The 144,179-nt window shown below is 41.4% G+C and overlaps 2 protein-coding genes across 4 annotated transcripts in view; both read left to right on the top strand.

Moving 5' to 3' along the window:
* Positions 1–36,393: 36,393 nt before the first annotated feature.
* Positions 36,394–135,192, top strand: NSD3 (nuclear receptor binding SET domain protein 3; the record flags this gene model as incomplete). Of its 2 annotated transcripts, XM_080709815.1 has the most annotated exons (23): positions 36,394–37,068; positions 44,757–44,828; positions 46,910–47,072; positions 54,457–54,611; positions 59,865–60,380; positions 62,184–62,310; positions 72,748–72,848; positions 74,961–75,006; positions 77,878–78,008; positions 78,375–78,503; positions 84,937–85,063; positions 97,585–97,782; positions 98,604–98,777; positions 105,702–105,848; positions 111,009–111,165; positions 119,694–119,896; positions 120,544–120,656; positions 121,505–121,774; positions 123,940–124,056; positions 127,378–127,519; positions 131,207–131,313; positions 133,857–134,061; positions 134,410–135,192. In XM_080709815.1, 23 exons carry the CDS (start codon positions 36,394–36,396, stop codon positions 134,649–134,651), a joined length of 4,317 nt encoding a protein of 1,438 aa, XP_080565941.1. The 2 variants fall into 2 exon arrangements, with proteins under 2 accessions (XP_080565941.1, XP_080565942.1); XM_080709816.1 differs by lacking the exons at positions 77,878–78,008; positions 78,375–78,503; positions 84,937–85,063; ... (10 more) ...; positions 133,857–134,061; positions 134,410–135,192 and adding an exon at positions 75,868–75,950.
* A 6,114-nt stretch (positions 135,193–141,306) lies between these two features.
* PLPP5 (phospholipid phosphatase 5) overlaps positions 141,307–144,179 on the top strand; it is a gene marked incomplete at its 3' end in the record, with an annotated part of 6,488 nt that continues 3,615 nt past the window's right edge. Inside the window, exons 1-5 of one of the 2 annotated variants that reach the window (XM_080710930.1) lie at positions 141,307–141,362; positions 141,489–141,597; positions 142,057–142,093; positions 143,263–143,326; positions 143,941–144,065. In XM_080710930.1, coding sequence (XP_080567056.1) covers positions 141,538–141,597; positions 142,057–142,093; positions 143,263–143,326; positions 143,941–144,065 — 286 coding nt within the window. In that variant the 5' untranslated portion in view covers positions 141,307–141,362; positions 141,489–141,537. Of the gene's footprint in view, positions 141,363–141,488; positions 141,598–142,002; positions 142,094–143,262; positions 143,327–143,940; positions 144,066–144,179 lie in introns of both variants that reach the window. The other variant, XM_080710929.1, reaches the window with a different exon arrangement.

The raw sequence follows: 144,179 nt of genomic DNA, 5'->3' as shown, positions 1-144,179 counted from the left end.
TTGGTTCATGGACAGCCTCAGCTACTTAGTGAGGCCCTCCACAACTTAGTGAGACCCTGTTTCAAAATAAATAATAAAATATAGGGCAGGGGTGTAGCTCGGAGGTCAATGCCTCTGGGTTCCATCCCCAGACCAGCAAAACAAAACAAAACAAAACCCAAACATGCATTTTAGCCGAGGATGGTGGCAAATGCTTGTAATCCCAGCATTTGGGAGGCTGAGACAGAAGGATCACAATTTGCTGACAGCCTCAGCTACTTTAGGCCCTTTGCAACTCAGTGAGACTGTTTCATAATAAAGAATAAAAAATAGGACTGGGGGTGTAGCTTGGATGTAGAATGCTCCTGGGTTCTATCCCCCCAGTATTGCAAAAAAACAAAAACCAAAACAAAACATGCATTTTAAGCTTTTTAAAAGTTGTATAACAATTTAGGCCCTCAAACTTAATGAGATCCTATTTCCAAATAAAAAATAAAAGCTGGGCGTGATGATGCACACTTGTAATCCCAGCATTTGGGAGGATGAGATAGGAGGATCACAGTTAGTGGACAGTGTCAGTGAGACCGTTTCAAAATAAAGAATAAAGCTGAGCGTAGGCATGCTTGTAATCCCCTTGCTTGGGAGGCGGAGACAGAAGGATGGCGCAGGTTCGAAGCCAGCCGCGCTGTTTCCAAATAAAAAGTATAAAAATAGGTCTGGGCGTAGAGCCCAGAGGTAGAAGGGTTTCCAGGAACCTCAGTACCACCAAAATAATTAAAAAAAAGAAAATGCCAGTTTTTGCCAGGTATGGTGGCCCCTCCCTGTAATCTCAGTACTTGGGAGGCTGAGACAGGTGAATCACAGGTTTGAAGCCAGCCTCAACTTAGTGAGACCCTGTTTCCAAATAAATAAAATAGGGCTGGAGATGTTGCTTGGTGGTAGAATGCCCCTGGGTTCAATCCCCAGTACCACAAAGAAGAAGAAAAAAGAATCAAGAAATATTTTATACAAAATGTTTTTTGTTCAGAGTTTATTGTACATTTTGATAGGATTTAGTGAATATTAGTTTTATGTTAATAGGCAAACTCTAAAAGCAATCTTTGGAAAATATCAGTTTATCTATATTGTTAATTTCCTATTTCATTTCACAAAAACTAGTTTGACTCACTCCCCCCCCCCCCCCCCCTTTTTGGAGTATTGGGAATGGAACTCAGGGGCATTCTACCTCAGAGCTATACCCCTAGCCCTATTTTTTTATTTTTATTTTATTTATTTATTTTTTTTAATCCAGGAGCATTCTACCTCTGAGCTACACCCAGCCCTATTTTTTATTCTTTATTTTGAAACCGGGTTTCACTGACTTGCAAAAGGTCTCACTAAATAGCTGAGGTTGTGCTCGAACCATGATCCTCTGGTCTCAGTCTCCCAAATGCTGGGATTACAAGCATGAGCCACCACACCGGCTTTTCTCTCTCTCTCTCTCTCTCTCTCTCTCTCTCTCTCTCTCTCTCTCTCTCTCTCTCTCTCTCTCTTTTTTTGGTGATACTGAGGGTGGAACCCAGAGGCCTTCTACCTCTGGGCTATACTCCCAGACCTATTTTATATTTTTATTTGGAAACAGAGTCTCACTAGGTTGCTGAGAGCCTCACTAAGTAGCTGAGCTGGCTTCGAACCTGTGTGATCCTCCTGTCTCAGCCTCCCAAGCGCGAGGATTACAAGCATGTGCCACCATGCGCGGCTGCCTTTCTCTCTCTCTCTCTTTCTTTCTTTCTTTCTTTCTTTCTTTCTTTCTTTCTTTCTTTCTTTCTTTCTTTCTTTCTTTTGTGAGTCTGGGGATGCAACCCAGGGGCATTTGATCTCTGAACTATTTTTTTATGCTTTTTTTCCCCCCTGCAGTACAAGGGATGGAACCCAGGGGCATTCTACCTCTGAGCAACACTCCCAGCACAATTTTGTTTGTATTCTTTATTTTGCAACAGGGTCTCACTGAGTTGCAAAGTTCCTCACTAAGTAGCTGAGGCTGTCTGTGAACTATATCCTCCTGTCTACCACGCCCAGCCTTATTCTTTATTTTGAAACAGTCTCACTGAGTTGAAAAGGGCCTCACTAAATAGGAGCTGACACTGTCTTCCAACTGGGCGAACCTCCTGTCTCAGCCTCCCAAATGCTGGGATTACAATCTTGTGCCACCACAACTGGCTTGACTCTCTTTCTTTCAGGGTAATAAAACCATATAGAAAGTGACTGCCAGTAGTACCAGTCTATGTTTGACCCTCCATCTATGATGCCTTTTCAATCTTATCCGTCTTGTAATTTGACTAGGTGAACCAATTTTTTCCTGAAGCTTGGGAAACTCACTGGTTGTGTTTCCCTAGCCTTTTGAAATGTTTTCTTCCTTTCCTTCCTTCCCTCTCTCCCTTCCATCCCTCCCTCCCTCCCTTCCTTCCTTTTTTTTTTTTTTTTTGCGGGTTTGGGGATGGAACCCAGGGGTATTTGACCTCCAAGCTACACCCTCTTCCCTATTTTTTATTCTTTATTTTTGAAACAGGGTCTCATTAAGTTGCAGAGGGCCTTACTAAGTAGCTGAGGCTGTCGGCGAGCCACGATCCTCCTGTCTCAGCTTCCCGAATGCTGAGATTACAAGCATGCACCACCATGCCCAGTCTGATTTTATTTCTTATCTGGAAACAGGGTCTTACTAGTTTGCTGAGAGCTTATTAAATTGCCAAGACTGGCTTTGAACCTGTGCTGCTCCTGTCTCAGCCTCCTAAGTACTTGGATTACAGACTTGCACCATCACCCTAGGCTATTTTTTACAATATATTAAAATATATATAACCACTATATATATTTCATAATATATTTCACGATATATACATTTATATCATGAAATAAATATATTTTGAGATTGCAGTTTTGAAAATGACAAAATTTCCTTATGTTGGTATTCCATAATTTGTTTACTGTTCGTGATGTTTTAGGCACTGCAATTTTTTCATAGTATATGTGATATATATTTTATAATATATATGAAATTGTATTCATAATATATATATTTTTTGTAGTACTAAGGGTTAAACTTGGGGCATTCTATAAGGGGATTATAAGTGTGTACCACTGTGCCCAGATTTCTTTATTCTTTAAGTAATTCTTTTTCTACGAATATTTTATAATGAAATAATCAGAATCATACAGTATTTATTTATTTTTTGTTTATTTATTTATTTTTGTGGTACTAGGGATGGAATCCAGGAGCATTCTACCTCTAAGTTACACCCTCAGCTACTTCGGGAGGCCCTTTGCAACTCAGTTGAGGTTATCTGTGAACCACGATCCTCCTGTCTCTGCCTCCAGAATTACAAGTGTGTGACACCACACCTGGCAAGAAAGGTTTTTTTTTTTTTTTTTTTTTTTTGTGTGTGTGTGTGTGTGTTTGTGTTACTGAGGATGGAACTCAGGGGCTTTTCTACCTCCAGGCTACACTCCCAGACCTATTTTATTTTGAAAGAGGGTCTCACTAAGTTGCAGAGGGCCTCAGTAGCTGAGGCTGCCCGGGGACCGCGATTCACCGGTCTCAGCCTCCCAAATGCTGGGATTACAAGTGTGTGCCACCATACCTGGCGTAGGGTTTTTAAATACAGATTGAGTGTTCCTTATTCAAAGTGCTTGGGACGAGAAGTTTTTTAGTTTTTTTCTAATTTTTGGATATCTCAGATACATAATGAAATATCTTAAGGATGTAACATAGGTCTAAACACAAAATTTTTTTTCATATATACATTATACACACAGCCTGAAGGTAATTTTTGTGGGGTTTTTTTTTTTTTTTCAGTATTGGGGATGGAACCCAGGGGCATTCTACCTCTGAGCTACACTCTAACCCTATTTTTTATTCTCACTGAGGGGCTTACTGAGTTGCAAAGGATCTAAGTAGTAGCTGAGCTGTCTGTGAACTGTGATCCTCCAGTCTCCGCCTCCCAAATGCTGGGATTACAAGCATGCACCACCATGCCTGCCATTTTTGTGTGTTTTTAAAAAAAAATTATTTTTTTGCTGGTCTGGCGATGGAATCCAGGGCATTTGACCTCCGAGCTACACCTCCTGCCCTATTTTGTATTCTTAATTTTGAAACAGGGTCTCACTAGGTTGTGAAGGACCTCAGGAAGTGGCTGAGGCTATTATTCACAAACTGTGATCCTCTGGTCTCAGCCTCCCGAATGCTGGGATTACAATCGTGTGCCACCACCACCGGCTCATTTTTGTTTGTTTTTAATTCTTTTGGTGATACTTAGGATTGAATTCAGGGGCATTCTACCTCCAAGCCATATCATCAGCCCTTTTTTAATTTTTTGGTGGTACTGGGGGTGGAACCCAGGGGCTTTTCTTCCTCCTGGCTATATTCCCAGACCTATTTTATACTTTATTTGGAAACAGGATCTCACTAACTTGCTGAGAGCCTCACTTAGTAGCTGAGGCTGGTTTTGAACTTGTGCAATCCTCCTGTCTCAGCCTCCCAAGCACTGGGATCCATCAGCCCTATTTTATTTTATTTTACTTTTGAAACGGTCTCATTAAGTTGTGAACAGTCTTACAAGTTGCTTTGAGGCTGGTTTTGAACCTGTGATCCTCCTGTCTTTGCCTTCCAAGTACTGGAATTACAAGCATGTGCCACCACACCTGGGTTGGACCCCAGGGTCTTGCATATGCTAAACGTGCACTTTACCATTGAGCTATATCACTAGCCCTGAAGGCAATTTTATGCAATATCCTTAGTGTACCTGTGTTTTGAATACAATCTGTAACATGAAGTCAGGTATGGAATTTTCCACTTCTGGTCAGAGGTCAGTGTTTGTAAAGTTTCAGATTTTGGAGCCTTGGATTTCAGATTTTTGGATTAGAGATGTTCAACCTATAATAATTTCCTTGAGATAAAATTCACCCACCATACAATCCACCCACTTAAAGCATACAATCTGGTGGTTTTTAGGATATGGAGTTGGCATGTCATCAGTATGAATTTCAGAACATTTCTAGAAAAGTTGAACCTGTTTTAATTCCTAGCAGTATCATAAAGGGTTTGTTTTTTTAGATTTGCATTTATTTAGCCAGGTGTGGTGGTACACACTTGCAATCCAAGCATTTAGGAGGCAGAAACAGGAGGATGACGGTTCACAAGACTGCCTTTGCTACTTAGGCCGTTTGCAACTCAGTGAAACCCTATTTCAAACTAAAGAATAAAAAATAGGGCTGGGAGTGTAGCTCGGAGGTAGAATGCCCATGTTCCATCCCCAGTACCGCAAAAAAAAAAAAAAAAAAAAAAAAAAAAGAATTGCATGAATTTGTATTTTTTTTCCCCGTGGCAGGGGGGATTGAACCGAAGGCTTTGCACATGGTAGGCATATACATTCTACATTCTGCTACTACATCCCAGTCTTTTTTTTTTTTTCCTTCAGTCCCCAGACCAGGTGGGAAAAGTTTTATATAATATGAAAAATGAATTTGTCTTTAGTCACTTGTTTACTGGATGAAGAAATGAACTCAGTTGCCTAAACTTGCTTTCTAGAAATTAAAAGTTAAACATTAACTCATACTTAAACAGCTTCTGTACATGGGTTATATGGGTGTTTCTCAGTTGATAAGAGAATTCAGGCTAGTACAAGCATAAACATGAAGTTAACTTTCCAGTCAAAATTTACTTCCACTTCCACTGTGGTTATAACTTGAAGGTGGCTTTTAGCCACTCCACAGGTTTTTTTTTTTTTTTTGGTACTGGGGATGGAACCCAGGGGCATTCTATCTCTGAACTCCCCCCCACCCCAGCCTTATTTTTTATTCTTTATTTGAAATGGTCTCACTGAGTTGCAAAGGGCCTCACTAAGTATCTGAGGCCGTCCGTGAACCTGGATCCTCCTGTCTCAGCCTCCCAAATGCTAGGATTACAAGATATACACCACAGTTTTTTTTTTTTTTTTTTTTCTTTTTTGGGGTGGAACTATGGATTGAGCCCAGGAGCATTCTATCTTTGAGCTACATACATCTCCAGCCCTTTTTTATTTTTATTTTTTGTGGTACTAGAGATGTAACTCATGGGCATTCTACCTCTGAGCTAAACCCCAGCCTTATTTTTTATTCTTTAGTTTGAAACAGAGTCTGAGTTACAAAGAGCCTCACTAAGTAGTTGAGGCTGTCTGTGAACTGTGATCCTCCTCTTTTAGGCTCCCAAATGCTGGGATTACAAGTGTGTGTCACCACGCCCAGCTTATTTTATTTTTGAAACAGGGTCTCACTAGGTTGATGAGAGTCTCATTGCTCTTGAACCTGCATTTCTCCTATCTCAGCCTCCCAAGTACTAGGATTACAAGTATTTGACACCAGTCCCTACTCACACTGCAGTTTTAACGTTCAAATGGAATAGGAAGATGATGTACAATCTGGATATATGATGTGAAGCTCTGATGTTCTTTGTTTATTTTGAAAGCTAACTTGAATACAGTTGAACCTAACATACTAAAGTGATGGAACTGATGAACTAAAATAAACGGAACAACAAAAACCATCCAAATGGTACTTTACAAGAAATAAAAACAGTAAATATAATTTTAGAAATGGTAAATTACTTAGAACTTTAAGACACATATCATTATGGGGAATGTCCAGTCCAAAGTAAAAGAGAGCTGGGCGTGGTGGCGCACGCTTGTAATCCCCACGCTTGGGAGGTAGAGATGGGGCATTGTGCAGGTTCGAAGCCAGCCGCGCTGGCTTAAGAGACCCTGTTTCCAAATAAAAAGTATAAAACAGGTCTGGGAGTGTAGCCCAGAGGTACAAGGGTTTCTAGGAACCCCGGTACCACCAAAAGAAAAAAAGTAAAAGAGAATCAAATTTGAACATTTTCAAAACATAAGTACCAGTTTCAGAAACTATTTTAAATAACTTAGGACTTTATTGGGGGAGAGAGTAGGAAAATATGTGGATGAACTTGTTAGTTTACTAGATTTCATAATGAATGGTACGAGATGACTGATAGAAATTCCTTACTTTGCAGTAATTATCAGTGTGAGCCAGTACCATTGCTATAAGATTGGAAAATAATTCAATTAGGTTTTCTTCAAGTGGTAATACCATGCCTCTTGTTGCTGGGTGTGGTCAAGAACAAAGTGATGACAGTTGAAGTTAGAGCAAATAGATCAGGGAAGCAGGGTGTTTTACTAGTAAATTTTGTATTAGTAATAGGCTAGTTCAGTAGTAAGGTGGTTTAGTCAGGAAAAAATATGAACGACAAAGCATGCCAGGTGGGTGGTGCACTCTTGTAATCCCAGCGCTTGGGAGCCCGAGACAGGAGGATCGCACCGGTTTGAAGCCAGCTTCAGCTACTTAGTGAGGCTCTCAGCAACTTAGACCCTGTTTCCAAATAAAGTATAAAATAGGTCTGGGAGTATAGCCCGGAGGTAGAAAAGCCCCTGGGTTCTACTCCCAGTACCACACACCCACAAAAAGAACTACAAAGCAACCTGAGGGGAAAAAAATTTTTTTTTTTAATGTAGTGCTAGGGATTGAACCTAGGGGCATTCTACCTCTTGAGTTTCACCTCCCTTTCCTTTTTCCTATTTATTTATTTATTTATTTATTTTTGTGGTACTGGGGTTCCTGGAAGCCCTTCTACCTCTGGGCTACACTCCCGGACCTATTTTATATTTTTGAAACATGGTCTCTTACGCCAGCACAGCTGGCTTCGAACCTGCGCCATCCTCTTGTCTCTGCCTCCCAAGTGCGGGGATTACAAGTGTGTGCCACCACGCCCGGCTGGCTGGCTGTCTTTCTTTCTTTCTTTCTTTCTTTCTTTCTTTCTTTCTTTCTTTCTTTCTTTCTTTCTTTCTTCGGTATTGGGGATGGAAACCCAGGGGCATTCTACCCTCTGAGCTACGACCCCAACCCTATTTTTTTTTTTTTTAATTATTTATTTTGAACCGTGTCTCACTGAGTTGCAAAGGGCCTAAGTAGCTTAGGCTGTTGTAAACAGCGATCCTGATTCAGCCTTCCAAATGCTGGGATTACAAACATACACCACCATGCCTGGTTCCTTTTTTTTTTTTTTTTTTGCCGGTCTGGGATGGAACCCAGGGGCATTCAATCTCCGAGCTACACCCCATGCCCACTTTTTTATTTATTTTGAAACAGAGTCTCACTAAGTTGTGGAGGGCCTCACTTAGTAGCTGAGGCTGTCCGTGAACCATGATCCTCTGGTCTCAGCCTCCTGAATGTTAGGATTACAAGTGTGCTCCACCATGCCCGGCTCTGTCTCCGTCTCCTTTTTTACTTTCAAACAGTCTCACTAAGTTCCAGCAGAGAGCCTAAATTGCTGAGGCTGACCCCAGACCTGCAGTCTTACTGTTTCAGCCTTCCAAGTACTGTGATTACTAGCATGTGCCACCACCACTGACCTTGAAATGTTTTGTAACTTAATGGGATCATGATCAAGTGGAACTCTGGTTGAATTTAGTGATAGCATTTATGTTTAAATGAAATTTTGTTTTGTATTTCATTAAATATGTTCTACTTCTTGCAGGTTTCTTCCTGATTCAGGACATTTTAATGTCTTTGATCAGCTTTCTCTTAACACTTTTTGTGAGGGGTACTGGGGATTGAACCCAGAGACATTCCAGTGACACTCCCAGCCCAGCGCTACCACACCCGGCATCCCTTAGCCCTTTTAAAAATGTTTTATTTTGGAACAGTCTATGTTGCTTAGGCTTCCCTCAAACCTGTGGTCCTCCTGTTTCAATCTCCCAAACACTAGAATTACAGTTATGTACCGCCATGCCTGGCATATTTTTAAAAATATGACAATACTTGCTGGGCGTGGTAGCGCATGTTTGTAATCCCCGCGCTTAGGAGGCAGAGACAGGAGGATCGCGCAGGTTTGAAGCCAGCCTCAGCTATTTAGTGAGGCTCTCAGCAACTTAGTGAGGCCCTGTTCCCAAATAAAATATAAAATAGGTCTGGGAGAATACCCCAGAGGTAAAAAGCACCTGGGTTCCACCCCAGTACCCCCCCCCACACACACACAATAGGTCTGGGAGTGTAGCCCAGAGGCAGAAGGGTTTCCAGGAACCCCAGTACCCCCCCAAGAAATATATATATACATTACATATATTGTTTATATGTATATAAATAATACTACTCCACAATATGTTTGTTATTGTTATTGCCCCAATTGTTTTCTGAAGCTTTTACTTAAAAATTTCTTTTTAAAAAAGTGTTAAGCCAGCTGCAAGCCTGTGGTGGCACATGTTTGTAATCCCAGCATTCAGGAGGCTGAGACTGGAGGATCTTGGTTCATAGACAGCCTCAGCTACTTAGGGAGGCCTTTCGCAACTCAATGAGACCCTGTTTCAAAAATATAAAAGACAGCTGGGCGTGGTAATCCCAGGGCTTGGGAGGCTGAGACAGGAGGATCACGCAGGTTCGAAGCAAGCCTCAGCTACTTAGTGAGGCTCTCAGCAACTTAGTGAGACCCTGTTTCCAAATAAAGTAAAATATAGGTCTGGGAGTATAGCCCAGAGGTAGAAAAGCCCCTGGGTTCCACCCCCAGTACCACAGCAAAATAAAAAATAAATAAATAAATAAATAAATAAATAAATAAGACTAAAAAAAATAGTGCTGGGGGTATAGCTCAAAGGTAGAATGCTGCTGGTTTCCACCCCCAGTATCTCAGGGTGGGGGGGAGAAGAAGAAGCCAGGTGCAATGGCACTTGTCTGTAAACCTGTTATTTGGGAGGTTGAAACGGGAGTATTCCAAGTTTGGAAACAGCCTCAGCAATTTCGTGAAACCTGTTTCAAAATAAAAAATAAATAAAAGGGGTTGGGGACTTAGGTTGGAAGTAGAACATTCCTGGGTTCAGTCTCTAGTACCAACCCTCCTATCCCCCAAATTTCTGGGTGTCAGAAGTGCAAGGGTCCAGATGAGCTAAAATCAATGTATAAGAGCTGAGCTCCTTCTTAGAGGTCCTGGGGGGCGGGGTAATTCCTTTCCTTGGTTTTCCTTCTAGAGGTATCCCGAATTCAAGGCTTCTGATCTGCAGTGCATTCTCTTCAGATCTCTCTCTTGACTCCTCCTCCCCTTATTTTTTACTTTGAAGGAGCCTTGTGATTATTTTCTACCCACTCGAATAATACAGGATGATATTTCCATTGCAAGACTGTTTCTTCCATCCTTGTATTCATTAGCTGCTTTCTTCATCTACTCATCCTACTAGGAATAGCAATACAGCAATGAGCAACACATAAAAGTATCTAGTATCTTTGTTAGAATTGTTGTGGTTTGTTTTGTTTTTCCCATGACTGAAAAAGTCAATGGTATGCGTGCCTTGAAAATTAAAAATAAATATGCATTTCATGTTTCTGAACACTTGGCTATTCTGTGAACAGTGAATGTACTCAAAGATACTTCAAATATAGTAAACCATTCTAATAAAAATTGATTTTGTGTTAGGATAGGTTTTGTATTAGTTATAAGTGATACAAAAGGTCATTTTATTATAGTATTAGATTCTTTTTTTTTGTTTGTTTGTTTGTGTGGTACTGGGGGTGAAACCCAGGGACTTTTCTAGCTCTGGGCTATACTCTCAGACCTATTTTATGCTTTATTTGGAAACAGGGTCTCACTAAGTCGCTGAGAGCCTCAGTTAGTAGCTGAGGCTAGCCTCAAACCTGTGTGATCCTCCTGTCTCAGCCTCTCAAGCGTTGGGGTTATAAGTGTGCGCCACCCTTACAGTGTTAGATTCTTATATGTTATGTTCAACAGTGATAACATTGTGACAGTTTCTCTTAATCCCATTAATAATGACTTTTATATATGATAGAAGAGACTTCATGTCATAACATACCCAATGTTATGGGAAAATATGAATTGTAATATGTTTTCAAAGTGCTTGTAGAATTATTATTAGATTCATTGTAGAGAATATATTAAGCATGATTATGTAATTGTTTTAGCTTTCTTAAAAGATTTCTTGGCATCAGTTTGTGATTCTTTTGTGTAATATGCTTATAATCTGTATATCTAGCACATAAAAAATCTTCTACTCTAATTCTTCTTTCTTTTTAATGGTTACTAGGATTTGAACCCAGAGGCATTCTAACTTTGAGCTACACCTCCAGCCCAATTTTATTTCTTATTTTGAAACAGGGTCTCACTAAGTTCATGAGAGTCTCAATACTTGCTGAAGTTATCCTTCAACCTGCAGTCCTCCTGTCTCAGCCTCTCAAGTACTGGGATGTCGAATGTCCCTGGGTTCCATTCTCAGACCTGCAAAAAAAAAGAAAAAGAAAGAAAGAAAGAAAAATCAGGTTAGGGGTGTAGCTTGGAGGTAGGTAGAATGCCTCTGGGTTCAATCCCCAGTACCAAGAAAGAAAATATTACTTGCTAAAATAAAAAATACATATTGAAACTCTTGAAGAAGTTTAAAAATAATTGGGATAAATAGTTTTATTCTGTTTTCCTCTTAGTGACCTTCTGCCTACCTGCTGCCAGTTTGGTTTTGTGTTAGACATATAAATAGTCACTCTTTAGGTATTTTCTAAGTCCTTTCTTCTGAAAGAAAAAGCAACTCTGTAGTCAATTCTAAATTCACATCAACAAAGGACCTGTGGCACTTCAATAATGATACTTAAAAACATTTAAATTGTTAATCTACTCTATGGCCCCTTACTGTAAGACTTCCTTCTGTTTAGAATGGATTTATTTGCTGATAATGTGCCAGGCACTGTAGTTGGCTGTGGGGAATCAGAAATTATTTAGTCTATGTCTTCAACATAAACTTCCATTTCCATTCTCTCCATATTCTCTGTTTTTTTGGTGTTTGTGTGTGGCACTGGGGATGGGACCCAGGGGCATTCTACCTCTGAGCTACACTCCCAGCTCTATTTTTTATTCTTTATTTTGAAACAAGGTCTCACTGAGTTGCAAAGGGCCTCACTAAGTAGCTGAGGCTGTCCACGAACTGTGATCCTCCAGTCTCTGCCTCCTGAATGCTGGGATTACAAGCATGTGCCACCATGCCCAGCTCATATTCTTTGTTTTCACTTCCCAGAATTATATAGAATGCTTTGATTAAATGCTTGTTTTTGGTTTCACAACACATCAAGTTCTTCAGATCACTGGGATCTGAGTTACTATAAAGCTAAGAGAGTTCTTAACTGACTGTCCTAGGTACTAGTTTACTGTCAGTCTCTGGAGGGAAGTCTGACTGCCTCTCACATTAGGATTTAGGCCTTTTTCTGAAACCTGGAAACATCTGAGACAAGCTACATCCTTTTCCGTGTCCCAGTCCCTATCTTCTGAGTCCCAGGTATTTTCCTTTGTTATCCAGGGCACCTGTCTCTCTCTGTCTTCAGGGATTCTGCCTTGCTTATCTTTTTTTTTTTTTTTTGCTGGCACTGGGGGTGGAACCCAGAGGCTTTCTACCTCTGGGCTATACTCACAGACCTTTTTTTATATTTTATTTGGAAAAAGGGTCTCACTAAGTTGCTGAGAGCCTCACTAGCTGAGGCTGGCTTCGAACCCATTGCCTTGCTTATCTTTGATCGCTTGTGCTCATGACTTGACAGAGCACAAATACTCAGTATGAGATGCCTCTCACCAGGGTGATTTCTGAGCCTCGCCTCCAGCACTTCCCCTTCCTTTACTGCCCTTTGCACACTCTAGTAACAGTGGTTATCTCAGTTTCTGCTCAATAAATATTTGTTTTATTAGAGAAGTCTGAATAGGTGGAGGAGGGGCAACCTGGCTGTAACATTTGGTTTTCTTCCCAGCACAGCAGTGGCAGAAGGGAAGGAGGAGGAGCTGGCATGAACCCCAGCCAGTCTCTCTCAGCTGATGGAGGGCAGTTAACACAACGGTGTCCAGAATTGACACCAGCTATTTCTTACACATATGTTTTGAGATCATGCTCACTTATACCTGCATGCTTTTGCACACCTTCCTTTATCACAAAATAACCCTAAGCAATGTGTTTAGTACAAGTAGGAATGCTGTGCCAGTAGAAGCAGATACTTGCTGTGGCTCCAGCGGGCGTGATATGTGAGGGATGGTATACAAAAATTTCTCTTTGTTGGTCCTGGGAATTGAACCTGGGGGCCAGGGTGGGTGGGATTCTATTTCTGATCTACATTGCCAGCCCGTGTGTGTGTGTGTGTGTGTGTGTGTGTGTGTGTGTGAGAGAGAGAGAGAGAGAGAGAGAGAGAGAGAGAGAGAGAGAAGAGAGAGTGTTAGTTAGTGATAGTTTTATTGGAGATGGAACCCAGCACATTCTACTTAAGAGCTGCACTACCAGCCTTTTTTGTATTTTATTTTTTTTTATTTTTTTTTTTGCAGTACTGAGGATGGGACCCAGGACCTTTCTACTTCTGAGCTACACCCCTAGTCCTATTCATTCATTCATTCATCCTTCCTCTTTCTTCCTTCCTTCCTTCCTTCCTTCCTTCCTTCCTTTCTTGTGGTACTGGGGTTCTTGGAAACCCTTCTACCTCCAGGCTACACTCCCAGACCTATTTTATATTTTTATTTGAGAACAGGGTCTCTCTTTTTTTTTTTTTTGGCAGGTCTGGGGACGGAACCTAGGGCCATTTGATCTCTGAGATAACACCCCTGCCCTATTCTTTATTCTTTATTTTGAAACTGGGTCTCACTGAGTTGCAGAGGGCCTCATTAAGTAGCTGAGGCTGTCCACGAACCGCGATCCTCTGGTCTCAGCCTCCCCAGTGCTGGGATTACAAACCTGTGCCACCATGCTCAGCTCAAAACAGGGTATCTTAAGGCAGCGAGACTGACTTCGAACCAGTGCAATCCTCCTGGCTCCACCTCCCAAGTGCGGGGATTACAAGCCTGCACCACCACGCCCTGGGCATATTCTTTATTTTGAAACAGGGTCTCACTAAGTTGCATAGGGCCTCACTAAGTAGTTGAGGCTGTCCGCGAACTGTGATCCTCCTGTCTCAGCCTCCCAAATGCCGGGATTACAGGTGTGCACCACCATGCCAGGCTTTTTGTATTTTATTTATTTATTTTTTGTGGTGCTGGGGATTGAACCCAAGCTATACCTCCAGCCTGATTTATTTTATTTTATTTTTATTCTTTATTTTGGAACAGAGCCTCACTAAGTTGCGGAGGACCTAAGTAGCTGAGGCTGTTCTCGAATTCAAATTCTCCTGTCTCAGCCACCCAAGTACTGGGATTACAAGTGTGCACCACCATGCTGGCTTGTTTTTTATTTTGAAACAGTCTTGCTAAGTTGCCGTAGACCTCATTATTGCTGCTGAGGCTAGCCCCAAACCTGTGATTCTCTGCTTCAGCCTATTAATACTGAGATCACAGGCATGTGCCACCATACCAACCTAATTAATTAATTAATTAATTTTTGTGGTACTGAGAATTGAGCTTAGGGGCATTTTTCCTCCAAGCTACACACCCAGAACTTTTTATTTTCTGTTATTCGTTTATTTGTACTGGGGATGGAACCCAGGGGAATTTTTTTGCTCAGCTACCCCTCTATTTTATTTTGTTTTGAAATAGAGTATCACTAAGTTGCAAAGGGCCCCACTAAGTTGCTGAGGCTGGGCCATAAACTTGCACTCCTCTTGTCTCAGCCTCCCAAGTACAGGAACTATCAGCATGCCCCATCAGGCCAGGCTATTTTTTGTTTTTTGTTTTGCTTGTTTGTTTTTTGCTGTACTGGGGATGAAACCCAGGGGCATTTTACCCCCAAGCTACACCCCCAGTCTTATTTTTTTCTTCTTTATTTTGAAATAGGGTCTCATTGAGTTGCAAAAGCCTCACTAAGTAGCTGAGGCTGGCTTTGAATTTGTGCAATCCTCCTGTCTCAGTCTCCCTAATGCTGGGATTACAAGCACACACCACCATGTTTCTTTTCTTTTCTTTTCTTTTCTTTTCTTTTCTTTTCTTTTCTTTTCTTTTTCTTTCTTTTTTTTTTTTTTTTTTGTGTTACTGTGGTTCCTGGAAACCCTTCTACCTCTGGGCTACATACACTCCCAGACCTATTTCTTATACTTTTAAATTTGGAAACAAAGTCTTTTAAACCAGTGAGGCTGGCTTCCAACCTGCACAATCCTCTTGTCTCCACCTCCCAAGCACAGGGATTACAAGCGTGTGCCACCATGCCCGGCTTATTTTCTGTTTTTTTTTTGTTTGTTTGTTTGGTTTGTTTTGTTTTGGTGGTACTGGGGTTCCTGGAAACCCTTCTACCTCTGGGCTACACTCCCAGACCTATTTTTATATTTTTATTTGGAAACAGGGTCTCTTAAGCCAGCATGGCTGGCTTCGAACCTGCATGATCCTCCTGTCTCTGCCTCCCAAGCGGGGGGATTACAAGCGTGCGCCACCACGCCCGGCATATTTTCTGTTTTTAATAACAACTTTTCATTAGGTTGCTGAGAGTCTTGCTAAATTGCTGAGTCTGTTCTCAAACTTATGATCCTCCTGTTTTAGCCACCAAAGTACTAGGAATACAGACAGGCACTACCACCCGCAGCTATAATTCATGCTTTTAAAGTATGCAATTTAAAGCCAGGTGTGGTGGCTCATGCTTGTAATCCCAGTACTTGGGAGACAGGAGGATCTTAGGTTCTCTGCCAGCTTCAGCTACTTAGTGAGGCCCTCTGCAACTCAATGAGACCTTGTTTCAAAATAAGAAATAAGCCAGGTGCCACATGGTGGCACGTGTTTGTAATCCCAGCATTCCAGAGGCTGAGACAGGAGGATCCAGGTTCACAGACAGCCTCAGCTACTTAGTGAGGTGTTTTGCAACTCAGACCCTTTTTGAAAATAAAGAACAAAAAATAGGGCTGGGGGTGTAGCTCAGAGGTAGAATGCCCCTGGGTTTCATCCCCAGTACCCCAAAACAAAAACAAACAAACAAAAAAACCGGATTATTTGGGATGGGCGTGGTGGCACACCTTTGTAACCTCTGCAATTTGGGAGGCTAGACAGGAGGATCATGCAGGTTCAAAGCCAGCCTCAGCTACTTAGGCTTTCAACAACTTAGTGAGACTCTGTTTCCAAATAAAATATAAAATAGGTCTGAGAGTGTAGCCTGGAGGTAGAAGGCCCCTGGGTTTCTCCCCAGTACCGCCCCCCCCCAAAAAAAAATATATCACTTGGGATATAGCTCAGAGGTAGAATGCTCTTGCATTCAATACTCAGTATTGTGTGCGCGTGTGCATGCACACACACACACACACACACACACCCCCAAAAGTATGCTACTTAAACTGGGTGTGGTGGTGCATGCTTGTAATCCCAGCATTGGGAGGCTGAGACAGGAGGATTGTGCAGGTTTGAAGCCAGCCTCAGCTACTTAGTGAGGCTCTCAGTAATTTAAACCCTGTTTCCAAATAAAATATTTTATTTTGTTATTATTATTTTTTTGTGTTACTGGGGGTGGAACCCAGGGGCTTTTATTCCTGCAGGCCATACTCCCAGACCTGTTTTATATTTTATTTGGAAATAGGTCTAACTACGTTGCTGAGAGCCTCACTAAGTAGCTGAGGCTGGCTTTGAACCTGTGCGATTCTCTTGTCTCAACCCCCCAAGCGCTGGGATTACAAGCATGTGCCACCACACCCGGCTCCAAATAAAATATAAAAAATGTCTGGGAGTGTAGCCCTGAGGTAGAAAGCCCCTGGGTTCCATCCCAGTACCACACACGAAAGAAAGAAAGGAAGGAAGGAAGGAATCTATCCAAAATATTTGAAGTTTATACTTGAGATCCTCTAAATATGTAGCAGGTCTCAAAGGTGCCACCAGAAGGAGAAGACGTCAAGATTTTCTCATTCCATTTTACTCTGCATTTCAGCAGCCTCACATTAGATTGAAAATATGTTTTGTTAAAGTAATTAAGCCGGGCGTGGTGGTGCACACTTGTTATCCCAGGACTTGGGAGGCTGAGACAGGAGGATCGCACAGGTTCGAAGCCAGCCTCAGCTACTTAGTGAGGCTCTCAGCAACTTAGTGAGACCCTGTTTCCAAATAAAATACAAAATAGGGTTGGGAGTATAGCCCGGAGGTAGAAAGCCCCTGGGTTCCACCCCCAGTACCACCAAAAAAAAAAAAAAATAGGTCTGGGAGTGTAGCCCGGAGGTAGAAGGGCTTCCAGGAACCCCAGTGCCACCAAAAAAAAAAAAAAAAAAAAAAAGGAAGTAAGCTCAGAGCTATCAGAGAGATCCAGAAATTTGCCATGAAGATGTGGACTCCAGATGTTTACATTGACAGGCTTAATAAAGCTGTCTGGGCCAGAGAAATAAGGAATGCCCCATGTAATATCTTTGTAGTTGTCTCCAAATAGGAGGATGAAAATTCAGTAAGCAGGTTCTGTACTTTGGTGACCTATGTCCCTATTACCCAGACAGTTTGATTATTGAATAAAGTTATAAACTGCAAATAATAAAATAATAAAGGAGGCTGGGCATGGTGGCGCACGCTTGTAATCCCAGTACTTGGGAGGCTGAGACAGGATCCGCAGGTTCAAGGCCAGCATCAGCTACTTAGTGAGGTCCTACGCAACTTAGTGAGACCCCTGTTTCAAAACAGAGAATAAAAAATAGGGTTGGGGGTTCAGCCCGGAGATAGAATACCCCTGGGTTCATTCCCTAGTACCGCAATGATGATGATGATGATGATGATGATGATGATGATGATGATGATGATGTAGGACAAAAATATAGGTACCTAGTAGGGAAGAGGAAGAAGAAATAACTAGTGTTATTTCTGTTTTGTTTTTATTGTTCAAGCATCAAATTCACTTTATTCATTTATTTTATTTTATTTGGGTACTGGGGATGGAACCAGGGCATTCTACCTCTGAGCTACATCCCCAGCCCTATTTTTTATTATTTATTTAAAAACAGGGTTTCGCTGGGCGTGGTGGCACACGCTTGTAATCCAGCATTTGGAGGCTGAGGCCGCAGGATCCAGGTTTGCGGACAGCCTCAGCTACTTAGTGAGGCCCTCTGCAACTTAGTGAGACCGGTTTCAAAATAAAGAATAAAAAATAGGGCAGGGGCTGTAGCTCAGAGGTCGAATGCCCCTGGGTTCCATCCCCAGACCCGCAAAAAAAATAAAATAAAATAAAATAAAAAATAAATAAATAAAAATAAATAAAAACAGGGTCTCACTGAGTTGCAAAGGGCCTCACTAAGTAGCTGATGTTGGCCTTGAACCTGTGGTCCTCCTGTCTCAGTCTCCCAAATGCTGGGATAACAAGCATGTACCACTATTTATTGATGAGTTGCCAGTCTTCTTCTTTCCTCCTCTTTCTCCTCTTCTCCTCTTCCTCTTTTGCAGGAACCCAGGACTTATCACATGTTTTAGGCAATTGTTCTACCTCTAAGCTACATCCCCAGTCCTCTTTATTTTGAGACCAGGTTGCAGAGGCCAGCCACAAACTTGTGATCCCCCAGCTTCGGCTTCCAGAGTTGCTGGGACTGGTTTGTGTACTGCACTGCTAAGCTAATCTTACTCTCTTGCTTAGGTGCTTGATGAATAAATTGCCGACGGCAAGTCCTGTTTCAGCAGAGTAACTCCTCTTGGTACATTTGGAGTTTATTATATGTACATGGGGTGAAAGTACTTTGTTTCAGACACGCATTGTCAGTAATTGTATAAAAAATAGGACAGGAGACCGGTAGTGGTGGTGCATGCCTCTTATGCCATCTATTCTGGAGTTTGAGCCAGAAGAGCCTCCCCTAGCCAGGAGTTCAAAGCCAGTATTACGGGCAACATGTTGAGACCCGTCTCCTAAAGACACAATGTGTGTCATATCTTGTAGCAAGTGAATTAAGTCACCTGAAAATATAAAGGAAGTATATTCTCTTTTGAATTATCTTTAAGCAAGCAGAGTTTCCAGTTTAACCCAGAAATTAGTCAGCAGCTTAAGAGTACTTTTAAAAAGTCTACCTTGGAAAGTACCTTTAAGTTAAGATAACCGGATTGGGCTTACTAATATAGAACATTTCTTTATAGACTGAAATGCTGCAAGGCCTTTATAGAAGGATGTTTTATCAGTGTACTTGCTGAAAAGTCATGCAGAAGCATATTTTCCCTAGAATCATGACCTTAAACTTTTTTTCCCCCTCGTGATACTGGGGATGGAACCTGGGGGCATTCTACCTCTGAGCTACGCCCCCAGCCCTATTGATTCTCCCTTCCTTCCTTCCTTCCTTCTGTTGGTACTGGGGGTGGAAACCAGGGGCTTTTCTACCTCCGGGCTATACTCCTAGACCTATTTTATACTTTATTTGGAAACAGGGTCTCACCAAGTTGCTGAGAGTCTCACTATAAGTAGCTGAGGCTGGCTTCGAACCTGTGAAATCCTCCTGTCTCAGCCTCCCAAATGCTGGGATTACAAACGTGTGCTACCAAGCCTGCTTGATTCTTTATTTTGAAACAGGGTTTCTTTGAGTTGTAAAGGGCCTCACTAAGTAGCTGAGGATGTCCATGAACCGCGATCCTCCTGTCTCAGTCTCCCAAATTCTGGGATTACAAGTGTGGGCTACCATACCCAGTTTCTTTTTTTTTTTCTCTCTCTCTCTCTCTCTCTCTCTCTCTCTCTCTCTCTCTCTCTCTCTCTCTCTCTCTACATCTCTCTCTCTCTCTCTCTACATCTGCCACACCCCCAGTCCTTTTATATATATTTTGTAATAGAGTTTTGCTAAATTGCTGAGCCTGACCTTGAACCTGCAACCCTCCTGTCTTAACCTTTCAGGTACTAGGATTATAGACATGCTCCACACACTGGGGTGCATACTTTCAAAGATCCTCAGCAGAAGTGATAGTCAACCTCTTTAAACAATTCTTTTTTTTATCAGCAATCTTTTCAAACCTCATAATTTTTAACATTTTTCATTTTTTTTTTTTTTTTTGCGGGTATGGAGATGGAACCCAGGGGCATTTGACCTCCGAGCTACACCCCCTGGCCTATTTTTTATTAGTTATTTTTGAAACAGGGTCTCACTGAGTTACTGAGGGCCTCACTAAGTAGCTGGGGCTGTCTGTCCATGGGATCCTCCAATCTCTGCCCTCCTGTCTCAGCCTCCCGAATGCTGGGATTACAAGCATGCACCACCACGGAAGCTTTCATAATTTTAATTTAAAAAGCCACAGGAAAACTAAACATTTGTTAAGTGCCTATAGAGGTAATGCCACTATATAATGACCTTAAAGTCTGAAAAGTCTAAGGATTTGCATTCCCATGGGAATTTAAATTGAAAGAAATTGCCTAGATTTTAGTAAGAAATAATATGCTTCTATAATTTTGGATAGCTGACTAGCAGTGTGTACTAGTTGGTTGACATTAAAAGCATTTTACTTTATTTGTGTGCAAAATCTTGTAATCTAAAACAGTGTTCCCTCAGAGGATATGGTAGTCTGAAGACAAACAGAATAACTTCCATTTGCAATTTTGTATTTTTCTGAGAAAATTTTCAGATAGGATGCATTTTTCTAAAGATTTACATAGCATTGTATAGTCATAAGCAGGATTTGGTTACTGATTTTTGTCTATAATAAGACTAGATTATATGCCATTGATTATAGTTTTTTTTTTTTTTTTTTTTTTTTTTTTTTTTTTTTTTAGTACTGGTGAACCCAGAGCATTCTACCTCTGAGCTCCATTCCTAGCCGTATTTTTAATTCTTTTTTTGAAACAGGGTCTCACTAAGTTGCCCAGGTCCTTAGGTATCTGAGGCTTGCCTCAAATCTGCAATCCTCAGCCTCACAAGTACTGAGATTACAAATGTGTTCCACCACACCCAGCCTTGATTCTAGCTTTTATTTATTTTTTTCTTTTTTGTGGTACTGGGGATGGAACCTAGGGGCTTTCTACCCCCAGGCTATACTCCCAGACCTATTTTATATTTTATTTGGAAACAGGGTCTCACCAAGCTGCCGTACTAAGTAGTTAAGGCTGGCTTTTGAACCTGTGCATCCTCCTGTCTCAGCCTCCCAAGTACTGGTATTACAAATGTGCACCACCACGCCCAGCTTGATTCTAGTTTTTAGTTAAGCATTGTTACTCATTTCCTTTTTGGTGCTGTATGCTTGTGGTCAAGTTTTTATAACCAGGTGGTTGGTCTTTCCTTTTCTTTTTCCCATAAACTCTGTCAACCCTGCCACCACTTTTTTTTTTTTTTGGTTATGTTAAAACATGATTGTGTGTGTGTGTGTGTGTGTGTGTGTGTGTGTGTGTGTGTGTGTGTGTGTGATTGGGGATCGAACCCAGTGGCATTCTACCTTTGAGCTACACCCCCAACCTAATTTTATTTTTAATTTGAAACAAGATCTCATTAGGTTGATGAGAGTATCACTGCTCTCTGAGGCTGTCCTCAAACCTGCAATCTTACTGTCTCAGCCTCCCAAGTACTTTAAATGTGGTTAAAAAGAACTCAGCAGAGCCAGTCGTGGTTGGCGCATGCTTGTAATCCCAGCACTAGGGAGGCTGAGACAGGAGGGGATTACACAGGTTCGAAGCCAGCTTCACCTACTTAGTGAGGCTCCCAGCTACTTAGTGAGACCCTGTTAACAAAATATCAAATAGGTCTGGGAATGCAGCTCAGAGGTAGAAAACCCCTGGGTTCCACCCCCAGTACCACACACACACAAAAGAATTCAACAGTATTTGGGAGGCTGAGACAGGAGGATCACACTGGTTTGAAGCCAGCCTCAGCTACTTATTGAGGTTCTCCACAACTTAATGAGACTCAGTTTCAAAATAAAGAAAAACTAGGGCTGGTGTTTTAGCTCATAGGTAGAATGCCCTCAGATTCAATCCCTAGTACTGCCAAAACAAAAATCTAAGACTTATAAAGGAAGAAAATTGACCTGTATCTAGGGTAGAAATTAACTTTTACTTTTGTTCAAAGTTAGTAGTTAGTGAGTTTTGCTGATTTTTAAAGGTATGTATTTAGACTTTTTAAAAAATACTTGGGGCAGGGATGTAGCTAAGTGGTAGAGCTCTTCTTGCCTTGCATGCACAATGCCCTGAGTTCCATCCCCAGCACCACAAAATAATGACCTATCTCCTACATCTACAAAAAGGATGTGTGGCTTATAGTTTTAAAATAGATTCAAAAGGCTGGGCATGGTGACACATACCTGTAATCCCAGTGCTTGGGAGGCTGAGGTAGGAGGAGCACATGTTCTCAAGGCCAGCCTCAGCAATTTAGGCTCTCAGCAACTTAGACCTTTTCCACATAAATAAAATAGGGCTGGGGAATAGCTCAAAGGCTGAGCATCCCTGAGTTCAATCTCGTGCGTGTGCATCTGCACGCGTGCACACACACACACACAGGATGCAATAAAACAAAATGGCATGTCTTTATTATTTTTAAACATTTATTTATTTATTTATTTATTTATTTATTTATTTATTTATTTTGGTGGTACTGGGGTTCCTGGAAACCCTTCTACCTCCAGGCTATACTCCCAGGCCTTTTTTTTGTTTTTGAAACAGGGTCTCTTAAGCCAGCAAGGCTGGCTTTGAACCTGCATGATCCTCCCGTCTCCGCCTCCCAAGCTCGGGGATTACAAGCATGCACCACCATGCCCAGCCTCTTTATTATTTTTAGACAATATACTTTTTATTTGGGTGGTGGTGATACTGAAGATTCAACTTAGAGATTTTTTTAAGTGTGTGTGTGTGTGTGTGTGTGTGTGTGTGTGTGTGTGTGTTACTGGTGATTGAACCCAGGGGCATTCTACCTCTAAGCAATACCTCCAGTCCTATTTTTCATTCTTTATTTTGAAACAGGCCCTCACTAAGTAGCTGAGGCTGGCTTGAACCTTGAACCTACAATCTTCCTGTCTTAGCCTCCCAAGCACTGGTTTGAGGCAACCCAAAGATGTTTTATCATTGAGTTACACTCCTCAGCCCTTTATATCTTTTATTTGGAAATGGTCTTGCTAAATTGCCAAGGCTGGCCTCAAATTTGCTCCATCTCAGCTGCCCTAATATTGGGATTACCTATGCTCAGCTAACAATATACGTTTGTTACTGTCTCAGCCTCCCAAATACTTAGGTAACAAATGACCAGCTAACAATACACATTTGTTACATTATTAAAATTACTTTTTAGTACTTGGGAGGCTGAGACAGGAGGATCAAAGGTTCATAGATAGCCTCAGCAAGTAATGTGATCCTCTCTCCAAATAGAAATAAAATAGCTTAGCAAGACCCTGTCTACAAAAGAATAAAATCCAGGGGAGAATGCCCCTGGATTCAATCCCCAGTACCCCCCCAAAACAAAACCTTAATTATGAATGCCAAAATAGTTTTAGAACTTACAGCTTAGAGTTCATGGATTGCTGTGATCATATATATATTTAGATTGAAATATGAATAGAACATAAACAAAAAAGAAGTCTCTAAAAATCCTGACGTGAGAGCCAGGCGTGGTGGTACACACTTAAAATCCCAGAGCTTGGGAGGCTGAGACAGGAGGATCACACAGATTTGAAGCCAACCTCAGCTTTTTAGTGAGACCCTGTGTCCAAATAAAGTATAAAAAAGGTCTGGGAGTATAGCTTGGAGGTAGAAAGCCTCTGGGTTCCACCCCCAATACCCCCCCCCCCCACACACAAACACACAAAAAACCCTGGCCAGGTGTGGTGGCCCATTCCTGTAAGTATTTAGAGGACTGAGACAGTAGGATTGCAGGTTCACAGAGAGCCTCAGCAACCTAGTGAGACCCTGTTTCGGAACAAGAAAATAAAAGCATAGAGGTTAACTGGTATTAGGGGATTTTAACATTCTTTCTATAGCATAAACATGTTTTCTCAAATTTTCACCTTTTTTTTTTTGGTACTAGTAATTGAACCTAGGGGCATTCTACCTTTGAGCCCCAACCCTTTAATTTTGTGTGTATGTGTGTGCGCACACGCGCTGGGGATTGAACTCAGGGGCATTCTACCTCCAAGCTACACCCCAGCCTGATTTTTTATTCTCTATATTGAAACTGGGTCTCACTAAGTTGTGGAGGCCCTCACTAAGTAGCTGAGGCCTGCTGCAAACCTGCTATATTCCTGTGTCAGCCTTCCCAGTACTGGGATTACAAGTGTGTACCACCATGCCCGGCTTAATTTTTTTTATCTTTTTTTTTTTTTTTGGTGGTAGTGGGGATGGAACCCTTCTACCTCCAGGCTACACTCCCAGACCTATTCTATATTTTTATATGAAAACAGGGTCTCTTAACCCAGAGAGGCTGACTTTGAACCTGCGCTATCCTCCTGTCTCCGCCTCCCAAAGGCAGGGATTACAAGCCTGCGCCACCACGCCCGGCTCCCATACCTATTTTGTATTTTTATTTGGAAACAGGGTCTCTTAAGCCAGAGAGTCTGGCTTCGAACCTGCTCGATCCTCCTTTCTCTGCCTCCCAAACTCGGGGATTACAAGCCTGCGCCACCACTCCTAGCTAATTTTTTTTTTTAAATCTTTAAACAAGGTCTTGCCAAGTTGCTGAGGATCTTGCTAAATTATTAAGACTGGCCTTCAACCAGAACTCCTCCTGCCTCAGCCTCCCAGGCTCTGGTTTGAGCTGGGATGGTGGTGTACTCTTGTAATCCCTGTATTTGGGAGGCTGAGGCAGGAGTAGCACAGGTTCAAGGCCAGCTTCAGCTACTTAGTGAGGCCTTCAGCAATTTAGTGAGACCCTGTTTCAAAATAGAATAAAAAATAAGTCTGGGGGTACAACTTGGAGGTAGAATGCCTCTGGGTTCAATCCCAGTACCGAGGGGGGACAAAAAAGAAAGCTCTGTTTTCACTAGCAAACCCATGTACTGAAAATAATGGGTGATATTAAAAAATATATTACTTTTCCCCCTTTTCTTCTTTATATAGATTTGGGAAAAAGTGATAAAATACAAATCTTCATGCTAGAGAACTTCATATTCTATCAAGTGTGAGTCATATTCTGAAGAAGTTTGTGGGGAAGGTATGTGTGTATATATTATGTTGATTTCAAATACAGGATTTGATTTTCAACTTTAGTTAGAAATTTTTTTTAGCCTTCTCTTTTTTATGGTACTGGGGATTAAACACAGGGCATTCTACTTTTGAGTTACACTCTCAGACCTATTTTAATTATTTTTTATATAGGGTTTCAGTTAGTTGCAGAGGGCCTTTTTCTGTGGCTGAGGCTGCCCGCCAACCTTCATTCTCCTGTCAGCCTCCCAAGTACTGTGACTACAGGTGTATGCATTGGGGGGTCACCCTCCACCTTGTGCTGTTAGATTTTTCTTTACATATCAAAGAATCCTTGCTTAGAGGGTTTGGGACATAGCTCTGCAATAGAACACTTTTCTAGCGTGTTTAAGAACCTGAGTCCAAACCTCAGCACTGACCAAAAAAAAAAAAAAAAAAAAAAAAAAGAAAAAAGAAAGGAAAAAGAAGAATCCATGCTTAAGCTTGCCTTTAGGTATTACATTTCAAATTTTAGCTTTAAAATAAAAGGACCCATTAACTTCTCAACGTTATGTGTCTTCTTTTTTTGGTCTTTTTATTTTTTAATTTATTTTTTATGGGGATCTTATTGAAAATAGCATACATTCAGACCGTTCTTGGGGGGGGCACCAAACATGGTCTGAATGTATGCCATTTCATTTAAAAATACTTTTTTTTAATGCTGCAGAAATGGCTAAACAGGAAAAACGCCAGGTTTTTGAGGATCAGCATAGCTGTTTCATTACTGTAGACTGTCTGCATGTACTCCATTCCTGTTACCATGGAAACAATTCAGACTGGATTTACCATAAACCTTGAGAAATGTTCCTTGAAATGGTTTACATAAAGAAACATCTGGATCCCTTGTTTGTCCTGGTAAAGGAAGACCACCCCTTTCCTCTGTGTTGTGGAGAGCATGTCCTCTATTTTCCTTTATCTGTAAAAATATTCTTCTCTCTTTTTTTTTTGTTGCTGTTGGGGAATGAACCCAGGACTTGGGACATGCTAGGCAAGCACTCTACCACTGAGCTATACCATGTCTAAAAAGTAAAGCAGAAAGCTGGGCATGGTGGCTCACACTTGTAATCCCAGCATTTGGGAGGCTGAGACCGGAGGATCACGGTTTGCGGACAGCCTCAGCTACTTAGTGAGGTCCTTTGCAACTTAGTGAGACCCTGTTTCAGAATAAAGAATAAAAAATAGGATTGGACCAATAGCTTAGAGGTAGAATGCCCCTGGGTTCCATCCCCAGTATTGCCAAAAAAAAAAAAAAAAAAAAAAAAAGTAAAACAGATATATTGAATACATTTTGTTATGTTTTTTTCTTTTCAGTACTGGAGATTAAACCCAGGGCATTGTACCTCTTAGTTATACCCTGTGAGCCCTTTTTTAAAATTTCAAAACAGTATCTCACTAAATTGCTTAGGCTGTCCTCAAACCTGAGATCTTCCTGTCTCAGTCTCCTAAGCACTGGGACTATAGGTGGATGTCACCACGCCCAGCTTATTCTCTTTTAGTATGATTGATTATATTTCCCAGAAAACATTTAGGAAACAAAAATTGATGTTTATGGAGTCCGGTTAACTATGACTAATGGAAACTATATATATATATATATTTATATTTGGCAGTACCAGTGTTGGAACCCAGGGGGATTCTACCTCTAAGCTATTGGTCCAATCCTATTTTTTATTCTTTATTTTGAAACAGGGTCTCACTGAGTTGCAAAGGGCCTCACTAAGTAGCTTGAGGCTGTCCATGAACCTGGATTCTCCTGTCTCAGCCTCCCACATACTGTGATTACAAGTGTGGACCACCATGCCTGGCCTGGAAACTGTATTTTGAACTACTTTTTTCATTTTTGTATTGGAGATAGAACCAGGGGCATTCTACCTCTGAGCTATGCCCCTAGCCCAACTTATATTTTTTTTGTTCTTGCATTGGGGAATTGAATCCAGTGGTATTCTACCTCAGAGCTACACCTCCGCCCCTATTTTAGTTGTGTGTGTGTGTGTTTGTGTGTGTGTTTTGCTAGGGATTAAACCCAAGGACATTCTACTTCTGAGCTACACCTCCAGCCCTATTTTTTTTTTTTTTTCCTTATTTTTGAAACAAGGTCTCACTAAGTATCTGAGGTAGTTGTGAACCTGTGATCCTCCTGTCTCGGCCTCCCAAGTACTGGGATTACAAGCTCATGCTCAGCTCAAATGACCTTTTTGAGCTCCATTCTTTCTCAATTTGCTTCATAGAATCAAGCAAGCATAATTTATGAGTAAGCCTATGGTTTATGGATATTTGACTCAGTGGGTGATTAGAAAAGATGATTCATGTGTGTACAGTTTTTTTTTTTTTTTTTTTGGTTCGGGTCTGGGGATGGAACCCAGGGGCATTTGACCTCCAAGCTACACTCCCTGACTTATTTTTTATTCTTTATTTTGAAACCAGGTCTCACTTAGTTGCAGAGGGCCTTACTAGGTAGCTGAGGCTGTCCGCAAACCGTTATCCTCTGGTCTCAGCCTCCCAAATTCTGGGATTACAAGTGTGGGCTACCATGCCCGGCCCTATTTTTTATATTTTATTTGAAAACAGGGTCTCACTAAGTTGCTGAGAGCCTCACTCAGTAGCTGAGGCTGACTTCAAACCTGTGTGATCCTCCTGTCTCAGCCTCTCAAGCGCTGGGATTACAAACATGTGCCACCATGCCTGGCTATGTATGTACAGTTTGAGTTGATATGACAATCAGGTTTTGTATGACCTTAAAAGGCATACAGGGGATTTGGTATATTAATGAGCTTTAGTGATTCTTAATATGGGAACAGACAGAAGTTTGGTTCCAAGAGGTATCATCTCACTGCTTTGCAGGAAGAAGTTATAGGCCAGAATGTCTAGAAAAATCCGTTGTCATCATTTGGGATAAAGTACTAGGGGCCTGTTTTGGGTCTTTAAATGGGGTAGAGATCAAAGAAGAAATCAGAGATTCCAATGGGAGAAACTACAGGATTTACTCAGACTACTTTTATAGCTTAACAAACAGGGAAGAATCATTTCTTTATGAGCCTGACATCTCTAACCCTGATAGCTATAAATATGGCAGAAGCAACAAGAAGACTCAGGTATTTTGAAAGGGAAACTGAGTAAGGGCAAGGACAGTGCATTCAATGTTGAATGTGTGATTCTTGTTTGGAGAGGGGTACTGGGAATTGAACTCAGGGGCATTCTGACTCTGAGTTATACTCTCAGCCATTTTTATTCATTTTTTTATTTTGAAATAGGATTTCAGTAAATTGCCGAGGCTGGCTTTGAACCTGTGATCCTCCTGTCTTGACCTCCCAAGAAACTATAACATTACTGGTGTGCGCCACCACGCCCATCTGAATGTGTGACTCTTAGGGTGATGGTATGATTGTCCTTTAGTTACTCTCTGAAGTGAAAAAGCACAAGAATAGAAATCAGAAGATTGATAGCTGGTTGTGGTGGCACATGCTTGTAATCCCAGTACTTAGGAAGCTGAGACAGGAGGATCTGGGTTTATGGCCAGCCTCAGCTATTTAGTGAGGCCCTCTGCAACTCAGTGAGATCCTGTTTCCAAATAAAGAATAAAAAACTGGGCTGCGGGTGTAGCTTGGAGGTAGAATACCCCTGGGTTCAGTCCCCAGCAACACACACACACACACACACACACACACACACACACACACACACACACTGATAATTCTTTAAGCCTAATCACTAATAAGCTTTGTGGCAGCTGGGTGTGGTGGCGCATGCCTATAATCTCAATACTTGGGAGATTGATACTGGATGATCATAGGCTCAAAGTCAGCCTCAATAAATTAGTGAGGCCCTCTGCAACCTAGGAAGACCCTCTTTTCCAATAAATGAAAGAAAGTAGGACTGGGAAGTGTGTAGCTTGGAGGTAAAATGACACTCAGTTCAATCCCCAGTACCAAATACACACACACACACACACACACACACACACACACGCTTTGTGGCCTTAGGAGAGTCAACATCACACACCTACCTCATCAGTCTTCCAGAGCCTTTTATTCAAAGAAGATTGCATATGGTGCTTTGATGCCACTCAGAGGTAGAGCTCTTGCTTAGCATTCACAAAGCCCGGTATCCCCAGTACCCCAAAAATGCATTATGAAAATAATATGAACCTGGTGTGGTGGTGCAGGTTTGTAACCCCAGTACTTGCAAGACTGAGACAGGTAGACCCTGGGTTTGTGGACAGCTTCAGCTACTTAGTGAGGTTCTCTACAACTCTGCGAGACCTTGTTTCACAATAAAGACTAAAAAATAGGGCTGGGGGTATAGCTCAGAGGTAGAATGCCCCTGGGTTTCATCTCCAGTACTGCCAAAAAAAAAGATTTTTTTTTTTGGTGTGTGGTGGGATTACTAGGGATTGAACCCAGGGGCATTCTACATTCCCAGCCCTATTTTTTATTCTTTATTTTGAAACTTCATTAAGTTATGAAGGGTCTCATTGAGTAGCTGAGATTAGCTTTGAACCTGTGATCCTCCTGTCTTAGCATCCCAAGTACTGGGATTACAAGTGTGCGCCACCAGTCCTAGGAAAAATGAAATATTTTGAGTTAGGCTAGAGAAGAGAAAAGAAGGAAAACTATCAAACTTCTTAAAGGCTTGTGTTTGAAACTAAATGAAAAGCATGGAGTGGGGGGAAGACTCCAGTCTCTGAATGCCTATGTCTAAAAATCCTGAGACTGTAATTTGGGAGACTAATCTAGAAGGTGATCTTGTGTATGACAGGAGAACCAAAAGTCCAGGTTGCCTTTGTTAGATGTCAGCACTTTAGCTGCCTTTGGGTTGGAAGTATGAATGAGAGAGCTTTTGGGTTTCACTCCATGTGTTCACAGAATTTCAAAACATTTTCTATGTGTGTGTTGCTGTGAGCTACCATTTTACCCAAATGTTTTCAAAGCTTAAGCTATTTTATAAAGACATGATTTCAATAGGGTATGGTGGCACATGCCTTTAATCCCAGTACTTCAGAGGCTGAGACAGGAGGATCACAGGTTCTAAAGTCAGCCTCAGCTTAGTGAGACTTTCAGCAATTTAGCAAGACCCTGTTTCCAAGTAAAAAGTAAAAAAAAAAATGGACTGGGAGTGTAGCCAGAGGTAGAAGGCCCTCGGCTTTCATATCCAGTACCACATACAAAATAAAAATAAAGACATGATTTCTAACATGTTTCAGCATTGTCAGTAAATATGGCTCCCTGGCAAGGACTTCGGAAAAAGCCTCACTTTGTCAATTGACTACTAGCCCACTCTTTTGGGGGGGAGGTGGGGGCTTGTTTTGGATTTTGCAGTACTGGGGCTGAACCCAGAGGCATTCTATCCTCGAGCTACATCCACAGCCCTATTTTATTTTCTATGTTACTGGGATTACAAGCATGCGTCACTACACCCACCTCATTTTGTATTTTGAGACAGGGTCTCACTAACTAGCCGAGGCTGGCTGTGAACCTGCGATCCTCCTGTTTTATTCTCCCAAATCTTAGAATTACAGGTGTGAGCCACCATGCCCAACTATTCTTTAGCCTCTTTGTGCTTCTATTTTCCCTGTCTATGATGGGAGATAATACCTACCTGAAGATAGTTGGGAGATTAGGAACAGTATGTTAAGCCCTCACAATGGGGTGCAGCACCTGCAAAATAGGATTTTTTTTTTTTTTTTTTTTTTTTGCTGGTTTGGGGATGGAACCCAGGGGCATTTGACCTCCAGGCTACACCCCCTGCCCCATTTTTTATTCTTTATTTTGAAACCGGGTCTCACTGAGTTGCAGAGGGCCTCACTAAGTAGCTGAGGCTGTCCGCAAACTGCAATCCTCTGGTCTCAGCCTCCCGAATGCTGGGATTACAAGCGTGCGCCACCACGCCCGGCTTAGGATTTTTTATTTTATTTTTTGGTGGTACTGGGGTTCCTGAAAACCCTTCTACCTCTGGGCTACACTCCCAGATGTATTTTTTTTTAATATTTTATTTAGAAACAGGGTCTCTTGCTGGGCGTGGTGGTGCACACTTGTAATCCCCGCACTTGGGAGGCAGAGACAGAAGGATTGTGCAAGTTTGAAGCCAGCTGTGCTGGCTTAAGAGACCCTGTTTCTAAATAAAAAAAAGTATACAAAATAGGTCTGGGAGTGTAGCCTGGAGGTAGAAGGGCTTCCAGGAACCTCAGTACCACAAAAAAAAAAAAAAAAAAAAGAAAAAGAAAAGAAACAGGGTCTCTTAAACCAGCATGGCTGGCTTCAAATCTGTGTGATCCTCCTGTCTCTGCCTCCCAGGCGTGGGGATTACAAGCGAGCGCCACCACGCCCGGTGTAAAATAGGATTTAAATGTCAGTGGTGGCTATTAAACTAGTTGTTATTTGCCAAGTGTGGTGGCTCAAGGTTGTAATCCCAGCATTTGGGAGGCTGAGACAGAAAGATTGCTGTTTGAGGACAGCCTCAGCTACTTAGTGAGGCTCTTTGCAACTCAAATAAAGAGTAAAAAAAAAAAAAAAATATATATATATATATATATATATATATATATATATATATATATATATGTATGTATGGCTGGGGGTATAGCTTGTAGGTAGAATCCCCACCCCACCCCGTTCCATCCCAGTACTGCAAAAAAAAAAAAAGTTGTTATTCTCATGCCAAGGGAAAGCACATGAACAAAAGACATAAGTCTTTTATTTTTCAGGCTGGACTTGGTGTCACACACCTGTAATCCCAGTACTTGGGAGGCTGAGATAGGATCACAGGTCTGAGGACAGCCTTAGCAAGTAGTAAGACTCATATCAACCTAGCAAGACCTTGTTTTCAAATAAGAAATAAAAATTGGGCTGGGGGTATAGCTCAAAGGTAGAATGTCTCTGGGTTCAGTCCCCAATCTCTCTCTCTCTCTCTCTCTCTCACACACACACACACCCAAAAAAAAAAAAAAAAAAAAAAGAAGGAAAGAAATAAAGAAAGAAGAACAAGGTCTCATTAAGTTGTAGAAGGCTGCACCAAATTTCTGAGGCTGGCCTCAAACCTGCAATCCTTCTTGCTTAGCCTCCTAAATATTGGGCTTACAAGTGTGTTCCACCATACCCGGCTCCTAAACGATATCTGTCTGCTTATAGCAGGATAGAGGCCAGCTATGTGATTGGGTGAATGCTTCTCAAAAAGTATGGTGTCAGGTTTTATTGTCCGTCTTCCCTTTGCTGTTTTAGGTTACTTTATTTGTGGTGTGTGGGTGTGGGTGTGGGTGTGGGTGTGGGTGTGACTGGGGCATTCTCCAAGTTATACCCCAGCCCTATTTTATTTTTATTTTTATTTATTTATTTATTTATTTTTTATTTTTTGTGGTACTGGGGATGAACCCAGGAGCATTCTTCCTCCAAGCTATACCTCCAGCTCTATTTATTTATTCTTTATTTTGAAACAGTGTCTCACTAGGTTGATGAGAGTCTCACTACTTGCTGAGACTGTCTTTGAAACTATAATCCTCCTGTCTCAGCCTCTTAAATACTGGGATTGCTGGTGTGCACTACTATACTGGACTTGTTTTTATTTTGTCTTTTTTTTTTTTTTTTTCAGTACTGGGGATGGAACCCAGGGGCATTCTACCTTCAAGCTACACCCCCAGCCCTATTTTTTATTCCTTACTTTGAAACAGGGTCTCACTAAGTTGCGAAGGGCCTCACTAAGTAGCTGAGGCTGTCTGCTAACCGTGATCCTCCAATCTCAGCCTCCCAAATACTGAGATTACAAGCGTGTGTCACCCTGCCCACGTTGCTGAGGGCCTCACTAAATTACTGAGACTGGCCTTGAATTTGTGATGCTCCTGACTCAGCCTCCCAAATTGTGGGATTACAAACCTTTGGCACCATGCTTGGCTGGGTTACTTGTTTTATCATTACAATAAGTCCTACTTGGATGTGAGGGCGATCTGGCTGCGACATCTGTCACCCATTGATCGCCAGGGTTGATTTGGCTATCTGGCTGGCTAGGCGGTGTCCCCTTCCTCCCTCACCGCTCCATGTGCGTCCCTCCCGAAGCCCCGCGCTCGGTCGAAGAGGATGACCTTCCCCGAATAGAGGAGGACCGGCCTTCAGTCAAGGGTATATGAGTAGCTGCGCTCCCCTGCTAGAACCTCCAAACAAGCTCTCAAAGTCCATTTGTAGGAGAACGTAGGGTGGTCAAGCTTCCAAGACTCCAGACACATCCAAATGAGGCGCTGCACGTGGCAGTCTGCCTTCCTTTAAAAAAAAAAAAAACACACAAAACAAAACAAAAAATAAATCCTACTTGAGTCAAGGTGGTAGCATTTTTTTTTAAATATGTGCGTGGTACTGGGGATTTAACCCAGTTGCATTCTACCTCTGAGATACCACTCCAGCCCTAAATTGATGGGCTGGCCTGGAACCTCTTGTTTCAGCCTCCCACGTACTGGGAGTACAGGCCTGTGATACCATGCCTGGGTGATGTTAGACATTATTAATCAGTAATAGAATTAAACTGGTATGTAGTCTCAGGATCCTTTCCTTCTTCAGTAATTCCAGGCAACTACAAACAGTTCATCAGAGTTGATACAGTAGTGAAAGCCTGTTTATCCTCCCTGCTGTAGAGCTTTCTAAATGAAAATATCAAAATAATATATGGAACTGTAGTGGTGGCATACTTCTTTAATTCCAGTACTTGGGAGGCTGAGACAGGAAGATCACAGTATCAGGGCTAGCCTCTGCAATTTAGGCCATCTGCAGCTTAGTGGAACCCTCTTTCTTCCTTCCTTCCTTCCTTCCTTCCTTTCTTTCTTTCTTTCTTTCTTTCTTTCTTTCTTTCTTTCTTTCTTTCTTTCTTTTTTCCTTCTTTCCTCCTGTCTTCCTTCCTTCCTTCCTGTACTGGGGATAGAACCCAGGGGCATCTACCTCCGAGCTACACTCCTAGCCCTATTTTTTATTCTTTATTTTGAAACAGGTTTCATTGAGTTGCAGAGGAACTCACTAAGTTGCTGAGGCTGTCCGTGAACTGTGATTCTCTTGTCTCCCAAATGCTGATTACAAGCATATGCCACCATGCCCAGCTTGAGAGCCTGTTTCAAAATAAAAAATAAAATGGAGCTGGGGGGGGCTGTATCGTTAAGGCAGAATGCCTCAGTGCCCCCCCCCAAGCTTGGTGTGATGGTGCATGCCTATAATCCTAGTACTTGGAAAGCTGAGAGAGGAGGATCTTAGGTTCAAGGACAGTCTCAGCAAGTAGTGTGACTTGTCAACCTAGAAAGACCCTATTTCCAAATTAAAAAATAAAATAGGCCTGGGGGTATAGTCTGGAGGTAGAATGCCCCTGGGTTCAATCCCCAGTGGCTATACATACATACATACATACATACATACATACATACATACATTGGCTATTCATTCATTCTCTGTCTTGAGATATGAACTTGTCACGCTTATGACAAGGTAGGGTAGTCTTCCAGCAGATATTTGTCTATATTATAATAATGTTACATAATGTGAACATCTACAGTTACCTTACAGAGGGGTTTAATAATTCTGAGAGTATAATGAGATTATTAGGCTTGGGGCAATACATGTCTGTAATCCCAGTACTTGGAAGGATCTCAAGTTCAAGACTAGTATCAGCAACTTAGCAAGAACTCGTTTCAAAATAAAAACCACTAGGGGTATAGATCAGAGGGTTCAATCCCTAGCATCAAAAAAGAAGAAGAAGAAGAAAGAAAGACATTATCATACACAAAGATTTTTTTTTTGTGTGTGTGTGTGGTACTGGGGATGGAACCCAGGGGCATTTTACCTCTGAGCAACACCCCTAGCCCTATCTTTATTCTTTTTTGGAACAAGGCCTTACTGAGTTGGTACCGCAAAATAAAAAAGAAAATATATCTGTGAATATATCATTAAATGCAGATATAGAAAGAGAAAGATGTGGATGAAAACCCACCAAAGTGATTACAGTGACTGACATATAAGAGAGGAACCATGAGGTGGGGATTAGACTCTTTATGTTTGTATCTAAAATATTTGGAAGCTAGGCATCGTGGCGCTTGCTCATAATCCCAGTAATTGGGAGCCTGCGACAGGAGGATCATAGGTTTGTGGCCAGCCTTAGCTACTTAGTGAGACCTTGTTTCAAAACAAAGAATAAAAAATAGGGCTGGGGTTGTAGCTTAGAGGTGGAATGTTGCTGGCTTCAATCCGCAGTAATGCAAAAAAATGTTTTTTTTTTGGGGGGGATAAGTTCTTTTTGTAATAACAAAGAACAGCTGGACAAAACATAAATGAGTTTAACTTTTTGTGTGTATATGGGACTTGGGATTGAACTCAGGCATTCTACCTCTGAGCTATACCCCAGCCTTTTTATTTTTAATTTTTTGTTTTGTGGTACTAGGGATTGAACCCAAGGACATTCTACCTCTGAACTATATCCTCAGCCCTTTTTATTTTGAAATAGGCTCTCACTAAGTTGTGGAGGTCTTGGCTAAGTTGCTGAGGCTGACTTTGAACCTGAAGTCTTTCCTAGTATTGTCTCAGTCTTTCCAAGTACTAGGATTACAAGCATGTACCACCATGCCTGACTTTATTTTTTATTTCTAAAGAGTTTTGCTAAGTTGCTGAAGGTCTTGCTAAATTCTGATTTAAATTCTATGATCCTCTTTTCTCAGTTTCCTAAGTACTATGATTATAGGCATGTGCCACCAAATCCAGCTCAAAAGAAATGATTTTAAAGGAAGCTCATATGGAAACTTAACTTATACACGTCAAGATACTGCTTGCTTTGCAAATACCAATTTTAACCTGAGATATAATAATTTTATAACTTGGAGAAAGAAACATCAAGACTATCTTGCATGTTTGCAAAGAATTAAATTTCTTGCCAAAGTTGTTGTGAAGATAATCAGGAGTTTTAAACAGATATGCATTTAAAATAAAATATATTGCCGGGCATGGTGGCACACACTTGTAATTCCCACACTTGGGAGGCTGAGATAGGAGGATCACACAGGTTCAAAGCCAGCCTCAGCTTAGTGAGGCTCTCAGCAACTTAGTGAGACCCTGTTTACAAATAAAGTATAAAATAGGTCTGGGAGTATAGCTCAGAGGTAGAAAGCCCCTGGGTTCCACCCCCAGTATCACCAAAAAAAAAAAAAAAACCCTAAAATAAAATGTATTTTCCCTGTGTGAAAATTATGTCAGCTATCTGTTTTTAGAAATATTTAATACCTATGCATTTCTGGAGATGAAAATTAGGTTCAAAATATTGTAGTTTCAGCCTTCTTTGTTTGGCCTTCAGCCTATGAGGATATCAACAGCCTTTAATCCCTTGTTTTCTATTTTTAGGCCCGATGAGAGAAAGGGAAAGTTAAGGATGCTGGAGCAGAACAATGGATTTCTCTTTCTCTTTCATGCAAGGGATCATGGGAAACACAATTCAGCAACCACCTCAACTCATTGACTCCGCCAACATCCGTCAGGAGGATGCCTTTGATAACAACAGTGACATTGTTGAAGACGGTGGCCAGACACCGTATGAAGCTACCTTGCAGCAAGGCTTTCAGTACCCACCTACAACAGAAGACCTTCCTCCACTCACCAATGGCTACCCTCCATCAATCAGCATGTATGAACCTCAAACCAAATACCAGTCATATAACCAGTATCCCAACGGGTCAGCCAATGGCTTTGGTGCAGTTAGAAACTTTAGCCCCACTGACTATTACCATTCAGAAGTTCCAAACACAAGACCACATGAAGTTCTGGAAAAATCTTCCCCTCCACAGCTACCACCTCCTCCCTCAGTACCACAAACTGTGATTCCAAAGAAGACTGGCTCACCTGAAATTAAACTAAAAATAACCAAAACTATTCAGAATGGCAGGGAATTGTTTGAGTCCTCTCTTTGTGGAGACCTCTTAAATGAAGTTCAGGCGAGCGAGCACACCAAGTCAAAGCACGAAAGCAGAAAAGAAAAGAGGAAAAAAAGCAACAAGCGTGACCTGTCTAGGTCTGAGGAGCGCAAGACACATAAAATCCCCAAACTAGGACCAGAGGAGCAAGATGTAAGTCGAAGTGTCATTTTGGAAAAATTTTGTAATCATTCACATTTCTGGAAATCAAAGACTTCTTTTTCAGTTTTTAGTTCTTAAAATTTGAATATTTCTAGTAACTTATACTCACTAATAAGGTGCTCAGAATGTTATAGTAGGTGCTGAGAAACTGTTGTTGAGCAAATTAATGGATATCATTAGAGTCGAAATGTTTGTATGTGTGTATGTGGTACTGGGAATTGAACCCAGAGGAATTCTGCCTCTAAGTCACACCTCTCAGACCAATTTTATTTCTTTTTGGAAACAGGATCTCACTAGGTTGCTGAGGCTGCCCTTGAATCTGCTATCCTCCTGTCTCAGCCTCCCAGGTACTAGGATTACAAGTGTGCACCATGCCTGGCAGAGGGGAGAAACTTTAAAAGCACATGACACCAAGAATCTTGTTTATATCTTTGTCTTAAGTGCCTCAGCTATTTTTACTTGCTTATAATCACTTCCTGGTCTTTGAAGAAGAGGAAAGGCAAAAAGGAATGAATTTTTCATTTGTTTTAAACCAGTTTTTGCTGGTAGAGTTTTGATTTAATCCTCATTGCTAATGTGTTTTCTACAAAATGGAGCTGATACAATAGAATTGTTTAAATTAAAATCAAAGTTAGTATTTGTTTGTTTGCTTATTTTTGTGGCTCTAGGGATTGAACTCTGGGCATTTTATCTCCAAGATATACCCCCAGCCCTTCTTTATTTTTTGTTTTGAAGCAGCATTTTACTAGGTTGCTGAGAGTCTTACTACTTGCAGTGGCTGTTAATGAACCTGCAATCCTCCTATTTCAGCCTTCCAAGTACCGGGATTACAGGTGTGTGCTACCATACCTGGTTGTATTCCTATATTTTGATTAAAACTTCAGGTGGATTTTTTTTTGGGGGGGGGGTTACTGAGGATGGAACGCAGAGGCATTCTCTAAGCTACACCGTCCCACCCTATTTTTTTTAGATGGAATTTGTGTGTGTGTGTGTGTGTGTGTGTGTGTGTGTGTGTGTGTGGGTCTGGGGATGGAACCCAGGGGCATTTGACCTCCGAGCTACACCCCTGCCCCATTTTTTATTCTTTATTTTGAAACCGGGTCTCACTGAGTTGCAGAGGCCTCACTAGGTAGCTGAGGGTGTCCGCAAACCGCAATCCTCTGGTCTCAGCCTCCCAAATGCTGGGATTACAAGCGTGTGCCACCACGCCCGGCCTAGATGGAATTTTTTAAATAAAAATAATTCTTTAAGCCAGGGGGGGCGGGGTCTCATGCTTGTAATTCTAGTTCTTGGGAGGCTAAGACAGGAGGATCTCACGTTTGTCACCAGCCTCAGCTACTTAGGTCCTCCGCAACTTAGTGAGATCCTGTTTCAAAATGAAGAATAAAAAATAGAATTTGGCGTTAAACTCGGAGGTAGAAAGCCCCCAGGTTCAATTCCCAGTAGTGGAAAAAAATAAAAAAATAAAAATTAGGGCTGGGGGTGTAGCTTGGAGGTCAAATGCCTCTGGGTTCAATCCCCTATACTGCAAAAAAAAAAAAAAAAAAAAAGTAAAAATAATTGTTGAATAACTCAAGATGCAAGCTGCTGAATTTTTTTAATATTTAAGTTTTGGTGTGAAGTTGTGTAGCAATAATATAACATCAGTGAAGAGCTCATGATATGAATTGGAGATGCTTCCTAGACATTGGTTTGGTAAGAAACTCATATATGCTTATTTTTGTGATGGTTAATCTGCTTTCATACCTAGTACACTTGAATAAGTTAATTTATTGCCTTTCGTTCAAAATAAAGATAAAATAGGGCTAGGGGTGTAACTTGGAGGTAGAATGCCCTGAGTCCAATTCCTAGTGCCTCAAAAATGTATAAATAATAAGCACACACTAACTCTAATTTTAATAAAATAATTCTATCTGTTTATTTTGTAGCAAACATATTAGTAATGAGGGTTCAAAGAAATGTATACTTCTTTTTTTGTTGTTTTGTTTTTGTGGCACTGAAGATTGAACCCAGAGGCATTCTACCTCTTAGCTACACTCCCAGCCCTATTTTATCTTTATTTCGAAATAGGGTATTGTTGAGTTGATGATAATTTCTCTGTTTGCTGAGGCTGACTTCAAACCTGTGATCCTCCCATCTCAGCCTCCCAAGTACTAGGGTTACAGGCATGCACCATCATGCCTGGCTGAAATGCATACTCTTACTAACCCATTTTTTTCCTTGGTAGCTGGGTTCCATTGCTTCACACACCTCAATGGAGTAAAGATCACAGTGGCTCTAGGCTGTCATAGATCTAAGTGTTACAGTTCAGTGGGTTTCTCATATGTTTTCTTTTTCTCCTTCCTTCTCCTTTTTTTCTTTTCTTTTCTGCCTTGTGGCACTGGGGATTTAACGCAGAGGCATCTGCTTCCAAGCTATACCCCAGCCCAATTTTATTCCTTATTTGGAAACAGGACCTCATTAGGTTGCTGAGAGTCTCACTACTTCCTGAGGCTGTCCTCAAACCTGTGACTCTCCTGTTTCAGCCGCCCAAGGCATGACTACAAGGCATGCACCACCATGTCCAGCAGCTGTCATTTTCTTGTTTATTGAACACATAGTGCTTGCACATCTACTGTATGCTAGGCAGTGTTAATAAGAGTTGAAGGTAGGGCAGTGAGTGAAAGAAAATGCCTGCTCTCAGAGAACATGCATTCTAGTGAGTGGAGCCAGAAAACACACAAGTGTAAGTGCCATAGCCACTTAAGCTCATAGTGTGTCAAATGCTTTGAAGAAATAAAAGGAATATCCGGGCATGGTGGTGCACGCTTGTAATCCCAGCATTCGGGAGGCTGAGACTGGAGGATTGTGGTTTGCAGACAGCCTCAGCTACTTAGTGAGGCCCTCTGCAACTCAGTGAGACCCTGTTTCAAAATAAAGAATCAAAAATAGGGCTGAGAGTGTACCTCGGAGGTTGAATGCCCCTGGGTTTCATCCCCAGACCCACACACACAAAAAAAGTAAGTAAAAGGAATGAGACAAAGATTGATCGGTGATGCTTCAGCTGTGTGCGCCTAGGATGAAGGTTTTGAGCTGGGCGTGGTAGTACATGCCTGTCCCAGTACTTGGAAGGCTTAGGCTGGGGGACTGTAGATTCATAGCCAGCCTCAGCAACTTAGCAAGTTCTTAACAACCTAGCAAGACCCTGTTTCCACATAAGAAATAAAAAGTTAGGCTGAGGGTGTAGCTCGGAGGCAAAATACTTTGGGGTTCAGTTCCTAGTACTTCAAAAACAAAAGATGAAGGTTTTGGAACAATGTGACTTTTGAGATGCCTCTTGGGTTTTTTTTTTTGTGTGTGTGTGGTACTGGGAGTGGGACCCAGGGGCTTTCTACCTCTGGGCTATACTCCCAGACCTATTTTATATTTTATTTGGAATCAGGGTCTCACTAAATTGCTGAGAGCCTCACTAAGTAGCTGAGGCTGGCTTCGAACCTGTGCGATCCTCCTGTCTCAGCCTCCCAAGCACGGGGATTACAAGCGTGCGCCACCATGCCCAGCTTGCCTCTTGGGTTCTTATGTCATTTATCATCTGATAAAACCCAGGTCATGTCTTAGGTTGATTGTACTGAGTAAATGAATACGTGGAAGGAGAGATGCTAACTTTATGCGCTCAGACATGATGGTGTAGTGGTGCTTCCTAGACTTGGAGTGAGAAGATACATAACATACCATCGTTTCAGAGAATTGCAAAACTTTGTGACCCTGAGTTTGGCCTTTTTTTGCTAGTGCCTGAGGACCATCTTGTTGGTCTGTCTTGCTTTTGCTGTAAAGAAACTGGCAAATAGGGGGATGGCCAAATGTAAAAATGTCCAAATCCCAAAATAATTACTTTTTGCCTGTAATCCCAGTAGTTGGGAGACTGAGACAGGAGGATTGCAGGTTCAAAGATAGCCTCAGCAAGTAGTGAGACTTTCATCAACCTAGTAAGACCCTGTTTCTAAATAAAAATAAAATAGAGCTGGGGGTGTAGTTTAGAGGTAGAATGCCTGTGGTTTCAATCTCCAGTACCACCAAAAAAAAAGAAAGAAAAAGTTTCGATATAATTTGAGAGTTTTACTGAATAATGCCAAGCATTATTTAATATTTGATTATGCAAGACCTTAAAATAATCTTAGGGGTAAAAGAACATCAGTTTTGACCAAAGTTACAATGAAAAGTGACGTGTATTATACTCAGTAGTACAAAGACAACTGCCTGAGTTTGGGAGAGATATGGTTTTTTTCTTATCTTTTCTCTTGCCTATGTCCTTTCCCTCTGTTACAGAATTACCTTCCCTCTCTTCTTTTACCTTTCCTTCTCCCCTTCTTTAAAAAAAAATAAAAAATAAAGTGAAGAGCTAAGTTCTGATTTAATTGAATTCTGATTGAAATTGTATCAGTTAGCCGGGAGTGGTGGCGCACGCTTGTAATCCCAGCATTTGGGAGGCTGAGACCAGAGGATCACGGTTCGCGGACAGCCTCAGCTACTTAGTGAGGCCCTCTGCAACTCAGTGAGACCTGGTTTCAAAATAAAGAATAAAAAATAGGGCAGGGGGTGTAGCTCGGAGGTTGAATGCCCCTGGGTTCCATCCATAGACCCACAAAAAAAAAAAAAAAAAAAGAAATTGTATCAGTTGTATTTCACATAGTAACAACTATAAGCCGAAGAAGTAGGTGCTAAAAATCTGACAGTGGAGCCACTTCAAGGCTCCTACCTTTTCCTTCCCTGAGCTAAACGGTTGACTAGAGCTTGTACACAGATGAACATGTTCTGTAACTTTGTATATGTTTGTTTATTTTTATTATTTATTTCCTTATTATTTATTGTGCTGCTGGGGATGGAACCCACCTTTGAGCAACACCCCCAGCCCTAGTTTTTATTCTTTATTTTTGAAACAGGGTCTCACTGAGTTGCAAAGGGCCTCACTAAGTAGCTGAGTATACTCCTGTCTCAGCCTCTCAAATACTGGCATTATAAACTTGCCACCATGCCTGGCTACATTGTATGCTTTTAAGGGAGGTTTTAGGTATGCCTGTAATCCCTGTATTTGGGAGGCGGAGACTGGAGAATTGCAGGTATCAAGCCTCAGTAACGTGCTATGGCCCTATCCAGACACTGACTAGCCTCCATCACACCTCAGTGGGCTTAAACATCAAGGCCAGTCTCATTAACTCTTTTTTTTCTTAAATAATGCTAAGGATTGAACCCAGGGGCATTTTTTCGCAGAGCTACACCTTAGCCCTTTTTATTTTTATTTGATTGGTTTATTAATTTTTGTGGTACTGAGATGAAACCCAGTGGCATTCTTCCTTGGAAACAGGGTTTCACTAAGTTGCTGAGTCTGGACTGAAACCTGCAATCCTCCTGTCTCACATCATGCCTGGCTTCATTAACACTTAGTTTGCCATTTTCACTAATAAGCTAGTGGTTGGAATGGTTCCATTAACAATAACACTGAGTTAGAGGTTCTTGAGAGTATAAGGCTTCAAAGTTCTTAGAAAATGTTCAGATGTAGCCAGGTGGCACACACTTGTAATTCTAGTTTTTGGGAGGCAGAGACCAGGAGGATTGCAGGTTTGAGACCAGCCCCAGTTCAATTTAGAAATACCCTCAGAAACTTAGCAACTCTTATTTCAAAAAAAAAAAAAAAAAAAAAAAAGCTAGATGCAGTGGCACATGCCTGTAATCCCAGTTCTTGGGAGGCTGAGACTGGAGGATCACAGGTTTAAAACCAGCCTCAGCAACTTAGTGAGGCTCTCAGCAACTTAGCAAGACCTTGTTTCTAAATAAGAAATAAAATCAGGCTGGGGTTGTAGCTTGGAGTTGAATGCTTCTGGTTTCTCAGTACCACAAAAAATAAAATTAAGTAAGCAGATACATAAATAAATAAAATAGGGCTAGAGTGTAGCTCAGAGAGTGTCCAAGAGTCAATCTCCAGCACCACAAAAATTAAAATTAAATAAGTACATAAATAAATAAGCTAAGGTGTTGGTGGTGCATACTTGTAATCAAAGCATTTGGGAGGCTGAGACAGGAGGATCTGAGTTCGTGGATAGCCTCAGTTACTTAGTGAGGCCCTTTGCATCTTAGTGAGACCTTGTTTCAAAAATAAAGAATAAAAAATAGGGTTGGGATGTAGCTTGGAGGTAGAATGCCCCTGGGTTCCATCCCCAGCACCACAAAAAATAAAATTAAGGAAGTAGATAAATAAATAAAATAGGGCTGAGGTGTAACTCAAAGGTTCAGTGCCCCTGGGTTCAACCCCCCAGCACCAAAAATAAATAAATAAATAAATAAATAAATAAATAAATAAATAAAATTAAGTAAGTAAATAAAATAGGGCTGGGGTATAGCTCAGAGATAGAGTGCCTCTGGGTTTGTTCCCCAGCAGCACAAAAAATAAAAAGTAAGTAGATAAATTAAATAGGGCTGGGGTATAGCTCAGAAGTAGAGTACCTCTGGGTTTACTCTCCAGCACCACAAAAAATAAAATTAGGTAAGTAAGTAAGTAAGTAAATTAAATAGGGCTGGGAAGCCAGGTGTGGTGGTACACACTTGTAATCCCAGCATTTGGGAGGCTGAGACCTGAGGATTCTGGTTTGCAGACAGCCTCAGCTACTTAGTGAGGCCCTTTGCAACTCAGTGAGACCCTATTTGAAATCAAAGAATAGAAAAATAGGTCTGGCAGTGTAGCTCGGAGTTAGAATGTCCCTGGGTTCCATCCTCAGTACCACAATAATAAAATCAAATAGGGATGGAGTGTAGCTCAGAGGTAGAGCGCCCCTGGGTTCAATCCCCAAATCTCCAGCACCAAAAAAAAAAAAAAAAAAAAAAAAAAAGTTCAGATGGAGAATGTTTTTTTTGTAGACTTTTTTTTTTTTTTTTTTTTTTTTTTTTTTGCAGGTCTGGGGATAGAACCCAGGGGCATTCAACCTTTGAGCTACACCCCCTGCCTTATTTTTTATTTTATATATATATATATATATATATATATATATATATATATATATATATATTTTTTTTTTTTTTTTTTTTTTTTTGGGTGGTACTGGGGTTCCTGGAAGCCCTTCTACCTCCGGGCTACACTCCCAGACCTATTTTTACATTTTCATTTGGAAACAGGGTCTCCTAAGCCAGCGCGTGCGGCTGGCTTCGAACCTGCGCGATCCTCCTGTCTCTGCCTCCCAAGCGCGGGGATTACAAGCGTGTGCCACCACGCCCGGCTTTATTTTATATTTTTTTAAAAAAAGTCTCACTGAGTTGCAAAGGGCCTCACTAAGCAGCTGAGTCTGTCCGCGAACCACAATCCTTCTGTCTCAGCCTCCTGAATGCTGAGATTACAAGTGTGCACCACCATGCCCCCCCTTTTTTTTGTGGTACTAGGGATGGAACCCAGGGGCATTCGACCCCTCAAGCTACACCCCCTGCCCTATTTTTTATTCTTTATTTTGAAAAGGGTCTCTTTGAATTGCAAAGGGCCTCGCTAGCTGAGGTTGCCCTTGAACCTCTATCCTCCAGTCTCAGCCTTCTGAATGTTGGAATTATAAGTGTGCACCACCACGCCTGGCCCACCATGCCTTTTCTTGACTCTTTTTCTGTATGTCACGGTTCTTTGGTATATTGCCATTTTATTCTGTTCCCCTCCACCTTTTATTTAGAGACCAAATGAGCGGGTGGACCCTGTGCCAGAACAGCAAAGAGAAGAACCAGTCCTCCAAGACACTTCTGTGGTGAGTCGCTCTGTTGTGTACTGTCTTAACAAGATAGAGATGAGAGCAAATCAGTTATGCTCAGTATATTATTATGGTTCCACACTTAACGTATTTTGGAAATTACTCTGAAATAAATTTTGGGGTTGGTTTAGGAGTAGATCCTTTCAATGAATTATTTTCCCTTTAAATACTATGACCAGTTTGGGGAGGTAGTTCATGCCCATAATCCCAGTACTTGGATAGGCTAAGACAGGAGGATCACAGGTACAATAAAGCCAGTTTTAGCAATGTAGTGAGGCCCTCAGCAACTCAGTGAGACCCAATTTTTTTTTTTTTTTTTTTTAAAGTAGCTCAGAGGTAAAATGCCTTTGGGTTCAATCTCCAGTACCAGGAAGAAAAAAAAAAGCTCTATGACCAATTTTTTTTTTTTTTATTGATCACATGAATTCTCAAGAAGATACCTTAACAATAATTTGGCAACAGGAATCATACTTCCTATTTTTAATATCTGGGATAGAGCTTATTAATTTTTTCCCTCTCATTTTTTCCTTTGGTAGTTATAGGTAGCAGGTATCAGAGAAAACTATAATTGGAGATAAATTTTACATTAATAGCATTTTAATGTACTTTTTATGCATAACATGAAGTTTAATTATTTTATTTTATTTTTTATTTTTATTTTTGTGGTACTGGGGATGGAACCCAGGGGCATTCTACCTCTGAGCTACACCCCCAGCCTTATTTTTTCTTTTTTTAAAAATTATTTTTATTGGTGAATTGTAATCATACATCACTTTGGAATATAAGACTTGAGAGGATATACAAGCACATATCATCCAATTAGCCCTCATCCAATCCCCATCCCATTCCCTCCCCCTCCCTTGATCCCATGCTTAATTGGTGATTATCTTTGATATATCTATTTACCCACCTCATGAGTTTTATTTATTTATTTTATTTTTGGAGATTTAAGGAAGTTTATTAAAAGATAGAAATACAGAGGATAGGTACAGCTCCATACCAGACTGGCATGGAGGGGTGACTCGAATGAATACACCCCACCTCATGAGTTTTTTAAAGAGATTCCATCCTCCCCCCTCCCCTCCCCCTCCCCTCTGATTGGCCACCTTAACTACTTCTCAATAGAGCCCTTTCTACTACTTGACCTCCTCCTGTTACCCCTTTCCTCCTAGTTTTACTGATTAGGGGAAGCATCTGGATTTTACTTTCTGTGCTATTTCTCTGTGCTCGCCGCATTGCAAGTTCCAATCCCACTCTTGATGGCCCCAGTAGTGGCCTGGCCATCCAGAGGACTCTGATCCCGACCTCGCTGGCTCCAGCACCAGCCTTGCCTCATGGGAGGCCCCGATTCTTGCCTCCCTGGCCCCTACACCGAATTAACCCCTCAGCTGGCTCCACTCCCGGCATCGGAGGCCCCAGCACCAGCCTTGCCTCACAACAGGCTCTGATCCCGGCCTCGCTGACCCTGGCACCGGCCTAACCCCTCGGCAGGCTCCTATCCTGGTCTCGCAAGTCCCAGCTCCGTCCTTGCCTCCTATCCTGGCCTCGCTGGCCCTGGCACTGGCCTTACCCCTTGGCAGACTCCGATCCTGGCCTTGCCTCACGGCAGGCTCCAATCCCAACCTCGCTGACCCCGGCACCAGCCTAACCCCTCGGCTGGCTCCAATACCTGCCTTGGAGGCCTCAGTAGCAGCCTTGCCTCACAGCAGGCTTTGATCCCGGCCTCGTTGGCCCCGGCACCGACCTAGCCCCTTGGCAGACTCCCATCCCAGCCTCGGAGGCCCCAGCACCAGCCATACCTCAAGGCAGGCTCCGATCCCAGCCTCGCTGTCCCTAGCACTAGCCTAACCCCTCAGCAGGCTCCTATCCAGGCCTTGGAGGCCCCAGCATCGGCCTTGCCTCACGGCAGGCTCCAATCCCAGCCTCGCTGGCCCCGGCACCGGCCTAACGCTGCGAACCTGCAATCCTGTTTTAGCTTCTCAAGTACTGGGATTACAAACATGCGCCATCACCCTCAAATGAGGTTTATTATTTTAAAACTTCTTTTCTGATGGGATTTTTGTGACCTTCTTCTGTAGGTTCAGCCAATACAGTCTTCTGCTCCAACAACAGAAGTGTCCACTGGTGTTAAGTTCCAGGTTGGCGATCTTGTTTGGTCCAAGGTGGGAACCTATCCTTGGTGGCCTTGTATGGTTTCAAGTGATCCCCAGCTTGAGGTTCATACCAAAATTAACACAAGAGGTAAGAAAATGCATAAATAGATATTAAGTAAAAAGTTGGTTTTAAAGAAAAGTAAACTTTAAATCTTGTATCAGAACACACATATAATGTATAATTTGACATCAAAATATACATATCTATATCAGTTCTTAACTATTGAAATAATTATCATCTTAACTAGCAGAGACCCCTTATAAATAAAGCAGTTCTTGTTTTTTTCTTATAACATCCTACATTTGCTTATGTCTTTCACACTTTCTTTATATTCTAAAACTTTGATGCAATTTATTTATTTATTTTACAGTACTAGATATTAAACCCAAGACCTCAAACATGCTTGGCAAGTGTACTACCCCTGAGCTACATCTCTAGCCCTTTTATATTTTAATTTTGAGACAGGATCTTGCTAAGTTTCTCAGGATGGCCTGAAACTTTTGATCCTCTTGCCTCAGCCTCCTGAGTAGCTTGGATTATATACCTGAATACACTTCCCTTTTTAAAGATCTTAATCTGAGCTGGGCTCAGTGGTACATGGCTATAATCTGACTTATTTTCATTTCATCAATAAAGCATATGGATAACTGATGTGATTTTTTTTTTTTTTTTTTTTTTTGCGGGTCTAGGGATGGAACCCAGGGGCAGTTGACCTCTGAGCTACATGCCCTGCCCTATTTTTTATTCTTTATTTTGAAACAGGATCTCACTAAGTTGCAAAGGGCCTCACTAAGTAGCTGAGGCTGTCCGCGAACCGCTATCCTCTGGTCTCGGCCTCCTGAATGCTAGGATTACAAGCATGCGCCACCACGCCTGGCTTCTGATGTGATATATGAGCTTAGTCTGTGGCCCAAACCTTATAGACTCTTCTTACATTAGGAATATTTAAAATTAAGCAAAGGCAATTTCAACCTTTACTCTTTTTTTTTTTTTTTAAAAAAGCTTTGACCAAAACTTTATGTGGACTAGATTTTCAAAGGGGGGACTTGCTTATTATTAAGCCCAAAGAAAGTTTGAGCTTAGAGCTTATTTGTGGGTCTTTGGTTTGGCAACTTACTTTTTTCATGTGGTCCTTATTGTCTGTGACAACTTTGCACCTGATCTTTTTCTTTTATCTTAAACTTTCTTTAGGTTCTTAATTTTTGGGGGGAGGAAGGTCTAGGGATGGGACCCAGTGGCATTTGACCTCCAAGCTACACCCCCTGCCCTATTTTTTTATTGTTTATTTTGAAACAGGGTCTCACTAAGTTGTGGAGGGGCTCACTAAGTAGCTGAGGCTGTCCACAAACCGCGATCCCCCGGTCTCAGCCGAATGCTGGGATTACAAGCGTGAGCCACCACATCTGTAAGAACCTTAAGAACCGCTTAATCTTTTTTTTTTTTTTTTTTTTTTGTAGTATTGGGGGTGGAACCCAGGGGCTTTCTACCTCTAGTCTATAGTCTATACTCCCAGATCTATTTTATACTTTTATACTTTATTTGGAAACAGTCCCAGTAAGTTGCTGAGAGCCTCACTAAGTAGCTGAGGCTGGCTTCAAACTTGTGCGATCTTCCTGTTTCAGTTTCCCAAGCGCGGGGATTACAAGTGTGTGCCACCACGCTGGGCTCTTTATCTTTTTTAACATGGAGGATAAAATGTCTACTTTGTCTGGCAAGTCATATTTGTAATGGGGTTAGCTATATCTATGGGAGCTTTGCTATGTAGTTGGGAATCTTCCATGATGTATGCCGTAGGCAGTATGTCTTGACTGTTGTTCATCTTGTCAATATTATGTGCCATTAAAGGCTGGAGAAATAGAAGTGTCAATGGGCAGAGGTGAAAGACCAGCATTGCCAGTGCCCACGGTACTATGCTAAGCAGTTCTCTAACGTGTTCTCTCCTGTAACTCTCACAGTGTCAACACTATGAAGTAGGTGGTATTTCCTCCTTATGTGTCAAAAAAATATAGTTAGTTTCAAAGAAATCTTTTTTTTTTTTTTTTTTTTTTTTCTGTAATGAGGGCTGAACCCAGGGGCATTCTACCTCTGAGCTACACACCCAGCCCTATATTATTCTTTATTTTGAAACAAGGTCTCAGTAAGTTGCAGAGGGCCTCACAAGTTGCTGAGGCAGGCCACGAAGTTGCAATCCTTCTGTCTCAGCCTCCCAAGTACTGGGATTACAAGCATGTGCTACCAAGCCTGGCTCAAAGAAATCTTTTTTTTTTTTTTTTTTTTTTTGGTGGTACTAGGGTTCCTGGAAACTCTTCTATCTCCGGGCTACACTTGCAAATCTATTTTATATTTTTATTTGGAAACAGGGTCTCTTAAGCCAGTGATGCTGGCTTAGAACCTGCACAATCCTCCTGTCTCTGCCTCCCAAGCGCAGGGATTACAAGCGTGCGCCACCACGCTCAGCACTCAAAGAAATCTTAATCCATAACTCTGCTCTTAAAACATTACCTAAGCGCATGCTTGTAATCCTGCGCTTTGGAGACTGAGACAGGAGGATCGCACAGGTTCGAAGCCAGCCTCAGCTACTTAGTGAGGCTCTCAGCAGCTTAGTGAGACCTTGTTTCCAAATAAAATATAAAATAGGCCTGGGAGTATAGCCTGGAGGTAGAAAGCCTCTGGGTTCCACCCCCAGTACCACCAAAAAGAAAAAATTTACCTAACCGGAACATGGTGATGCATTCCTATAATTCCAGAACTTGGGAGGCTGAGACAGGAGGAGTGCAGGTTTGAGGACAGCCTCAACAAATAGTGAGACTTGCATCAACCTTGTGAGACCCTGTTTTAAAATAAAAATTAGCCGGGCGTGGTGGCGCACGCTTGTAATCCCCGCGCTTGGGAGGTGGAGACAGGAGGATCGCGCAGGTTCGAAGCCAGCCACGCTGGCTTAAGAGACCCTGTTTCCAAAAGTAAAAAAGTATAAAATGGGTCTGGGAGTGTAGCCCGGAAGTAGAAAGGCTTCCAGGAACCCCAGTACCACCAAAAAAAAAAAAAAAAAAAAAAAAAAACCACTATCCTGGGTTGATCACCAGTACTAAAAAAAAGTGGAAAAATTCCTGCTCACTAATTATGACAACACTAAATATCATAAAATGAAGTTATATCCTTCTTATAAAAAAAGTGGGTGAAAAGCTGGGTGTGGTGACGCACACTTGTAATCTCTGCGCTTGGGAGGCTGAGACAGGAGGATTGCGTAGGTTCGAAGCCTGCCGCTCTGGCTTAACAGACCTTGTTTCCAAATAAAAATATAAAATGGGTCTGGGAGTGTAGCCCGGAGGTAGAAGGCCCCTGGGTTCCATCCCTAGTACCACCAAAAACAAACAAACAAACAAACCAAAAAAAAAAAAAAGTATAAAATAGGTCTGGGAGTGTAGCCTGGAGGTAGAAGGGTTTCCAGGAACCCCAGTACCACCAAAAATAAAAAATATATATCCAAAGGGTGTTGACCAATGTCTCTGATGTCCTTCAGGTCTCTAATAATCCATGGTTCTGTGAGTGAGTGCTAAAGAAAAGGCCAGAATTCTTCAAGAAAGCCAAATCTTCTTAAAACAATCCACGGGGAGGGAGGAGAATACAGAGGGAAATATGCCAAATGATGTATATGTTTGAAAATATCATGTTGAATCTTAACATGTTGTGTAGTTACAATGCAGCAATTAAAGCTGATTGTGGTGGTGTACCTGTAATCCCAGTACTTGGGAGGCTGAGAAAGGAGGATTGCAGGTTTTTAGTCAGCTTTAGCAACTTAGGCCCTGTTTCAAAGTAAAATAGGGCTGGACGTATAGTTCAGAGATAGAATGCCCCTGTGTTCAACCCTCAGTACCACTAAAAGAAAAGTATAAAAACAAGTAAAATTAAAGTTAATGTGTGATATCAAAAATTATGTAAATAAGACAATCCCTGTCATCTCTGGGCCTCTAGAACCTCCTGAGAAATATCAACATGAGAAAGTCAGCTCTTCAGTTTGCTCCTCAGGAGTGCATCCTTTTGAAATTATAGGAAGTGTCACATTTAATTACTTTATGAAAACCAGCTACTTTTATATTTCTGTGCAATATAAATGAAAGCATAATTTATGTCTAATCTATATTGTAAAGGAAACATTTAAATTTAATTTTATTAATTAACATAACCTGGTCTGGTGCTCCCTAGGCAATCTCCTAACTTTAGTGCCAGAAAAACTCATTTTGTTTATATTGCTAACAGAAATCTGAGAATTTAGATTTAAAAAGGATACATATTTTTTATTTTAAAAATTCTAAAATGTGCTTTCTGTCTTCAGTGTGTGTGTGTGTGTGTGTGTGTGTGTGTGTGTGTGTGTGTGTATGTATGTATGTGGTACTGGGTATTGAATCCAGGGGTATTTTACCTCTGAGCTACAGCCCCAGCCCTATTTTTTTTGTGTGTGTGTGTGTGTGTGTGTGTGTGTGTGTGTGTGTTACTAGAGGTGGAACCATGGGGCTTTTCTACCTCTGGGCTATACTCTCAGACCTTTTTTATACTTTATTTGGAAACAGGGTCTCACTAAGTTGCTGAGAGCTTCACTAATAGCTGAGGCTGGCTTCAGACCTCTGTGATCCTCTGTCTTAGCCTCCCAAGTGCTGGGATTACAAGTGTGAGTCACCACGCCTGGCTCCCCAGCCCTGTTTTTTTTATTCCTTATTTTGAAACAGGGTCTCACTAAGTTGCAGAGGGCCTCACTAAGTAGCTGGGTCTGGCCATGAACCTGTGATCCTTGTCTGAGCCTCCTAAGTACTGAGATCACAAGTGCGTACCACCATGCCCAGCCTCAAGTCTTTTTTGTTGTTGTTGTTGTTTTGCAGTACTAGGGATGGAATCAGGGGCATTCTACCTTCGGGCTATACCCCCAGCCCTTTTTTTTATTCTTTATTTTGAAACAGGGTCTCATTGAGTTGCAAAAGGCCTCACTAAGTAGCTCAGGCTGGTTGTGAACCATGATAGTCCTGTCTCAGCCTCCCAAATGCTGGGATTACAAGTGTGTGCTACCATGTCCAGTAGCCTCAGTCTTCTTAAAAAAATAGATTTATTGAGATATAATTTATATACTATAAAATCTACTGTTAAAGAGTAAAAGTCAGTGTTTTTTTTTTTTTAGTAAATCAGAGTTGACTGCCATCATCACAATTTTAGATTATTTTCATTACCCACCAAAAAGAAATGCTATACTCATTAGTGATCCGTCAATACCCACTCCTAGCCCTGAGCTGCCAGAAGCTACTTCCCATCCCTAGAGATTTACCTATTCACCTGGCTTCTCTCACTTAGCATGTTTTTGAGATGCATTTATGTTTTAGCATAATAATGTTACCCTTTGTATTGTTAAATCCTATCTAGTATGGTTTTATTTTTGTGATTTTTGTGATTGAACCCAAGGGCATTATACCTCTTTATTAAAAAAATGCAGACAAAAAATAAATTTGAAGTTGAGTATGGTGGTGCATGCTTGTAATTCCAGTACTTGAGAATCTGAGACAGGAGAATTGCAGGTTCATGGCCAGCCTCAGCAACTTAATGAGGCCCCCACAACTTACTGAGACCCTGTTTCAAAAAAAAAAAAAATCTGATGGCAGAATTTTTGCCTGCATGCTCACTGCCACCTTCTTTTTTCTTCTCCTCCTTCCCCCTTCTTTTTTTTTGTTTTTGTTTTTGTTTTTGTTTTTGTGGTACTGGGGATGGAACCCAGGGACATTCTACCCCAAGCCACACCCCCAGTCCTATTTTTTTGTGTGTGGGTCTGGGGATGGAACCAAGGGGCATTTGACCTCCGAGCTATACCCCCTGCCCTATTTTTTATTTCTTTATTTTGAAACAGGGTCTCACTAAGTTACGGAGGGCCTCATTAAGTAGCTGAGGCTGCCTGTGAACTGTGGTCCTCCAGTCTCAGCCTCCCGAATGCTGGGATTACAAGTGTGCACCACCACGCCCGGTTAGCCCCAGCCCTATTTTTTATTCTTTATTTTGAAACAGGGTCTTGCTGAGTTGCAAAGGATCTCACTAAGTAGCTGAGGCTATCTGTGAACCCGGATACTCCTGTCTCAGGCTCCCAAATGGGATTGCAAGTGTGTGCCACCACGCCTGGCTCTCCTCCTTCTTTCAATGTGTGTGTGTGTGTGTGTGTGTGTGTGTGTGTGTGTGTGTGTGTGTGTGTGTGTGTGTGTCTGTGTGTCTGTGTGTGTGTGGTTTTGGGAATTGAAACAGCATGTTTTATTCTTATTTTGGAACAGAGCCATGCTATATTGATGAGTCTCACTACTTGCTGAGGCTGTCCTTGAACCTGTAATCCTCCTGTTTCAGCCTCCCAAATACTAGAATTATAGGAGTGTAGGAGTGTACCACCATCCTCACTCCTTCCTTCATTTTTTTTTTTTTTTTTTTTTTTTTTTGGTGGTACTGGGGTTCCTGGAAGCCCTTCTATCTCCGGGGTACACTCCCAGACCTATTTTTACATTTTTATTTGGAAACAGGGTCTCCTAAGCCAGCGCGCGCGGCTAGCTTCGAACCTGCGCGATCCTCCTGTCTCTGCCTCCCAAGCGCGGGGATTACAAGCGTGCGCCACCACGCCCGGCTCCTTCCTTCATTTTTTTATGTACCTAGGGATTGAACCCCCAGGGATATTCTACTTCTACTTTTAAGCCATACCCCTAGACCTATTTTATTTTTTATTTTAAAACAGGGTCTCACTGAGTTGCTGAGGCTGTCCTCAAATCTGCAGTCCTCCTATCTCAGCCTCCTAAGTACTCTGCACCACCATGTTCATCTTTTCTTTCTCTTAAAACTTGCTGTTTAGTTGGGCGTGGTGGCGCACGCTTGTAATCCCAAACTTGGGAGGCGGAGACCGGAGGATCACACAGGTTCGAAGCCAGCCTTGCTGGCTTAAGAGACCCTGTTTCCAAATAAAAATATAAAAAATAGCTCTGGGAGTGTAACCCGGAGGTAGAAGGGTTTCCAAGAACCCCAGTACCACCAACAAAACAAAACAAAACAAAAAAACTTGCTGGTTAGTCAGTAGTAGTGATTTTTTACCAGAGTTTTTTGTTTGTTTGTTTTTGGTACTGGGATTGAATCCAGTGCCATTCTCCCTTTAAGTTAGAACCCTAGCCCTATTTTATTCGAAACAGAATCTTGCTAGGTTGATGAGAGTCTCACTACTTGTTAAGGCTGTCCATGTGCCTGTGATCCTTTTGTCTCAGTCTCCCAAGTACTGGGATTACAAACATGCTCCACTATGCTTGGCTTTACAGTATCTATTAATTGTTTAATTGATAGATGTTGAAATACAGCTTAGATCATTCAAAATGTCCAAATTTTAATGGGGAGTAATACTGAGGTTCCTAGGATGGAGGCCCTTTTGGCAAAGTACAAATGTTCTGAAGTGATTAATTACAATTTTTACTTACAGGTGCCCGGGAATATCATGTCCAATTTTTTAGCAACCAGCCAGAGAGGGCATGGGTCCATGAAAAGCGGGTTCGGGAGTATAAAGGTCACAAACAGTATGAAGAATTACTGGCTGAGGCCACCAAACAAGCCAGCAATCACTCAGAAAAACAAAAGGTAATTAATAGCATATTAATATTTTTATTAATCTTTTTTTTTGTGTGTGTGGTACTGGGGATAAAACCCAGGGCCTTGCACCATGCTAGGCATGTGCTCTACCATAGACCTGTACACCCAGCCCTCTAATATGGTTACTACAGTACTTAATTATTAAAACTGAGTGTGGTGGTACATACTTGTAATCCTGGGTACTTGGGAGGCTAAGACAGGAGAATCACAGGTTCGAGACCAACTTCAGCTTGTAGCGAAATTCTCATCAACCTAGCAAGACTAGGTTGTTTCAAAAATAAAATTTTTAGAAAGGGCTGGGGGTAGTCGGGCACGGTGGCGCACCCTGGTTAATCCCGGCGTTTGGGAAGTTGAGACAGGAGGATCTCAGTTCACAGCCAGCCTCAGGTACTAAGTGAATCTCTTCGCAAATCCCTGAGATTCTGTTTCAAAGTAAAGAGTAAAAAAGAAAACAGGGCTCTGAGTGTGGCTTGGAAGTAGAATGCCCCTAAATTTCATCCCCAGTACTGCCAAAATGAATGAATGAATGAATGAATGAATGAATGAGTAAATAAATAAATAAAATAAAGGGCTAAAGGGATGGGAGTGTAGCTTGGAGGTAGAATGCCCATAGGTTCGATCCCTAGTAGCACACACATACACACACAAAAAGTACTTAATAATTTACAATAATTTTTCTTTTTTGTTGTTGTACTGGGGTGGAAACCAGGGGCTTTCTACCTCCAGGCTACACCCCCAGCTCTATTTTATTATTTATTTAGAAACAGGATCTCACTACGTTGCTGAGAGCCTAAGTAGCTGAGGCTGGCTTCGAACCTGAGCGATCCTCCTGTCTCCACCTCCCAAGCACTGGGATTACAAGTGTGCGCCATCACACCCGGCTTACAATAGTTTTTCATACTGAACTCAGATAGCTGTTCAAATGATGTTTTAACATCTTTTTCAGCTTTAATTACTATAAGTAATCATTTGTAGGAGTGTTAATAAGTTTTATTCATTACATAAACAGCATTATAGTAGTTTTAAAAAAAACTTATCTACCTGTTTAATACAATGTTGGGTTCTTTCTCTATGGATTGAAGTAATGTACCTAAGTCTGCTCGGTACTAGTGAAATGTGGGTTTTGCCAGGGGTTTTTGGTGTTTGCCTACCTAATTCCAAAAATATTTATAATTTGTGTGTGTGTATGTAGTGCTGGGATCAAACATTGAACCTCATGCTTAATAGGCAAGTGCTATACCACTGAGCTACACCACCTAAGTCCTATTTGCTTTGTGTGTGTGTGTGTGTGTGTGTGTGTGTGTGTGTGTGTGTGTGTGTGTTCTTTTGGGGATGGTACCAGGGGCATTCTACCAAGCTACATCCCCAGTTCTATTTTTTATTCTTTATTTTGAAACAGGGTCTTACTGAATTGCAAAGGCCCTCACTAAGTAGCTGAGGCTATCCTCAAATTGTGATTCTCCTGTCTCAGTCTCACAAATGCTGGGATTACAAGTGTGTGCCATCACACCTGGCTTTATATTTACTTTTTATTTTGAGACAAGATCTCACTAAATTGCCCACTCTAGCATCAGACTGTGGGCTTGTAGGCATATGCCAGTGCAACTGACCTCTAGCTCAAAGATTTTATTTTATTTTATTGTGGTACTGGGGATTGAACTCAGAAACATTCTTCCTCTGAGCTATATCCCCAGCCCAATTTTACTTCTTAGTTGGAAATAGGGTCTCACTAGGTTGCTGAGAGCCTCGCCAAGTTGCTGAATCTGGCTTCAAACCTACAATCCTCCTGTCTCAGCCTCCACGTACTGGATACCTAGCTTAGAGATTTGTGTATGTGTGTGTGTGTGAGACTAGGGATGGAACCCGGGGACATTCTACCCCCGAGCAACACCCCAGCTCTTTTGTTTTTATTATTATTTTTGGTACTGGAACCCAGGGGCATTCAACCTGCGAGCTACACCCCCAGCCTTATTTTTTATCCTTGATTTTGAAACAAGGTCTTACTGAGTTACAAAGGGCCTCACTAAGTAGTTGAGGCTGTCCATGAACCGCAATCCTCCTGTCTCATCCTCCCAAATGCTGGGATTACAAGCATGTGCCACCACGCCCGTCTTTCCCGGCCTTGTCTTTTTTTTTTTTCCATTAATTAATTAATTCATTCATTTAATCATTTATTTATTTATTTCCTTTTTCTTGAAACAGGATCTCAGTAAGTTGCGAAGGGCCTTACTAAATAACTGATGCTGGGTGCAAATCTATGATCTTCCTATCTTAGTCTCCCAAGAACTGGGATTACAAAAGTGCTTCACTATGCCTGTCTTTAGCTCAGAGATTTTATTTATTTATTATTTATTTATTTATTATTATTTTTATTTTTTGTGGTACTGGGGGTGGAACCCAGAGGCTTTCTACCTCCGGGCTATACTCCCAGACCATTTTATTTTTTTTATTTGGAAACAGGGTCTCACTAAGTTGCTGAGAGCCTCACTAAGTAGCTGAGGCTGGCTTCGAACCTGTGCGATCCTCCTGTCTCAGCCTCCCAAGTGCGGAGATTACAAGCGTGCGCCACCATGCCCAGCTAACTCAGAGATTTTAAACTGAATTATTTATAGTGTGAGTTTCTTATTCTTCAGGAATTTTTCAGTTTTACACTTTTTTTCTGGATACTTTAGATTGAACCCAGGGGCATTATACCTCTGAGCTCCACCCCCAGCCCTTTTTATGTTTTGTTTTGAAATAGGGTCTCCCTAGGTGTGAGAGTCTCGCTAAGTTGTTGAAGGTGGTCTTAAATTTGGGTTCCTTCTGTCTCAGTCTCCCAAGTACTGGGACTATAGGTGTGTACTACCGTGCCTGCCAGTTTTACACATTATAAACTAAATTTTAGCTAGGCATGGTAGCATACACCTATAGTCCCAGTACTTGGAAGGCACAGACAGAAAGATCACAGGTTCAAGACCAGCCTAGGCAACTTAGTGAGATGCTCAGCAACTTAGTGAGACTGTTTTTTTTTTTTTAAACAAAATATTAAAAAGGGGCTGGGGAGTGTAGCTGAGAGGTAAAATAACCCTGGGTTCAATCCCCAGTGCAGTCTATCTGAGGGGGTGGTGAGGGGAAAGAGTGAAACTTTTTAAAACACATGATGTACTTAAACATATCAAAGTCAATCACTAAACCAAGCATGGGAAGAGGGAAGGGGATGGAATGGGATGGGGATTGGGTAAGGGCTAATTGGGTGATGTGTGCCTGTATATCTCCACAAGTTTTTTTTATCCCATTAAGATGTATGACTAAAATGCACCAATAAAAATTTATTTTAATAAGCTAAATTTAGCCGGGAGTGGTAGCACAGGCTTGTAATCTCAGCATTTGGGAGGCTGAGACTGGAGGATCACAGTTCACAGACAGCCTCAGCTACTTAGTGAGGCTCTTTGCAACTCAGTGAGACCCTGTTTCAAAATAAAGAATAAAAAATAGGGCAGGGGGTGTAGCTCGGAGGTCGAATGCCCCTGGGTTCCATCCCCAGATGCACACATACACACAAAAAAGCTAAATTTTGATAAATTTTACCAGACAACATTTTACAGATTTACCTGTCTGTCTGTCTGTCTGTCTGTCTGTCTATCTATCTATCTATTGTCATTTGAACTCAGGGGCTGGTCATCCCAGCCAGTTTTATTTATTTATTTATTTTTTGTGGGTCTGGGGATAGAACCCAGGAACATTCAAACTCTGAGCTACACTACACCCCCTGCCCTGTTTTTGATTCTTTATTTTGAAACAGGGTCTCACTAAGTTGCATAGGGCTTCACTAAGTAGCTGAGGCTGCCCGCGAACTGTGATCCTCCTGTCTCAGCTTCCCAAATGCTGGGATTACAAGCAGTTTTTTTATTTTGAAACAGGGCCTCATTATGTTGCCTAGGCTATCATCCAACCTGCAACCCTCTTGTCTCAGCCTCTCGAGTACTGGGATTATGGGTGGGTGCCACCATGCCCTTCTTGGATATCATTTAACTTCAGTGTTAATTGACTGCTAAAAGAAACCATTTCTGTCATCTTTTTTTCCCTCATTATCACTGGCTTTTTGTGAATTGATGTGAGTAGGACAAATTCCTCTTTGTAAGTCTTGTTCAGCAGAATGGCCAGAAAAGGAAGCGTATACAAGAGAACAGACAGCGGGGCATGGTAATAGACCCTTGTAATCTCAGCATTTGGGAGGCTGAGACAGGAGGATCGCAGTTTGAGAGTAGACTCAGCTACTACCTAGTGAGGTCCTTTGCAACTTAGTGAGACCCTGTTTCAAAATAAAGAATAAAAAATAGGGCTGGGGGTGTAGCTAGGAGGTAGAATGCCCCTGGGTTCCATCCGCAGTACCACACACACAAAAAAAAGAATAGACACTCATGCTTACTAATAGAGCAATACAAATTTACCTAGCTACAGAGTTAAGACACCACATATTTGATCGAAAAACCAACAGTATCAGGATGAAGCTAGGTATGGTGACTCACAGCTATTATTCCAGTACTTGGGAGGCTGAGGCAGGAGGTTGGAAGGATTTATTTTTGTTTGTTTGTTTGTTTGTTTGTTTTTGTGGTACCATGAATGGAATCAAAGGGCATTCTACCTCCAAGCTACACCTCCTGCCCTATTTTTATTTTTTATTTTGAATAGGGTCTAAGTTACGGAGGGCCTCACTAAGTAGCTAAGGCTGACCACAAACCTGCAGTCCTCCCATCTCGGCCTCCCAATGGTGGGCTTGCGAGTGTGTGCCACCACGCCTGGCTTGTAGGATGGACGTCTGAGGCCAGCCCTGGAGAGAGACCCTCAGCAGCTTAGACTCTGGCTCAGAATAAATGAAATAGGGCCGGGCGGGCGGTGACGCTTGTCATCCCAGGACTTGAAAGGCGAGGCCGGGGGGGCGCAGGTCTGTGGCCAGCCTCAGCTACTGAGTGAGGCCCTCCACAAAATAGGACTAGGGTTGTAGCTCAGAAGTAGAGTGCTCCTGGCTTCAATCCCTGGTACCACAAAAAATAAAAAAGAAAAGAAAAGAAAAAGAGAAAGAAAGGAGAAAACCAAAAAGTAGACAAATAAAATAGGACTTGGAGTGGTGTAGCTCAGGATAGAATGTGCCTGGATTCATCCCCCCACACACACACACCTGCATTGCATGGGAAATACAGGTGGTTTTTATGTACCTGTAAGATTAAAGCATGTCGTCTAATGCCTGTATGTTTATTAAAGATTCGGAAACCCCGGCCTCAGAGAGAACGTGCTCAGTGGGATATTGGCATTGCCCATGCAGAGAAAGCATTGAAAATGACTCGAGAAGAAAGAATAGAACAGTATACTTTCATCTATGTTGATAAGCAGCCTGAAGAGGCTATATCCCAAGCAAAAAAGAATGTTGCTTCCAAGACCGAAGTTAAAAAACCCCGGAGACCCAGATCCATACTGAACACACAGTCAGAACAGACCGACTCGGGGGACGTGGCCTGCTCACAATCGAGGACTGAGATTCGGAGACAGAGCCAGAGGCGACACACAAGTGTGGAAGAGGAAGAGTCACCGCCTGTTAAAATAGCCTGGAAGACTGCAGCGGCCAGGAAGTCCCTACCGGCTTCCATCACCATGCACAAAGGGAGCCTGGATTTGCAGAAGTGTAACATGTCTCCAGTTGTGAAAATCGAACAAGTGTTTGCTCTTCAGAATGCAACAGGAGATGGAAAATTTATTGATCAATTTGTTTATTCAACAAAGGTACCTCCTTTTTTATGGGTTCTTAGGAAAATGATATTTTAAACATAGCTTTGAAATTTCATAAAACAAGTACCTTACTTAAATACTCTCTGCATGTATTTACTTAAAACATACAGTCACATTTACTCTGTGGACAAAAAAGCCATAGGCAACAAGGCCATGTTTTCTTCTGTTTTGCCCCTCTTTTGTAATATTCCCATCTGCAGTAGATTAATCTTGAGCTATGCAGCCAGAATTGAGCTTAGCTCCCAAAAATCATAGGAAAAGAGCTGGGCCGTTTGCCTGTTTCTAGTTTGTAGAGTTTTTCTTTGTTGCAAAATATGCTTCATATTAAAAATTATTTTTTTCAGTTGTCTTAACTAGTGGCAAACACTACTGGGCTAATTGCTGCAAGCCTATTGGGTTGTACCAGCAGTTTTGTAAGGCTCTGCTTGGCCTCCAGTCTGCATTTTAGAAAAATCCCCTACTGTGTCTGTTAAGAACAGTTCATTGTGGTGACAGCTTGGGTAGCAGAGTAGAAGCTCCTTTCACAGACCGATTTCCCGATTGCTGCTCTGGGCCTCCATTTAAGGCACTTACAGTGTAGCTTTACAACATGTAAACTCTTGCCTCACTTGGGTAATATGTTTATGTCCTCACCACCCTCCCAGTCCACCACGATTGGGGGCTTGTGATTTTCACTTAGTTGCATCTCATGTGTGTGTTCTTTAAAGAATTCTTTGTTTATTTTCTCCTAATAGAGTCATAGGCACATTAAAATGATTAAATATAGGGATTTTCCCATTAGTAATGTATTTTCTTAGAAATGTTAAGGGTCATCTTTTCATGTAAGTTCAACTGACTTCATTAAGGTGAAGCCACCTGGAATGCTAAAGCTGTGGTCTTTGCTTGAGTCTCTTAAGAGCTAATGAATATTTTGCATCTCTTTTTAATGCAGATTGACTTTTTTCTTAGAAGTAGTTTTATCTACTTCTGGATGCATAAATCAAACTTTCTACTCTGAGATAAAACTTAACTTTAAAAAATATAAATGTTTCACTTCTTTATTTCTATTCCATTTCATTAAAATACTTAAATGAGACCCAAACCAATTGTACCTTTTTTAAAAAAAATCTGTTCCAAGTTACTTATTTGGCCGCATTTTGTTCACTGTGGATGATACATTTTTTTTACTTCAGGATGCTTTTGTTGACCTTCCAGTCCTTTTTTTTTTTTTTTGGTGGTACTGGGGATGGAACCCAGAGGCTTTCTACCTCCGGGCTATACTCCCAGACCTTTTTTTTTTTTTTATATTTTATTTGGAAACAGGGTCTCACTAAGTTGCTGAGAGCCTCACTAAATAGCTGAGGCTGGCTTCGAACCCCTGTGATCCTCCTGTCTCAGCCTCCCAAGCGCAGGGATTACAAGCGTGTGCCACCACGCCCGGCAACCTTCCAGTCTTTTTAATAGATGCTTTACCAAAAGAAAATGACTGGTGTTCTTTTTCCTATTATATAATAAAGAAAGAAATTATCCATACTAGAAAATATTTTGATTTTGACAGAAAATGGGGTGACAACAGGCTCATTATTTGGAAGTATTTATCACCTGGACTTGGACAAGTGTGGTTCCCCCCACAAGATCTCACTGCACATTCAGAATACATCCTGTGTTGACTTAATACACTTGCCCACTGGTGGCTGGACATCAACTATAATCAGGATCATTCAGATTCAAGAAAGTTATTATGTTAAGGCCATCTCTGTGAGCCTTTGACACCATTTGCCTGGTGATCACCTGTTTTTATTTTGCCTTATTTTAAAGGGAATTGGTAACAAAACGGAAATAAGTGTCAGGGGGCAAGACAGGCTTATAATTTCTTCACCAAACCAGAGAAATGAAAAGCCAATGCAGAATGTATCATCTCCTGAAGCAACATCTGGTCCAACAGGTATGTATGAGTGAGGAGTCAATAGATCCATTTCAAGGTCGTCAGTCTTTTCTGCTGTAACACGGTAGCCATGTTCCAAAGAAACTTTCCTTTCTTTTTTTTTTCTTTTTTCTTTTTTTGTGGGTCTGGGGATGGAACCCAGGGGCATTCAACCTCCGAGCTACACCCCCTGCTCTATTTTTTATTCTTTATTTTGAAACAGGGTCTCACTAAGTAGCTGAGGCTGTCTGCGAACCACGATCTTCTGGTCTCAGCCTCCCGAATGCTGGGATTACAAGCGTGCGCCACCAAGCCCAGCTCCAAAGAAACTTTTTGTTATCAAAATAAATTATAGAGCTGGGTGTTGTGATATGCACTCATAGTCCCACCTACTTGGGAAGCTGAGATGGAAGGATAACTTGAGTTTAGGAGTTCGAGGCCAGCTACGTAGCAAGATCCTGTCTCAAAAAAAAAAGTAAATTTTATTTTAAAAATTGAACTTTAGCTGGGCATGGTGGCATATACTTATAATCCCAGCTCTTGGGAGGCTGAGACAGGAGGGTTTGCACAGATATGAAGCCCAGCCTAAGCAATTTAGTGAGGCTCTCAGCAACTTAATAAGATCCTGTCCCCAAATAAAACATAAAAAATAGATCTGGGAATATAGCCTGGAGGTAGAATGCCCCTGGGTTCCATCCCCAGTACCAAAAAATAAAGAAATAAAAATTGAACTTTATGCCGGGCATGGTAGTGTGTGCTTGTAATCCCAGTGACTGGGAAACAAACAGGAGGATCGCAGGTTCGAGGACAGCCTCAGTAGCAAGACTCTCATCAACCTAGTGAAACCCTGATTCAAAATAAAAATAGGGCCAGGCGTGGTGGTGCATGCTTGTAATCCCAGTGCTTGGGAGGCTGAAACAGGAGGATCCCACAGGTTCAAAGCCAGCCTCAGCTACTTAGTGAGGCTCTCAGCAACTTAGTGAGACCCTGTTTCCAAATAAAGTATAAAATTGGTTGGGGAGTATAGCCTGGGGGTAGAAAGCCCCAGGGTTCCTCCCTTAGTACCACCAAAATAATAAATAAATAAATAAATAAATAAATAAATAAATAAATAAATAAATGAAATAAAAATAGGGCTGGGAGTGTAGCTCAGAAGTAGAATTTCCTTGAGTTCAGTCCTTAGTACTGTGTGTGCGCACGCGCACACACGACTTTATAAACAATTATTTTGATGGGAAATAATGGGTTAGAATCTAAAGAGCTTTTCTTTTTTTCTTTCTTTCTTTTCTTTTCTTTCTTTCTTTTTTTTTTTTTTTTGTGGTACTGGGATGGAACCCAGGGGCTTTCTACCTCCGGGCTACACTCCCAGACCTTTTTTTTCTATTTTATTTGGAAACAGGGTCTTACTAAGTTGCTGAGAGCCTCACTGAGTAGCTGAGGCTGGCTTCGAACCCGTGTGATTCTCCTGTTTCAGCCTCCCAAGTGCGGGGATTACAAGCGTGCGCCACCACGCCCGGCTTTTAAAGAGCTTTTCTTATGGCAACAGTTTTGCTTCAATAAGATGATTCTATAATTAAGAGTATAGCTATACGCCAGGTATGGTAGAACATAATCCTAGTACTTAAGAGTCTGAGAGTCTTAACAGGAGAGTCACAGGTTTGAGTCAGATTCTCAACAACTTAGCAAGACTCTTAGCAATCCTATTTAAAAAATTAAAACAAATGCAGTGCGCAGTGGTACACCTGTAGTCCCAGTACTTGAGAGGCTGAGACAGGAGAATTACAGGTTCAAAGACAGCCTTAGCAACTTAGCAAGGCTCTGTTTTGAAATAAAGAATTAAAAAAAGGGGTGTAAGCCAGGTGCAGTATGCACGCTTGTAACCCTAGTGCTTGGGAGGCTGAGACAGGAGGACCATAGGTTCAAGAACACTCTCAGCAAGTAGTGAGACTCTCATCAACCTAATGAAACCCTGTTTAATATATATATATATATGTGTGTGTGTGTGTGTATGTATATGTATATGTATATATACACACACATACATGCATATGCATATACATATACATATATGTATATATTTATGGCTGGGATGTATTTCAGAGGTAAAATGCCCTAAATAAATGCATACATATATACAAAAAGGCATGGTGATATAGCTCAGAGATAGCATAACCCTAGGTTCAATCCCCAGTACCACCAAAACAAAACAACGAAAAGAGTATAGGTATAAAATCTTAGCATGTCTGAGTAAGTGCACCATTTGTCTCTTTTTCATGAGAATAACAGCTTTACTTTTCAAACACTTTCAGCACATTCTTACCATTTCCTCCCTTAATTTTATATTTCAAGTAATCGTCAGATGCCAGAGCACTTTTCCCTATTTTTAAGTGAGTTAGATACTAGCGGCTGAGAGAACTGGGCCTTCACTGTCATAATCTAACCTGCTGTCTGATGGACAGATACTGTGAATTCAAAATCAGGTTATTTTTGCTTAAAGGAAAAAAATCCCTATATCCAGTAAGGTTTTGTCTTTGGGTTTTGTTGTTGTTTTTGTGATACTGGGGGTTGAAACCAGGTGCATCATTCTATCATTCTACCTCTGAGCTACACTCCCAGCCCTATTTTTTTTTTTTTTTTAATTCTTTATCTTGAAACAGGGCCTAAGTAGCTGAGGCTGGCCACAAACCTGCAATACTTCTTCCTGTCTCAGCCACCCAAATACTGGGAATACAAGCATGTACCACCATACCTGGCTCTTTTAAATGTTGAAAGTAATTTTTTTTTTTTTTTTTTATGCTGGGGATTGAATTTAGGGCAGTCTATCTCCAAGCTACATCCCTGGCCCTTTTAATTTTTGAAACAAGATCTCACTAGGTTGCTGAGAGTCTAGTTAAGTTGCTAAGGCTGGTCTTGAAACTATGATTTTGTTGTTTCAGCCTCCCAAGTACTGGCATGTACCACCATGCCCAGCTTAAGGTAATTTTTTTTTTTTTTTTTTTTTTTTTGGTGCTGGGCATTGAAGCTAGGGGCATTCTTGAGTTATACCCCCTGGCCCGATTTTTTATTCTTTATTTTGAATCAGGGTCCCACTAAGTTGAGGAGGGCCTCACTAAATAGCTGAGGCTAGCCGCAAACCTGTGATCCTTCTGTCTCAGCCTCCCAAATACTGGGATTACAAGCATGTGCCACCATACCCAGCTTAAAGTACTTTTTTATTTTTTAATTTTTAATTTTTTTTTATTTTGGTGGTACTGGGGGTGGAACCCAGGGGCTTTTCTACCTCTGGGCTATATTCCCAGACCTATTTTATATTTTATTTGGAAACAGGGTCTCACTAAGTTGCTGAGAGCCTCACTAAATAGCTGAGGCTGACTTCGAACCTACACGATCTTCCTGTCTTATCCTCCCAAGTGCTTGGGAGGATTACAAGCGTGCGCCACCACGCCCGGCTCTTCTTAAAGTAATTTTTTGTTTGTTTGTTTGTTCTTAGCTTATTTTTTTTTAAAGGGGTTCTTTTTTTTTTTTTTTTTTTTGCCGGTCTGGGAATGGAACCCAGGGGCATTTGACCTCCGAGCTACACCCCCTGCTCTGTTTTTTATTTTTATTTTGAAACAGGGTCTCACTGAGTTGCAGAGGGCCTCACTAAGTAGCTGAGGCTGTCTGCGAACCGTGATCTTCCATCTCAGCCTCTCGAATGCTGAGATTACAAGCGTGTGCCACCATGCCTGGCTAAAGTAATTTTTAAAAGAAACTAATTTATTAAGAGCCAAGTGTGGTTGTGCATGCATATAGTCCCAGTACTTGAGATACTGAGTCAGGAGGATCACAGGTGTGAGGCCAGCCTAAGTAACTTAGCAAGAACTTGTTTCAAAATATAAAAAATGTTGGGTGTGGTGGCGCATGCTTAATCACAATAATAATCACAGTAATTGGGAGGTTAAGACAGGAGGATCACAGGGTTAGGCCAGTCTCAGCAATTTAATAAGACCCTGTTGCAAAAAGTAAAATAGAGTCGAGTGTGGTGACTGACACTTGTAATCCCAGCATTTGGGAGGCTAGGACAGGAGGATCGCAGTTTGTGAACAGCCTTAGCTACTTAATGAGGCCCTTTGCAATCCAGCTAGACCCTGTTTCAAAATAAAGAATAAAAAACAAAGCCGGGCGTGGTGGCGCACGCTTGTAATCCCAGCATTCGGGAGTCTGAGACCGGAGGATCGTGTTTCGTGGACAGCCTCAGCTACTTAGTGAGGCCCTCTGCAACTCAGCGAGACCCATTTTCAAAATAAAGAATAAAAAATAGGGCAGGGGGTGTAGTTTAGAGGTCAAATGCCCCCGGGTTCTATCCCAGGCCCGCAAAAAATAAAAATTAATAAATAACAAGAAAAAAAGTTATTTTTTGTTCTAAGCCTTTCATAGTTAGGTATATCAGTTCTGTTACCTTTCTTTAAACTCTTCTTAATTTGTCTGATTTAAGTGTGGATCCTTATTCAAGGATCTTTATTTAAGCATCTGTAGTTTCCTAACTAGGGAGAAAGTAAATTCTTTATATATTAGACTGGTCTTAAATATTATACTTTTATTTATTTATTATTATTATTATTATTTTGGTGGTACTGGGGATGGAACCCTTCTACCTCTGGGCTACACTCTAAGACCTATTTTATATTTTTTTATTTGGAAACAGGGTCTCTTAAGCCAGCGAGGCTGGCTTTGAACCTGCGCCATTCTCCTGTCTCTGCCTCCCAAGGGGTGGTGGGGGTTACAAGCATGCACCACCACACCCTGCATACTTTCATTTTATTTTACTTGGAAACAGGGTCTCTTAAGCCAGTGAGGCTGGCTTCGAACCAGCACAATCCTCCTGTCTCTGCCTTCCAAGCGCAGGAATTACAAGCGTGTACCACCATGCCCGGCTATTTATTTGCGGGTCTGGGGTTGGAATCCAGGGGCATTCGACCTCCGAGCTACACCCCCTGCCCTATTTTTTATTCTTGATTTTGAAACAGGGTCTCACTGAGTTGCAAAGGGCCTCACTAAGTAGCTGAGACTGTCCGCAAACCGTGATCCTCCGGTCTCAGCCTCCCGAATGCGGGGATTGCAAGCGTGCACCACCATGCCCGGCTCGGCATACTTTTATTTTTAATGGAGCTTATTTTCTTCCCTTCAGCTCTGAACATTTTACTTTTGTATAGTCTTTCATTGTAAGAATTAAGTTCTATGAATTTTTATTTCTTTTTTAAATGGGAGTTTATAATTTTTCATATATGAAAGGCAATCTAGTGACCTCCTTGGGCAGGCACATATGATTTAGGTTGTAAATTAAGATTATAAACTTAATTTAGGGATGGCTGCACTAAAGTTTGGTCTGGACTTAAGTTTGGTTACCAGCTATGGTTGATAAACATGCGCTGTCATTTTAAGTGATCCTTTTGGCTTTTTGTAAAAAGAATTTTTAGTAGTTGAAAAGTTAGAACACTTGTTTTTTCCTACAGAAAACAGCTGTACAATCATCTCAGCTGGTATTAGTTGTTAAAGGGTGTGTGTGTGCGTGCGTGCGTGCGTGCGTGCGTGCGTGCGTGCGTGTGTGTGTGTGTTACTAGGATGGGGCCCAGGGGGTATAGGAGCTATGGCCCCTGTCTTTTTTTATTTTGAAACAGGGTCTTACTAAGTTGCTGAATGTCTCTCTTTGTTTCTCAGGCTGGTCTCAAACCTATGATCCTTCTATCTACTACTGGGATTATAGGGATACATAAAATATGTGGTATTGCTACCTTTATGTGGTTTAAGATTTGTATTCGAAGCTGGGTAGTTAGCACACGCTTGTAATCCCAGTATTTGTGAGGTTGAGACAGGAGGATTGCAGGTTCATGGACCCTTAAAAGAAAAAAATAAAATTATATTTGCAGGTACACTAGATCACTAGATTTCTGCACCTTTTTTTTCTTTTTAATGCAATACTAGGGCTAGAACCCAGGGCATTCTACCTCTGAGCTACACCCCCAGCCCAATTTTTTAGTCTTTATTTTGAAACAGAGTCTCACTAAGTTGTAGAGGCCTCACTAAGTTGCTAAGGCTGACCTCGAACCTATAATCCTCCTTTCTTAGCCTCCCAAGTACTGGGATTTCAAGTGTGCACCACCACACCCAACTCTGCTGCACTGTTTTTAAATCCTCCTTAGAAATGAGCATAGTACTTGTTTGAAATGCATGCGTTCTCTTGGTCACTTGCAGAATAATTCCAAGAATTCATGGTGCCCACCCTCTTTGTAAGACAGTAGATGATATTGAATTTGTACTTTGTTTTGCAGTAAAAACATCATCCTCAGAACAAGTCAAGTTTTATGTTTGTTTTTACTTGTTGTTGTTATTATTATTATTATTATTTTGTGGTACTAGAGATGGAACTCAGGGGTCTTCTACCTCTAGGTTATACCCTCAGCCTGATTTTAATTTCTTATTTAAATAGGTCTCACTAGGTTGATGAGAGGTCTCACTACTTGCTGAGGCTGTTCTCAAACCTGTGATCCTCTAGTCTCAGCCTCCCAAGTACCAGGATTACAGGTGTGTGCCACCACACCCGGCTTGTGTTTGTTTTTACACAAGTTCATTTTCATTTTCTCTCCCCTGCTCGTACTCAAATATTAATGAATGTACTCAAGTGTGGATCTCTGGGATACTCAGGTAGTTCTGTGAGGGTAGGGTGTCTGTTGTCTCAGTAAGTGTTCTCACCAGTGTAAGGAGAACAGTAAGAATAAAGGGAACACCTTTATTTGTGACTTCTGATAGAAATTAATCAAAGCTAGGTACCCTTCTTTATTTGTTCTCAACTAGGTTTTAGACACCATTTATAGTAGTTTGGAGGCAACGAAATCAGAAAATATCAAGGTTATCTGGAAGGCTTTGTTGTAGTAGTTTCTATCTGATTTTATAGTGGCATGTGGAAGGTCATTTTTATTTAGGAATGGCCAGTGTGGCGGTCCAAACAAGCAGTGGACACATGAAGGTATCATTTCATCTCAGGGTCACAAGAAAAACTACCACTCAGTGTTCTTTTTTTTTTTTTTTTTTTGCGATTTTGGGATGGAACCCAGGGGCATTTGACCTCCAAGCCACACCTCCTGCCCTATTTTTTATTCTTTTTATTTTGAAACAAGGTCTCACTAAGTAGCTCAGGCTATCAGCAAATCACCAGCCTCCCGAATGCTGGGATTACAACCGTGTGCCACCACACCTGGCTTCAGTGTTCTTTCAAGTTTAATCTGCAATATAAGTTTTATCCTTTACAAATGTAGGGTCCATGTGCATTTTAAAGAATTGTGTCTTGCTGGGCAAGGTAGTGCATACATGTTAATCTGCTGCTGCTGTGTGTGTGTGTGTGTGTGTGTGTGTGTGTGTTACTTGAGATTGAACCCAAAGTATTATTCCTCTGAGCTACACCTTCAGCCCTATTTTATTTTTATTTGGAAGTAGGATCTCACTAGGTTGACGAGAATCTTAACTATTTGTTGAGGCTATCTTCAGCCTCCCAAGTACTGGGATTACAAACATGTACCACCATGCCCAGCTTAAACCCATTACTTAATGGGAGAGTGAGCCAGGAAGATCACAGATTGGAAGCTGATCTCAAGAACTTAATCAGAATCTCAGCAAGTTAGTGAGACCCTGTTTAGGGGGAGGTAGTTAAAGGGAGTGTTGAAGGTATATCTCAGAGAACTGTACTATTTGAAAATTTTACTCAGGTTTCTCTTTTTTGTGGTACTGAGAATTGAACCCAGGGGCATTTACCTCTGAGTTACACCTTCAGTCCCACTTTATTTATTTATTTATTTTTTATTTATTTATTTTTGTGGTACTAGAGGTGAAATCAGGGGCTTTGCTACCTCCAGGCTATGCTCCCAGACCTGTTTTATACTTTATTTGGAAACAGGGTCTCACTAAATTGCTGAGAGCCTCACTAAGTAGCTGAGGCTGGCTTTGAACCTGTGTGATCCTCCTGTCTCAGCCTTCCAAGCGCGGGGATTACAACCATGTGCCACCACGTCCGGCTTAATTTTATTTTTTTTTACCATATTGACAATTGCACCCAGGGGCATTCTACCTCTGAGCTACATGTACGCAGTCCTACTTTTTATTTTTTATTTTGAAACAGGGGTTCACTAAGTTGCATAGGTCCTCACTTAAGCTGAATCTGGCTTTGAACCTTCAATCCTCCTATCTCAACTTCCCAAGTATTGCGTATTGGAATTACAAGTGCACACCACCACACCTGGCTTTATTTTTATTTTGAAACGATCTAGGTAGATTGATGAGAGTCTCACTTATTGACTTGTTGAGCCTATTCTTTATCCCCCCCCTCCCCCTTACTGAGGATGAAACCCAGGGGCATTCTACCTCTGACCTACACTCCCAGCCCTAGTTTTTCTTCTTTATTTTTTTGACTTTTATTTTATTTTTTTGGTGGTACTGGGGTTCCTGGAAGCCCTTCTACCTCCGGGCTACACTTCCAGACCTAATTTATTTTTTGGAAACAGTGTCTCCTAAGCCAGCGTGGCTGGCTTCGAACCTGCACGATCCTCCTGTCTCTGCCTCCCAAGTGCGGGGATTACAAGCGTGGGCCACCAAGCCCGGCTTCTTCTTTATTTTGAAACAGAGTCTCACTGAGTTTCAAAGGGCCTCACTAAATATTAGCTGAAGCTCTCCGTAAACCATGATACTCCTGTGTCAGCCTCCCAAATGCTGGGATTAGAAGCGTCTGCCGCCATGTTCAGCTGTTGAGCCTATTCTTGAACCTGAGATCCTCCTGTCTCAGCCTCCCCAGTACTGAAATTACAGGTGTGCCCCACCATGCCTGGCTTCTAGTTTCTTGCTTTATCATTTAGCATGAAAAAACTTGGTAATTTACCGGGCATGGTGGCACATCCTTGTAATCCCAGCATTCGGGAGGTGGAAACTGGAGGACTGCAGTTCGCAGATAGCCTCAGCTACTTAGCAAGGCCCCTTGCGACTCAGTGAGACCCTGTTTCAAAAAAATATATAAAGACTTAAAAATAGGACCGGGAGTGTACCTTGGAGGTAGAATGCCCCCAGGTTTCACCCCCAGTACCGGAAAACAAAACAAACAAAAAACAAACAGTTGGTAATTCATTTCAACTGGCTTTTCATGACTAATTGGTCCTAACATATAATAAAATCCCTTGTTAGTCAAATTGTGATTATGTTTTGGTCACACTTTTGTCTTTCCTTTTTCTCACTTGGGTTACTAATAAAAGTAGCAAAACTTATATAAATGTATCAGGTATCATTAAGTGTTTTACACATAGAACTAATTCATCTACTTGTTAAGATGCAAAACATGTAGTACTAATTGAATTTTAACCAATAATCCTAGTGTAAATGGGATAATAAGATCATTTTACCCATCTCTTCATTCCCTTCATTCTCACAATTTACCTAAATGAGTCTGCCTGCCTTGTAAACTAAACTATGTCTCTGCTGTTTGGGTTTGAATATATATAGAGATAGATAGATAGATAGATAGATAGATAGATAGATAGATAGATATTCTTTTTTTTTTTTTTTTCTGTAGGTCTGATGATGGAACCCAGGGGCATTCGACCTCTGGGATACACCCCTTATCCTATTTTTTATTCTTTATTTTGAAACAGGGTCTCACTAAGTTGCAGAGGGCTCACTAAGTAGCTGGAGGCTGTCTGCGAACTGCGATCCTCCAGTCTCAGCCTCCCAAATGCTGGGATTACAAGCGTGCACCACCACACCCAGCTTTGACTTTATAATTTTTAAAAATCATATCCTCCTTAAATTGGGCACAGTGGTACATGCCTGTAATCCTAGCACGTGAGAGTCTGAAATATGGGGATCTCAGGTTCAAGGCTAGCCTCAGCAAACTAGTGAGACTCTGTTTGAAAATAAAAGGATTGGGGGTTAGAATGCCCCTTAGTTCAATCCCCAGTACCAAAAAAAAAAAAAAAAAAAAGTCCAGTCATTCATTATTTATATAACTAGGATCCTTTGTGGGTCTCAGCTTCTCAGCTATTAAAGTTGAATAGATTTAGCCGGGGTGGTGGCGCATGCTTATAATCCCAGCATTTGTGAGGCTGAGACTGGAGGATCACGGTTCAAGGACAGCCTCAGCTACTTAAACCCTTTGCAGTTCAGTGAGATCTGGTTTCAAAATAAAGAATAAAAAATAGGGCTGTGGGTGTAGCTTGGGGGTAGAATGCTCCTGGGTTCCATCCCCAGTAATGTAAAAAAAAAAAAAAAAAAAGAATAGATTATTTTTGTGCTCCCAAATATTTAAGCTTTTTAATGATTTTGAATTAAAATTCCAAGAGCAGTGGGTTAAAAAAATGAGGAATCTGGTCAGATCCTAACTACATGACTATCAACCCATCCTTGAACATGTTTTGCTAATTTATGTGTTTTTAAATCATCTCCTAGGCTCAGTAGAAAAGAAGCAACAGAGAAGATCAGTTAGAACTCGCTCTGAATCAGAGAAATCCACTGAGGCTGTGCCAAAGAAGAAGGTCAAAAAGGAGCAGGTTGGCTTCCTACATGTAGAGAGTTAAAACATTGTATTTGTAAATGTTGTGGCTTATCTCCGTATCTTAAAAGAAAGAGAACCTTTTCCCAGCCTGGGTTTCCTTTCTGGACTGTCTTATACTTCTGTCCTGGTGGGTTCAGTGCCCAGTTCTAATGCAGCCATCCCTGTGATCTGCTTCAGGCATTTTCACGGAAAGTCAGGCTTCAGGAGATGAGAAGCCAGTGGTACAAGACTCTTAAAAAATCCCTCACCTTTATTTTGAAATTTCTGTTATGAGCAAAATGATTTCATGTTTTCATGATTTTTATTTGGAACCATCATGAGTTCCTTTTTTATTATTTTGATTTTTGATTTAAGCTGCTGGTATGTATTTTTATTTTTTAAACAAATCAAGTTAATTTAACTTATATTCTTATATTTAAGAAGCAGATAATCATAGATGATCTGGTTTTTCTGTTGATATCATAGATTTTTTGGAATGTTATTTTCCCAGTGGAATGTCATTTACCTGGTATCAGGTTGTCAGATGAACAATATTTAAGTAAAAAGGAGGGAGGAAATACATTTTGATTGATTGTGTTCAATCAGTTTAGTAATATCCATGTTAAATTACCTTTTCAGAGAAATTTTTAGAAACTGTTCTATTTTAAACTCACAATCAGAATTTTCTTAAATTTTTTTTGTGTGAAAAAACACCTAGTTTTACAGACTAGACACCTATCTGATATTAAACAAAACAAATTAGTTCCAATAAGTTTTATATTTTTAAAATCATTTAATATGAAAGAATGTGGACTTTTCTATTTAAAATATTACCTTTATAGTTAAACTTCCAAAACTAAAAGCTAGCTTTTTGGGTGCTCTATGGTATCGTAAATATGTAAAACAAATTTTCAGAATACCTAGCTAAAATTTAACTTTAAATTTTAATTATAAGTATACTAACTTATTCATTTGTTGCATTAGCTTTCATTCTTAGGAAATCATATTCCAAAAAATCTTTCAAAGCTCTTGCAAACCTACAGTATTCTTTACCAAGATGAAGTTGTGATTTTGCTACCTGGTTCCCCAATTCAGTTTGTGACCAGTCAGTTTAAAATTAAAATAAGCAGAATAAGTACAAAAAATGGGACAAATTGTTAATGCCACTGTGTTATAGTTAGTAGTAGAACAATACCAGTGATTGTGTAGAAGATTTTATATTTGTATGACTAATTGTATCTTATAAAAAGCGTTCTGTTGTATGTTTTTTTACCTGTTGTAAAAAAAAATAAAAATTTTTTTAAAAAGTTTAGAATAATCCTTAAGTATTTACAAAGTGTGTTTCAACATGCATCTTTCACCACATCTTAAAGAATCATGAAATTCAATTCATAGCTTAAAATAGGAACTCCTTCAAACAGCATCCTTTCTCTAATCCCAATGGTTCACTCCTCAAATTACCACGTGTTTTACATATACATTGGCAGAATAACTTCTCATCTCGCTCTCCTAATGTAGGATCAAGACACTGTTCATAAGACACTCAAGAAAGTGCTTTTGCAATATCACAAACTTATTTTCTTAAGTTTGTACTAGCAGCAAAAATATTGAGCTTCCAGCTGTATGGAGCCCTGTAGCACTCTCTACAGAGAGGGTCCTGATTCCCAGCAACTTAGCTGTGAGTGCAGGCGCGGAAGGGTCTTAAAGAGGCGTGAGTTACATTAACCTGAGTATCATAGTAAGTAAAAATTTATCCTAACATCTTTGGGGCGGGAGGGGTTTATAGCAACATCTGGGCTGGTTGCAGAAACAACCCTTCTCCTGCCTCCCATACACTGAGGAAAGTACTCTTGTTTCTTCATATACCAAGGGAATGGTGGGAAGTCTTTGCTAGAGAGCATGTGACCATGTGTTGTCACTTGGTATTCAGCACAGGCAGCTAGGATTTAAACCCTCCCTGACCTGGAGACAGCGAACTTAACCCAGAAGACGGGACTGAGTTCTGATTTTTTGATACATTGATCACTCATCACTACTTAGATTGATGAAAGTTTTATATTTTTTTTCCCTTTGCCAATTAAAGATGAAAAAAATTTTTTGTTAATGCTGTATTTTTCTGTCCAAACAGGTTGAAACAGTTCCTCAGGCCACAGTGAAGACCGGATTACAGAAAGGTGAGTTCATATTATAATGTTGCTCTGCATTTCCTTGAGTAAACCAATTTTTCAGAATTAATTATTTGTACTTCATGTATTTTTGTCTGTCTCTGTAAATCATCGTTGCTCTTCAGTGTGGAGTTGCGGTATTCCCTGGTGTTTGTGTGTGCGTGTGTGTGACTTAGATCCTACTCTGTACTTCCACGTGAAAAGTCTTACTTGTTTTGGTAAATTAGAGAACACCTTGTAGAATTGATACCATTTCCAACTTTTCTCCATAAGATTCTGGGGTTTCACTGGCTTATAAACTAGGGATGTGACGAATCCACTTTTTTTGGTATTCGACTGAATACCGAATAGTAGCTATTCATGTTGTCAAACATGGACTATGACAAATCAGACAAGATGACCTGATTAAAAAAAAATTGCCACATTTATTTTTACAGTGCTGTAAAACCTTTTTGTAAATTAAAATGATCCATAGCATATTTATGGCCACTAGTAGATAATCTTATGTGAATCTATTTAAGATATGCACAAAGTTTAAGAACCCTTATACTTATAGCTGTATTTTCTGTGTGCAATTTGACTACAGTACAAACTCCATAGCATGATTCATGCGTTTCTGGTGAGCTCAAACTGTATTTAATACCTGTAGTTTACTCTGGGCAAATTGCATTATTTAAAAATAAATAAAATAAAACACCAGCCTCTCTGCATTCTCGGGGAGAAGTCTGCAGCGATGGTCTCCGTGGAGATCCTCAGCAGAACTGAACAGCTTCTCGGAGGGAACACTGCTTGGCGGAGCTCCAAGAAAAGGCATCGCGATCGCTGCGAGATTAGGAGGCCTGATTGCGTTGTGTTTCCACCATTCCACAGGGTCGGCGGACCGGGGAGTGCAGGGCTCTGTCAGATTCAGTGACAGCTCCGTCTCCGCAGCGATTGAGGAAACTGTGGACTGAGATTCCTGTACAATTTCATCCCAGAAACTCCAGACTTGTAGTCTCCATGCAAGATTTCTTTGTCGGCGGCTCGATAAACCGTTTCTTTGTTTTCGATTTCGATTTTGCCAATTGTCACTATTGGCACCTTCCTGCCTGGTTCCTTCTTCAAGACTCTGAACAATTGTTTTAACATTCAAATGAGTTTTTGTTTTTGTTTTTGTTTTTGTTTTTTTGGTCTGAGCTGGAAGGGTACAGCTTAAATCATGGGTCCAGCCTAAAAACCACCGTTTAACTTACACTGATCAATTCCAACATGGACTGCTTTTTTGTTTTGTTTTGTTTTCAAATAAAGCATCATTAATGCACATCTGCGGGGTTTTGCCAAACAGCCCAACCTGTATACATTGCAATCATTAAAAGTTCTTATTTTTTTTACTGTTAGTGCCGTGTTCATGGAGAACAGCATGACAGCTGTCTTTGGCAGTCTGTCATTTTTCTAGCATTTTCAGAAACTCATCGGAAATGGCGGTACCCGTGTTTCCCTTCGAAAGCCTTTCAGTACAGCACTCCTGTTCCTCTGTTAAACTCCTTGTTAATCCAGTGATCTTTTAGACCAAGGAAATACTTTGTGGTGGTGTTCTGGGTCCGTACACCAGCAATGAAGGAGATAGATTTGTGTACTTGTGTTTTTTAATCAGCGTTAATATGGGCAGGCACCCTCATTTCTAGCTGTCAGGAAGCATTCAGTGAAAATCTTGTAGAATGGGATGTGATAACGAGGTTCCAGTAATCTGAGCAGTCTCCCGAGGCCCACATCCTCCACCACAGAACATGGCTATGTACCAAGTGCTCCTCCCACTCAGCCTCTTGCGGATCTTCACGGCCTCAGGAGACTTGCCTCTCCATTCCCTCTTCTGGACTGCACACTTCCACCATAGCTTGCTGGGCTGCTCTAGATGTCTGTCTGTTGTATGGAAATTTTAGGGGAAAAATTCAAAACACAAACTGTGGGTGGAAATATTAACCGTCTCCTTGGTTCCTTGGTATTCACCGTGCCTGACCTGCACATTTCATCGTGGCTGTTTCTGTATAGCCTATACTGCATTAGCCCAAGAGATTGTTGCTTTGTAACTTTTTGCACTATTGTTTTGGCTGGATTTGTATTACACACAGTTTTAAAAAAAAAATTCCACACTCTTCTCTGCCTTTTTTTTTTTCATATTTATTTCTTCCTGCACAAATTCCACATAGAAACCTCTTCCCTTCAGCTCTTCATAGTGGCTGCACTTGAACACTGATCATCCATTCACAACTCTCAGCAAAGTGCCTCCTAAATGGCACGACATACGCAGGGTGCCACAGCACTTGTTAATGGTCACAATAAATGCCACTTCACCAAGGAAGTCTCAGATGAACAATTGTGAACATCCAAAATTTATCTGGGGGACAATGATAACTGAATTGGAAAATTTAGAGGGAAAATGGCACTATCCGTGTACGAATCGAATACAAATCAAAGATTTGTCACATCCCTAATAAAAACAAGATGGAGATGTCTCTGCGACCATATTTGTAAGCTACACAGTGTGTTGGGTTTTATGTCTTCCCCTCTCCAAATTGAATGGTTCTTTGCATTGCTCCAAATCACAGCTATCCTGCAGTTTGGATAGAATTGATCTTTAGGTTGGAACTTGGGCTCTGTTTATTGCAAATAGCACTAGAACAGGAGAACCGAAATAAATGTTCTAACAGAGCAGTTGTCAACTGAATCACTCACTACCAAGAAGGTCAGAAGCTTCTGCAGTTCCAACTCATGACTTCATTGTTACAAAGAGCTGTGCTTTCCCCCGTCCCCAGCACACACCTAAGATGAGTTTGGAGAAAGAAAATGTTTTCACACACACAGAGTACTATTTTAGGATTAATTTTGATGTGTTGTATTAAGGTGCCAGCGAGATTTCAGATTCCTGTAAACCTCTAAAGAAAAGGAGCCGCGCCTCAACTGATGTAGAAGTGACTAGTTCCACATACAGAGACACATCAGACTCCGATTCTAGAGGACTGAGTGATCTGCAGGTAAATATGTTTAGAGATCTGGGCAGAGGCTTTTTTTTTTTTTTTTTTTTTTTTTTTCCTTGCAAACCAAGTAACCTAATGCTTTTGCTTGACTTATTTGGGGAAATTATGGAAATTTTAAGGTATAGGAAAAAATCACTAGTTATTTTGGAACTTATGTGCCTTGATTAATTTTGCTGATGTGTCATAAGAAAGAAGCATAATTTTTTTTAAATTGTAGTTTCTCCCAAGATAATAGATATACAGTATCTCGTTTTTAGGGGGACAAAAAAGTCAAAATTCATTTGGTCAAATCATAGTAGGAATTCTGCTGCTTTTTAACTTCATGGGAGTTTTGTTCTTTAAAAAGTGCTGTTTTCTACATAGGTAGGCTTTGGGAAACAAGTAGATAGTCCTTCAGCTGCTGCAGATGCAGATATTTCTGATGTGCAGTCCATTGCGTCAAGTTTGTCCAGAAGAAGCATTGGAATGAGTAAGAAGGACACTGTGTGTCAGGTAGGCAATAGTTACATTTATACCAGTAGTAAACTTACCTTCTGGCCAGTTGTGTTGGTACACCCATGTGATCTTAGCATTTGGGAGGCTGAGAGAGGAGGATAGCAGGTTTGAGGACAGCCCACAGTTACTTGGCAAAACTCTCAAAATACGAAGGTCTGGGGGTATAGCTTAGAGATAGAGTACCTCTGGGTTCAATCCCCAGTGGCACATTTATGTATATATACGTACATATATACATAAATGTGTGTGTATTTATATATATAACACATTTTGTGTATATATATACACATATATGTATATATATATATACATATATATAACATTTTGTTGAAGGCAGTATTTTTCTTGTTTTTTCTTTTTTACAAAGTGTGAAATGTCTTATTAATAATTTTTATATTGATTACATGTTGAAATTATAGTATTTGGGACATACAGCTCTAAGTAAAATATAGTATTAAAAAGTATTTTTCTTGCCGGATGTGGTGACATACGCTTGTAATCCTAGTGCTTGGGAGGCTGAGACAGGAGGATTGCACAGGTTCAAAGCCAGCCTCAGCTTCTTAGTGAGGCTCTCAGCAACTTGGTGAGACCCTGTTTCTGGACTGGGGTGTAGCCCGGAGGTAGAAAGCCCCTGGGTTCCACTCCCCAGTACGGCACAAAAAAAGTATTTTTAAAATTTATAGTATTACTTTAAAACTATTGATCTTAAACCTCTTTGATCCCCCCCGTGTGTGTGTGTGTGTGTGTGTGTGTGTGTGTGTGTGTGTGTGTTGGGGACTGAACCCAGGGGGCATTCCACCTCCAAGCTATACCCCGCAGCTCTTTTTTTATTTATATTTATTTAATTAATTTTTGTGGTACTGGGGATTTAACCCAGGGACATTCTACATCTAAGCGACACCCCCAGCCCTATTTTTTTTTTTTTAATTCTTTATTTTGAAACAGGGTCTCACTGAGTTGCAAGAGCTTCACTAAGGAGCTGAGGCTGGCTGTGAACCTCAGATACTCCTGTCTCAGCCTTCCAAATGCTGGGATTACATGTGTACCCCACCACGTCCAGCTCACGTCCAGCTATTCTTTATTTTGAAACAGGGTCTCACTAAATAACTGAGGGCCTCACAAGTTTATGGGTCTAGCTATAAACCTGTGATCCTCTTAACTCAGCCTCCCAAGTACTGAGATTACAAGCATGCACCACCATGCCCAGCTTGACTCTTCCCTTTTTGAATTGAAACATGTATTTGTACACATGTGCCAGTCTTCATTGCAATATTAATTGAAAATGAATGGCAGATAATTTATTTTTATTTTTATTTTTTGCGGTACTGGGGTGGAACCCAGGGGCTTTTATACCTCCAGGCTATACTCCCAGACCTATTTTATACTTTATTTGGAAATAGTGTCTCACTAAATTGCTGAGAGCCTAAGTGGCTGAGGCTGGCTTTGAACCTGTGTGATCCTCCTGTCTCAGCCTCCCTAGTACTTGGATTACAAGCGTGCACCACCACACCTGGGTCCAGATACATATTCTTAAATTTGAGTTCAAAGCTGATCCCATATGGTGGCGCAGACTTGTAATCCTAGTTACTTGGGAGGCTGAGGCAGGGAGATTGCAGGTTCTTTGTCAGCCTCACTTAGTGAGGCCCTTTGGAACTTAGTAGACTCTATTCAAAATAAAGGGGAAAAAATAGGGTTGGGGGTATAGCACCCCCAGTTTTGCAAAACAAGTATTTTTAGTTGTTTATTTATTTATTTATTTATTTTTTCGGTACTGGGGATGGAACTTAGGGCATTATGGCTCTGAGCTACACCTTTAGCCCTATTTTTAATTTTTTTTTTTTTTTTTTTTTTTTTTTTAAACAGGGTCTCACTGAGTTGCAAAGGGCCTCTCTATGTTATGTGGCTGAGGCTGTCCAGGAAACGTGATCCTCCGGGCTCAGCCTCCCAATGCTGGGATTACAAGCATGCACCATTACGCCTGGCTTTTTTTTCTTTTTTTTTTTTTTTTTTTTTTAATTTTATTTTATTGGTGCACTGTAATCATACATCATAGTGGGATACAAACTTTTGTAGACATACATGCACACATCGCCCAGTCAGCCCCCACCCGATCCCCACCCCATTCTCTCCCCATCCCTCCCTCCCATGCTTGGCTTAGTGGTTGACATCTAGTATTATAGCAATTTATCCAAAATTAAAAATGATAATCTCACATAACAGTTTCATTTGTCTGATACCAAGCTTTTGATGACTTAAAGATAACATTTTAATATTTCTTTTTGCTTTCTTTCTTACCAGAGCATATTTTTTTTCTGTTTTTTTAGGTGAAACTATCATATATTTATTTTTCAGAAAAAAATCTATCCTGATATGGAATATGGACTCTAGATACCCAAAACAATCTCGAAGCAAAAACAAAGCTAGAAGATGTATATTTTCTGGTTTCAAACCATATAAAGCTACAATAATTAAAACAGTGTAGTACTGTTCTAAAGGCAGATATATAGACCATTGGAGTTAAATACAAGCCTAGAGCTAACTTCTTCCCTATATTGTCAAGTTATTTTTGACAAGGTTTCCATGAACATTTGGTGGTGGAAATAATAATCTTTTAACTAAATATTGTTGAAAAATAATAATTACATGAAAAAGAATAAAATTGGGCCCTTACCTAATCCCACATATAAGTATTAACTCAAACTAGATAAAAGACCTAAATATAAATCTTAAGACTATAAACTTTTAGGAGAAAATCTGGGTCATAAAACCTCACAACATTGAAATTAGCAGTGATTTCTTGGATATGATTTCAATGGCACAGGCAACAGAAGAATATACAAACTCCCTAAAAAATAAAAGAAAATATTGTATATCCAAAGACAATGTAAACAGAGTTAAAAGTTACTAATAGAATTGGATAAAATATTTCCAAATGCTATATCTGAAGGTATATTAATATTCCAACTAGAAATCCTAAAAATTAACAACAATAAAGGCAAACAATACAATTTAGAGATAGGTAAAAGACTAACTTAAATAATGAATCTCCACAGATAACCAATCTTAGTTGTCTGTTGGATGGAAACTCTTGTTTCTCTGGTTCTGGTGAGTGTTACCTATTTCTTCTTTGTAGTTAATCTCTTTGAGTATTTTCTCTAGCGCTGGTTTTGAAGACATAAATTACTTCAGTTTCTGTTTGTCATGGAAGCTTCTTATTTCTCCATCTAATTTGATAGAAAGTTTTGCTGGATAGGAAATTTTTGGCTGGAAGTTGTTTTCTTTCAGAGTTTGGAATATGTTACTCCAAGCCCTTCTGGCTCTCATGACTTGGTTTGGGAAGTCTGGAGTGATTCTAATTGGTTTGCCTCTGAATGTCACTTGGCCCTTTGTTTTTGTTGCCTTTAAGATTCTCTGCTTGGCTTCCACATTGGTCATTTTGACAATTATATGGCGTGGGGATCCTCTTCTCGGATCCTGTCTAAAGGGAGTTCTATAAGTTTCCTGGATCTGTGTATCAACCTCTTGCTCTATATTTGGAAAATTTTCTGCTATTACTTCCTTGAAGAGATTGTTGATCCCTTTGGTATCACTTTCTTTTCCCTCCTCTATTCCAATTATTCTTAGGTTAGCTCTCTTAAGATGGGCCCATATTTCTTCAATGTCAGATTCCTGCTGTTGGATATCTTTTTCTAGATTAGAAACTATGCATTCATTTTTGGATTGCTCATCTTCTAAGAGCGAGATTCTGTTCTCCATGTGGTCTAATCGGTTGTTTGTGCTTTGAATTGAGGCCTTTACTTCATTAATTGCATCCTTTATCTCTTTTTGGCTCTCTCTGAGTTCTTTTCGAAGCACCTCTATTATTTCTACAGTTATTTTCCTGATTTGATCTTCTAGAAATCTCTGATTTTCTGTTTTATCAGGTTCTGATGTTGTGGGGTTGTGCACATTCATTACTTCAGTGTTATTCCTCTTTCCCATGATTTCGGAGGTTTGTGCCTTCTCTGGGTTCTTCCCTTGGGTCACTATGGCTTCACTTAAGGTGCTCTGGATCTCGAGTCTGTATTATCTCAGACCCTACTACTCCTTTACTGGGTTGTATCATAGAGTCTCCGACCCAGGGAGTCGATAGAGGCTGCTTTAAACTATGGGGGGTGCCAGGTTGCACGCTCTCCTATGGTGTGATATCTCTGCCACCACCACTCCCTCACTGGGTCAAGTCCCAGGAGGCACAATACTGGGATTTCTCCTCTGTGGCCCGCAATTTGACTCACTGTTCTTGAGTACATAGATGTAGCTGTACTGGACTCGGTGAATTCACTGCTGCTGCCGCCGCCGGTGGCAATATGGCGCCTCTGCCACGCCCTCGGCCATGAGGCTGGCGTATTTTTTCTTCTCTGGTTTTGATTTTCACTCTGAATCCCTGCAGCGTGTGCTGAGCTCAGCCACTGGGAGCTTTAAATGCTGTCTGCGCTGAAAGATCCCGCCTGGCTGTTCCGCATCGGCTCATCTCGGCTTGCTGTAGCCGTCCGCTGAGTTCGCCGCTGCTGCCGGCAGTATGGCGCTGCTGCCGCGTCCTCGGGCGTGTGTGTCTCCTCTGTGGCCCTGCGCTCTGTTCTCAGTCTGCTTTCTCTCTGGAGCCTGGTGGTTTTTTTTGTTTTTCTGGTGATGGTGTTTTCTGGCTATGAAAGGCGCTCTTTTTGTGGTAATGGAGATTGGTTGTTAGCGGGACTCTTAAGCCCCGCTTTTCTCGGTCGCCATCTTCCCGGAAGTCTTTTTCTTTCTTAATTTTTATTTAATTTTTTCATTAATTTTTGCTCTTTTTAAAAAATATTGTTTTATCAGCCAGGTTTGGTGGCACACACTTGTAATCCCAATAGTTGGGAGGTTGAGAAAGGAGGATTCTGGTTCAAGGACAGCTTTAGCAAGTAGTTAGACACTCATCAACCTAATGAGATCCTGTTTCAAAATAAATATAAGATAGGGCTGGGAGGACAGCTCAGAAGTAGAATGCCCCTGAGTTTAATCCCCATTACCACAACACATATACATAGACAAACACACACACACTATTTTGTCCTATGAAAAAAAGTTAAAGTACATACATCCCAAAGAAATAATCAACTTTTTAAGCTTTAAATTGTATTGGGGCCAGGCATGGTGGTACATGCTTGTAATCCTAGTACTTGGAAGGCTGAGACAAGAGGATCAAAAACTTGGTGAGGCCATCTGCAACTTACTGAGACCCTGTTTCCAAATAAAAGAATAAAATATCTGGGAGTATACTTTGGGGAGAGAGAATGCCCTGGGTTTCATCCCTAGTACCACTACTGATAAAACAAAAAAAAACATATTGGGTATGGAAGTAGCTGTGTAATTCAGAAGTTTTCAGAGCAAAGAACAAGCTGAGTGTAGTGGCACTCTCCTGTGGGCCCAGGACTTGGAAGACTGAGACCGGAGGATCGCAGGTTTGAGGCTACCCTCTGCAATTTATCAAGGCCCTTTTTCAAAATAAAAAAATATAAAGGGCTTGGGGTCTAGCTTCAGCTACATTCCTGGGTTCAATGTCTGTTAACACCCCTTTTCCCCAGGAAAAAAGGTAGAGGCCAAGGACCAGCAGTACTAGCGTCTTTAACATCTTTATTAAAAATCCAAATTCATGGGCTTCATCCTAGGGACCTATTGAGTAAAATCTCTGGGAGGCCAGGTATGGTGGCACATACCTGTAATCCTAGTACTTGGGAGGTTGAGACAGGAGGATCACAGGTTGGAGGCCAGGCTGCGCAAATAGCAAGACTCTCAGCAACCTATCAAGACCCTGTTTCTTAAGGCGAAAAGGCCTCAGCTGCCGGACGTGGTGGTGCACACTTGTAATCCCCGCACTTGGGAGGCGGAGACAGAAGGATCGCACAGGTTCGAAGCCAGCTGTGCTGGCTTAAGAGACCCTGTTTCCAGATTTAAAAAAGTATAAAATGGGTCTGGGAGTGTAGCCCGGAAGTACAAGGGTTTCGGAATCCCAGTACCACCAAAAAAAAAAAAAAAAAGCCTCATCTAAGGCCAGGTGTGGTGTGCACGCTTGTAATCCCAGCATTTGGGAGGCTGAGACAGGAGGATCACACAGGTTCAAAGCCAGCCTTAGCTACTTAGTGAGGCTCTCAGCAACTTAGTGAGACCCTGTTTCCAAATAAATAAAATAGGGCTAGGTTTGTAGCTCAGAGGTAGAATGCACCTGGGTTCAACTAGGTTGTGAAGAGTTTCACTCAGTAGTAGCTGAAGCTATCCACAAACCGCGACCCTCCTGTTTCAGCCTTCCAAATGCTGGGGTTACAAGCATGTGCCACCACGCCCAGCTGCAATCCATGTTTAACAAGCCCTCTGGGCCATTATGGTGTCTGCTGCAGTTTGAAACTACTACTTTTGCCCTTTACAGATCTGTGAAAGCTCTGGTGACTCTCTGATCTCTTGTGAGGGAGATTGCTGCAGACACTTCCATCTGGAGTGCTTGGAGTTGACATCAGTCCCTGATGGGAAATTCATCTGCACAGAATGTCAAACTGGTAAGCTTAAGAAGATGGCTAGGGAAGAATGCACAGGCAGCATCTCCCATGAAATCTGATCTTGTCACTTTAATTTGGCTCTCCTCCTCCCCTCCCATATTTCAACAAATGAAAACACCACTCACTAATCAGGGTCCACAAGATCAAGAGTAGCCCAAATCCTACCAGTGCCTTCACCATAGCATCTATGGACACCAAGATGAATTTGTGTTTTAGCTGAAAAGTTACAAAAAGTATGCAAATTGAGTTATTTTTCCAGCTTTTTTTTTTTTTTTTTGGCTCAGTAAATTGGTTGAAAGCCCCTTGACTTTATTGGGTTTTTAAAATTTTTACTTTATTTATTTGTTTGTTTATTTATTTAGTCATTTTTGCAGTACTGGAGATGAAACCCAGGGACATTCTACCTTCAACTATGCCCCCAGCCCTAGTTTTTATTCTTTATTTTGAAGTAGGGTCTCACTGAGTTACAAAGGGCCTCACTAAGTAACTGAGGCTGGCCGGGAACCACAGTTCTGTCTCAGCTTCTCAAATGCTGGGATTACAAGCATGTGCCACCATGCCCAGTATGGCTTTTTTTTTTTTTTTTTAACTTGGGATTTAACATTTATTTTTACCCCATTATGCATACTACTATTATGCAGAGGTTCCTAAACTTATTTGGCTTACTGCCCCCTTTTTAGGGGGGTGGGAAACTAAGTGTCCTCTGGGAATCTACCTTCTTTAAGCAAATAAACAGAAAGATACACTGACAAATTTGAGTTCTGCCCAGTGTGGTGGGGCACACTTGTAATCCTAGTACTTGGGAGGCTGAGACAGGACGATTGTGCAGGTTCAGAGCCAGCCTCAGCTACTTAGTGAGGCTCTCAGCAACTTAATGAGACCCTGTTTCCAAAGAATATATAAACTATGTCTAGAACTGGACGTGTTGGCACACGCTTATAATCCCAACATTTGGTAAGCTGGGACAGGAAGATTGCAGGTTCAAAGACAGCTCAGCTACTTAGTGAGGCCCTTTGCAACCCAGTGAGACCCTGTTTCAAAATTAAGAATAAAAAGTAGGCTGGAGGTATAGCTCAGAGGTAGAATCTCCCTGGGTTTCATCCCCATTACTTCAAAAATAAAAAATTAAAATAGGTCTAGGAGTATAACCTGGAAGTAGAAGGCACCTGGGTTCTATTCCCAGTACCACCCCACTCAAAAAAAAAAAAAAAAAAAAATTGAGTTCTTTCATTTATCTATAATTTGTCCCAGTGGCTCCCAGGGTATTGCCCCTTTGGGAACCTATGAGAAAAAGAAATATGCTAGCTTATATTTCTTTTCTGTGTAGTCATGATTCTGGTTAAACTCTCAGAAAGTAGGAAGTTGGGTTATTTTATTTTATTTTATTTTGTGTGGTAATGGGGATTGAACCCAGAGGCATTCTACCTTCAAGTTACACTTCCAGCTTGCTGAGGCCATACTCAAACCTGTGACCCTCTAAGCCTCTTAAATACTAGGTTTATAGGTGTGTAACACCACACCCAGTGGGAGGTAGTTGTTTAATCTGAAACAACATGGCAAGTGAAAATCAGATTGTGGGAGGGATGCAGTGGTACACAGCTATAATCCAGTACTAGGGAGGCTGAGGCAAGAGGGTCACAAGCCCTGGGCCAGCCTCAGCTACTCAGATCCTGTTTTAAAACAAAGTAAAGGAAGGGGCTAGGGTATAGTTTAGTGGTAGACTGCTTGCCTAGTATATGTGAGGCCCTAGGTTCAAAGTAATTAACACAAACACACACAAACACCTCTCAATAGAGATGGCATGAGAGTATTTCAAGGAACTATGTACATGTGGGGTTTTTGTATGTTATTATGTTTGGTTTTGGTTTCCTTTAGCTCTGAGGAACTAAGTGCCAACTGTATATCAAAAATATCTGATGTGAGGCGGTGTGGTGGCACATGCTTGTAACATTTGGGAGGCTGAGACAGGAGGATTGCAGTTCAAGGACAGCCTCAGCCACTTAGTGAGACCCTCTGCAACTCACTGAAACCCTGTTTCAAAAATAAAGAATAGCCGGACATGGTGGCGCAGCTTGGAGGATTGTGGTTTGGACAGCCTCAGCTACTTAGTGGGGACCTTTGCAACTCAGTGAGATCAACCCTGTTTCAAAATAAAAGATAAAAAATAGGGCTGGAGGTGTCACTTGGAGGTAGAATGCCCCTGGGTTCCATCCCCAGTACCTGAAAAAAAAAAAAAAATCTGATATTACCTTTGACTATTATTATCATCCTACCTATAGACATTTAGACATTTATCTTTCTTTCTTTCTTTTTTTTTTTTTTTTTTGGTGGTACTGGGGGTGGAACCCAGGGGCTTTCTACCTCCAGGCTATACTCCCAGACCTATTTTCTATTTTACTTGGAAACAGGGTCTCACTAAGTTGCTGAGAGCCTCACTAAGTAGCTGAGGCTGGCATCAAAACTGTGTGAACCTCCTGTCTCAGTCTTACAAGCGTGCGCCACCATGCCCAGCTATTGTTGTTGTTGTTTTTTTTTTTTTTTCATTTGAATGTATGTTTTATAGCATTCTTCTCTGAGTGACACTCCCAGCACTATTTTTTATTCTTTCTTTTGAAACAGGGTCTCACTAAGTTGTGGAGAACCTCAGTAAGTAACTGAGGCTGGACTTGAGCCTGCAATATTCCTGTTTCAGGCTCCCAAGTACTAGGATTGGAAGTATGCAGCACCATGCCTGGCTTCCTATTTTTTATTCTTTATTTTGAAAGATCGCACTAAGTTGCAAGGGCCTCACTAAGTAGCTAAGGCTGGCAGCAAATTTGCACTCTTTCTGTCTTGGCCTCCCGAGTACTGGAATTATAAGTGTGCACGATCATGCCAGATTTCTTCTAGAATTTTTAGAAATAAAGAGGAAAAGTTTAATGATATTTGATTGGGCAGTGATTTTATGGATATGACATCAAAGGCATAGACAACAAAAGGAAAAATAGACAAATTGGACTTCCTCAAAATTAAAAACTTGTCTACTATCAGCAGTGAAGAGAAAGCCCACACAGCTGGAGAAAATATTTGCAGATTGTGTCTGAATATGAGCTAATCCCCAGAACATTTAGAGAACTCCTTTAACAGCATAGAAACGCAAACATTTCTTCAAACAAGATATACAAAAGGCCAGTAAGCCCGCCGGGTGTGGTGGCCCACGCTTGTAATCCCAGCGCTTGGGAGGCTGAGACGGGAGGATCACACAGGTTTGAAGCCAGCCTTAGCTACTTAGTGAGGCTCTCAGCAACTTAGTGAGACCCTGTTTCCAAATAAAGTATAAAATAGGTCTGGGAGTATAGCCCAGAGGTAGAAAGCCCCTGGGCTCCACCCCTAGTACCACAAAAAAAAAGTCAATAAGTGTATAGCAGCATGCCCAATATAACCAGTAATGTGGGAAATGCAAATCAAACCACACCATAATCAAATGTTTGTTTATGATGACTGGATAAACAAAATATGCTGTGTGGAATGTTATTGTTACTGTGTTTCTTGTGGTTCTGGTCCTTTATACTAAACAAGCATTCTACCACTGAGCTATATCTCCAGCCTGGCCTATAAAGGAATATTATTAAGCCTTTAAGAGAAATTAAATTTAGGTTGGGCATGGTGGCATACCCCTGTAATCTCAGTACTTGAGAGACTGAGTTAGAATTGCTGGTTCTAGCCGGGCATGGTGGCGCACGCTTGTAATCCGCACACTTGGGAGGTGGAGACAGGAGGATTGCGCAGGTTCGAAGCCAGCCGCGCTGGCTTAAGAGACCCTGTTTCCAAATAAAAATATAAAAATAGGTCTGGGAGTGTAGCCCAGAGGTAGAAGGGTTTCCAGGAACCCCAGTACCACCAAAAAAGAAAAAAAGAAAGAAAAAAAAAGAAAGAGAATTGCTGGTTCTAGGCCAGAATGTAATTTAGTGAGACTATTCTATTTTAAAATAAAATAGGGCTAGGGATATAGCTCAGAGATAAAATGTCCCCAGATTCAATCCCCAGTCCATGTCTGTCTGTCTTTCTCTCTTTCTCTCTCTCATACACACACACACACACACACACACACACACACACACACACACACACAACCACAAACTTAAAATTATAAAAATATAAGACAAACACTTTCTGTGTAAAAAGTATTATAGGTTACATGCCTAAAACATTCTTTTTAAAATTTGTTTTTCTTTTTATGTGTGTATGTGTGGTACTAGGTTACCCCAGGGGTATTCTACCTCTAAGATATAACCCCAGCCCTATTTTATTTTATTTTATTTTATTTTATTTTATTTTATTTATTTTTTTTTTTTTTGCGGGTTTGGGGATGGAACCCAGGGACATTTGACCTCTGAGATACACCCTCTGTCCTACTTTTTATTTTTTATTTTGAAACCAGGTCTCACTGAGTTGCAGAGGGCCTCACTAAGTAGCTGAGGCTGTCCGTGAACCTTGATCCTCCAGGTCTCAACCTCCCAAATGCTGGGATTACAAACGTGTGCCACCATGCCCAGTTTATTTTATTATTATTTTATTTTATTTTTGTGGGGTTTTTTTGGGATGGAACCCAGGGGCATTCTACCTCGAAGCTACACTACGGTCCTATTTTTTATTCTTTATTTTGATTCAGGGTCTCACTGAATTGCAAAGGGCCTCACTAAGTAGCTGAAGCCATCCGCCAACCACAGTCCCCCTGTCTCAGCCTCCGAAATGCTGGGATTACAGTGTGCGCCACCATTCCCGGCTATTTATGTATTATTATTATTATTATTATTATTATTATTATTATTATTATTATTTGGAGGAGGGGTACTGGGGTGCCTAGAAGCCCTTCTGGGCTACACTCCCAGACCTTTTTTTTTTTTTAATTGGTTCACTGTATTCATATGTCATAATGGGATAAAAAAATTTTTGTAGACATACATGCACACATCGCCCAATTAGCCCCTACCCGATCCCCACCCCGTTCCCTCCCCATCCCTCCTTCCCATGCTTGGCTTTGTGGTTGACATCTAGTATTATAGCAATTTATCAAAAATTAACAATGATAACCTCACATAACAGTTTTATTTGTCTGATAGCAAGCTTTTGATGACTTAAAGATAACATTTCAATATTTCTTTTGTTTTCTTTCTTACCAGAGAATATTTTTTTTTTTTTTTAGGTGAAACTATCATACATTTATTTATTTATTTTTCAGAAAAAAATCTATCCTAATATGGAGTATGGACTCTAGATACCCAAAACGATCTTGAAAAAGCTAGAAGATGTATATTTTCTGATTTCAAACCATATAAAGCTACAATAATTGAAACAGTGTAGTACTGTTATAAAGGCAAATATATAAACCATTGGAGTTAAATAAAAGCCTAGAGATGAATTCTTCCATATATTGTCAAGTTATATTTGACAAGGCTTCCACAAACATTTGGTGGAAGAAATAATAATCTTTTAACTAAATATTGTTGAAAAATAATAATTACATGAAAAAGAATAAAATTGGGCCCTTACCTAACACCATATACAAATATTAACTCAAAATAGATAAAAGACCTAAATATAAATCTTAAGACTATAAACTTTTAGAAGAAAATCTGGTTTATAAAACCTCACAACATTGAAATTGGCAGTGATTTTTTGGATATGATGTCAGTGGCACAGGCAACAGAAGGGTAAACAAACTCCCTAAAAAAATATATATATATTGTATATCCAAAGACAATGTAAACAGAGTTAAAAGTTACTGATAGAATGGGATAAAATATTTCCAAATGCTATATCTGAAGGTATGTTAATATTCCAACTAGAAATCCTAAAAATTAGCAATAATAAAAGCAAACAATACAATTTAGAGATATGTAAAAGACTAACATAAATAATGAATCTCCACAGATAACCAATCTTAGTTGTCTGTTGGATGGAAAATCTTGTTTTTCTGGTTCTGGTGTGTGTTATCTAATTCTTCTTTGTAGTTAATCTCTGAGTATTTTCTCTAGCACTGGATTTGAAGACATAAATTCCTTCAGTTTCTGTTTGTCATGGAAGCTTCTTATTTCCCCATCTAATTTGATAGAAAGTTTTGCTGGGTAGGAAATTTTTGGCTGGAAGTTGTTTTCTTTCAGAGTTTGGAATATGTTACTCCAAGCCCTTCTGGCTCTCATGACTTGGTTTGGGAAGTCTGGAGTGATTCTAATTGGTTTGCCTCTGAATGTCACTTGGCCCTTTGTTTTTGTTGCCTTTAAGATTCTCTGCTTGGCTTCCACATTGGTCATTTTGACAATTATGTGGCGTGGGGATCCTCTTCTCCGATCCTGTCTAAAGGGAGTTCTATAAGTTTCCTGGACCTGTGTATCGACCTCTTGCTCTACGTTTGGAAAATTTTCTATTACTTCCTTGAAGAGATTGTTGATCCCTTTGGTTTCACTTTCTTTTCCCTCCTCTATTCCAATTATTCTTAGGTTAGCTCTCTTAAAATGGACCCATATTTCTTCAATATCAGATTCCTGCTGTCGGATATTTTTTTCTAGATTAGAAACTATGCATTCATTTTTGGAATGATCATCTTTTAAGAGGGAGATTCTATTTTCCATGTGGTCTAACCGGTTGTTTGTACTTTGAATTGAGGCCTTTACTTCATTAATTGCATCCTTTATCTCTTTTTGGCTCTCTCTGAGTTCTTTTCGAAGCACCTCTATTATTTCTACAGTTATTTTCCTGATTTGATCTTCTAGAAATCTCTGAATTTCTGTTTTATCAGGTTCTGATGTTGTGGGGTTGTGGGCATTCATTGCTCCATTGTTATTCCTCTTTCCCATGATTTCGGAAGTTTGTGCCTTCTCTGGGTTCTTCCCTTGGGTCACTACGACTTCACTTAAGGTGCTCTGGATCTCGAGTCTGTGGTATCTCAGTCCCCACTACTCCTTTACTAGGTTGTATCGCAGAGTCTCAGACCCAGGGAGTCAATTGAGGCTGCTTTAGACCGGTGTGTGTGTGTGTGTGTGTGTGTGTGTGTGTGTGTGTGTGTGTGTGTGCTAGGTTGGGTGTTCTCCTATGGTGTGATATCTCTGCCACCGCCACTCCCCCACTGGGTCAAGTCCCTGGGAGTACAGTACTGGTATGTCTTCTCTAGGGGCCGCAATTTTACTCACTGTTGTAGAGTGTGCTGATGGAGCTGTAGTGGACTCGGTGAATTCATTGCTGCTGCCGCCAGTGGCAATATGGCACCGCTGCCACGCCCTCGACCATGAGGCTGGCGTATTTCTTCTCTGGTTTTGAGCTCCGCTCTGAGTCCCTGCAGGGTGTGCTGAGCTCAGCCACTGGGAGCTTTAGAAGCTCCCTGCACCGAAAAATCTGCCGAATTCCACCCGGCTGTTCCGCAGTGGCTCACCTCGGCTAGCTGCCTGCCGCTCCTCTCTGGAGCCTGGTGGGCTGTTGAGTGAGTTGGTCTGTAGCTGTCCGGTGAACTCACCGCTGCCACCGGCAGTAAGGTGCTGCTGCTGCGTCCTCAGCCATGAGGCCGGAGTACCTCCTCTGTGGCTCTGAGCTCCGTTCTGAGTCCCCTCCTATCTGGGGCCTGGTGTTGCAAGGGAAGATGGCGCCCGCCGCTCTGCGCCGTGGCTCCAGCCGCAGCACTGCGCTCTGGTTTCTTTTTGGTGTCTCGTTTTTCCAGCCCTCTTTTTCTCTGTCCCTTGTAATTACATTTTTTGTTTCTCTGCTGATGGTGTTTTCTGGCTATAAGAGGCGCTGGTTTTGTGGTAATAGAGATTAGTTGTTAGCGGGGCTCGTAAGTCCCGCTTTTCTTCATCGCCATCTTCCTGGAAGTCCTTTTTTTTTTTTAAACAGGGTCTCTTAAGCCAGAGACACTGGCTTCGAACCTGCGCGATCCTCCTGTCTCCCTCCGCCTCCCAAGCGCAGGGATTACAAGCATGCGCCACCACGCCCGGCTAATTATTATTATTATTATTAGGTGTGTGTGTGTGTGTGTGTGTGTGTGTGTGTGTGTGTGTGTGTGTGTAATTGGGGCTTGATCCCAGGGGCATTCTAGCTCCAAGCCCTATTTTTTTTTTTTTTGAAACAAAGTCTTACTAAATTGGGAAGGGCCTCACTAAGTAGCTGAGGCTGGCCACGAACCTGCAATCCTCCCATCCCACCCTCCCAAATACTGGGATTAGAAGTGGGCACCACCAGCCCAGCATTATTATTTTTTAAACAGGGTCTCATTAAGTTATGAAGTGCCTTGTTAAGTTGCTGAGACTAACCTTGAACCTGCAATTTTTCTGTCTCATTCTTCTAAGTACTAGAATCATAGGTATATGCACCACACCTGGCTACCTAGTTTTTTGTTCTGTTTTGTTTTGTTTTGCAGTACTGGAAATGGAACTCAGAAGCATTCTACCTCTGAGCTAAACCCAGTCCTATTTTTATTTTTTATTTCAAAATAGGGTCGTGCCAAGTGTGGTGGTGCACACTTGGAATCCCTGCATTTCGGAGACTGAGATAAGAGGATCCAGGTTTGTGGACAGCCTCAGCTACTTAGTGAGGCCCTTTGCAACTCAGTGAGCTCCTGTTTCAAAATAAAGAATAAAAAATAGGGCTGGGGATGTAGTTTGCAGGTAGAATGCCTCTGGGTTCCACTCCCAGTACCACAAAAAAGAAAAAAAGAGAGAGAGAGGGAGGGAGAGAGGGAGAAAGAAAGAAAGAAAGATGGTCTCACTGAGTTGCCAAGGGCCTCACTAAGTAGCTGAGGCTCCCCTTAAACCTTGATCCTCCTGTCTCAGCCTCTCAAATGCTGGGATTACAAATATGCACCATCACACCCGACTGTAGTTTTTTTTTTTTTAATTGATAATTAGTTCTTAAACTACCACTTTCTATTATTTAAGTTATAAAAATATTATGTAATTTTTAATAAGGAAGTATTTTAATTTGCCCTTTTGAATAAAATGCACAATAGACCACAAAGTTTTGTATTGGCCGGGCATGGTGACTCATGCTTGTAATCCCAGTACTTGGGAGGCTGAGACAGGAGGATCACAGGTTCGTGGCCAGCCTCAGCTACTTAGTGAAGGCCTCTGCAACTTACTGAGAGCCTGTTTCAAAATAAAGAGTAAAAAAATAGGGCTGGAAATACAGCTCAGAGGTAGAATTTCCCTGGGTTCCATCCCTAGTGTTGAAAAAAGAAAGGAAGGAAGGAAGGAAGGAAGGAAGGAAGGAAGGAAGGGAGGGAGAGAGAGAGAGAGAGAGAGAGAGAGAGAGAGAGAGAGAGAGAGAAAGAGAGAGAAAACCAATAAACCAATTTCTAATTAGAATGAGAAGAGGGCTAGCCACTAATCTGCACCCCTCCTGTCCCAGCCTCCCAAGTACTGGGATTACAGGAGTACACACCATGCTCAGCTTTCAAAGCTACCTTTAAAATATACATGTCTTCACCAAGTACTTACTGAGAAGTAGAATACCTAGGTCATGGGAAGGGATGTATTTCTATTTTGATGGATAATTTCTTCTAAAGTTCTTCCAACTTAAACTTCTATCAGCAGGACCTGTTTCCCTGTACCCTTTCCCCAACTGGCATTATCAAACCCTCTAAGTGCTTTTTCTATTTCACAACTGGTTTCAATTAGTGTTAAATTACTAGTGAAGTTGAGCAGTTTTTATAGTTTTTGGCTATTTGTCATTCCATTCTTCGTAAATTGCTACTTGGCGTGCTGGCGCACACTTGTAATCCTAGTACTTGGGAGGCTGAGACAGGAGGATCGCAGGTTTGAGACCAGCCTCAGCTACTTAATGAAGCCCACTGCAACTAAGTGAGACCCTGTTTCAAAAAAAGAATAAAAAACATGGCTGGGGGTGTAGCTCAGAGGTAGAATACTCCTAGGTTCAATATTCAGCACTACACAATAAAACAAAAATCTTAGTAAATTGCCTGTTAATACCCTCTGGCAACTTTTGGTTTGGGAGTTCTTTTTTGTTGAAGATTACACCCAGGGGCATTCTACCTCTGAGTTACACCCCAAACCTATTTTATTTATTATCTGGAAACAGGGTCGTACTAGGTTATTGAAAGTCTCAGTAAGCTGAGGCTGTCCTCACACCTGTGATCCACCTGTCTCAACCTCCCAAGTACTAGGATTACATGTATGTGTCACCATGCCTGGCTGGTTTCTTTCTGTTTTGACTTATATTTTAAGTCTCATTCAGTTGTCCTTATTAATCTATGTTGCATCTATTTTCCCCGTATGTAAACTTCTGATAGAACAAAACATAATCCTTAGCTATTTTTGTGTGTATTTTCCACATCTGTTTTTGTGTGTTCTTTTTCTCTGTTCTTTTTTTTATCATAATTGGCATTATTTTGTTCTTTCAGTGTTTGGCACATTCACCAGTAGAGCCATCTGGGCCTAAAATTTTTTTTGTCCAAAGGTATTTAATTACAGCTTCAATTTTTTAATAGTTAATAGAACTATTTATGTTTTCTGTTCATTTTTTGTGCCAATGTTCGTAAATTGTTTTCCTACGGATTCGTTCATTCATCTAAATTTTCAAGTTTATTAGCCAAAATGTAGTGATATTCCATTAATACTTTCTTTTTGGCACTAGGAAGTGAACTGAGGAACATTCTACCTCTGGGCTATACCCCAAGCCTCCCCCCCTTTTTTTTAATGTTGAAAACAGGGTGTTGCTAAGTTGTTGAGGCTGATCTCAAACCTGTGATCTTCTGTCTCAGCCTCCCAAATACTGGAATTATAGACATGGAATTATAGCCACCCAGCTCTTTTAATATCTTTTTGATGTTTGTAAGATTTGTAGTGATGTCCCATTTCTCATTTCTTATTTTATTAATGTCAGTGCTTTTTCTCTTTATTTTTACTATTCTTGTCACAGACATTTTATTAATCTCAAAAAAACCCCAGGTTTTATTAATCCTCCCCAATAAATGTTGATTTTATTTCACACCTAAGGAATATTATCAGTAGGAATAGAATCTGGCTTGTTAATTATTTTCTTTCAGCTCCTCAAAGTAGCATTCCATTATTTGAGAGCTTCCATTTTTCTTTTAGTCCACTTTCTTTGAAAGTAATTTTTTTTTTTTTTTTTTGTGGATCATTTCAAGGTTTACTTAGTTTTCTTTGAAATACTAGGGGTATTCTACCCCTACATTCCCACCCTTATTTTATTTTTTATTTTGAAACAGAATCTCACTAGTTGCTGAGGCTGGCCTCAAACCTGCAGTCTTCTTGTCTCAGTCTCCAAGTAATGGGATTAGAGGCTTGTACCACCATGCTTGGATTAAATATTTTCTTTATTCTTTATTTCCTACAGTTTGAAAATAAGATATGCCTCACTATACTTATATGCCTTTTTATGAGAATCACTAGTGTTTTTGTGTTTGTTGTACATATCTAACTCCTCAGTGATTATCTAATGGAATCCATCTTTTCTTTGGTAATTGCTTTCATTTATGTGAGGATGACCTTACTACTATTTGCTCTCAAATGTTTAACAAATTCTGTTTGGAGTGTGTGTTTTTTTTTTTTTTCTTTAATGAAATTAGTTGTGGAGAACTAAAGTGTGTGTGTGTGTGTGTGTGTGTGTGTGTGTGTGTGTGTGTTGCTGAGGGTGGAACCCAGGGGCTTTTCTACCTCTGGGATATACTCCCAGACCTATTTTATACTTTATTTGGAAACAGGGTCTCACTAAATTGCTGATAGCCTCACTAAATAGACGAGGCTGGCTTCGCAACCTCCCAAGCGCTGGGATTCCAAGCATGCACCACCACACCTGGCTGAATTAAATTGTTATTAGTGGTGTATTTTCAAACAATTGAAATTGTTTGAAATTAGAGCTGGCTATGGTTGTACATGCTTGTTATCCCAATACTTGGGAGGCTAAGACAGGAGGATCACAGGTTCATGACCAGCCTCAGCTATTTAGCGAGGCCCTCTGCAATTTAGTGAGACCTTCTTTCAAATAAATAATAAAAAATCGGGCTGGGGTATAGCTCAGGAGTAGAATACCCCTGGATTCAATCCTCAGTACTGCAAAAAAGCAGAAAACAAACAACAAAAATATTGGTAATAAACCATTATCTTAGCAAAACTTATGAAATTTTCTTTTAGCCACTTATTTTAAATGGTTTTTAGCCTGGTATGGTGGCACACACTTATAATCCTAGTACTTGGGAGGCTGAGATAGGAGGATCCTTTAGGTTTGAAGCCAGCCTCAGCTACTTAGTGAGGCTCCCAGCAACTTAGACTCTGTTTCCAAATAAATATAGCAATAGTCTGGGAGTATAGCCCGGAGGTAAAAAGCCCCTGGGTTCCATCCCCAACACCACAAAAAATATAAATAAATAAAAACAAATGGTTTTTAAGTGTTAAATTCTCCTATGTCATAATAGAGCCTCTTTCAGGTATAGCTCCTAATGTCTGTAGCCACTCTTCGTGACAGGAATGAGCTCTGGTCATGTTTTATTCAGCCTATGTTCCTTGCCAACCCTCCAGGGCAGCACCCATGTTTCTCGTGTAAGGCGTCTGGTAAGGATGTACAGCGTTGCTCCGTTGGTGCTTGTGGGAAATTCTATCATGAAGCCTGTGTCCGCAGATTCCCCACTGCCATCTTTGAATCAAAAGGTTTCCGCTGCCCCCAGCACTGCTGTTCTGCCTGCTCCCTGGAGAAAGACATCCACAAAGCAAGTAAAGGTAACACAGCTAAGGAAGGGGCAGAGATGTTTTGTTTAAAGTGAATGGCAAAGCCGGGGGTAATGGCACACACTTGTAATCCCAGCGCTTGGGAGGCTGAGACAGGAGGATCACAGGGGGTTTGAGGCTAGTCTTAGCAACTTAGTGAGTCCTTCGGCATCTTGTTTCAAAATAAAAAAAATTAAAAGAGTTGGGGGTGTATCTCGGGGGTAAAGTGACCCCTGTACTTAAAAAGAAGCTCAGCCAGGCGTGGTGGCGCACACTCGTAATCCCAGTTTTTGGGAAGCTGACACCAGAGGGTTGTGGTTCGTGAACAGCCCCAGGTACTTAGTGATGCCCTTTGCAACTTGGTGAGACCCTGTTTCAAAATAAAGAATAAAAAATAGGGCAGGGGTTGTAGCTCGGAGGTGGAATGCCCTTGGGTTCCATCCCCAGACCTGCAAAAATAAAAAAGAAGTAGCTCAACCAGAATAGATAGCATGTTAAGTAAGGTTAAGTTGCAAATTCAGACAAATAGAAGGAAGTTCCCTGTGTTGAAGCTACCCCTGAGAATCCCTCAAGCAGGTACCGTATTGGATATCACCATTCCCCAGTATTGGAACAGATGATTTTTTTCTTTGAACAGTCTCTAAGTGATTTTCAGGCTTATGTTTAGAGTCCATATAGCATAACATAGGCATGATAGAGCCAGCTTAGTGAAGAAAAAGTATTTCATTATACTTGGTGTCATGTGGGAACCAAAAAAGCCTACTTCTAGGAGTTTCATTTCACACCCAGCCAGTGCCCTATTACACAAACGCCTGTGGTTTGTCTTTAAACAGGACGCATGATGAGGTGCTTGAGATGTCCAGTCGCCTATCACCCTGGAGATGCTTGCATTGCTGCTGGCAGCATATTTGTGTCCTCCTACATTCTCATCTGTAGTAATCATTCCAAACGAAGCAGTAATTCTGCTGCTGCTGTAAATGTAGGCTTTTGTTTCGTTTGTGCCAGAGGTAAGTGTCAATCTTTTCTCTTTATTTCTTTTTGAGTCTTTTGCCATATTTCTTCATTAAAATGAGTCTTTAGAAGCAGGGCATGGTGGTACACACTTGTAATCTCAGTACTTGGGAGGCCGAGACAGGAGGATCTCAAGTTCACAGCCAGCCTCAGCTTCTTAGTGAGGCCCTCTACAACTTAGTGAGACCCTGTTTCAAAATAAGGATTTAAAAAATAGGGCTGGGGTGTAGCTCAGAGGTAGAATGCTACCTCTAGTTCAAACAAGTCTTAGAGCCAGCGTGGTGGCATGCATCTGTGATCCCAGTACTTGGAAGGTTGAGACGGGAGGATCGCATGTTCACGGACAGCCTTAGCAACTTAGCAAGACTTTTAGCCACCTAGCAAAACCCTGTTTCAACACAAAAAATAAAAAAGAGATGGGGTGTAGCTTGGAGGTAGCATGCCCCTGGGTTCAATATCCTCTACCACTTAAAAAAAGAAGAAAGAAAGGGTTCAATACCCTCTACCACTTAAAAAAAGAAGAAAGAAAAAGAAAAAAAGTGAGTCTCAGTATTGGGAGAATACAGGCCCTCTAGTACAACTCACTCTCTGCCAAATTCTGTATTTTAAAAGTTAACTTAGAGCCGGGCATGGTGGCACATGCTTGTAATCCCAGTACTTGGAAGGCTGATACAGTAGGATTATAGGTTCATGGCCAGCCTCAGCTACTTAGTGAGGCCTTCTGCAATTTAGTGATACTCTGTTTCAAAATAAAGAATAAACCATGTGTGGTGGCACATGCTTATAATCCCAGTGCTTGGGAGGCTGGGACAGGAGGATCCCACAGGTTCAAAGCCAGCCTCAGCTACTTAGTGAGGCTCTCAGCAACTTAGTGAGACCCTGTTTCCAAATAAAGTATAAAATAGGTCTGGGAGCATAGCTCGGAGGTAGAAAAGACCCCTAGGTTCCACCCCCAGTACCACAAACATAAAAATTAAAAATAGGGCTAGGAAGCTGGGCATGGTGGTGCACACTTGTAACCCCAGTACTTGGGAGGCTGAGATGGGAGGATCACAGTTTTTGAACAGCCTCAGCTACTTAGTGAGCCACTCTGTAAACTTAGCAAGACAATGTTTCAAAAAAAAAAAAAAAAAAAAAGAATAAAATATAGGGCTAGGAAGTTGGATGTGGTGGTGCATGCTTGTAATTCTAGTACTTGGGGGCTGAGACAGGAGGATAATGGTTCACAGACAATCTCAGCTACTTAGTGAAGCTCTCCGCAACTTAGTGAGACCCTGTTTCAAAATAAAGAATTAAAACTAGGACTGGGGGTGCAACTCAGAGGTAGCATACCTCTGGGATCAATCTCTACTACAAAAAAAAATTACAAAACTAAGATAAATTCTGTTTTTCTATTCGAGTGTGTGTGTGTGTGTGTGTGTGTGTGTGTGTGTGTGTGTGTGTGTGTGTAACTGGGGTTGAACCCAGGAGAGTTCTACCTCCGAGTGACACCCCAGCCCTATTTTTTATTCTTTATTTTGAATTAGGTTCTCACTGAGTTTGATTAATGAAAAGACTAATCTGTTCCTTCCACAAATTACTTTTCTATTTGAAGTAGATATTTTCCATGTCATCTTCTTTAATCTAGAACTTTCAACTGATTGAGGTTTCCCTTGGAAGGCAAAATTAGCATATTTATTTTTCAATTGTTTATGTTGTATTTTATGTTTTGGCTTGGCATCGAGAAGGTTGAGAGCCAGCAATGTAGGCTTTTTTATTTGCCACCTGTTGATGCTTCAGTATGCCAGAAGATTGATCAACTGAAAACAGTATGGAGACCCCGAGGGTGTCAGTGAACTTGAATTTCTGGTACATAGAATACAGAACTTCTTTAGTTGGCTGTAATGTACAGTATCCAGCTTTATCTCAGCTATATTAGAATGAATGAGTTTTATAATTAGTAAGCATTATAAAGACCAACTAACATACCCAAATACTGTTTTTGCTTTATTTTTAATGTACATACTAAGGTTTATGAACTTCCCTCTGCCTGAAAAATTTGCAATGACTGTAAGGCATATCAAGCCTGTTGGATTAGACTGTATTGAAGACAAAAGCATGTTTTTCTTTTACGAGACAATTTGGTGAAAGTACTGAGCTTTATAAGCACATGTGGCTGTCTGCCATTGGAGTCTAGAACATTGCTTTTGTTTACTGAAGTGATTACAACTCTATCCTCCTGAACCTGTCTAGTATTCATAGGAACAGGGCTGAGATGTTTCATGTCACATTGTTAGAGGTGACATACAGGCTAAAATAGGCGAGTAGGAAATAAAAACCATCATTTTTGGCTTTCTCATCTTCCCTTCGGAATAAAAGTAATGATAGAATGGAATTACTGAATTATCAAGAGAAAGCCTCTTACAGGCTCTGGGACAGGGGAGTGCTAGTGGTAACATCAAAGTTTACAGCTTTGCAAACCTTTTTTATTCTACTGTTGCAGGGCTTTCTTACTGGCAGTGTGTAAACATATATCATTTAACCGACATTTTAAACATCAGGGTATAACTTATCATTTGGGTTGCTTTGGGGTACATTCTTAATCTAAAACAATATCACAGCCAGGCATGGTGATGCATGCTTGTAATCCCAGTATTCGGGAGGCTAAGACTGGAGGATCGCAGTTCGCGGACAGCTTCGGCTACTTAGTGAGACCCTTCACAACTTAGTGAGTCCGTTTCAAAATAAAGAATAAAAAATAGGGCAGGGATACGGACAGCCTCGGCTACTTAGTGAGGCCCTTTGCAACTTAGTGAGTCCGTTTCAAAATAAAGAATAAAAAATAGGGTAGGGGTGTAGCTCAAAGGTAGAATGCCCCTGGATTTCATTCCCAGACCTGCAAAAAAAAAACATTAAAAAATAAAACAATATCACTATATTGACCAATATTTTCTTCTGTTCTATTTCATTCAATAATTGGAAAATCTTTTAAACAGGTATTTTCAGTTTAAGAAAGAAAGAAAAAGGTTCACTTACATAGTCATCATTGTGTTAAATTTAACTTCTTCATTGACTAAAACTTTGAGAATAATGTAAATGAGGAGTCATGTTTTAACAAAAGAATCTATTTACATCATAATAATTTTGAAAATATTCTGAAAGATTAAATTTATTTATTTATTTATTTATTTATTTATTTATTTATTTATTTCATATGTGTGGTACTAGGGATTGAATCCAGAGGCATTCTACCTACAACTACACCCTCCACCTGATTTTTATTTCTTATTTGGAAACATGATCTCCCTAGGTTTCTGAGAGCCTCACTAAGTTGCTGGGGCTGGTTTCAAACCTGTGCTCCTCCTGTCTCAACCTCCCAAATACTGGGATTATAGGCATGCGCCACCAAACCCAGGTAGAATGATTTTTTGTTTTGTTTTGTTTTGCAGTACTGAGAATGGAACCCAGGGGTTGTTCTACCTCCAAGCTAAATTCCAGCCCTATTTTATTCTTTTTATTTTGAAACAGAGTCTCACTAAGTTGCGGTAGGACCTCACACGTTGCTGAGGCTGGCTGCAAACCCGTGATCCTCCTGTCTTAGCTTCTCAAATACTGAGATTATAAATGTGCGCCACCACACCCAGCTTAGAAAACTTATTTTGCCTGTTTATTTCCTCGTATAGAATTTTTCCCTCCTCAGAAAGAATTCTTTTGTTCTTGGTTATTGGGTGTTTTTAAATCATCAAGTTAGTCTTAAGGACCAAAATGCCAGAAATGTGTTTAGAAGTTACCAGATTTAGAGAAATATTCACACGCACACACACACGCACACACATATGCATGCATACCATCCTGGGTTGCCATAAGAGAAACGGAGACATTTTTTAGAGTAGTTATATATGCTTTACAGACTTTTCCTTTTTTCTCTCTCTGTGTGTGTGTGTGTGTGTGTGTGTGTGTGTGTGTGTGTGTGTGTGTGTTACTAGGGATTGAACAGGGGGCATTTCTTCCTCTGAACTATACCCCCGGCCCTATTTTATTTATTTTTTTATTTTGAAACAGGGTCTCACTAGGTTACAGAGGGCCTCACAAGATTGCTGAGTGTGGCTACAAACTTCTCATCCTTCTGTCTCAGCCTCCCAAGTACTAGGATTAAAACATGTGCCACACACCTGGCTTCTTTATTATTATTATTATTATTATTATTATTATTATTATTATTATTTTATCTACCCAGAGAGTGACATAAAATAAAGGTTTTTTTGTTTTGTTTTGTTTTGAGGGTATGGGGATGGAACCCAGGGGCATTCAACCTCTGAGCTACACCCCCTCCCCTATTTTTTATTCTTTATTTTGAAACAGGGTCTCACTACGTTGCAGAGGACCTCACTAAGTAGCTGAGGCTGTTAGCAAAATGCAATCCTCCAGTCTCAGCCTCCCGAATGCTGGGATTACAAGTGTGCGCCACCACACCCAGCTAAAATAAAAGATTTCAATGGTCTAAACCTTTCTTTGTAGTGGTAATTTTAAATGGAGCCAGTAGGCTAGGATTTTCTTTTCCTTTTAAAGTAATGATAGCAAATTATTTTGCATCTATAAATCAATCTACCAGATACTGTGAGCTAGGTAATTACATTCCTGTAATCCTAGTACTTGGGAGGCTAAAACAGGAGGATTGCAGGTTGGAGGCCAGCCTCAGCAAATTAGTGACAGCAACTTAGCAAGACCCTCAGCAACCCAGTGAGACCCTGTTTCAAAATTAAAAGTGCTGCCAAACATGGTGGCGCAAGCCTGTAATACCAGTACTTGGCAGGCTGAGACAGGAGGATTGCAGATTTGAGGCCAGCCTCAACAACTTAGTGAGACCCTGTTTCAAAATAAAATGAGGGTGTAGCTCGGAAGTAGAAGCCCCTAGCCAGGCATAGTGACCCACACTTGTAATCCCGGCATTTGGGAGGCTAAGACTGGAGGATCGCGGTTCTTGGACAGCCTCAGCTATTTAGTGAGGCCCTCTGCAACTCAGTGAGACCCTGTTTCAAAATAAAAATACAAAACAGGGCTGGGGGTGTATCCCAGAGGTCGAATGCTCCTGGGATTCGTCCCTAGACAACCCCGCGCGCGCGCACACACACACACAAGTAGAAGCTCCTAGATTCAGCCCCCAATACCAAAAAGAAAGAAGAAAAGAGAATAATTTCCACATTGCCAGAATTATCCTAATAAGTTTTTTCCGTTTTATATGGATGAAAACACTGAAGCTGGATGGAGTCCTGACCTCAGGTGACATGGTGTGAAGTGGACGGCCCGGCATTTGTACCTGGTCTTTCTTATTTATGCACACTACACCCCTTCCTTTATGGAATCTATGAAATTGACTTCAGCTTGACCAACTTTTCTTAGAAGACTCTTGTGATACTGTTAATTTCAAGTTTCATTCATCGGTCTGGTTCAGAGACATTTCTGGACTCTGTGTCACCGGAGGGCAGCCTGAGATGAAGATGACACCCACAGGAGAAGGGGATGGTAACCTTGGAAACACAGAGCTTCCTTCCCCTTGAAATGACCCTCAAATAAAGCTGATCATGACTTGTGTTTCGTGGTGTAAAGTCCTAGCTGGTTAGAAACTGACGAGCAGTCAGGATGGAGCCGCGTCCTCTCTCGGCCGCGGCTGGCTCAGGATGGCTTGCTCCCGCCAGCAGATTATGGCCCGGCTCAAGTTTGCCTCCACACAGGACAGCCATAGTGATAGGTCAAAAGAACTGTTTTCCATTGGTAATCACTTTATATTGTAGCAGGGAAATTTTTTAAATGTTTTGCATTACTTTAGTAGCATTCAGGAAATTATGGGTCCTTTAAAATTTGTACCATATCGATAGAGAAAAGTTTCATTACCTGGCAGAGAAATAGTTATGTGAGTATATCTTCTGACACAAATGGAAACAGGAGAGAGACAGTTATACCTTCAAGGCTTGAAGGTAGATCAGGTTCTGTGTTCTATAAATGATTCTTATTTCTGGCTAACTAAGTGACATGTCATTTTGTTTTCTGGGTCATGTACAAATTATTCTGAGTTTTAGGCCGGGCGTGGTGGCACACGCTTGCAATCCCCGCAACTTGGGAGGCTGAGACAGGAGGATCGCGCAGGTTCAAAGCCAGCCTCAGCTACTTAGTGAGGCTCTCAGCAACTTAGTGAGACCCTGTTTCCAAATAAAATATAAAATGGGTCTGGGAGTATAGCCTGGAGGTAGAAAGCCTCTGGGTTCCACCCCCAGTACCACACACACAAAAAGAAAATTATTCTGAGTTTTCCTCCATAGTGTAGAGATTTCTACGTAAGAATGAGGCATTGAGTAGCTCAAAACCCCTTCAAAGCCAGGTGTGGCGGCACATGCTTGTAATCCCAGTACTTGGGAGGCTGAGACAGAAGGATCCCAGGTTCAAGGCCAGCCTCAGCTACTTAGTGAGGTCCTCTACAACTTAGTGAGACCCTCTTTCAAAATAAAGAATAAAAAGAAAAAAAATTGGGCTGGGTATGTAGCTCAGAGGTAGACTGTCCCTTACTTCAATCCCCAGAAACACACACACACAAAGCTATTCACTGGGGTACACACCTGTAATCACAGTCTTTGAGAGGCTGAGACAGGAGGATCTCAGGTTCAAGGCCAGTCTAAACAACTCGGTGTGAACCTCAGCAACTTACTTAGACCCTGTTTTAAAAAACAAAACGAAAGGACTGGGAGTATGTACAGCTCAGAGGAAGAATGTTCCTGGATTCGATTCCCAGTATCTCCCCAAAGAGCCTTTCTGTCAGAACTTTTCCCCCATATTTCTCCTGCCCCAACTTTAAGGCATAGCTGCCTAGTAGGTATTGGTTCATTTTTTTCTCATGGAATCATGGGTAGTTTCATTGCAGCTCATCTCTTTCTGTTTGTTTCGTATAGGGCTGATAGTTCAGGACCATTCAGACCCCATGTTCAGTTCATATGCCTATAAGTCCCACTACCTACTGAATGAATCAAATCGTGCTGAGTTGATGAAATTACCTATGATTCCTTCTTCGTCAGCTTCCAAAAAGAAATGTGAGAAAGGTAATAATACAAATAGTTTATCTCTTGCTTTCATTTTTGCATTTCTTTTTTTTTTTTCTCTTTAAATGAGGGGGGAAACGTATGCCTGTCAAGCACTACCTGTTGCTTTTGGTAAATTCTGCCTCGGTGGTTGTGACTGTGTCTTTATATGGCTGTAAAATTACTAAAAAGGGCTTAAAATAATTCCATTATTACAAGATTTTACTTTTCCCTTGAAATTTTTATATATTCTGTACATATAGCTTATTAAAATAGAAAGACTGTGATTTTGTTAAACATAAATGAATATTTTAAGGGCTCTTTCTCTATTGCTTGATACAGAATTATCATTCCTGTTAGAATAGAAAAAATAGAATAGAATATTAATATAGTGTAATTTGTTATTGTCAACTAATAACAAGCTAGGTTATGAAGGGAAGGAAACCAGGATACAGATACCTTAAAGTTTAATTTTCAGATACATGCCATCATTTTGTTTCTTAAATGTTTTGCTAAGATATTGTGAAAAGTAGTTGCTCTTCCTTTAGGAGACATTCGTGGGAAGCTGGGGGTAGTAGAGTACCCTCAGTCCCGGATGTTGGAAGGCTGCCTAGCTGAACTGCAAGATTATTAATTTTTCTACTGGAAAAAATAATTTAAAATTATTCTTTTAAATAACTGATAGGGAGAACAGTCTTTGCACAGAGAGCCAAGAGCTAAGAATTAAATTAAATATATACTTATATTCTTCTGGTTAATTTCATCTATGTAAGAAAACTGTGTTTAGGATTTCATAGCCTACTGGTAATAAAGGGAAAACGTGATTGAGCAGTAGTGTGTCATTTAGGAAGTTTATAATCCTAGAGCAGTCAGTGAGCTTGGAAGGAGTAGGCCTTTTCCTATATACTTCATTATGCTCTGGTGACCAGCTTCAGAATAGAATTTGTGAAGAAAAACTCGTTCATACCTAATATCCCATGTATGTGTACTGCCTTTTTCTGAAATGGGCTTCTTTTCATTTTCTGTGCTGCTTATTTGATGTATTTTTGCTCTTTGTTACAACTGATGACTAAACGAAAGTGTAAATAAGCAAGGTAATTAGAATCCATTTGAAGTATTGCAAAGAGTATCAGCTTTTTTCCATTGAATTCAGATATTCACACTTTCTTGGTGATGCTGCTTGCTTCCAAAACAAAGATGGACATAGCTCTGATGCCATAGTGCAGTCAGATTGGTCTATGTAAAGCACTTTAGGAAGTGCTCTATTTTTCTGCTCATGCCTTTTTGAAGTTAGACTAATTGAGTGTGGTTTTGTTTTCAGCCTTCAGTTTTAACCAGGACACGGATTGAAATTATTTTCAGCCCTCTGCTTTGTTGAACCATGTCTTATTTTTCTTGCATCCTAAAGCACTTATCTTTTATAGCACCAAGGTGAATCATTTGTATTTTATTTTTTCTATCTCCGTATTTTACCGTCTTTCTTATGATGATCTTCACTGAGATTCTGGCTCTATTTCCTCTGAAATAAGACTTAAGATTTAGGACATTCTAGCCAGGCTTGGTGGCGCACGCTTGTAATCCCAGCATTTGGGAGGCTGAGACAGGCAGATCCAGCTTCGCGGCCAGCCTCAGCTACTTAGTGAGGCCTTTTGCAACTCAGTGAGACCCTGTTTCAAAATAAAGAATAAAAAGTAGGGCAAGGGTGTAGCTCAGAGGTAGAATGCCCCCGAGTTCCATCTCTAGTACTGAAAAAAAAAAAAAAATTTAGGACTACTACATGATGATAAAAATGACCTATCTGATTTTTATGTCACTGCTAATAATTACATCCTCTGTTTGCAAATACTATTCTCCCTATCAGTTATTCAAAAGAATAATTTTAAATTATCTTTTTCCAGTAGAAAAATTAATAATCTTGCTTTAAAGAAATTCATACTCAGGCTTAGAGCATTCCAACAGCTAATGTCTAAGCTAAAGAACTGAAGCAATTAATTTATACTGAGATCTATAGTCAAAGAAAAAGATCCTGATGGTTGAAGTAAAAGCTTTTAAGCAGAGGAAATATAGTAATTTAATTCATCGCTGTTGTATATGGGCTTCTTTTGTTGTTTTGTTTTAGTTTTTGTTTTGGTGATACTGGGGGTGGAAACCATGGGTTTTCCACCTCCAGGATATACTCCCAGATCTATTTTTTTATATTTTATTTGGAAACAGGGTCTCACTAAGTTGTTGAGAGCCTCACTAAGTAGCTGAGGCGGGCTTCGAACCTACGTGATCCTCTTTTCTCAGCCCCCAAGCACGGGGATTACAAGCGTGCGCCACCATGCCCATATATGGGTTTTTTGTTGGTTTGTTCTTGTGTTAATCAGAAGTTTGAAAATCTATAGGAAGACGAGATTTTCAGGAAAATTAATAGCAAACCCTCAAAAGGTTGGAGCATGCCATTTGATCGAGTTATAGAGACTGCTCTTAACCTTTTGCTTATGAGACTTTAAATCTTAATATACTTGTGGATTATATACATAATTTTTCAGTGAAAAGATTTTTTTTTCTGGCAGTAATGTCTCTGTTATATTTTTCAATGTAGCAGCCTTTTCCCTCACTTGTTGAAATACATATTAGAAATACCTAACGTAACCTCCCACCCCAAAACTTTTTTTTTTTTTTAACTTTTAGAAACATTATGGTGTGGGCATGGTGGTACACACCTGTAATCCCAGTACTTGGAAGGCTGAAACAGGAGAATCACAGGTTTGAGACCAGCCTTACCAGCTTAGCAAGGCTCTCAACTCAGTGAGGCCCTGTTTCAAAATAAAGAATAAAAAACAGGGCTGGGGGTGTAGCTCAGAGGTAGAATGCCTCTGGGTTCCATCCCAGCACCATTAAAAAAAAAATTATCATTTGCCACACCTATTTTAATACTGATCCAGAGATAATTTGGCGATTATTTTTGCACAACTGTGAATCACACATTTGTGCAAAATAAGGCTGCATGAGTGTCTTGATATTTGACTATAATTTTAACAATTTAGTGAGATTGAAAAGGGGATGGTTTCCATGCTGGGTGTGGTGGCGCACGCTTGTAATCCCCGCGCTTGGGAGGCGAATACAGGAGGATTGCACAGGTTCGAAGCCAGCGCGCTGGCTTAAGAGACCCTGTTTCCAAATTAAAAAATATATAAAATAGGTCTGGGAGTGTAGCCTGGAGGTAGAAGGGTTTCCAGGAACCTCAGTAGCACCAAAAAGAATGAATGAAAGAAAGAAAGAAAGAAAGAAAGAAAGAAAGAAAGAAAGAAAGAAAGAAAGGGGGGAAGGAAGGAAGGAAGGAAGGGGGATGGTTTTGATAGGCAGTTAGGAGGGATATCCTTGCATATGGCACTTCATTCTGTACTGTTACTTAGTTTTGTGCTGTAAAGCAGTGGTTTTCAATATTAAATCAAGAAGACTTACATAATAAGCCAGGTGTCACAATGCACACCTGTAATCCCAGAATTTGGGAGACTGAGACAGGAGGATCACAGACTTGAGGACAGCCTCGACAAGCAGTGAGACTCTCATCAACCTAATAAGACCCTGTTTGAAAATAAAAATAAAATAGGGCTGGGGGTATAGCTCAGAGGTAGAATGCTCCTGAATTTAATCTCCAGTACCACAAAAAAAAAAAAAAGCCTAAATTTTTGAACCATTGTAGGAAATCTAACAGAATCACACATTTAAGGCTCCATGAGTTTCTTGATATTTGACTATAATTTTAACAATTTAATGACATAACATTTTGTTATTGGGGTCAGAACTTTCATTGGCAGTTATATATTTCTTTGGTTAATAAAAACAGGCAAAATTGTTACTTTTAAATTGCAGTTTTTTTTTAGCCGGGTGTGGTGGCACACGCTTGTCATCTCAGTACATAGGAGGCTGAGACAGGAGGATTGCAGGTTAGTGGCCATCTTCAGATACTGAGTGAAATTCTCCACAACTTAGTGAGACCTTGTTTCAAAATAAAAGAATACAAAATAGGGCTGGGGGTGTAGCTCAGAGGTAGAATGGCCCTGGGTTTAATCCCTGTTCCTGCAACAAATAAAATTCAGATTTTTTTATACAATATGTGAAAGCATAGCATGTGAAGAAGGGAAAGGGAACTTTTGATGATAAAAAAAAAAGTTGCCAACCACTGCTGTATAGCTTGTTTAACCTTCTTTGTCTTCACTGAAAAGATAATGATCCTGTAATCAGCACCTGAGAATCTACTTTCTTTGTACTATGGGGGAAAAAAAGTTTTGATTAACCTTTTGGCTATTTCATTCTTGCTGTTTTTATTATAAAAGGATTTAGTTAACTGTAGCACTGGATTAAAGATGACTCTTGCTTACTTTCTTAGCTCTGAAGAAGAAAAGAAAATTTCTACTCATTTCTTTAAAAACTTCTCAAACCTACTCATTCTAAAGATTCATACATCTATCCTGTCATATGTAAAGGCTTTTAGCTGCTTGCTAAACTGATACCTCAATAGCCCATATTTTAGCAGAGTAAAGAATACAATAGGAGCCAGGCATAGTGGCACACACCTGTAATCCTATTACTTTGGAGGATGAGACAAGGATTGCAGGTTCATGGTTCATGAACAGCCTCAGTAACTTAGTGAGACTCCCAGCAACCTAGCGAGATCCTCTTTTTTTTTTTTTTTCTTTTGGTGGTACTGGGGTTCCTGGAAGCCCTTCCACCTCCTATTTTTTATATTTTTGTTTGGAAACAGGGTCTCTTAAGCCAGCACGGCTGGCTTTGAACCTGTGTGATCCTCCCATCTCTACCTCCCAAGCGTGCACCACTATACCCAGCTGAGATCCTCTTTTAAAACAAAAATTAAAAAGAAGGGTACGGGGTATGCTCAGAGGTATAATGCCCCTGGGTTCAACCCCCAGTACAAAAAAAAGAAAAAGAAAAAGAAAACAAAAAATTATAACACTATAGATACTACACAAAAACTCTAAGCTTCTAGCCCCTGAAGTCCTAAAATATAGCTAAATATTTTTATTGCTTCCTATTCTAATCCATCACTATAGATATCACTCAATCCCTTTGTTATTTTTCCCAAATTTGAATCAAATAATGCACTTAAAAGGCAGTGTCCTCCTTTCCCCTTGTCTCTTCCCCAGTTATTAAGGCTGTCTTGTCTGTTTCAAGGTGGAAGACTGCTGTGCTGTGAGTCCTGCCCCGCCTCCTTCCACCCCGAGTGCCTGAGCATAGAGATGCCTGAAGGCTGCTGGAGCTGCAACGATTGCAAAGCTGGCAAGAAACTGCACTACAAGCAGATTGTTTGGGTCAAATTGGGAAATTACAGGCAAGTTTTCTGAGAACAAAGTGGAAGCTTTCGATCACTTTTCAGACAAGGTTCAGGTTCATCATCTGGATACAGAGCAGCTAGGACACAGGCAAAGCCATACAGACCTCTCCTCCCTGGTAACAAAGAGGAAGGGACAGTACTTCAGTCTGGGCTGAAAAGCTTGGGTCCTTACTGGGCGTTTCTTTTTTCTTTTGGACCTGATTGGTGACTTTTTAGATTCTAAAAGTTATTTTATACTAACAGACTATGTACCACTAGATTTTTTGTGGTACTGGGGATGAAACTCATGGGCTTTTCTACCTCTGGGCTACACTCCTAGACCTATTTTATACTTTATTTGGAAACAGGGTCTCACTAAGTTGCTGAGAGCCTCACTAAGTAGCTGAGGCTGACTTCGAACCTGAGGGATCCTCTTGTCTCAGCCTCCCAAGTGCTGGGATTACAAACGTGCACCATCATGCCCAGCTTCTAGATTTTGGAATAAAGAGTTTTGTGTTGATAATAGAGCTAATGTTTTGTATCTTAATCAAGTTTATATTGATTTCTTACTTCTAATAAAGCTCAAGAGTTTATATCCTGGTCAAAATAGCTCTCTTCGCCCCTAAATCTGGCCCGTTATGTTCTCAGGCTTATTTTGTTTAAGACTTCTACCATTATACCATGTGTAGACTGGGTATGGTGGCACACACTTGTAATCCCAGCATTTGGGAGGCCAAGACAGGAGGATTGGGGATAGAGGAAAGCCTTAGCTACTACATAGTGAGGCCGTCTGCAACTCAGTGAGACCTTGTTTCAAAATAAAAAAATAGGACTAGGGGGTGTAGCTCAGAGATAAAATGCCCCTGGTTTCCATCCCCAGTACCACACACAAAAAAGTCTAAAAAGATAAAAAGAGAGTTTTTTTTTTAATAACTTAATGAAATATCCCAGCTGGGCATAGCAGTACACACCTGTAATCCCAATATGTGGGAGGCTGAGACAGGAGGATCACAGGTTCCGATGACAGTCTCAGCAACCTGGTAAGATTCTTTTTTCAACAAACAAAAAATAAAAAATCATGGAAGTGTAACTCAGAGGAAGTATGTCTCTGGATTCAATCCCCAATACCAGAGAGAGGGGAAAAAATTATTTCAGTGTGAGCCTTTAGTTCCTAAGGGAATGAAGTAAGAAGTGCATGCAATAGCTTTTATTATTATTATTGTGTGTGGGGGGGTACTGGGGATTGAATCAGAAGCATTCTACCTCTGAGCTACACCTCCAGCCCTATTTTATTTTTTTATTTTGAAACAGGGTCTCAGTAAGTTGTAGAAGGCCTCACTAAGTTGCTGGGGTTGGCTGTGAACCTGCGATACTCATATCTCAGCTTTCCATGGGATTATAGGTGTGTGCCACTGTACCAAGTGATTTGTACACGCACGCGCGTGTGTGTGTTTTATTGAGGATGGAAACCTGAGGCATTCTACTTCCAATTTATACCCACAGCCCTATTTTTCATTCTAGATTTTGAAACGGTCTCACTAAGCTGCAGAGGGCCTTACTAAGTAACTGAGGGTGGCTGTGAACCTGAGATCTTCCTGTGCTAGCCTCCCAAGTACTGGGATTACAAGCATGGGCCACCACACCAGCTAATTGCTATTATTTATTTATTTATTTTGCTGCAATAAGTTGTAAAGGGCCTCAAATCAAAAAGTGGCTGAGGCCGGGCGTGGTGGCGCACACTTGTAATCCCAGCATTCAGGAGGCTGAGACCGGAGGATCACAATTCACAGATAGCCTCAGCTACTTAGTGAGGCGTTTTGTAACTCAGTGAGACCCTGTTTCAAAATAAAGAATAAAAAATAGGGCTGGGGGTGTAGCTTGGAGGTAGAATGCCCCTGGGTTCTATTCCCAATACTTAAACAAACAAACAAACAAACAAACAAACAAAAAAGTAGCTGAGGCTGGCCATGAGCCTGCAGTCCTCCTGTTTTAGCCTCCCAAGTACTAGGATTAAAAGCATATACCACCATGCCCAGCTGTATTATTTTTTTATTTTTGTTTTGAATTGGGGATTGAACCCAGTGCATTCTACTTCCAAGCTACACCACAGCCTTATTTTTTTATTCTTTATTTTGAAACAGTGTCTCACTAAAATTTGGGCAAGGTCTCACTAAGTAACTCAGGCTGGCCACAAACCTGCAATCCTCCTGTCTCAGCCTCCCAAGTACTGGGACTACAAGTGTGTGTAACTACGCCTAGCTCAGCTGCTATTATTTTATGTTATTTATTTATTTATTTATGTGATACTGGGTTTGGAACCCAGAGGCATTCTACCTCCAAACTATATGCCCAGCCTTATTTTTTATTCTTTATTTTGAAACATGGTCTCATTGAGTTGCAAAGGGCCTTACTAAGTAGTAGCTGAGGCTGTTTGCAAACCTCAATCCTCCTATCTCAGCCTCACAAATGCTGAGACTACAAGCATGTGCCACAATGCCCAGCTGCTATTATTTTAATAAAACTTTCTTTTAAGGCTTTAACCAGACTTCACTAAACAGATATTAATATATTTTATTTATTGATATATTTCTAAACTGGACATTTTGAGGTATGTAGTTATTTTTCTAATATAAATACTATGCAGTATTAAGAGTTTTTATTTTATTTATTTATTCATTTTTTATGGTACTAGATATTGAACCCAAAACCCAGATGCATTTTACCTCTGAGCTACACCCTAGCCCTCTTTTTTTTTTTTTTCTTTTTCAGTTTAAAATATACTGCTTATAAGCCGGGTGTGGTGGCACACGTTTGTAATCCCTGCACTTGGGGGGCGGAGACAGGAGGATCACGCGGGTTTGAAGCCAGCCGCGCTGGTTTAAGAGACCCTGTTTCCAAAAAAGAAGAAAAAAAATAGGTCTGGGAGTGTAGCCCAGAGGTAGAAGGACTTCCAGGAACCCCAGTACCACCACACACAAAAAATAAAATATACTGCTTATAGCTGGATGTGGTGGCGCACTTTTGTAATCCCAGTACTTGGGAGGCTGAGACGGGAGGATTGCACAGTTTTGAAGCTAGTCTCAGCTACTTAGTAAGGTTTTCAGCAGTGTAGTGAGACCCTCTTTTTAAATAAAATATAAAAAAATAGGTCTGGGAGTGTAGCCCGGAGACAGAAAGCCCCTGGGTTCCATTCTCAGTACCACAAAATGAATGAATGAATGAATGAATGAATGAATGAATGAATGAATGAATGAATGAATGAATGAAAAATATACTGTTTGTTTACTTAAAAACTTCTCAATCCCTAGTTATGCCAAAAAATTGAAAAACTTTATTTTGACTATAATCAGGGACATTAATGTTATGAAGGACTCACTCTCTTCTTAAAAAAAAAAAAGCATGTAACAGTCTTCTCTTTTTTTCTTTCTTTTTTTTTTTTTTTTTTTTTGCGGGTCTGGGGATGGAACCCGGGGGCATTCGACCTCCGAGCTACACCCCCTCTCCTATTTTTCTTTATTTTGAAACCAGGTCTCTCTGAGTTGCAGAGGGCCTCACTAAGTAGCTGTCCACGCACCACGATCCTCTGGTCTCAGCCTCCCAAATGCTGGGATTATAAGCGTGCGCCACCACGCCCGGCTACGTAACAGTCTTCTAAATTCTAAAATTTTTTTTTGTGTGTGGTACTGGAGTTGGAACACAGGGGGCATTCTACCTCCGAGCTACACTCCCAGCCTTAATTTTCAAAATTTCTAATTTGTTAAAACAAAAGCATATGGCACATGCTTGTAATCCCGGTACTTGGGAGGCTGAGACAGGAAGATGGCAGATTCATGGCCAGCCTCAGCTACTTAGCGAGACCCTGGTTTTTTGTGGGTTTTTTTTTTTTTTTTGTGTGTGTGTGTGTGTGTGTGTGTGTGTGTGTGTGTGTGTGTGTGGTATTCAACCTCCGAGCTACAGCCCCTGCCCTATTTTTTTTTTTTTTTATTCTTTATTCTGAAACCAGGTCTCACTGAGTTTGCAGAGGGCCTCACTAAGTAGCTGAGGCTGTCCGCAAACTGTGATCCTCAGGTCTCAGCCTCCCAAATGCTGGGATTACAAGCGTGCACCACCACACCTGGCTTTCTTTTTTATTCTTTATTTTGAAACCGGGTCTCACTGAGTTGCAGATGGCCTTACTAAGTAGCTGAGGCTATCCGCGAACCACAATCCTCCAGTCTCAGCCTCCCGAATGCTGGGATTAGAAGCATGCGCCACCATGCCCGGCTGAGACCCTGTTTCAAAATAAAGAATAAAAAAGAGGGCTGGGAGCCAGGGGTGGTGGCGCACACTTGTAATTCCAGCATTTGGGAGGCTGAGACTGGAGCATCATGCTTCGTGAACAGCCTCAGCTACTCAGGCTCTTTACAATTTAGTGAGACCCTGTTTCAAAATAATAAAAAATAGGTCTGGGAGTATACCCCGGAGCTAGAAAAGCCCCTGGGTTCCAGGACCCCAGTACCAAAAAAAAAAAAAAAAGCCTATGTATTAATTTGAATACATAGGTAATTTTGTAGTATATGGCAAAAGAAGTCATTAACATTTTTTGTTGTTTTTTTATTTGGTACTGGGGATTGAACCCAGGAGCATTCTACCTTTGATCTCCAGCCCTTTTTATTGCTTTTTGTTTTGAATCAGGGTCTTGCTAGGTTGTTGGAGTCTCACTAGCTTGCTGGAGCTATGCTCAAACCTGCAGTTTTATCTCAGGTTCTCAGGTACTGAAACTAGAGATGTGCACCACCACACGTGGCTACCACTTTCATAACTTAAAAAAATATGCATATTTCTGTGGTGAGGAGGGGTCCACAGATTGACAAGTAGATAATGCATTCATGCATAAGAAACATCTGTCTAAAACAGGTGCCAGGCGTGGTGGTGCATGCTTGCAATCCCAGCATTCGGGAGGCGGAGACAGGAGGATTGCGGTTCGCGGACAGCCTCAGCTACTTAGTGAGACCCTATTTCAAAATAAAGAATAAAAATAAGGTAGGGGGTGTGGCTCAGAGGTCAAATGCCCCTGGGTTCCATCCCCAAACCCACAAAAAAATAAAATATAAAATAAAATAAAACAGGTGTGGTGGTGTACACTTCTCATCTCAGTGCTGTACTTGGAAGGCTTAGACAAGAGGATTGCAGGTTCGTGGCCAGCCTCAGCTACTTAGTGAGGCCCTCTGAAACTTAGACCCTTTTTAAAAAAAAAAAAAAAAGGCTGGGGGTGTAGCTCAGAGGAGAATGTCCTTGGGTCCAATCCCCAGTACTGCATAAGTAAAATAAATAAATAAAGGACAGTATGAGAAGACTTTAGATCTTTCAGTAAATTTCTGAGTATTGGTTAAAATTATAAATACGGAAATATCTTCTGACTTAATTTAACTTTAATATTTATGTTCTAAGGAAGCCCAAAGCGGTGAGTGCTCTGGCTTAGGCAAAGCACAGTGAAGCTTTGTGTCTAGGTTGATTCTTGTATGATTTGGAAGGATTTCCATCCCGGGCCTGATTCTTAATGTATTTCTTTCTAGTCAGCCCAGTGGGGCCACATAAAATTGTTTATATTCAATAAGCATTAACTCTGATGTGTTTCTGTGTTTCAAAAGAAAGTGTGCCTCTTCTAACTGAACCTAGTGAACACAGCAATCATGTACATATTTAATTATCCTAGAGTGCTTTAGAAATAAGTAGAGTGGCCAGGTGTGGTGGCTCATGCCTATAATCCCAGTACTTGGGAGGCTGAGACAGGAAGATTACAGGTATGCAACCAGCCTCAGCAACTTAGGTGCTTCACAATTTAATGAGACCCTGTTTCATAATAAAAAATAAAATAGTGCAGCCAGGTGTGGTGGCACACGCTTGTAATCCCTGTGCTTGGGAGGCGGAGACAGGAGGATCACTCAGATTCGAAGCCAGCCTTGCTGGCTTAAGAGACCCTGTTTCCAAATAAAAATATTAAAAAAAAAAAAAAAATAGGTCTGGTAACCCGGAGGTAGAAGGGTTTCCCGGGACCCCAGTACCACACACACACACACACACACACACACACACACACACACACACACAATAAAAATAATAATAATAAATAGTAAATAAAAATAGTAGTAAATAAAAATAAATAAAATAGTGCTCAGAGGTAGAAAGCCCCTGGGTTCAGTCCCCAGTATTACTGTTAAAAAAAAAAAAGTGGAGTGACTATTGTCAAGCATGCTTTGAGAGTAAACCAAATTCTGACACATAATAGTGATCATTAACAGTTTGAGCTGGGCCTGGTGGCACATGGTTGTAATCCCAGCATTCGGGAGGCTGAGGCTGGAGGATCATGGTTCATGAACAGCCTCAGCTACTTAGGCCCTTTGCAACTCAGTGAGACCCTGTTTCAAAATAAAGAATAAAAAATAGGGCAGGGAGTATAGCTCGGAGGTCAAATTTCCCTGGGTTTCATCCCCAGACCTGCAAAAAAAAAAAAAAAAAAAAAAAAAATTGAGTGTGGATTCTTGCCCATGTTTTCAGTTCTTAGATGGACAACAGAGTACTTTTCAGATGATGCTTATTCAAGCTCTTCAGCATGAATCTAGGACCGCAACATGTACTCCTTTATCTTCTAAATATAATGATTTTTAAATAAATGCCTTTTTAAAGCATATATGAGAGACTGAAAACACGTAATGTCATGTATGTGTATTATTTATTTTGATGATCTATGTACTGCAAAAGGCCAAGTCCTGAGATTGGCCACTTTTCCGAACCTTCACCTTCTTCACTTTTTGGTTCCAGACTTTTCTAGTTGCTGGAAACTCAAATGTTCCTTACAGGTGTCTTCATTTAGTGATTGCTTGGATTGGTCTTCAGTGATCATAGCATGGAACCGCTATATTTTCAGTCTTCCCCAATCCATGTTTATTATGATCTAAGATGAATTTGATTCTGAAATACCAGCTGATAGAAAACCTAGTATATTTGACCAACCACTATTTTCCTTGGTTAATTAGAGATTCAGAAAATGCTGATTTGCATGAGAGTAGCCATTCTTTTCTTTGTGTGTGTGGTACTGAGGATCAAACCCAGGGGCACTCTTCCTCTGAGCTACATCCCCACCCCTATTTTTTATTTATTATTTATTATTTTGTGTGTAGTGCTGAGGATTAAACCCAGGGAAATTCTACTTCCAAGCTACACCTCCAACCCTATTTTTTATTCTTTATTTTGAAACAGGGTCTCACTAAGTTGCAGAGGCCTCACTAGTAGCTGAGGCTAGCTGCGAATCCGGATCCTCCTGTCTCAGCCTCCCAGGTACTGGGATTACAAGCGCGACATCACGTCCTGTTTATTTCTTATTTTTTATTTTTATTTATTTATTTTTTTTTTTGCAGGTCTGTCTGGGGATGGAACCCAGGGCCATTCATCTCCGAACTACACCCCCTGGCCTATTTTTTATTTTTATTATTATTATTCTTTACTTTGAAATGAGGTCTCACTAAGTTGTGAGGTGTCTCACTTAGTAGCTGAGGCTGTCCACGAACTGCGATCCTCCCGTCTCAGCTTCCCAAATGCTGGAATTATAAGCATGCACCACCACGCCCAGCTCTGTGTGTGTGTGTGTGTGTGTGTGTGTGTGTGTGTGTGTGTGGTATTGGGGATGGAACCCAGGGGCTTTCTACATCCAGGCTACACTCCTAGACCTATTTTATATTTTATTTGGAAACATGGTCTCACTAAGCTGCTAAGAGTCTTACTAGGTAGCTGAGGCTGGCTTCAAACCTCCATGATCCTCCTGTCTCAGCCTCCCAAGTACTGGGATTACAAGCGTGCGCCACCACGCCTGGCCAAATAATTTTTAACGAAAGAAACTTGATCAGGTGTTCAGGGCCTATTTTGTTTAGTCCATATTTACTATTTTTTAATTCATTTATATATATGCAATATATATGTGTGTGTTATACACTATATTATATATATATATATATATATATATATATATATATATATATGTGTGTGTGTTGTGTGTGTGTGTGTGTGTGTGTGTGTCGTACCAGGGATTGGATTAAGGGACATTCTACCTCCAAGTTATATCCCCAAACCTATTTTTATTCTTTTTTCTTTTTTTTTTTTTTTTTTTTTTTTTTTTTTTTTTTTTTTTTTTTTGGTGGCACTGGGGATTGAACCCAGTGGCATTGTAGCTCTGAGCTACACCCCCAGCCCTATATTTTTATTCTTTATTTTAAAACAGGGTCTCACCAAGTTGCAGAGAACCTCAGTAAGTGGCTGAGGCTGGCCACAAACCTGAGATCCTTCTGTTTCAACCTACCAAGTACTGGGATTATAATCGTGCACCACCATGCCTGCCCGGCTCAATATATGTTAAAATTATGTATATTTTGGAAGAAATAAAGATAAAGCATTTTGTGTTCTTAGAATATGAATGAAAACTGCAAAATATAAGACCCTCTTTTCTTTATGCCAACTTTGTAAAGAATAGTGTGATTTTTCATTTTCTTTGTCTAAAATTGTTTTGTTTGCAGATGGTGGCCAGCGGAGATCTGTAATCCCAGATCTGTGCCACTGAACATCCAGGGCCTTAAACATGACTTGGGGGACTTCCCTGTGTTCTTCTTTGGCTCTCATGACTACTATTGGGTACATCAGGGCAGAGTGTTTCCTTATGTTGAAGGAGACAAAAGCTTTGCAGAAGGACAGACGAGCATTAACAAGACCTTCAAAAAAGGTAAGTTGAATGATGTTTACAGTGACTTGGAACTCTTTGTGGATTTCTTGACATCTCTTTATTCTATAGACATTTGTGTTATTAGAGAATTTTCACCAGGTGTTGTGAGCCTACATCCGTGAGTTTCCAGTCCCATGAGAACCAGGTTTGAAACATGTCTTTATAGGGTAGACTGTGCTTTGTGTATGGAAGGAATTTCTTAAGTGATCTTTTTGTAAACAAAGATTATGCTGGGAGTAAGTTTTCTTAATCAAGTGAACTTTGCCACAGAAGAGTAGCAAAAGTTTCCACGAAGAGCCTTATAACTGCTTTTACAATGATTTGCCAAAAAGTCTGATTTTCTAGGTAAGAGTAAGATGGATTTAAATGTAGTACGAGGTGGATAGCTACTTTTAGGATCTCTTAGATGTCCATCATTGAAGTAGGGCCCTTTCTCTCAGGCAGCAGCATGCAGAGAACACAATGCTGGGTGAGTTATATCCTGTTTCATTTTATTCCTAGGCTGGTGATGGATGGTAATTTCCAGAATGTAATTTTAGAAAGTGTCAGGCCAGTGCAGAGCATTGGCAAGGTGGTATGATAGTACTATCCCAATGGTGTATGTTTGTATTTTAGTAATTATGTGCCTTGTTTGGTCTTATTGTCAGCACTGGAAGAAGCTGCAAAACGTTTCCAGGAATTGAAAGCACAAAGAGAAAGTAAAGAAGCACTAGAGGTTGAGAAAAACTCAAGAAAACCTCCCCCGTACAAACACATCAAAGTGAGTCTTTACCCAGTGAATCTTTACCCATGAGCACACAGGTGTCGCTGGGCAAGATGAAGTACGTTCCTCTCAGTGGCGACACTCTCAGTGGTCAAGCCTTTCTGACCTGTGAAAACTTTTGCTACTTAGGAGCCTGTCTTCTATAAAAGCTCTTGAGAGCCTTTGTGACGGGCACTACATGGGAGTCTTACTGCAGTGCTGCGAGGATTGGGGCTTTGATAAGCCTGTTTCGTGCCTAGGAGCAGCAGGGAGTCTATAAAATCCCATCCTTGTTTTACCAGGTTACCCTGCAACCAAGTGAGAAGATAGCTCTTTAAACTCCTTTATTTCAGAGAGCTGATAGATGAGTGTATTTTCTTGTTTTCAGTTGTGAAATTTTCATCTACCAGTAGAAGTAAAAATACATGGGATAAATAAGTAAAAACTCATGTAGGCAGTCTTAGTTTATTCATGAGGAAATTAAGATAAAGTGCTTTGCTGGCAATCACTTCACTAAGCATTAGAGGCCTGAATAACTGTGTGTGTGTGTGTGTGTGTGTGTGTGTGTGTGTGTGTGTGTGTGTGTGTGTATTAGTTACTGGGGCTTGAACCCAGTTGCATTCTACCTCTGGGCTATATCCCCAGCCCTATTTTTTATTTTTTTTTTAATCTGGAAACAAGGTCTCACTAAGTTGCTGACAGCTGGCTGCAAACCTGTGATCCTCCTGTTTCAGCTTCTCAGGAAGTAAGAGTACAAGTGTGTGCCACCATACCTGACTATAGCATGACTTTTTTGATGTTCCTCTTCAAATTACTGCTAAATCACTTATTTTGGCCTCTCTCTCCTTTGTGATTCTGTTTTCTAGGCTAGCAAAGTAATAGGAAAGGTACAAATCCAGGTTGCCGACCTGTCGGAGATCCCCCGCTGTAACTGCAAGCCTGACGATGAAAACCCATGTGGCTTGGAATCTCAGTGTCTTAACAGAATGTTGCAGTACGAGTGCCACCCCCAGGTGTGCCCTGCTGGAGACCGCTGCCAGAACCAGTGCTTCACAAAGAGGCTGTACCCTGACGCAGAGGTCATCCGAACGGAGCGAAGAGGCTGGGGCCTCCGGACCAAGAGGAGCATTAAGAAGGTAGTGTAGACACACACCAGAGCCCATGCCGCTCAGGAATGTTTCCATAGGGTAAAATTTTAAGGATAAAGTAGATTAGGATTTATGGCAATTTCTTTTTTCTTTTTGTGGTAGTAGGGATGGAACCCAGGGGCTTTCTACTTCTGGTCTATACTCCCAGACCTTTTTATTTTTTATTTTTTTATTTTTTGCAGTACTGGGGGTGGAACCCAGGGGCATTGTACCTCCACACCACACCCTCAGCCCTTATTTTCATTCTTAATTTTGAAACAGGGTCTCACTAAGTTGCGGAGGACCTCACTAAGTAGCTGAGGTTGGCCGTGAACTGCATTCCTCAGGTCTCAGCCTCCTGAATCCTGGGATTACAAGCGTGTACCACCACGCCCAGCTTAGTCTTTTTTTATTTTTGAAACAGGGTCTCATTGACTTGAAAAGGGCTTCGGTAAGTAGCTGAGGCTGTCCGCAAGCCACGATCCTCTGGTCTCAGCCTCCCAATGCTGGGATTACAAGCGTGTGCCACCATGCCTGGTTCTATTTTAATATTTTATTTGGAAACAGGGTCTCACTAAATTGCTGAGAGCCTCACTAAGTAGCTGAGGCTAGCTTTGAACCAGCGTGATCCTCCTGTCTCAGCCTCCCAAGTACTGAGATTTTAAGTATGTGCCATGACTCCCAGAATTATGGCAATTTTTTTAAAATTCCCATGTTAAGACTTTGGCATAGAAAGCTGGTCTTGGTGGCTCACACTTGTAATCCCAGTACTTGGAAGGCTGACACAGGAGGATCACAGGTTCATGGCCAGCCTCGGCTACTTACTGAGGCCCTCTGCAACTTGGTGAGACTGTTTTAAAGTAAAAAAGGAAAAATAGGGCTTGGGGTGTAGCTTGGAGGTAGAATGCCCCTGGGTTCAATCCCCTGTACCAAAAAAAAAAATTGGCACTAATTGAGCAAAGTAATAGTGGGAAGAAGATAATAATAGAATGTACATAAAGTTTGTGTGTCCTATAGTCAGTCATAAAAAAAGAGAAGGTAATTTTCTATTTGAAATATTTTTTCAGCTAGGTGTGGTGGCACACACTTGTAATCCCAGTACTTGGGAGGCTGAAAAGGAAGATTGCAGGTTCGCAGCCAGCCTCAGCTACTTATTGAAGCCGTTTGCAACTTAGTGAGACTCTTTTTCAAAATAAGGAATAAAAATGGGCCTGGGGGTGTAGCTCCAGGAGGTAGAATTCCCCTGAGTTCAATCTCTAGTACCAATAAATGAATGAATGAATGAATGAATGAATGAATGAATGAATGAAGAAAGAAAGAAAGAAAGAAGGAAAGAAAGAAAGAAAGGCAGAAGCCAGGCATGGTGGTTTATACCAGTAATCCTAGTACTTAGGAGGCTGAGACAGGAGCATGGCTAATTCAAGACCATTTAGCAACTTAGCTAGACGCCATTTCAAAATAAAAAAAAAAAAAAAAAAAACAGGGCCAGGGGTGTTGCTCAGAGGTAGGCTGCCCTTGTGCTCAGTCCCAGAACCACAAAAATAATTTTAACGATGAAGATGATGGTGGTAGAGCTTGTTTATTTCAAACTCAGGTCTGTACCAGGCTGGTCAGGACCCTCACAACCAGGAACAGGTAGGCACTGGTGATGGTATAGCTGCAAGGCTAGGGTTTGCTTTATCCCCAGATCCCAGCGGCACGCGGCACAGTGTTACCTGGACTACACATATAGTTTGCTCAGCGAGAAAAAGCAGTGATTCACTTATACCAAAAGAAATTCCATCTGAGAGCTCGTGAATAAGGAGCAACCATTGATTTGTTTATTTAAAAATTCTTTTTGAGCCGGGCGTGGTGGCGCACGCTTGTAATCCTCTCGCTTGGGAGGCGGAGACAAGAGGATCGCGCAGGTTCGAAGCCAGCCCCGCTGGCGTAAGAGACCTGTTTCCAAATAAATTATAAAATAGGTCTGGGAGTGTAGTCCGGAGGTAGAAGGGCTTCCAGGAACCCTAGTACCACCAAAACAAACAAAACAAAACAAAACAAAAAACAAATAAAAATTCTTTTTTTTCCTTTGTGTGTATATAGTCCTGGGGATTGAACCCAGGGCAATTCTACCCTATGTGTTCTAATATAATATACTGATTTATAGTTACATTTTACATGTTTTTTTGCAGGGTGAATTTGTAAATGAATATGTTGGTGAATTAATTGATGAAGAAGAATGTAGACTGCGAATCAAGCGAGCCCACGAGAACAGTGTAACTAATTTTTATATGTTAACTGTTACAAAGGTAAAATTGCCTTTTTTTTTTTTTGGTAAGAGAAAGGGATTTTCTGATCTTGTTTAGGTTAAACTGTTTCCTTGAATACTTTTCCAGGGAAATTATAATTTGTAGTAGCCAGCATACTATAATAGAGTACAAATGAGTCATTGTGGAAACCTTGTCCATTTCATGTGATATGACACTTAGGGTGAAAAGACAGCCCGGCAGCAGGGTTAGCATACCTTCACTCCAGTCCCTGGACACTAGTCCTTGCTCTTCTTAGTCACTGAAAGGCCTGGGCCTCAATTTCCTTATTACCAAAGGAGAGAATCAGTTCTGTGACTGTTCTGTATTATTTTCAAAATAATATAGGATTGATAGTGAATGTTGGCATAAGGAAAATAACAGTAAAAGTACTAGAAGCCAGTCATGGTAGCACACACCTATAATTCCGGTCCTTGGGAGGCTGAGGCAGGAGGATCACAGGTTTGAGGCCAGATTCAAAAATATAGCAAAGTCCCTCAGTAATCTAGCAAAACCCTATTTCAAAATAAAATAGGAGCCAGGCGTGGTGGCGCACGCTTGTAATCCCCGCACTTGGGAGGCAGAGACAGGAGGATCGCGCAGGTTCGAAGCCAGCCACGCGCGCTGGTTTAGGAGACCCTGTTTCCAAATAAAAATGTAAATTAGGTCTGGGAGTGTAGCCCGGAGGTAGAAGGGCTTCCAGGAACCCCAGTACCACAAAAAAAAAAAAAAAAAAAAAATAGGGCTGGGGGTGTAGTTTAGAAGTAAATGTGTCTGGGTTCAACCTTCAGTACTTAACAAAAGCAGTAATACTAATTATTAATGATGATGGTGGTGGTGGTGGTGGCCAGGTGTGGTGCACGCTTATAATCCCAGTCCTTGGGAGGCTGAGATAGGAGAATCTCAGGTTCGAGGACAGCCTCAGCAAGTAATGAGACTCTTATCAACCTACAGAGACCCTGTTTCAAACTAAAAATAAAATAAGCCAGTTCAGAGCCAGCCTCATCTACTTAGGCCCTTTGCAACTCAGTGAGACTCTATATCAAAATTAAGAATAAAAGATAGGGCTGGGTGTAGCTTGGAGGTAGAATGTCCCTGGGTTCCATCCCCAGTACTACAAACAATAAAATTAGCTGCTGGTGTAGCTTGAAGATAGAATTCCCCTGGGATACACACACACACACGCATGCACACACAATAATAATAAATGTAGCCAGGTGTGGTGGTGCATGCTTATCATCCCAGCACTTGGGAGCCTGAAACAGGAGCAACTTAGGCCCTCTGCAACTTAGTAAGACCTTTTTTCAAAAAAAAAGAATAAAAAGTAAGGCTAGGGGTATAACTTGGAGGTAGAATGCCCTTGAGTTCCAACTCCAATACTGTAAAAAATAATAATAATAAATGTGACAACTACATGTCACATCTATTGTCCTAGTACCATGTTTCCTGTGTTCTAGGGTATTTAATAGCTGGCTGTGGTGGCGCATGCTTGTAATCCCAGTACTTGGGAGGCTGAGACAGGAGGATCTCAGGTACAGCCAGCCTCAGCTACTTAGTGAGACTGTTTCAAAAATAAAGAAGAAAATAATAGGGTAGTGATATAGCTCAGAAGTTGAATGCCCTTGGGTCCAATCCCCAGTACCACACACACAAAAAAAAATTTTAGGAATATCATTGGGTTTGGGATATAGTTAGTGGTGGAACACATTCTGAATATTTGTGGGGCCCTACATTTGATCCCTACCACCATTATCCCCTCAATATAGATATACAGACATACACATGTATGTATGTGTTTGTGTACATATACATACACATATACATATAATTAAAAGTGAGAGGAAGAGATTATTTAAGGATTTTTAACTCACTAGGTTTGGTTGCACATGCCTGTAATCCCAGTACTTAGGAAGCTGAGATTGGAGGATCACAATGAGTCAGCGAGACTCTTAGCAACCTAGCAAGGCCCTGTTTAAAAACAAAAAGTTAAAAAGGGTATAGCCCAGAGATAGAATGACCTAAGATTCAATTCCTGGTACCACAAAAACAAACAAAAAACTAAAGTAAGCCGGGTATGGTGGTACACGCTTATAATCCTAGTACATGTGAGGCTGAGATAGGAGTATTGCAGGTTCAAGAAAAGCCTCAGCAAGTAATGAGACTCATCAACCTAGTTCCAAATAAGAGACCCTGTTTTCAAATAAATAAATCAGGTTAGGGGTGGCGCACCCTTGTAATCCTCATGCTTAGGAGGTGGAGACAGGAGGATTGCGCAGGTTCAAAGCCAGCCGCGCTGGCTTAAGAGACCGTTTCCAAATAAAAAGTATAAAATAGGTCTGGGAGTGTAGCCCGGAGGTAGAAGGGTTTTCAGGAACCCCAGTACCACCCCAAAAAAAAAAAAAAAAAAATCAGGTTAGGGATATAGCTTGAAGGTAGAATGTCTCTGAGTTCAATCCCCAGAAACACACACACACACACACACACACACACACACACACACACAACCAAAAAAAAAAAACCTAAAGTATTTTAACTGGTGTGGCATGGTTTAAAAGTTTTACAACTTTCAGCTGGGCGTGGTGGCACACGCTTATAATCCCTGCGCTTGGGAGGCTGAGACAAGAGGATTGCGCAGGTTTGAAGCCAGCCTCAGTTGGCTTACGACACCCTGTTTCCAAATAAAATATAAAATAGGTCTGGGAGTGTAGCCCTGAGGTAGACGGCCCCTGGGTTCTATCCCCAGTACTACCCCAAAAGAAAAGTTTTACAACTTTCATAAAACTGTTTAATGAAGCCAGGTGTGCTGGCACACATCTGTAAACCCAGTACTTGGGAGGCTGAGACAGAGGATGATAGGATCCAGGCTGGCCTCAGCAATTTAGCTGACACTGACACTTTGAGACACTGTTTCAAAATAAGCAATAAAATAGGGCTAGGGATCTAACTGAGAGGTAGAACGCCCCTGGGTTCACTTCCTAGTACCAAAAGAAAAAGTTTCATGAACAGAAACTACAGAAACATTTCAAATGCTGTTTTGTTGGTTTTTGTTTGTTTGTTTGTTTGTTTGTTTGTTTTTGTGGGTCTGGAGATGGAACCCAGGGGCATTCTACCTCTGAGCTATACCCCCAGCCCTGATTTCTGTTATTTATTTTTGAAACAGGGTCTCACTGAGCTGCAGAGGGCCTCACTAAGGAGCTGAGGCTGGCCGCAAACCAAGAGCCTCCGGTCTCTGCCTCCCGAATGCTGGGAATACAAGCGTGCGCCACCACGCCTGGCGTTTACACTTTGTTTTATGTCAAAGGCACTTTTCTTTTCTTTCCAAAGGACCGTATAATTGATGCTGGCCAAAAAGGAAATTATTCTCGTTTTATGAACCATAGTTGTAATCCAAACTGTGAGACGCAGAAGTGGACAGTGAATGGAGATGTCCGAGTTGGACTCTTTGCTCTCTGTGATATTCCTGCAGGTAGGAAGCGACTTGTGCCCGCTCCCACCTTTCCCTACAAGAATGTCTGTTTGTTCTTTGAGGTCAAGACATTATTATTTAAAGTTTGACACCCAAGGATTTATTCAAATAAGAAGATGTGTTGCATTTAGAATTATCATCTGCCAGTGAGAGGTAAAAGTCTACATTCTGAAGAGAACCTAGCGGGAGTGTTTATGTAAGTGGGAATGTGGCTGGATTCTGTGCCCCTGGTCCTGGCACATGGCTTCTCCCATTCACTGCTGTCTGTATGATGGAATCAGATGTTTTAGATAATTGTTTTTCTTTTCAAACATATTAAAATTAATTAGCTAACCAGGCATGGTGGCATACACTTGTAATTCTAGTACTAGGGAGGTGAAACAGGAGGATTGCAGGTTCAAGGCCAATCTCAGTAACTTAGTGAGACCCTGTTTCAAAATAAAAAATAAAGTAGAGCTCAGAGTTAGAATGACCCTGGGCCCAGTCTCTAGGGCCAGAAAAGAGTAATGAGCTGGGAATAGTGATGCACGCCTGTAATCCTAGGACTTGGGAGACTGAGGTAGGATTGCAGCTTCCAAGACAGCCTCAGCAAGTAGTGAGACTCATCAACCTAGTGAGACTGTTTCAAAATAAAATAGGCTTGAGGGTTCAGCTCAGAGGTAGAATACCTCTGGGTTCAATCCCTAGTACCACCAAAAAAAAAAGTAATTAGCTTAAGTTAGTATCAGCAGCTTCTTGGCTATTGTTTTCTTCACATTGAAAGATTATATTCTGTTTCAAATTAGATGTGGAAGGCCTCAGAAACCAGAGCATTATTTTTGGTGGTACTGGGGGTGAAACCCAGGGGCTTTCTACCTCTGGGCTATACTCCCAGACCTATTTTATATTTTATTTGAAACAGGGTCTCACTAAGTTGCTAGAGCCTCACTAAGTAGCTGGGGCTGGCTTCGAACTTGCATGATCCTCCTGTCTCCCAAGTACTGAGATTACAAGTGTGGGCCACCACACCTGGCTCTTATTCTTGATTTTGAAACAGGATCTCACTAAGTTGTAAACGGCCTCACTCTATTGCACAGGCTGGGCTCAAGCCTGTGATCCTCCTGTCTCAGCCTCCAAGTACTGGGATTACAGGCATGCACTACCATGCCAGGATTAAACCTCAGTTATGAAGTTTTATCTTTTTTTTTTTTTTTTTTTTTTTTTTGTGGTACTGGGGTTCCTGGAAACCCTTCTACCTCCGGGCTATACTCCCAGACCTATTTTATATTTTTATTTGGAAACAGGGTCTCTTAAGCCAGCAAGGTTGGCTTTGAACCTGCGTAATCCTCCTGTCTCTACCTCCCAAGCACGGGAATTAGAAGGGGTGCCACCACACCCAGGTGAAGTTTTATCTTTTAATCATATAAGGTATTAATTACTGGCAATAGCATTCTCTCTATTCCATAGCCATATTGTTCATTTAGAAACTAGAGTTAAGCCGGGCGTGGTGGCGCACACTTGTAATCCCCACGTTTGGGAGGCAGAGACAGGAGGATTGCACAGGGTCGAAGCCAGCCTCAGTGAGAGCCAGCAACTTAGTGAGACCCTGTTTCCAAATAAAATATGAAATAGGTCTGGGAGTATAGCCTGGAGGTAGAAGGCCTCTGTGTTCCACCCCCAGTACCACCAAAAAAAAAAAAAAAAAAGGAAGTAGAGTTAATATGCTTTTAGAAAAGAGTGCTAGAATCCGGGCATCGTGGCACATGCTTTTAATCCCAGCATTTGGAAGACTGAGATCGGAGGATAGATTTTTTGCTGACAGCCTCAGCTACTTAGTGAGGCCCTTTGCAACTCAGTGAGACCCTATTTCCAAATAATGAATACAAAATAGGGCTGGAGGTATAGCTCAGAGATAGAAGCCCCTGAGTTCTATCCCCAGTAGCATAAAAAGAATTTAAAAAAAAAGAAAAGAAGCCGGGCGTGGTGGCGCACGCTTGTAATCCCAGCGTTTGGGAGGCTGAGACTGGAGGATCGCGGTTCGCAGACAGCCTCAGCTACTTAGTGAGGCCCTTCGCAACTCAGTGAGACCCTGTTTCAAAATAAAGAATAAAAAATTGGGCAGGGGTTGTAGCTCGGCAGTCAGTGCCTCTGTGCTCCATCTCAGATGTGCAAAAATAAATAAAAGAAAAAGAGGGCTAGATGGGTGCAATGGCACACACCTGTAACTCTTACTTGGGTGGCTGAAGCAGGAGGAATGCAGGTTTGAGGCCAGCCTCAACAATTTATTGAGACCCTATTTCTTTTCTCTTTCTTTCTTTCTTCCTTTCTTTCTTTCTTTCTTTCTTCCTTTCTTTCTTTCTTTCTTTTTATTTATTTATTTATTGTGTGTGTGTGTGTGTGTGTGTGTGTGTGTGTGTGTGTGTTACTGCGATTGAAACCCAAGGGCATTCTACCTATGAGCTATACCCTACTTAATGAAGACCTCCACAACTTAGTGAGACCCTATCTCAAAGAATAAAAAAAAGGGCTGGGGAGTATAGCTTGGAGGTAGAATGCTTCTGGGTTCAATCCCCAGTACTAGAAAAATAATAATAAATAACAATAATACCAATATTATTTTTTAATTTTTATTTATTTATTTATTCATTTATTTATTGGTGGTACTGGGGGTGGAACCCAGGGGTTTTCTACCTCTGGGCTATACTCCCAGACCTATTTTATACTTTATTTGGAAACAGGGTCTCACTAAGTTGCTGAGAGCCTCACTAAGTAGCTGAGGCTGACTTCGAACCTGTGCGATCCTCCTATTTCAGCCTCCCAAGCACTGGGATTACAAGCGTGCGCCACCATGCCCGGCTTTTCACCCACTTTTTTATAAGAAGGATATAACTTCATTTTATGATATTTAGTGTTGCCATAATTAGTAAGAAGGAATTTTTCCACCTTTTTTTTTTTAGGACTGGTGAGCAACCCAAGATAGGTGGGGTTTTTTTGTGTGTGTGTTTTTTTTGGTGGTACTGGGGTTCCAGGAAGTCTTTCTACTTCTGGGCTACACTCTCAGACCCATTTTATACTTTTTTATTTTTGGAAACAGGATCTCTTAAGCCAGTGCGGCTGGCTTCGAACCTGCATGATCCTCCTGGCCTGCCTCCAAGCGTGGGGATTACAAGCGTGCGCCACCACGCCCGGCTCAACCCAGGATAGTTCTACCTCTGATCTATCCCCAGCCGTGTGTGTGTGTGTGTGTGTGTGTGTGTGTGTGTGTGTGTGTGTGTGTGTTACTGGGGGTGGAACCCAGGGGCTCTTCTACGGCTATACTCCCAGACCTGTTTCATACTTTATTTGGAAACAGGGTCTCACTAAGTTGCTGAGAGCCTCACTAAGTAGCTGAGGCTGACTTCGAACCTGGGCGATCCTCCTGTCTCAGCCTCCCAAGCACGGGGATTACAAGCGTGCGCCACCACGCCTGGCTTTTTTAAAATTTTGAAACAGGGTCTTGTAAGTTGCTGAGCTGGTCTTGAGCTTGCAGTCCTATCTTGGCCTCCTTTCTTCCTCCACACCCCCCCCCCAGTACTCTTTTCAGTGAGGTGGAACATGGGATGTCCTCATGTCAGAATTATGGCTCTTCTTTCAGGATGAGAGTATGTCTGGCAGCTATTTTTCCCCCTCATGACTTGAGGATGAATAATTCTTTTTCTTCTCTTTTAGGGATGGAGTTAACATTTAATTATAACTTGGACTGCCTGGGCAATGGGCGGACAGAGTGCCACTGTGGGGCAGACAACTGCAGTGGCTTTCTAGGAGTACGGCCGAAGGTCAGTTGTGCAGGACCCGAAGCCGGGGGGGAATTTGTGAAGATGCTTGCTATGACCGGCTTGGGAGAGGACTGGCTGTGGCACCTGCTTTGGTTTTCGGGTCATTGGTAGTGCTTACCAAAACTTCAGACACTCTTGACTTTCCAGGGAAGTCTATTTTAATAAGGTTTGTTAGTAAGTCTGCTTTTAAAACTTTTAAAAATGAGCTATAAGCCGGGCGTGGTGGCGCACGCTTGTAATCCCAGCAATTGGGAGGCTGAGACCTGGAGAATCGCGGTTCGCGGACAGCCTCAGCTACTTAGTGAGGCCCTCTGCAACTCAGTGAAACCCGGTTTCAAAATAAAGAATAAAAAGTAGGGCAGTGGGTGTAGCTTGGAGGTCAAATGCCCCTAGGTTCCATCCCCAGACCTGCAAAAAAAAAAAAAAAAAAAAAAAAAAGAGCTATAAACCAGGCGTGGTGGCCCACACTTTCAATCCCAGCATTTGGGAGGCTGAGACCAGAGAATCGTGGTTCACAGACAGCCTGTGAGACCCCATTTCATAAATAAGAAGACTAAAAAAATAGGCCTGGGGGTCTAGCTCAGAGGTAGACCTGGGCTCCATACCCAGTACTGCAAATAAAAAGAGCTAAAAACTGGGCATAGTGACACAGGCCTATAATCCTAGACTGAGACAGAAGGATTGCATGTTCAAGGACAGTCTAAGCAACGTAGTAAAGAGTCTCAGCAACCTAGGAAGACCCAATTGTTTCCTTTTTTATAGGCTTTCTACCTCTGGGCTATAGTTTCAGACCTATTTTATATTTTTATTTGAAAACAGGGTCTCACTAAGTTGCTGAGAGCCTCAGTAAGTAGCTGACTGGCTTTGAATCTGTGCGATCCTCCTGTCTCCGCCTCCCAAGCACTGGGATTACAAGCATGTGTCACCACGTCCAGCAATTATACACATTTTAAATGGTTAATCTTAGCTGGGCATGGTGACTCATGCTTGTAATTCCAATACTTGGGAGGCTGAGCTAGGAGGATGACAGGTTCACAGCCAGCCTCATCTACTTAGGTCCTCCACAACTTAGTGAGACCCTGTTTCAAAATAAAGAATGAAAAATACGGCTGGAGGTGTAGCAGAATGCCCCGGGTTCAGTCCCCAGTAACATACACACAGGAATGAATGAATGAATGAATGAATGAATGAATGAATGAATGGTAAATGTTGTCATACATGGTGACACACACCTGTAATCCTAGTACTTGAGAGGCTTAGATAGGAGGATTGTAAAGTTAAAGGCCAGCTTCAGCAATTTAGCAAAACCCTGTTTCAAAATAAATAAAAGAAGCCAGGTGTGGTGGTGTACACTTGTAAGTCCAGTACTTGGGAGGCTGAGACAGGAGGATCTCAGGTTCAAAGTCAACCTCAGCTACTGAGTGAGGCCCTCTGAAATTTAGTGAGACCTTGTTTCAAAATAAAAAAAAATAAGCCAGGCATAGTGGCGCGTGCTTGTAATCCCAGCATTTGGGAGGCTTTGCCAGGAGGATTGCAGTTCCCGGCCAGCTTCAGCTACTTAGTGAGGCCCTTTGCAACTCAGCGAGACCCTGTTTCAAAATCAAGAATGAAAAATAGGACTGGAGGTGTAGCTCTGAAGTAGAATGCCCCTGTTTCCATCCCCAATACAGAATATATATATATATATATATATATATATATATATATGTATGAAAACATATAGTTATAACTATAATATATATGTGTATATGTATATGTGTATATATGCAGGGAATGGTGGTTCATGCCTGTAAGCCCAGTACTTTGGAGGCTAAGGCAAGAGGATCACAGATTTGAGGACAGCCTCAGCAAGTAGTTAAGAGACTCTGAGTAACCTAACAAGACCCTACTTCAAAAGAAATTTAAAAATAATAATTAAGTAGAGTTGGGGCTGTAGCTGGAGGTAGAATGCCCCTGGGTTCAATCCTCAGTACCACAAAAATAAAAAGGGCTAGGGTTATAGCTCATAGTTAAGACTTTCCTGCTTCAATCCCAAATACCAAAAAAATTAAAATAGTAAATATTATGCAAAATAAATTATACCTCAGTGAAAAAAAGTCACAAGTTTAAGTATTAATGGAAAACTGCTTGGATTTACCAGCATCCCCAAGATTAGTAAAACATAATGTATACCTTATTCAAAAGTCAGTGGAAGCCAGGCGTGGTGGCGCACACTTATAATCCCAGCATTCGGGAGGCTGAGACAGGAGATCGCGGTTCTCAGACAACCTCAGCTACTTAGTAAGGCTCTCAGCAACTGAGTGAGACCCTGTTTAAAAATAAAGAATAGAAAATAGGGCAGGGGTGTAGCTCAGAGGTCGAATGCCCCCGGGTTCCATCCCCAGACCTGCAAAAAAAGAAGTCAGTGGGATGCATGGTGTAATGGGGTGCATCTTCCTGGCCCTTTGGGAATTGCTCCGCAGCTGGCTGAGGCTGTCAGGGCTTTCTTCTGTGGGAAGCTCCTCCCCTCTGACTCCTGAGACTGTGCTCCTCCTCTCCCCCAGTCGGCATGTGCACCGACAGTTGAAGAAAAGGCAAAAAATGCTAAGCTAAAACAGAAGAGACGGAAAATCAAAGCTGAACCAAAGCAGATGCATGAAGATTATTGTTTTCAGTGTGGAGATGGTGGAGAGCTGGTCATGTGTGACAAGAAAGACTGTCCCAAAGCATACCACCTTCTATGCCTTAATCTGACTCAACCACCTTACGGTAAGCCAGCTGTGAGGCCTCCCTCTGCATGGGTCTTTGTCCACCAGTGTAACTCAGAATCCATTCTGTTCTCCTGGGTCGAGCCATGAAACGGACGCTGAGTGGAACAAACAGGAGCACATAAAATTGCGCGGTGACTGGGGTCACTTGTTCCGTCACCATGGGCGCTGGCAGCTTGCTTGGCACGTAGCTCACGTCCATGGGAGACGATGCTCCTCGGTTTGTGTTTGACTGAAGTTTGGGGTCGTATTCAGTTAATTCAGCTCCCTTTCAGAGTAGGTGGTGGGTTTTCCTGAGTAATCAAGACGGACACTAATCACGCTCTCCTTCCTGCACACTCTGCCTCAGGAAAGTGGGAATGCCCACGGCATCGGTGCCGCGAGTGCCGCAGCGCCGCTGCCGCCTTCTGCGAGTTCTGCCCACGCTCCTTCTGTAAAGAGCACGAGAAGGGGGCCCTGGTCCCCTCTGCACTGGAAGGCCGTCCCTGCTGCTCCGAACACGACCCCTTAGCTCCCGTGTCATCAGCATACTGGAGCAAGATCAAATGTAAATGGGAATCGCAGGATCATGGAGAAGAAGTGAAAGAATAAATGGATGATAATCCCTCTTTCTGTTTCAATGAAAGAAAGAAAAGAGCAACTAGATGATGCATGTGGGGGAGAGACTGCCACGGCGTCCCAGCCCTCATCGCGGGAACTGCCTTATTAACAGAATGGGAGACCAGGCCATGCAGGCAGAAGCCGTTGACGCTGTCCAGTTTTTGTGTTTCGTTTTGTTGGTTTTGGAGGATTAAATTCCCTGGGATTTTTTTTTTTTTTTTTTTTAGTTTTTTTGGTTTTTTGTTTTGTCTTGTTTTTGCTTTTTATTGTGCTTCAGTGTCTGCAACTGGGAGAAGAAATGTCTTCACTTTTAAAATTAGAAGAAAGAAAAAAAGTTTTGTTCATGGGATCAGCTTAAAGTCTAAAGATGTGTTCCTCACTTGTATAAAGCAAAAGTAGCCATCATTTCTTTATTTATTTTTACTTTTAGGAATTTTGAGGTGTGTAGTTCAAATAGTCTAATCAGTGTATATTGTGTGTGTTTTAAGTAGGAATCAGGAGAAGCCTTCTAGAAAAAGGGTCTGATCACTTCTATATACCTCTTTACTGAGCAGTAGGAGGCTAACTTCTCTGCCTTAGAATGTGTCTCGCAGTCTTAGGGAAGGGCCCTCTGGAAGGATTAAACCTGGCCTCGTGAATCCTGCCCTGTGGATTTCGCCTCTGTGGTCTTAGTCCAGTGGGCTTTGTGATAGAGTGACTCCAGCCAGAAAGGTGTGTAAAGTGCTTTTAGTTTTTGAGGAAGGAAAGGAGTGGATGAGTTCACTCCCTTTGAAGTGTCACTGACTGGCCTTTGATGAAGTGCATTTCTGTGGCTCTGAACGGGGAGGGCGGCGCCGCCCAGCCCCTCGCACAGGCAGCCAGAGGGGACCAAAGGCACCGACCGGAAGTTGGAGCGGATAAGCACCATTTTCTGTCCAATTTAGTGTAGACCCTGGTATCACTTAGAATTACAGACACAGGCATTTTATCTTCTTTTTTCTTCCCCTGATCAAACATTTTGACAGCTGACCATTCACTTGTGTTTCCTGGAAAATCACACAAGTGAATTCGAGTGAGTTTGAACAGGCCTTGTTTGTGTTTATTTGCATTTGAGTAGTTTCTAATTTGGGGGGGGTAAAAGTAGCTGGGGCATCCCCATGTTACATGTAAACAATTTCTATTTGTTATTATCCAGTACTTAACAACTGCACCTATTGAGTAAGAGGAAGAACTTCTCTTTTACAGGGTAGATGAGAGCCACACAAATGCACTTTATCTTAGGAAACACTTGGAAAAGCTTCCAAGAAAGTCAGTGTTAGCAAAGATGGCTGACTGTGATGTTCGGATCTTACAGATCCAAGATTACCAAGATGTCCGCCATAAAACACACTTGCATTTAATGCTTAGGGATATATATATTCCAGTATTTCTTGTATGAAATTATTGATATGAGACATTAGCACTGTATTAAATAGATGTCTAGGGTTAGGTTGAATGAATGTTAACTTTCTCTGTGAATTGTGACGGCTTACCATTGCCAGAACCTGGTAGCACTTATTTTCCCTCAAAAAGTACCTGGTCCCCTGTGCCAGGAGGGAGAGTAGATGCTCTACTCAGTCCTTCAGCTGTATTATGTGTGTTCCATTTTCTTCTCAATTTAGAGCTCTTCTCTGGAAAGAAGAAAAGACTGTTGTGCCTCTCTCTTTTGTATATAAATGTGCAGTTATACTGGATTTTCTCTTGTACAACAGCAACAGCAGCACTACAGTTCCTTTACTTAAGCTCCTAAACTGCCATTTGCCTGGTTGCAGAAATTAATTCTGAGGTGACTCATTGGGCATCCAGTAATCCTGTTGATTAGATTATGGTCCTAAAATGAAAGCTGTTACCAAATCTAGTTGCTATAAGTAACATGACATACAGCTCACGAAAACAAACTCGAGACTCTGCTCTTGAGCAATTAGATGTCCTTTTAAAAATAATTTTTAAAAACTTGGGTTTTATCTTACTAAAATCTTATTTTATATAGATATATGATAAATGTATGTTTTTTTTAATGTACTAACAGGAGGATTTCCTTTCATATTCCAAACACAACTCTCCTTGAAACAGTGTCCAACATGAAACTGTATCTCTCTGTTCTGTTTGGATTTAGTGCTATTTAATCTCTGATGACTTTTTATATAGTAAGCCAGGGATCAGCCTATTACTGCAAATACCTTAGGGTTAAGTATTCTTAGGCAGTATTTTCATTGTGTCACTTTTTTTTTTTTAGATCTGTAACAGATCTCTGCAGAGAATTTTTTCAACTTTTTAAAAATTACTAATAGGATTGTTCTGTCATTTCAGAATGGAGGTGGAAAACAAAATAGTTAAAATAGCTCTAACATCCATCCCTAATGGTCTAAAAAGTGATTTTAGTCATGCCAGTGCCAGGGACCTTTCCTCGCACCTCCATGATGTTACTTTTGACCAATTTATATATTTTAATGTTGCAGAAAGAAAGTTTTATGTGTGCATAAGTATGTATATCCTGTGCTTGCCTGGGCTACTAATGAAATATTCCAAGGCATACTGCTACCTACAGTCTGAAATTGGTACTCATTAACTTTTAAATCTATATGTGGTCAGAGCATAAGCAGTTGGTTTTTATTCTTATGTAAAAATGAATTAGCTTAAAGCAGTATGAGATAATAGTTTTTTAACTTTATGTTAATTCTTACGGGGAAGAAGTGAACAGAAAACTTCTTACCATCAGCATAAAGAACTGAGGATGAAATCGTGGGCCTCCTTCAGGGCGCTGCAGTGGAGACGCTGTGTGGCAAGGCAGTGAGGCACAGGAGCCGGGGCCGCCCAAGGCTGGCTGAGGAAGGGGTGGTGGCCCTTTGTTCCTGGCACACTGAAGCCACAAGAGCCAGTGATTCATTTCTTTAATGTCAAATTGGGGTATGGATCAGAATGAGGTGGGTTTTATTTTTGCTTTAACAAATTTCCATTCTGTTTTAATGCTCAAAAAATGATCTGGAGCTAGGTGTTGGTGGCACATGGTTGTAATACCAGTACTTGGGAGGCTGAGACAGGAGGATCACAGGTGCTGGACCAGCCTCACCAACTTAGTGAGGCGACCCAGATTCAAAAGAATAAGCTGGGCGTGGTGGTGGACACTTGTAATCCCAGGATTTGGGAGGCTGAGACAGGAAGATGGAAAGTTCACAGCTAGCCTCAACTACTTAGTGATAAGGGCCTCTGCAACTTAGTAAGACTCTGTTTCAAAATAAAGTATAAAAAATAGGCTAGGGGTGTAGCTCGGAGGTAGATGCCCTTGGGTTCCATCCTCAGTACCATAAAAAAAATCTTGCCTATACTGTAGATAGGCTGTTTTGGAATCAGAGAAAATTGGAGGTTTCTGTGCATTCAAGAAAGGAACATATGTAAGGACTAAAGTAATCCGAGCAAGGGCCTGCTGCCAGCCTTCCTACCACTCCATGTAAGGGGAGTGTGCCTGGAAGTGGGCGTTTCTGGATGTTACCGGGGAACCGAGCTGGTAAGTAAGTATGCCAAGTGCCCGCAGCTGCGACAGGCTGTTGGTCAAATGTCTTGGTTCATGATAGAATTTTGAGTAGTTCGTTGCATATGTTCCAGTCAGGAGTTTGGAATATGCCTTCTACTCAGAATATAATTTCTGAACTTTCCACAACATGTTACTTGTCTTCATTTTTAAACTCAAAGCTCTTCGTATTCACCATAAACTCAAGCCACTACCAGCCACAGGTTTGTCCTAACAGGGTAAGAGAACAAGTTGCCTGGGGTCTGTACCACCTGGGGAGCGTGTGTGTGATGTGCAGTGTCATTGCAAAGCTGTGCTGCTGCTGGGCAGCGCCCGCTACAGTCACTCTTTACCCCACTGTTCAGGCCGCTGCAGTGATCAAATGGGACCAATTTCCTCCAGCCTTTGGCCACCTACACTTGACCTATTTTTTATAAACAAGTAGAGCTTGGCTCCATTTTCAGATGGACTAAGGAATGATATGATTAGACCATGTTGCAATGAGTTAAATTGAAAAGTTGGGTATTCGTATATACTAAAAACTCACCAACTTTTATCTGGGGTAGGATACTGGGAGAAAAATAGGTTATATAAGTTGAGGAAGGGGAATGATAATATTTACCACAGGTACAATGTGGTCACTTGGAGACCTCTGCCTCATTGAATTCAGGTTTTTAAGTACTTGAAACTCTTCAGATTGTCCTTTGCAGGTTCTTTTTATTTATGAGTAAAAAGCATTGTTTTGTATATTGTTTTGAAAATAAATGGATTAAAGACAAAGTTCTACAAGTCGGGAGATCGTGCTCCCAGTAGAAAACTCACACTTAACTTCCTTTGAAGAGATTCCTGCATGAGATACCAGCAGCATTTTTACAGATACTTCTAATGTACTTTGTTGTTTTGTCAACTCTACCCTCAAGCACCTCTTGTTATCTTTTAATACATGCCTGTGCAGGGTAATCTCATCAACCCACCAAAAAAAGAATCCTGCACTTGTTACACTCCTAAAATGCTGTAACCCTTGTATTTAAAAAATCATATTTTTTTTCTGAGTTTTGTCAGTCCATTGCAAAAATGGCAAACCTGGGCACTTGGGCACATATATATGAAGGGGAAGGAGGAAGATAATTATTTGTCCTTCAGGAGGCTGAAAAATCATTGGCACTTAAGAGTTGAAAACATAGAACAGCTGCATTATTCAGCCCTCACCCACTCGACTCCCTAATCGCCAGCACTTTTTTTTTTTTTTTTGTCCTGGGAATTAAGCCCAGGGAAATTCTGCCTCTGAACTACACCCCACCCCTATTTTATTTTGAAACAGGGTCTAAGTTGTGGAGAGCCTTGCTAAGTTGCTGAGGCTGGCTACAAACCTACCTCCCTGTTTCAACAGCCTCCCAAGTAGTGGGATTACAGGCACGCACCCCATCACCACACTGGATGCCAGCAGGCTCTTAATATATGCACATGGATCGTAAACATCCACCAGATTGCCTGTATAAAGTATTTATAAGGTATTCTTGTCAGTTTAGAAGTGGACTGGAGAAAATTTTATACCTTTACCATGTTATCTCATTTGTTCTATTACATACACACCCTGTGTTGAGAATCATTTGCCACTAATTACCAAGATGCTAGTTGAGATTGCAGCTGGCTACCAAAAATCTTTATGTACAAGGGTATGTGCATATTTGGAATATGAGAAATTAATTTGTACCCATTTGAGTGATACTGCACAATAAACACAGATTCCATTTTAATTTCCTTGTGTTCCGATAATGACCTTTGTAGATTGGTTACTTCCGTACTTTATCTGTAATAACCTTTGTAGATCCTGTGAAATGTTATTTTTCCTAAATCACTTGACACTTGAGTCTTTAATAACAAAGCATCAATATTCACTAAAGTCAATCTCCCTTGAGTTTCTGTGACTTGGTTAGAAGCTCTTGGCACTAAGATATTAGTGTTAATTTTCCCTGGGAGTGTCCCACTAGGGCATTACTGTATAATGACTTGATGTTGCCACATAGACTTCAAGATACATAATATTTGAGGATTTTGTTGATTGGCCTATGTTTTATTGCAAAGTGTGAAGCGTGCAAAGCTTGGTTAACTGTATATAAATAGCTTACTGTTGACTAGTTATAGTGTACTTAGAGTTGCCTGTAATATTTAATCTCACTGATGTGTGTGCTGATAGGAACAAAAAATTTTTGTACATTTACTGAGATGTTGCCTTTTTTATTTTACAAATACTTTGGAATTCAAATGTGTGTTCTACTTCTGTGAGGATTAACTTGGAAAGGCTTTTAATGACATTCCACTGATTGCAGATTTTGCTTGAGATTGACTTCAATAAATTGTCCTGTACGTTCCAGATTAAATATGTGGGCTTGTTATTTGCTTTTTTTTTTTTTTTTTTTTTTTTTTTCGCTGCTGAGGCTTGAACCCAGGAGCATTCTACCTCTGAACCACAACCCCAGCCCTATTTTTCATTCTTTTATTTTGAAACAGGGCCTCACTGAGTTGCAGAGGGCCTTACTAAGCAGCTGAGGAAGGCCTCAAACCATAATCCTGCTGTATCAGCTTCCCAAATGCTGAAATTACAATGCTTTGTAATTTTTTGCTACAACGCACTGGTTGAGGGTCACCACGCCCAGTGAGTTGTAGCAAAGAAAAAAAAATTCCAACCTCAGCGAATTTTCTTTGCTTCATAATGCTGCAATATTGCTAAGGAACTGGGTCTTAAAATGAGAATGTGTGTGGCGCACACTTGTAATCCCAGTACTTGGGAGGCTGAGACTGGAGATCACACAGGTTTGAAGGCAGTCTCGGCTCTAAGGCTCTCGGCAACCTAGACCCTGTTTCCAAAGAAAATATAAAATAGGTCTGGGAGTGTAGCCTGGAGTAGAAAGCCCCTGGGTTCCACCCCCAGCACCGAAAGAGAGGAGAGGGAGGGAGGCGAGGGGTGGAGGAGAGAGAGAAAAGAGGGAAGACTGCTCCTCCTTTGGGCTTTGGGCGCACAAGGTCGATGGGCCGGCAGGGGGCGCCGAGGGCGGAGGCGGGGAGCCCGGCGGCCGCCACGTCAGCTCTGGCTCTGCAGCTGCGATGCCGAGCGCGGCAGCCTTGGCCCTGGGGGCCGAGCTGGGCGTGCGGGTGGCGCTGTTCTCCGTCTTCCTGTAAGGACCCGGCGCCCAGCCTCTCGAGGCCGCGGCCTCCTCCCCTCCGCGCGCTGGCCGGGCCGGGGGGCCGGGAGCTGAGCCGAGCCCAGCCGCCCGTGCTTTCCGCTTTCGTTTCCTCCGCAGGGTGACTGAGCTGCTCCCTCCTTTCCAGAGGCGCATCCAGCCAGAGGAGATGTGGCTTTACCGGAACCCATACGTGGAAGCGGAGTACTTTCCCACCACGCCGCTGTTTGTGCGTGCAGCCAGCTCTCTGAGGTCTTAGTGCGTAGGCCCGCAGGACCCTGTAGGCGGGGACTCCTTGCTCCTTGGTTGATGTGCTCGAGATTGTGCTTCCTGGTGGTCACGGTTCAGATCTAGAGAGCAAGGCATCAGCTCTGGCTCCAGATGGGTCCTGTGAGCACTCGCCTTAGCAAGTATTCCTTTAGAATAAACGGGCGGCTGTGCTCCTTACTGGCGGGGCTGCCTCGCACCCGTTACCCACAGCAGAACAAAGGACGCGAAAGACTCATGCTTAAACCTAGAGAAACTGCTAGTCGGCCATGGGGGTTGTGCCTTGTCACTTCCCATTCCTCTTCCTGCAGGAGCCACTTTCACAATGGCTGGGGCTCTGTCTTACCTTTGCCATGTTCCGGTTCAGGTCATTGCTTTCCTGTCTCCTCTGTCTCTGATTGTCCTGGCCAAATTTCTCAAGAAAGCAGACACAACAGACAGCAAACAAGCCTGCCTGGGTAAGTGCTAACTGTTGGTGATGTCTCCTAGCGCTGGGAATGTGGTGTTTCAGCTGGGCTCAGCCGCTAGAACCTTGTGGGAATCACCAAGTTCTGTATTTCGAAACAGCCTTCTGCATTCTTTTTTCTTTTGGTGGTGGTACTAGAGATTGATCTCCGGCATTCTACCTGCAAGCTACACTCCCAGCCCTATTTTATTATACTTTATTTGGAACAGGGTCTCACTAAGTATCAATCTGGCAGCAAACCCACTGTTCTCCTGTCTCAGCCTCCCAAGTACTGGAACTACAAGCATGTGCCACCATGCCTGGCTTTTCCCTGTATCCTTCTTGTTAGCCTGTGAGACAGAAAAATAGCACTGTAAGAACCTGGTTAGCCAGGTATGATGGCGCCATCTGGAATCCCAGTATTGGGGAGCACGAGAATCATGGGTTCACATGTTTGAAGCTAGCCTCAGCAGTTCAGCAGGCTGCTCAGCAATTGAGTGAGGCCTTGTTTCCAAATTTAAAGGGGGGAGAGGCTGGGGTATGTACCTCAGAGACAGAATGCTCCTGGGTTCAATCCCCAGCACCATAAAAAGAAAGAGAACCTGGCTAACCCAGGATATACAGTCAGGCCTAAACACACTACATTAGCTGGGCATGGTGGCACACGCCTATAATTCCAATACTTGGGAGGCAGAGATATGAGGATCACAGGTTCAAAGCCAGGCTCCAGCAATTTAGGCTGTCAGCAACTCAGCAAGAACCTGTTTCCAAATAAAGTAAGGCTGGGGGTCCAGCTCATAAGTAGAATGCCCCTGGGTTCCTAACAGTCCAAACACACATACACACACACAGGCTTGTGTCTCAGAAACATCTTCACACTAATAGCCATTATATATATGTTATATAAAATAGTAACCTATTTTAAAAGGGTGGTCCTTGAGGACCACAGTTTGTGTTTTTGTGGTACTGGGGTTTGATACAGCCTAACTAGCTCAGGCCAGCCACAAACCTGTGATCCTCCTGTCTCAGCCTCCCAACTACTGGAATTACAAGCATGTGCCACCATGCCCGGCTTCATAATTATTTCTGTGCTGGGGTCTAGTTGTATTCTATCGCAAAAGGAACACATATTAATGCTGTTCCTTCTAGGCAGATGCCACTAACAGTTTCTTTGCTTTCTAGCTGCCAGCCTTGCCCTAGCTTTGACCGGTATTGTTACCAACACAGTAAAGCTGATAGTGGGGAGGTAAGTGACAAGTTAGCACCCCAGTGTCTGCTTCAGCCCTTACCCATCAGGAATTGTTTACTGTATTCTGTTTACTCTTTTTTTCCCCCCCAATACTGGGGATGGAACCCAGGGGCATTCTACCTCTGAGCTACACCCCCAGCCTTTTTATTCTTCATTTTGAAACAGGATCTGAGTTACAAAGGGTCTAAGTAGCCGAGTCTGTCCGCAAACCCATATCCTCCTGTCTCAGCCTCCCAGTTGCTGGGATTACAAGGGTGCGCCACCACGCCCGGCTCAGTCTACTCTTCCTCACTCAGCACCACCTCCCTGCAGGTGACAGCTGGGAGCTTTCAGCTTACCAGCATTTCCTACCAACAACCACAGCAGGGTCCATGGTCTGAGAGCACCTCTGAAGCTGCAGCATGATGTGCTGGAGTGACCTTTTTTCTTTTCCCAATTTAAATGTTAGCCGTGAAACTAAGGTTTTCTCTTAGTATAATCATTATCCTAATCTAGTTATATTATTTTTCCAAAGATGCATGACCAAGAATTAATGGTATTATTATGACTGATATAAACCAAAGAATACTTTCTGGAAGTGAGAATCATCTGTTGGTGCTTACTGTTTCTAGGCCACGCCCAGATTTCTTCTACCGCTGTTTCCCTGATGGGCTAGCCCATTCTGACTTGACGTGCACAGGGGACAAAGATGTGGTGAATGAAGGCCGCAAGAGCTTCCCTAGCGGACATTCTTCCTGTATGACTTTTAGATGAACTCTTACTTCTATGCTTAATTTTATATCATTGTTTTTGTTTTGTTTTGTTTTGTTTGTGGTACTGGGGGTGGAACCCAGGGGCCTTCTACCTCAGG

Source organism: Muscardinus avellanarius, assembly GCF_963383645.1.
Source record: "Muscardinus avellanarius genome assembly, chromosome: 14".
NCBI classification, from domain to species: Eukaryota; Metazoa; Chordata; class Mammalia; order Rodentia; family Gliridae; genus Muscardinus; species Muscardinus avellanarius.
This window is presented reverse-complemented; position numbering and strand designations above follow the sequence as displayed.